Source organism: Orbicella faveolata, unplaced genomic scaffold (genome assembly GCF_042242905.1).
Source record: "Orbicella faveolata isolate gen_17 unplaced genomic scaffold, um_ofav_v1 contig_17, whole genome shotgun sequence".
NCBI classification, from domain to species: Eukaryota; Metazoa; Cnidaria; class Anthozoa; order Scleractinia; family Merulinidae; genus Orbicella; species Orbicella faveolata.
In genome coordinates, this window is record NW_028301544.1 from 1 (window position 1) to 107,500 (window position 107,500).

The 107,500-nt window shown below is 38.8% G+C and overlaps 7 protein-coding genes, 3 long non-coding RNA genes and 1 pseudogene across 18 annotated transcripts; 7 read left to right on the top strand and 4 right to left on the bottom strand.

The window, feature by feature from the left end:
• Positions 1-3,183: 3,183 nt before the first annotated feature.
• Positions 3,184-11,890, top strand: LOC149112988 (uncharacterized). 5 transcript variants are annotated; one of them, XR_016206877.1, is made up of 6 exons: positions 3,184-4,000; positions 5,923-5,959; positions 6,154-6,237; positions 6,626-6,749; positions 8,548-9,322; positions 10,076-11,890. It is a non-coding gene; the product is annotated as an uncharacterized LOC149112988 (long non-coding RNA). The 5 variants fall into 5 exon arrangements; XR_016206876.1 differs by lacking the exon at positions 5,923-5,959 and having other exon boundaries at positions 6,154-6,525; positions 6,626-6,723; XR_016206875.1 differs by lacking the exon at positions 5,923-5,959.
• Positions 8,121-88,012, bottom strand: LOC149112989 (uncharacterized). Of its 5 annotated transcripts, XM_089288591.1 has the most exons (8): positions 87,870-87,994; positions 86,812-87,157; positions 81,816-81,850; positions 80,032-81,677; positions 79,860-79,906; positions 78,533-78,763; positions 68,741-68,869; positions 65,901-68,460 (listed from the first exon to the last, which is right to left on the bottom strand). In XM_089288591.1, exons 5-8 carry the CDS (start codon positions 79,900-79,902, stop codon positions 68,303-68,305), a joined length of 561 nt encoding a protein of 186 aa, XP_089144717.1. In that variant the 5' UTR covers positions 79,903-79,906; positions 80,032-81,677; positions 81,816-81,850; positions 86,812-87,157; positions 87,870-87,994; the 3' UTR covers positions 65,901-68,302. The 5 variants fall into 5 exon arrangements, 3 of the variants coding, with proteins under 3 accessions (XP_089144717.1, XP_089144718.1, XP_089144719.1); XM_089288592.1 differs by lacking the exon at positions 79,860-79,906 and having other exon boundaries at positions 80,032-80,108; XM_089288593.1 differs by lacking the exons at positions 79,860-79,906; positions 80,032-81,677.
• LOC149112990 (uncharacterized) lies at positions 19,669-40,545 on the top strand. The gene is made up of 8 exons (XM_089288527.1): positions 19,669-20,089; positions 20,271-20,351; positions 22,881-22,971; positions 23,893-23,973; positions 33,292-33,504; positions 33,865-37,995; positions 38,785-38,818; positions 39,330-40,545. The coding sequence occupies exons 5-6, from the start codon at positions 33,369-33,371 to the stop codon at positions 37,986-37,988; spliced, it is 4,260 nt and encodes a 1,419-aa protein (XP_089144653.1). The 5' UTR covers positions 19,669-20,089; positions 20,271-20,351; positions 22,881-22,971; positions 23,893-23,973; positions 33,292-33,368; the 3' UTR covers positions 37,989-37,995; positions 38,785-38,818; positions 39,330-40,545.
• LOC149112991 (uncharacterized) lies at positions 48,438-49,562 on the top strand. The gene has a single exon (XM_089288607.1). The coding sequence runs from the start codon at positions 48,438-48,440 to the stop codon at positions 49,560-49,562; it is 1,125 nt and encodes a 374-aa protein (XP_089144733.1).
• On the top strand, positions 50,478-51,638 carry LOC149112992 (uncharacterized; annotated as a pseudogene).
• On the bottom strand, positions 59,930-60,779 carry LOC149112993 (uncharacterized). The gene is made up of 2 exons (XR_016206868.1): positions 60,381-60,779; positions 59,930-60,304 (listed from the first exon to the last, which is right to left on the bottom strand). It is a non-coding gene; the product is annotated as an uncharacterized LOC149112993 (long non-coding RNA).
• LOC110065254 (uncharacterized) lies at positions 71,319-75,523 on the top strand. The gene has a single exon (XM_020772363.2). It carries the CDS (start codon positions 71,696-71,698, stop codon positions 75,521-75,523), a length of 3,828 nt encoding a protein of 1,275 aa, XP_020628022.2. The 5' UTR covers positions 71,319-71,695.
• Positions 75,566-77,381, top strand: LOC149112994 (uncharacterized). Its single transcript, XM_089288561.1, has one exon. It carries the CDS (start codon positions 75,566-75,568, stop codon positions 76,865-76,867), a length of 1,302 nt encoding a protein of 433 aa, XP_089144687.1. The 3' UTR covers positions 76,868-77,381.
• A 35-nt stretch (positions 88,013-88,047) lies between the features above and the next one.
• LOC149112995 (uncharacterized) lies at positions 88,048-91,579 on the top strand. The gene is made up of 2 exons (XR_016206879.1): positions 88,048-88,270; positions 88,756-91,579. It is a non-coding gene; the product is annotated as an uncharacterized LOC149112995 (long non-coding RNA).
• Positions 91,580-94,251: 2,672 nt separating this feature from the next.
• On the bottom strand, positions 94,252-95,591 carry LOC149112996 (uncharacterized). The gene has a single exon (XM_089288568.1). It carries the CDS (start codon positions 95,467-95,469, stop codon positions 94,705-94,707), a length of 765 nt encoding a protein of 254 aa, XP_089144694.1. The 5' UTR covers positions 95,470-95,591; the 3' UTR covers positions 94,252-94,704.
• Positions 95,592-99,352: 3,761 nt separating this feature from the next.
• Positions 99,353-101,312, bottom strand: LOC149112997 (uncharacterized). Its single transcript, XM_089288594.1, has 3 exons — positions 100,903-101,312; positions 100,164-100,232; positions 99,353-99,998 (listed from the first exon to the last, which is right to left on the bottom strand). The coding sequence occupies exons 1-3, from the start codon at positions 101,186-101,188 to the stop codon at positions 99,802-99,804; spliced, it is 552 nt and encodes a 183-aa protein (XP_089144720.1). The 5' UTR covers positions 101,189-101,312; the 3' UTR covers positions 99,353-99,801.
• Between the last annotated feature and the right edge of the window lie 6,188 nt (positions 101,313-107,500).

Genomic DNA, 107,500 nt, shown 5'->3' on the forward strand with positions numbered 1-107,500 from the left:
AAATGAGAGCATCACTTTAAAATGTTCACTACTGTGTATAGCTACATCAGTAATATTACCACCCTCAGTCTTTGAGACTCCTCCTCCCTGTCGAATTTCTTAACTTGATCTACTGTGGGTGAGGTTGAAGATTTTCAACTCAACTAGCTAGAAACTTTAATTTGCAAAAATGTTATTTTATTTTATTAAAACAATAAATAAATAAACAGTTTGTTAGCAGATCATAGAACACAGGTTGTAATGGTATACATTAAGGGTGTAGGAGTGACAACAGATTGTGTTACTAATGACCTTAAGTAACAGTGAAGCTACATGTATTGCTTTAGCTGCCTTTCCTTATACAGACCTCATGTTAACACCAGAAAGTATGAAAGTGAAGAATGATCATTGCGGTAAATTTTCCAATTTAAGCAATCGGAAAGAAGAAGCCTGAAAAAAATCAGGGCTCCAACGGGATTCGAACCCATGACCTCCGCGACACCAGTGCGATGCTCTACCAACTGAGCTATGAAGCCACCCATTGGGAGCGAGGTCAATTAATTGAGTTCATATCAGGCTTCCCATGAGGAGTGAAATGATTTGAAGTATAATTATATGAAATAATTCATATTTGAACTGTGGTTGCAGATGAAAGTGAAGAATGAGGTCACGGGTTCCAATCTCGTTTTTCAGGCTTCTTCTTTCCAATTGCTTAAATTGGAAAATTTACTGCGATGATCATTCTTCACTTTCATCTACAACCACAGTTCAAATATGAATTACTTCATATATACTTCACATCATTTTACTCCTACGGAAAGAAATGAACTCAATTAATTGACGTCGCTCCCAATGGGTGGCTTCATAGCTCAGTTGGTAGAGCATCGCACCGGTATCGTGGAGGTCACGGGTTCGAATCCCGTTGAAGCCCTGATTTTTTTCAGGCTTCTTCTTTCCAATTGCTTAAATTGGAAAATTTACCGCGATGATCATTCTTCATTCTTCTGTGGTCTTGTTGTGTCTAAGTTAGGTTCATTGACCCTGTTCAGAACAGAGTACTGCTGTGTCCAATGTATGGAACGATTGCTGTGTTCTGTCCCTTGAATTCTGGCATTAACCATCAAATCAACATTGTACCCCATCAACCTAAGATTTATAGAAACATTATTTTACACATGACTATCTACATAAAGAGAAGTTACAGAGTTTACACTCGACAGAAACCAAAAACATCCTTGACTTTTCACTGACCTGTGAACAATTTTCACTAACCTTGTATTGTGAGGATAACAATAAATTAAAGATGCCTGTGAGCCAGCTCATGGATGAATTGGATGAATGTAGAAAACCTAGTTGGATAAAAAGAGAAGAGGAATTGATCATTGTGGAGTTCTTCTTGGTACAGCAGTGAAAAACAGCAAAATAAACATCCTTTGATGCATGGGTTCAGATGTCCAGTGGTTGCTTATTGACACCCTTTAGGTAAAGGTCAAGTCTGCAAACAGGCCAAGTGGCCCACCAGGCAGAGCTTATCCTGGTTTCTGTAGCATGCAGTGACTACAGTAGGGGTATTTCTACTCCCCCATGGATGGGATGCTAGTCCATTGCAGGGTTACCCCAGCATTAAGTTCGCCAGTACTCATTCATTTACAGGGGTGGAAAAAAGCCCTGTAAGAACAAAGTGTCTTGCCCAAGAACACAACGCAATGTCCACGGCCAGGGCTCAAACCTGGACCGCTTAATCCGGAGACGAGCGCACTTAATTTGTTCTCTGTTAAAATTATTTTATAAATTATAAATAATTATTTATTACATAATTGAAAGCAGATTTCAACAGAGAGCAACAACAAAGATCAAGATGAACACTGCTTTTATTATATTAGGAGCATTTTCTATCTTAGTAAGTCTACTGAAATACTGACTACCATAATATATGTAGCACATAAAAGCTAAGAGGAGACATTCTAGCCAACAGTCTCCTATACACACAGATTATACAATTTTTGCTGAGTTATAAATGAGTTATACAGCAGCAGGACACACATGTAGTAGAAGTAGTACAGCATGATAATCACCATTTTAAGAACTGAATGGAAGTTCAACAGGTATAAACTGGCACAGTTAGGATAGCTACTACTTCAAATAAACATCACAAGATTTGTATTTTATTAATAGAAACAGATTACCACCATTCAACTTTTGTGTTCCAGTTTATGATGGGAGCTAGTAGTTTCAATTAATTGTAGTACTGATATAAAGACTGATTGTGATACTCTACATGTGTATGTTCATGTATATGAACATGATATAGAACTGCTGATTTTAAGTTTCTGTAAGTTATATACTGTAATTTCTGTATTCCACTGTAAAGCTATAAGTTCATTTCTTGAGTTAAGGTTAGACAGATGGATTTCACTTGTTGACATTCTTGACTTTAAGAAACATACATGGATAAAGTTCTTAAAGTGTGTCCACCTCTGTAATAATTATTATACATGCAGCTTGGAAAGCCATTTAATTTATATGCTTGTAACCAATGTCTTTTGCAAAGAATGAGTGTTGCGGCTATTTCGTGTTTTCTATATCTCGTGTTTTCCATATTTTGTGTTTTCTTTGTGTCCTTTTTTGTTCCGTATGTTAATGTATTTTTTCACAATCTGCACGCTTTTTTTTTTCTCGCGTCGTATGTAAATTTCGTTGCGTATATATTTGTGTTATTCCTTCATGTTCATTTAGTGCTAGTTTATCGTCCGGTACACTTCTAACTTCTTGGTTCTCAGAACCCCGTTGCCAGCATTTTGGTAAAGCCGTTCAGTTCATCGTCTGTTTTGTATTTTCCTCTTAGTTTTCTGCCGTCTTCCGTTAGTAATTTGTATTAATTCGTCTTATGTTTATCTTTAGGAATTTACCTTCCTCCTATGGAAAGTCAAATAAATTTGCTGGTCAGGACTAATTGAATCTCGCTTTAAGTTGTGTCTGAAGTCGGCCCTCTGCCTCTTCAATGAGTTTCAACAGTTCAAGTGTCAGCTGACTTAAGTCTTGAAAGCATCTTATTCCCTTTGTAAGCAGGAGAATTCCACATCCATTAATTCCATGAACTTTTAAGGGTGACTTGTGTTGTTAAAGACAGTTTCTACTAATGATACTTTTGATATTATTTTTGGAAGCTGATAAACATGTATAGTATCAGTAATGTTGTTGTTAATAGCGGAGCTCCGGCGGAGCCCCATACCCATATAGGGGAGAAAAGGAAACCCATGAATTGATTTTCTCATGGTTATCATGGCTAGCGGTATTGCTCGTGGGCGCGTACGCACGACGGCGACGACGACGACGACGACGACGACGGAGTCGCGCAAGATGGCGGCCATACTCCAACTAATAGGTTGACAGAGACATGCACCCTCAGTTGGTAGCGGGTGAATGCCATTTTTCTTGGCGGGATTTTTAAAGAAAAACGATAGCGGAGGTTGATTTAATATTTTTAAGACAGGGTTACGCTGAAGCAAAAGACAGAAAGCAAGAATTAACAGGCAAAGAAGTAGCGAAGAATATCGCGAAAAAGACTGAGAGGGCCAGCGCTGGGGAAGGAGGCGAAACAGTACTGAACAATGCCGTGAATTATAGCTAGTCAAGGGCTAGAGAAAGGAGGTGAAATAATACCGAACAATGCCGTGAACCAAAGCTAACGAGGGCTACAGAAAGGAGGCGAAAGTACCCGACAAATTGATCCAGAAGACTGCCGAACTCCCCATGGCCAAGTTCAAAATTCGCGCGAACGTGATGCTGTGCAGCCGTGCAAGAAAATTCAAAAGTCACCTGATTTGGTCAGGTGATGAACATAAGAGAAATCAAACGTACCCGAGTGTTTTAGAGAAATTGCAAAACACTAAACGTAGCGGAAAGAAGTGGTTGATTCGTTGATCTATCGAAAATATAACTTCAGTTTAGTCTTCACAACTTTTGCTGCAAGTTTCTGCCTGGAAGATTTACACTGGCCGAACTGAATTGCCAACTTGCGGTAAGTGACTTTTGTTGTTGCGTTTGGTATGAAAATTAACAAGTTTCCTCGGCGATATAAGCTTATTTTCAATTGGAATCCATTAAAAGTCTTCCTTATTTGAAGCCATGCTGTAAGAGATTTTAAAAATTGCATCGTTTTAATTTCGCTCGTCTCTAAACAATAACACGTGGGTCGCTTTGGAGGTTGCTGTAAGTTGTAAACAAATTATGTTTTCTATCGATTTTCGTCGTCAATTTAAGCTTATAACCTCACATCTAAAAATAAGCTTAACCAAAATCGTACTTGTAAACACGGCCGGGCGAGTTTTGAAGTTTTCTCTGATTTAGGTAGCACTGCCGCTTCGTAGACTGCTAAAATTTGTTCTTCTGTTGTTGAAAACTGAACGAAGAAAGGTCTACAAACCATTTTAAGCCGAAGGGAACAGGATTTGCTAAATTTACTTTTGTTCCTATGTGAATATTTGCATATTGTGATTACAAAGTATGGAGATTTCCTCGTTTTGTTAGTTCAATTTATTCGGTTTGGCGAAATGCTTTTGTGAATTCCGAGGTTAAATTGGCTACTGCCAATGAAATGACTGAATAGCTAAATTAAGCCGTCGGCAAAAATACAGACTCTCAGTAATATTCAAATTTAAACGTGAATAATTTTTTAACTTTAACACCGCAAGCTTAAACGAATTTTCTTTACCCTCTCTTTTATTCGGTCACCGTTCACTGAAAAGGGATTTGCTGTTGATACTCGAGCTCAGATGTAGTGATATGCATCTTGTGTTTATAATGTAGATTTCCTCGTTTTATTTTGTTGTCTGTCCAATAAGTTCGGTTTGGTGAAATGCTTATATAGTCCAAAATGTCGAGTAGACGATTATGCATGGCAATCCTGTCTGCAAATGAAGCTCTGCTTTGATTTTGATTGGCTACTTCATGTTATTTGTGCCATTGCTTTTGGTGGGGGGTACATGGACCGTATTTTGTTAATAAGAGGTTATTCCCCAATGCGGTATTTACACTTAATATGGAAATGTTCCAAAAAAGTGAGATAGTACTAATTGACTCGGTAAATTGAACAGTGTAATAGAAGTTCTTGCCCTGACCATTTCTCAGTAATAAGAAGAACTTTTACATACATATATACACAATTTAGTTGGAGAGAGTGCTCTCCTATCTCCACTCTCTCTCTCTCTTTACTCTCTTCTTCACACTAATTTTTTATTTACTAACTTATTAAATGAATGTCACTGACTGTTTTCTTTGTTGTGCATGCATACTTTTTTGCTGGTCGAAGAAAGTTTCAGTTTCTTCCTGGCTGTACAGTTTCCTTTCTCCTGTCCTGTACCAATTTGTTTGTGATATAACTTCGTGAATTCTCTATTCTCCTTAAATTTTATCTCATCAGGTTGATAGAATGCACTCTCAGAGTGTTCCATCATTGTCTTCAGTTGCTACAATTTTCCGGAAAAAAGCAATAGTTTTCTTAATTTCCTTTTACTTTGTGTTAGGACTTTTTAACCTGCCTGTAATTGGCCCATGGGCATTACGGGAGAATAATTTTCAAGTAAAGAATTACATTCGTTTTAGTGTTGAGTATTTTAAATTGTTATGAATTAGGCATTTCTTTTTATTTTTTATATTTTTTATTTTAGTCCCACGCAATGTTTTATGGTTTTACCGAGGTATACCATGTAAATGTAAATAATGCACTGGAATTGGCAAATCAGAGTGTGCATTATATCGGCTTTAAACACAAACCACATATTACAAATGACTCATGTAAATGATATTTTTATTACAGAGAACTGGACAGGGCAAGAACTTCTCCTTCTTTTGTGAATTTATATATTAATTCCTCTCAGTGCTGTCAAAATGTCTCAGGAACCTTCATTTCTGATAATCTATTATTTTCCACCATACCTACAGCACAGAAGCTCACCAAATCCTAACTGATAACTAACATGTGAGTATCTCTAGCCTTTGCTGTGTGCTACATGTATATTCTGTTATCCTGCCTTAACTGCTAGGAAAAATTTTGGCAGAGCTGTTTCAACAGTTTCACTTAAATTGATTTTCAGTAACAGCGCTACATGTAGCAGTGTTATTGAGTGTGAACTTTATGGGGGATTTTAAATTTTTATTTTTTTATGATTACAGATGACAACAAATATACATGTGTATACATAACCTGATGTTGGTGTTGGTTACAAACTGTAGTTCATAATAGTCATCCTATTACAGGTAAGGGGGAAAAGTTCAGAGAGTTTAGAACATTTCTTCCCCCAGCACACCTTCAGTCTATAGGTGCAATAATTGAGAGGTTATATATATGTACGAAGAGTAATGTAAAGTTACTGTATAAACTTAGCATTAAAATCTGGCATTTGAATGCCTCCTTTGCTAAAATTAGTCATGATTTAATTGTTATCACTCCCTGTGAATTCATAGAGATTCCAGAGGCAATTATAACCTAATGTGGAAGTCCTGTCTTCAAGTGAGGGAAAATGACACAAAAGAGTTACAATGAAAGTAAAGAGAATTGTGAATGTTGATATGGTGTACATTATACATCTTGTAAAGGCATTTGGTGAGTGCCAAAGGCATAACATTTCATGTATTGCTTTTTCAGGACAAATTATATAACAGTGACGTTTTAAAAGGTGTGATCAGAAAAATAATGAGTACATTGTCCAGGCAGCATCAGTTTATGGACAGCATATGCAGATGGTAAGAGGAACTGTAAGCACTACCATGTAAGTTAGTTTTATGCTCATGACTTCTTGTTCTTGAATTTTGTGTCATTTCATCACAAGAATAGGTAACGAAAGATGCAATAGTTGTTGCAATATATTTTTGAAGGAAAACTTATCAGTCTGCCTATGCTGGATAACAGCCATGTGTAAACTGAATGTGAAGCAAACAATATGTTAAATATGGGGCAACCCTAAAACCCAGAAACCGGAATCCGGAATCTGGAACCAAAAACCGGAATCCAGAAACTGGAAACCGGAATCCGCAAATCAAAGAAAATAAGTTCTTCAAGTACGCGAAAATTGTTTTGCTTAGCTTTTCGACTGTAAAAAGTAAGCTGCCAAGTAAAAAGGACCTCAAACTTAACCTTTTTTGAAACAAAAATTCCCCGTCTGTTGAAATTGTGCAACCGTTATTTTTAGTGAGGGCTATGATTATGAGAATCTCAGTAAAGTGCATCTTAATTTTACTCCAAGCACCTTGAGAGTGTCTAAAATAAGCTTGCTGGTAATTGCCATTTTGTTTAATAAGTGATCTTCAATTTACCGGAAGTATAAATTTATCCTTTATGTCTAGTACATACTGAACAAGATAGAAAATGTCATAGAGAACAGGATATCCATCAGTGGCAGCCCCCTGTACATTGACGGTCACGCCCCCCAATTTCGAAGTCCAAGGGCTAACCCGTCTGGTCTAAATATGAAATTTGATTTTTCCAACAGATACGAGACCAATTCCAGATTAACACAATTTCCACACATACTGTGACAAATCAGCATTTCATATTCTTGGCGGCCATCATATTAAAACAATTTGTAGAAATGTTGCACACTTACTTCCGTCTGCTTCTCACTTGCTGACAGATCAGACCACATGCAGTTCAAAGATGCTAAAAGACTGTCAGAAACTCACTGCAATAGCCTATAATAGCTTGTTGTTAATGTGCTGCTCACCAGTCTTCTCAGAGCAATTTGATCTAGACAAGAACCCGGCTCTCACCAGGGCCAGCTTGAACAAAAGATGGGTAACTTAGCCTATGAGCAGGCTCTCGTGTTTGGGCTGGGGGTGTGATTGGCAAAGCCGCATGAAGGCTCTTGGTGACATGCCAATGCAGAAAAACACTAGACACCTATTTAGCCTGCTCAGACAATAGAGACAGATACTAGAGCCTGCTCGCAGGCTATGAGTAACTCTATCCACCCAAAAAATCAGTAACCCTGACTGGATAGTGTTGTACCGAATGAATAGCTTTATGCAGCTTTTGAACAACGGGGCCAGATATATAGCTAAGGGTTGTTCAGAACTAGTCAATAATTTTTTAGCAATTACAGTCTGTGGCTGAAGTAAAGCCAAGAAAATAAATAACAACAAAATGATTTTTGCTCATATTTATTTATTAGACATTGCTGAAGTGAATTATTTCTATCATCATTCATAATATCTGGATTCCAGATTCTGGTTTTTGGTTCCGGATTCTGGATTCCAGATTCTGGATTCCGGATTTCGGTTTCCAAATTCAGTGTTTTAGGGTTGCCCCAGATGATGTATGTGCATATGTTAATCTTGAATAATCTGAAATTTCAGAGAGTTTAAAAATATCAAATGTATCATATCTGTGATGGTTCTGAGGTGGAGGGCTGTTACATGTACATGCAAATGTCTCATGCACGATTTTTCACTCATTATGATTCAGGTGCAAATAGTTTCTGTATCTGTTGATGTGCAACAATCTACACCAATAGTTCAACCTAATAATGTACAGTGTATATTAATTAACCAAATTATGCTGTTTGTTTTTAGTTGGCCAGTGCTACTACATAGTAATGTGATGTTGAAGTGCACAAATTTACAAACATGCCCAGTGTCAACTTGTCAAATACATGTATATGAACTGGCCAGACAGTGTAGATTACAAAATTCTCTGAAAGGTAAGATGTTTCTTAAACATTATTTTGTAATTAATGATTTCTCAGACATTGTTTTCTTCAAGAAAAGATTCATACCCCACATGGAGGTTTTTTCTCTATTAGAGCTCTTGATTCCTGATACTTTAATTTGGAATTTCTAAAGACTGGCCGTGAATGGGTGTTGGGTGTGATCAATATCTTCTGGAACTGCACATTCATTCATTGAGTAGGCAAGAACATCAGTATTTATCCTGACAAACTCTGATTTTCTTCTGGAAGCTGAACTCATATACAGTTGTACAGTTATATGTACAACCAAACAGCCTGGATGACCCTGTGATTGGGACTGTGCACATTGTTGTAACCCTCAATGTTCCAGTTGCTTGTTTGAAGCAAATTGCATTTGCTCTCGAAAGCAAGTGGCGAAGTTCATAACAGTTATGTAAGTTTGCTTTGTATCTCAGGGCAGAGCCTGCCACAGTGAAAGTTGGAGTACCAACCCCTAGCATTTGATTCACTACTAACACTCAGTAAACAGCTAACAATGAAGTACACTGTATATCAAAGAAAGGAATTACATGCCTGTTCCTGTCAGTCAATATATGAACAGGTTACAGATGGGGAGCCTGTATTAAAACATCAAAGGTTTTCAAAGCAACCATGGCCTGGTGAGATATTTCATCTACATCTACATCTACATCTACATCTACATTTATTTAGTTGATAAAGTCCCGCAAGACATCACATCAACTGTACCAAACATATATGCACATATCCATAAGCTAGACAAAAAGGATAATTAAAAAATAATTCTTAAGTACAATTTACTTTACTCATTTCACGTGTTTTCCTAAATTTAACTTAAAATCAGATAATGACTTGCAATTTACTAAGTCAGCGGGCAGTAGGTTCCACTCTGTTATTGATCTAGGAAAAAAAGAAAACTTAAAAACGTCCTTAGATACTTTTGGCATCCTATACTTAAAAGCATGGCTGTTGCGTGTTCTTTTTTCACTGTTTAGTATTAAGTGTTCTTCTGTGGTTATGTCCATTAAGTTATGACTAAGTTTGTACATTAGAGTCAGTCTGTTTTTCTTTCGTCTTGTTTCTAATGTGTCCCATTTCAAGTCAGATAGCATGTCTGTCACGCTTGCTGTGTTGTTGAAGTTTTGAAGGCAAAAACGAGCAGTTTTCCTTTGAACTCTCTCCAGGGTTAAAATATCTTTTTTGTAATGTGGGTCCCACGAGGCACTTGTGTACTCCAATTTGGGTCGGACGATGCTGGTATAGGCCGTTTCGCGTACTTTCCTGGGGCAGTTCCAGAGATTTCTCTTTATCACCCCCAAGGATCGACTCGCCTTGCTTGATATAGATGAGATATGGTCAGGCCACCTTAATTTACTGTTAACGGCAATTCCTAGGTACGATGCAGAATCTACTTGCTCAAGTTTGGACCCACAGAACAAATATGACCGTTGGGGAGGACATTGCAATAATGAGGTAATATAAATTTAAGGTCCTTATGATTGCTTATAGGCATTGATTTTTATTGTAAACAATATCTTACTGAGTGTATTTTTCTTGTGTGCTAATTGTTGGAGAACACAGAGGTCACTGTTATGACAGAGATATTAATTTGTGAAAAGTTCTATAAACAAATGCATCTGGGAACAAATTAATTTATCATGGATGCAGCTTCTGAGAGATCCCCAATATTAATGGAACATACACTGTTCATACAGTACATGTAAAAGAGTTTAGTAATTCATTACTTATGATTGTAATGCTTTGTTTGGTTTCTCTGTATTTACAGACAACTTGATGGGATTATATTTCTGCACCAAGTTCATTGAATAAACTGACTTGGAGGTTCAGTTCTGCAACCCATCCTGTTTGTAGTAATATCATAGCTGCAACATTGTGACAGATACACTGCATTACATTATTAAGAAACACATATTAACTAATTATTTTTAAGTGCCTGTTAATTTAATCAGTTTTTCTTAGAGATAATTTACTCATGGTTTATTTAAATAATTGGCTTTTTGGCTTTAAAATGATATTTATTGAGCTTTTAAATCAATTTTGTGATAATCTGCATTGGACATGGCATAAATTGATATTTTGCCAACACGAAATGGAGAACTGGGTCTTAAGCAAAGTTGCAGGATTAGCATTTTTGTAGAAAGAAAGGGTTGAGAAATTTGTGACATTCTACAGACAGCCTTGCCATTCGCAATGTCCGATAAGGTTAATTTGTTCCATTCTGTTGTAGAAATAGTGTTCTCTAATTTATAAATTATTTCAATCTGTTGTTTAAACGATTGCCTTATAACCCCATGTCTGGCTTTGGTGCATGTAGGATATTGATGTATTTTTTATCCATTTTGCTGTAAATTATCTTAATTGATGTGTCAATCAAAACATATCTTGGATATGCTGGGCTCTTCTGACAAATGTACCTATGCCTCATAACCTTTGAGTACATTTGGTTGTGTAGTGCAGACAAAATACATGTACATAATATAACTTCCTCTTAGCTCACTGATAATTCTTGGTATAATTTAATCATAGCAAAATTAATCAATGGAACCCAATCGCAGCTCTTGTAGTCCACAATGCCAGTCGAGAAAAAGAACAAATCACATTGAAATTGAATAATAAAATTATTATTAGAAGCCTATGCAAGTATTCATGATCAGCAAAAAAAAAATATCGTAATTACCATTCATGCGAGGGTGATTTTGCTTATTGCAAACCCTTCCAGCAGGAGGAGACTCCATACAATAGTGAAGATAGCTAAATGTATCTTTGGGGACAAGTTAGAAAACAAAACTTTCCAACTTTTCACATATGTATACTGTTTTGGTATTTTTGTGAGATTTCATTTGGTAGAGATTCAGGGACTGAATATATTGTAACCACTGCATTTCAATCAGTCCCCACAACAACAAAAATGTGTAAACTTCTTTTGTGTGGGAGTCCCCATGTTAACTAAGGAAGAATATAATGATTAATGACAATGCCTTGTCTTTCTGAATAAGGTAGGAAAGAACAAGAAATGCCACCAAAAAGCACAGAAGACAGTTCTGTTATGTGATCAAGATTTTTGGTAGCTTCCCAGAAATCCTTGAAATCGTGGCTCTATATTTCATAATCACACCATCTTACACCTCGATCTGCTGAAGTAATACTAGTTCCGGCTGAAACTATTAAATCATTCGCAATTTACCTCATACATGTTGGATTATTTTCATTAGTAACTACATTCCGAAAAATAACTGAGGAGCTCCGCTTTTAGGCTGGCCTAAATCTATATATTATTAACATCTGCTTACTGTCACTTGCATATTATACTGTGGTTGTTATTGCAGTGTTCATCTGGGTTGTATGCAGATGCACAATAGTACAACTTGCTTCACCTGCAATACACAATAAATATAATAGTGACACATTTTAAAAGGGTATAAATGTTTATATGCAGAAAAAAATATTGTATATCTTTAATTTGCTTCCCTTTCTCTCCCCCCACCCCTCTCCCCCAATGAAAAAGCTGCTTACCTAGCTAAGGTGTCCAAGTGATATTTCTTGCATTTCTGGAAAGGGTTAATAAGAGAGAAAATGCCAGTAAATTATAATGTCATGCTCTCCCTCAAGAAACATTGAAGCTAAAATAATTCTTTTAACCTGAAAAAAAAAATGTATTGTAAGTTATGTACAGCTTCTGAAAATTTTGGAAGAGTTACATGTGATGTCGAATCTCTATGAAGACTGAGAATTTAGGGACATGAATAGCACAGTAAATTCAAACCATTCTTTGTTTCTACCAATAAATTTTCTGACTGTTTTGTAGTGTGATTTAAATAGTTGCGTGATACACTTAGACACATGCACTTATTTGGTATGTTAAGGTGGCCGAACACACGCGTGCTTTTGCTGACGCAATTTAGCGTGCACACAAGGATTGGAAAAAACAAACATGCCGTCAATAGAGCGATCATTTTATTTACTCAACACCCGCACTATCTGTGCTATTTTTCTCTATTCAATTGAACGCAGTGCATTGACGGCTTTAGTCTTTTATTACAAAGATATGGTAAAAAAGTTAATGGTTCAAAGAACTCAGCAATTCTCAGCTTTTTCTTTGTCACCAAAAGAAACCAGTCAAATGCAGCGCATGCGTAGTAAGTCAAAAAATTGCGATTGAATAAAAAATTGTACTCTCAAAAATACGCCTATTTCTCGAGAACCACATTAGAATTTCACAAAATTTGGCACGAGAATACTTTAGGAAATAAGTAACTGGAGAATTGAAAATAACTGAACTTTAACAAAGGAAATTCTAGATATTCCAGTGAACCTTCAACAAGGGATAATTAAAGATCTCTCTGTTAAATTATTAGCAAAATGGTGTTAAGTTGTGAGAATCGTTACAAGCTTGTTACATGCAAATTATAAAGAAAATCTAAGTACTAGATTTTCTCCAAATAAACAAAACCGAGTTTAAAGGCCTGTTTATATTTATTCATGTTACCATGGCAATGGCACATACATCAGCTTAACCATCGAAAAACCGAAGTTCGTGTTGTTAACTTGCTTGCCGCCATTTTTGGCGACCGAGAGATCAAGAGTTTTAAAGAAAAAGGTGAATGAAACACAGGTATCAAAAACTGTGTTCAGCCACCTTAAGTTTCCATTTTCAGCTAAAATACATATTAATAACGATCTAATATGATTCATACACGGAAATATTCAAACAGCTTTCATGGAAATATACTGTAAACACCGGCGTATAAGCTGCACTCACAGATAAGCCACACCCCAAGTGTGGCAACTTAAATTTTGAAAAAAGAAATTTGGAAAGAAAGTAAAGTAAATCAAAAGTGGAGTCCTGAGAAAGATGTCTTACATGTACATGCATTTCTTGAACATGTCAAACCACATATTAACTCACTAAAACAGAGAGTACTAAAACTCTTACCTATAATTATAGCACTGAGATAGTATGAAAATCCAATTTAGACATAAATCTGATCTTTCTAGTTTCTGGCATTTTTAATGCAGTATTTTTCATTCCTGTCCGTTTCTCAGTAGAATCTACATACAAGAATATGAATTTTTCGATTCATTTGTCCATAGCTTAGTAACCTGGCAGGCTTAGTAATGAAGAAATGGTCTGCGGCCATCGGCAAGACTAAACATCTTTTTGGCAGAATGGAGATTCCCTACCGAGTGACATTCAGCTACTCAAGAAAGGCAACGTTAAACCGATTAAAAGCTTTTGTAATGAAGAAGGTTTAATAGATGATTAACATGAACAAAAACGGCTCTTTTAGGAGTCGCCAAACTCGCAAAAGTAATGATCAATGCGTATTGTGGTATAATTTTATCAATTTCTTATTATTTTGCTACGCAGATCTATACAGACTGTAAAATTTTCGCTGAAAGGTGTTAATTTATGCAAATTTACAGCATGGTGTCCAGATGTTCTCGCAGATAAGTCGCATCCCCAATTTGATGCAAAAATTTTGAGCAACATGGTGCGGCTTATATGCTGGTGTTTATGGTAAATAGGGTCATGATCACTGTAGTAAGACTCCAGAGTACCTGCTGATTGTACACATTGTGGTACATTGGTATAAACATGAGCTATCTGTGTATGGTAGTCAGTAGTAAACTGGTTAATGAACTGAGTGTATCCTCTGTCTGTTATAAGATATTTTTTTAGAGCCTTTTGCCCTGAATTTACCTGCATGAGATCAATATTGAAATCCCCAAGCAGAGTCGAGAAGATGAGTATAAGAGCATCAATTAACTGTGAAATTGTAACTTTAGTTTTCAAGCAACAGATACCAGTGACATGAATATTTGGAATTGGTTGGCTTAAAACCTTTAACAGTGATTTCCAAATTATTAAAGTAATATCTGTATGGAATTTTAGTACAATTCAAATCATTCTTAATGTACAAAGCAGTTCCATATAGCAAGTTCTTATGTTAGACTGATTAAAGTCATTACTGTAAAAGAGTTAATTCACTAAGCTGATATGTATCATCTCTATCTAACAAGCAAAGTCTTGTTTCAACAAAAATGTTGTCATCGGCTTCTTGAATGTTGTAATCACTTCGCACATCATCTATATGGAGGTGGAGAGATCTAACATTCTGAAACAAGATTGTTTTTGTTTGGGGTGAATTGTCAGTCTGTAACACTGCTAAAGGCACGAGGCTTTCTTGTGTTCTTAGTCTCCTCACTTCACTTTTAACTTTCTCACTAACCTTTATTTTGATTTCATTCCAATCAAGAATATGCAGTGTAGAGCTGTTTTGTACACGGCTCAAGCCAACATAATTCACATGCTCTCTTGTGGATGCTGGAAAATCAACTGCTTCAATTGCTGTGTCGCCTTGACAATGGTAAATAGCCTTGGCAGCAGTGGGTCTAAGTAGAAATTGGTGCCGGAGAATTTGGACCTGACTCTTTTATTGACTTGAAATTGTCTTGTTACTTCCAATACTGGTGCCCAGTTTCTATTTACAGTTACCTTGTATAAATGTGCATTTTCTCTATGCTGGTTTCTGCCTACGTCAGGATGTTGAAATTAAATGAGACCCAAATAATACTTGCTCTGGTGGAATTTTCAACTCTGTAGTCTATGTGCTCTATGACACACTCTGCACCATTGGTGAGTCTGTCAGTCACATCAATATTAGTTGTCAGTCATATTTTGTTGCAGTTGCTACTGACACTACTGAATATAAACCCATTGCCTTTGCTGGATCATCTGCAATTTTGTTTTTCATTTGTTTCTTGAGATCATTAGAAATGCCCCCAATTATAATGTCCACAGCCTTAATCTGAGCTTTATCAGCGTTAGAGAGGGTATACAGAGCATTGTTGTGAGCATCTACGGATGAATTTGTAGTAAATAAATGTGCCATGTTCATAGGGTAATTATCTTGTCCAGGCCTTACATTCAGAAGCCTTAGTTTCAAAATTAAGTGGTTATATCATCTTCAAAGTGCTTTCCCTCTCTCAAACGATTGAGTAGCTGAGCAAATTCTTTGCAATCTTTTTGTCTCATCACTGCTACTTCAATTCAAAGAGGGTGAAGTACCGGTCACCCCAAAACGCAGACCATGTAGACTGCAGACAGCAGACTGCGGACCGTGCAGAGCATACAGACTGTGCAGACTGTGCAGACTGTGCAGACTGTGCAGACTGAGTACTTTTTTTCTTGTTCTTGGTCTTGCATTTACTTTTATTTTGACTCTCATTTTTTTTTTTTTTTTTTTTTGGTTCTCGCTACAAAATAGTGTTCAATCATATATCAGAACGTTTGTCCTTATGACCATTTATGCACAGGCGCTAGGACGCCCAAGCTCAGTATGTGACTGTTGTTCCAATAAACGAACACGCTATAGACTTTGTAAGGGAAACTCCCTTTAGTTCTAAATATACTTATTTAAGTAAAGTTATTTTAAAATGTAGAAATAAACTTCTACTCTTGGTGTACCGAATGTAATTCCAAATAGCTGTTGGAACATTACAACGATCACGCCAAAAAAAGTCGAGTGCATGTAAAGATCAGAGAAAACCGACTATCATTTGAAATTCTCAGCGTAATATACAGTTCGCGTGATGAGTTCATGTGATGGTAAATTTATCTGGTTTTATGACAGTGGGGTTTTTATGTCAATTTAGACTAAGACTGGTCCCTCTTTCACCTAGTCCGTCGTGCGTGACGCAAAAGCAGTCCTCGTGGAAATAATTTCACGGCGAAATTTTTCTTTCTTGAGATTTATTTATGGTCACGGCTGGACTAAGCTAAGGGAAAGAGGGAATACTCATAGTCTAATGGGTATCATATGTTGCTTTATGATGCAAAAGCAATTTGTAGGACGACGTCGCTTCGAGTTACCGTCCTTGCTTCATTTATCAGGAGGAACGAAGACCACAGAAATTGAGAAAGAAAAACAACAACAACAAATTGAACGAAAAAAATAAAACGGCAAACCACAAACATGTTAAAAATAGACACAATTTGCGCCCAAAACGTATGGAAGACATAAAAAAACACCCTATGTTGAAGTAAGTGAAGTGTATTTCTAGGCTTTATTAAATCCATTTTGAAATCACTGGTTATCCTTGCAATCTGATTGGTTCTCAATGGTGCGATTTATTCACGAATCGCACCATTTTTTGCTCTAAATCGCATCTTTTTCTCAGCCATTGAGAATGGGACAGTAAAACAAAACAACCAATCAGATTTCAATGTTAGTTTAAAGTAAACAATAAAATTTCAGGAAAATGAGAGGCAAAAAGCCATTGTGTGGAGAATTTAGCAACTACTATTGCCAAAACTTTGTTGTTCTTGTTTTTTTTTTCCAAAAAAATTGACGAATGTAATTAATCACAGTTTCTAAATGACGATTATGAGCTCCTTCAGGCTGAACACCTACTTTAATGGAAGTTTCCAACTTTCAGTGTCCATTTTGACGAATATTTTGGCGATTTTTCTTCAACATCTGCTCAAAATCCGTATGATACCGAGCCAAGGAAAACACAAACAAACGAAAACCATACAACAACAAATTCAGGGCCATCTCAAGAAGGTAGATGTTTCCAGGTTTCCGGTAGTTTCAAACGAAGCAACAAAAGAGCTCAACTCTGTCGCTGTGAATAAACATAGTCAAAATACGCCCCGCGCCACAAAACAGTGAATGAATGAACGTCTCACGAAGCTGGTGCTAGTCCCGCCATCTTGAAAATATCTTGAAACAAATGGCGCCGCAAGAACTTGACAAGGTCCTGAGTATTGAGTCCTTCGCCGAGGTCACAAAAAGAAACGGAGATGATAACGAGCTGGATTCCCTTAAAATCATGCCATTAAACGGTATGAAAGAAAAAAAAACGTACCATCCACTGGGCATCGTGCACTCGAGTTTCACAACTCAAAAGAAATCCATCGCAGAATTACGCAGGATGCACCTTCAAATTCCTTCTCCAAAGACAATGAAAAGTCTCAGCCTCAACCACAGAAGAAAGAAAGACCTTCCATCATTGATTCAGGCGACCAGAATTGAACTTTTATACCTGAAGCAGACTATTTTCGTTCTCACTTCAAAACCGCTTGTTTCTTTGTCATGCTCGGATGAGTTTTCGTCACATGACATCGTTTTGCATGCTAAATAAGACGTAAAGGCGTTTCCGGTTCGGCTTCTTTTTTTAACAAACCGGCTACTGGAACAATACATCAAAAATCTAAAAGTTAAGGCGATAAAATTGTGCGATTTCAAAATGGATCTAATAATGTGGCAATTGAACTGAGTGGAGTGCAATTTTGGTCTGAAATCATACTTGTGATTTCAAATCGAACTCGCGCTGCGCACTCGTTCGATTTTGAAATCACGCGTATGATTTCAGACCAAATTGCACTCCACTCAGTTCAATTACCATTATTTATTTTAGTATATTTAGGACTAAAGGGAATTTCCTATACAAAGTCTATTAAGCGCGGTCGTCTATTGAATCAACAGTCAGATAGTGAGTTTGTGCAGCCTGTTGATAAATAACAAACCGTTGGATATATTGAACACATTTTGTAACTAGAACCGAAAGGGTGTGAGTCAAGTGTTAGAAAAACAAGTACTCAGTCTGCACAGTCTGCATGGTCTGCACGGTCTGCAGTCTGCATGGCCTGTGTATTGGGGTGACCGGTGAAGTACTCTGTCCAAATGTTAATTGCAAATTCATTATAGCCAGATTGGCAATTTTCAAAGATCCACTTATCAAAAACTGGCTTAAGTTGGGAAAGATCTCCAACAGTTACCAAGCTTATTCCACCAAATGGTTCATTAGTTCCCATAATTTGTTGTAATAATAAGTTCAAAAACTTTAACATGCTACTTTCAACCATAGCAATCTCATCAATGAAATCACCCTAAGTTTGTTTAGTTTCGCTCTAATATGGTATTCAGTCTGTCACTGTCCATTGCACAATACTCAAAACCTCTATTGGCAGGTATCTTAAAAGCAGCATGTAGTGTATTGCCTTTAATGTTGAAATATGCTGCTTTACCAGTAGGGGCAGTCTTGACAACTTTCACATCATCTGGATTTTCCCCCAGCGATACTATTTAGAAATCTGATCAGAACTTCATACAATGCATTTGTAACAGTACTTTTGCCAACTCCAGCACCTCCACTTAAGAATCATCTTTTGTTTCAACTGAATCATCTTTTGTCTTAATTGAATGTAATTAAGACATGATAAAAAAAAAAACTGTCTTTGATTTTCATTCAAAGAGCAGTCGACCCTAGTACCAGAGCTACTTTCCGAACGAAATAATCCCCCTCGTATAAAAGGCATAGTAAAAAATGCGACACAACAAGGAGGCTTACCTTAGCTTCAAGATGATACAGCATTCGTTCCCCGTTGCATTGTTTCCTCCTCCGGGTGACATTTTAAAAGACTTTAAAACGATTCGTCCTTGGTCGTGACATCGTCGCTTTCTAGCATGATAGCTTTAAAGACTTCGAAGTGAGCAACGTGGCTTTCAGGATTTTAATGTCCATAGCCGAAGCTAGTGATCCATAGCTTGAGAATTTTCCATTTTACCACTCCACGAAGACCTGCTCGTTAAAATTGAACGAATGCCGCGTTACGCTGTGCTGCCGCACAACATGGTATAGTAAGTCCTTCTAGTCATTCCATGTCCATTTGTCGCAGCTACTGTTGCTTAGCTTAACAACCGTTTCCATTCTAAAACTCCACAGATTGAACCAAAAACCATCTTCGTGCCCCGTTAACCGCCATGTATAATCTCCATGTTATCGGACAAAATTTTTCCTTTCTAGTGCCCTCTAAAATCTGCCAAACCTACAGGACGAACCATACTTAGCGGGGGAGGGATAGGAGAAAAACTAAAATTAATCTGAATGGTGATCCTGGATGTTACGTCATCCATGAGCAATTCTGCTCAGTCCCGCAACTCCTCTGTGCATCATGTTTTTTTGTTTTTTTTTTGTTTTTTTTTTCATCCTGTTTCTTTCTCTTCACTTCTTATCACTCCACGCACAGGTTGTACCTTCATTTACTTCTAATTACGTTTAAGTATCCGTTTGTTTGTTTATGTTCCCATTTTCTAGCCACAATTTAAGAAATCGCAGTCAAACGTCAACGCTTCTGCATGCATTGCGAGCCGTTTATTCTTTATACTGTTAGCGGTTGGCCTTTTAGGTTATCCAGACATCTCGTGACCACAAATTATTCAAGTTGAAACCAGTTATTTGAATAACGCTGTATTTGATTATTTTTACTTTCAGTTTCAGTTGATTTGCAATTTCCGCTCAGAGAATATTGACTAGAATCAACAAACGAAACGAAAGGACATCAAGAGACCCAAGTCTCCTGTGATTAACACAAACCAATTGTAAGTACGTACAAATTACTACAATGTTTAACGGCGTTGGCAAATCTTAATAAATTGTTGCTAGAACAACGCGGATTTAACCAATGCGAGAGCATTATGAAGAAAGTGTTAGATGGAACAAACCCAATGAATATAACTTGATATAATCCTTACCGTGCACATTTTTTACTTTCAATTCCAGCTGATTTGAGATTTGCGTTTGAAACAAAACGAGGGAACTTCAAATACTCTAATGAGTCCTGAGATGTAACACGACCAATTTGTAAGTACATACAAGTCATTTATTTTGGTGTCTCTGGCAGAAGAACAGAAAATTTTAAATCTTATAACATTTAGGAAATTGATTTACTTGTCGAAAGAGAATTAGTTTAGTCAATTGTAGTCCGAGTTTACAGTAGTAAGTAGTTATCTCTGCTCCAGTGCAAGTGGATTCGCAATGTTTGATTTGATTTCCATATCCGTAGCACATTAAAGAAACCTTCCATGATTGTCATTTGCCGAACAAAGACTCCATTATACTTGTCTCCATACCTTTGTTATGGCTAAAGGAATTTGTTTCAATGTTGACATCTTTCCTTTGGTGATAGTTATCGTATGTCATCTAAACGGCATCTTCAATTTCTTTCTTGCTCATTTTAGAGAAATATCTGATTTGATCACTGCTGCATGTATACCGATGCAAAGCACTGTGAAACAATTCATAGTTGTTTAATTATACTAGCTCTTTCTGCTGAGAGCAACACCGGGAAATGAACATGCAACATTCTCTCACGTTATACAAACAGACTTATTCCAACTCGAGCCAAATATAGTTGCTTCATTGTAAAGAAGCATTACACAATTTACAATGAAAAGCAGGGAAATAATTTCTCCTTGTTACAAGATGCTAAATTTAGGGAAACGAAATTTTAGATGTCTAGTTGACCCTTGTGTTTTCCCAGTCTGCCCTGCTTATACAAAGTCGTTCATTATTCGGAATATCAGAATTTCAGTAGCGTTTTACCAGCACATTTTATTTTTTCAGAATAAACTGCTGTCGTGAAGAATTTGGAATGTCGAATTTAAGTAATATTTTGTGCAGAGCTTCACCATACGAATCATTTCGAAACACAACTGTTGTCTGTGAGCAAAATTTGTACGAGGTCGATGTATTTTGAGAATGAGCAGAAACAGAATCTTTGAATTCGCACGTTTCGGCAATTTCGGTTGGATTTTAAAACAGAAAAGTTAACGGTTCCTGAGCGGTCAGAAATTAGCTTCGCTGTTATTTTTTTATAAACCCAACCGTTACAAAGCTAACCAAACAAGCGAATTTGATTGCAGTTACCATTATGCTGGTTCGTACGCCAGTGACGTGGTCATGTTTCAAAACAAGAAAATTATCAATCCTTCTTAGTTTTTAATTTCATAAAATTTAAGATCTTTAACAAGTCGTGAAAAAATCCAATCTTTATTTTGGTCCCACATATTACTCAACTCTAGAATTCTGGGTTTTATTTAATCTGCAACAAGATTTTTTTTTCAAAAGATAGTAACCCAACTACTGTTCGGGTGTATTGGTATTACTCTACGAGTAAAATTCGGCCCGATTTGACCTGATTAGACGAGTTTCTGTCGCGTTATTCAGATTGCCTGCTTTTAGTCACTGGGGCTGGCATCAGGCAAGTCCAGAGATTACAGTGAGCCGATTAAAAGTGCATTTTCTGCGAATTTTAAGCAAGAAGTTGAAAGGAAGAAGTTGGAAAGAAGTTGAATCACTCTAAGACGAATCACTTGGAATTTATTCTCGCTGACTGGTTTTAGACTTCCAGGGTATCAATATCTTTTCAACCCATGAAATAAGGTAACTTACAACAGATGTAAGATTAAAGATCGCTTTTTTTTTTTAATTACAGTGCCGTGTAAACATTCCTAAAATGCAATTCTAACCTGTGTGACAATCTGTTTTTGGAAACCTTTTGATAAAGGGCCGTAAATACCTGAATTCAACCCTGCCATAAAAAACTTATATCTAATGCGCACTTTCCGAGAACAAGAAAACAGGTATAAACACAAAAATTAATAGTCAGCAAAGGTCAGATCGTGCCAGATCGAGCCTAATCGAAACTGAAAATGCGCGCCTGTTTTCTTTAGCTAGCAGTTACATTCGCATTATACCTGCATTGCACTTGTTTGTTTCAGTAGGGGATTTCTTCCTGACATGAGGCTGCTCAAAAGGCCTTTAACTACTTTCAGTTTCAGTTAAAGTGTTTCATGTATAGGTAGATACATGAAGAGAGTTTCATAATAGAACTTGTAGTCTGTGTGCAAAATTTGGACAAGGTGGATTTATTTTTAGGAACAGCAGATTCGCATGCTTCACTACTTTTTTGTTGACGTGTTCGAAAAGCGTGGGAAACTGACTTTTTCTATTGTTAGTGGTTGACCTTTTTGGTTATCCAGACATCTCGTTGCCACAAATCATTCAAGTTGTAGCCAGTTATTAGCATAACGCTGTATTTGATATTTTACTTTCGGTTTCAGTTAATTTGCAGTTTCCGGCCGGAGCATTGGCTAGCATTACCAAACGAAACGAAAGGATATCAAAAGACTCAAGACTCCGCATGAGATTAAACACAGACCGATCGTAAATACGTGCAAATTTCTACAAGGGCAAATTTTAATAAATTGTTGCTAGAACACCGCGGATTTAACCAATGCGAGAGCGATGAACAACGTGTTAGACGGAACAAACCCAATGGACATAACTTGATAAAATCCTTACCGTGAACATTTTTTCTTTCACTTCCAGTTGGACCCAGTTGATCTGAGATTCGCATTAGAAACAAAACGAGGGAACTTCAAATACTCTCATGAGTCCTGAGATGTAACACGACCAATTTGTAAGTATATACAAGTCGTTTATGTGTCTCTGATATCAGAAAAGAAGATGTTAAGTCTTATATCATTTTCGAGCTTGTTAAGTCAATTGTAATCCGAATTTACAGTAGCAAGCAAACCACTAATTACTTTTCTCTGCCCCAGCGCAAGTGGATTCGCAATTAGGTTTGAATTGATTTCCATGATCCATGACATGAAAGAAAGCTTCCATGATTATCATTTGCTGAACAAAGACTCCATTATACTTGTCTCCATACCTTTGTTATGGTTGGAAGAATTTGCTTCAATGTTGACATCTTTCCTTAGGTGATCGTTCTCGTATTTCATGTAAACGGCATCTTCAAATCTGATTTGATCACTGCTGCATGTATACCAATGTAAAGCATTGTGACATAATTCATCGTTGCTTACAAATTTTACTGCTGAGAGCAACGCCGGAAATTAACAACATTCTCTTACGTTATACAAATAGACTCATTCCAACTCAAGCTTTTTGCTTAATTGCCACTTTACATAATTCTCAATGAAAAGAAGAGAAATAAATTCTCGTTTTCACTGGGTCCTTAATTTAGTGAAACGAAATTTGACCCTTGTGTTTTCTTAGTCTGCTTTGTCTACAAAGTCGTTCATTATTCGGAATATCAGAATTTCAGTAACGTTTCACCAGCACATTTTATTTTTTTAGAATTAACACCCTGTCTGCCGTCGTGAAGAATTTGGAATGTCGAATTTCAGTAATATTTTGTGTAGAACTTCACCATGACTGAGAAGCATCTCAAAACACACCTGTTGTTTTAATAAATTGTTGTTAGAACTCGGATTTAACCAATGCGAGAGGGATGAAGAACGTGTTAGATGGAACAAACCCAATGAATATAACTTAATATAATCCTTACCGGACACATTTTGACTTTCAATTTCAGTTGATTTGAGATTTGCATTGGAAACAAAACGAGGGAACTTCAAATACTCTTATGAGTCCTGAGATGTAACACGACCAATTTGTAAGTACATAAGGGTCAGTTTTGTGTCTCTGATAGCAGAACAGAAGATTTCAAGTCATATCATTTTCCAAGTTGATTTAGGGACCGTTCATTTTTTATGAGGGACGGGGGGCTGGTGGAATTTGGGAAGCACCATTTAAAAATCGCATGACCCCCCTCAGCTTACCAATTTTTTCACATGGCCCCCCCTTATAGCGGTCATTTTTTGGGATGACCCCCCCCCCAAAAAAAAAATTGAACAAACAATATTTAGATTTCAACTTTTTTAATATTTCTCTATTATCCCCCTACTTCACGTTATTGTGCTCACTATGAAGACAATATTTACAATCTCTATACGACAGAGAGCTGTTGTTTAAAAAACAAATCAAAAGAAAGAGAAGTCAATTTCGGATCTCCTAGTTATGGCTCGCCCTGAGCGTGTGGCATTTGGCCTCTCATTGGCATCTTCCTCATCTGAATTGATGAATGCAAGAATGACGTCACTTGAGTCATCTTCTCCCCCAGAGTCAATGGCATCACTGTCATACTCATCATTGTCACTTTCATCCGTTTCAGTGCTGTCAGCACTTGCCCGGTTGTCATTTTGTGTCAATGTCTTGGCATTTCTCAGTGTTGGTTGGCCAGCTCTGAGAGGACTCTTCTGCTGCAAGCATGAATGTCTTACAATTGCCTTTACTTTCTCACTCTTGCTGCTTTTCAAATGCTGCTTCAGCCCGCGGTGGTTTGAGTACTTGTTTAGTTCTGGAACACGTAGCTTTTTAAGCTTGGTTAGATCTTCGCACAACTCAGTCCAAGGATAATCCTCCTCGCTACTTAACTTTGCCTTTTCTTCTGCTCTCTTTTTCCTTTTAAATTCCAGCACTTCAAGATGCTAAAGATAATCCACCACAAACTTCGATTTGACAATAAACTTATCTGCAAATAGAGCAACGCTCTCTGGGTCAGATAAAACCAGCCTGCCACTTCCATGCTCTTTCTTCTTTATATTGTTAATCCAATCGGGGAAAGAGCGCATTACTACATGAGCATCATGAAAGAGGCTCATTCCAAAATGCGCAATAATGGCGAAAGCGACGAGTCGTTTAAGAAAAGGTTTACAGCTGAACGATCCAAGCAGTTTGACATCTTACAAGCAAAAGAAGCAATTTTTCTAGGTCCGGATGGCTGTCCAGAAAGGGCGAGTGAGTTTTCCATGCAAGGGTACCAGTTGAAGCCCAGTGATGGAAGAAAACTGAACTTCTCCATCAAAGAGCACAGAGCAATGTTGGAAAAGTTGAATGTCATATTGAAAGATGTAAAGGAACACGATTCCACACTCTTTCAGTCCAATGGGCTTGCTTTAAAGCAGGGCGAAGAATTTGCCCACAGTTTTAATGTAAAACAGATCAATGTACAGAAGCTAAGTTGACGAAGGTCACGCAGGACATGGAAGTACTAGAAAATAAGAAGAGCAATTATAACAGCATATTCAAAGGCATACTCAAACAGCACATCAACAAAAGGAGAAGGAAAAAAGAAAACTGCAGGAAGTCAAATGAAAGAAAGAGGAAGTGGACTGAAAACAACGTCCAACGAGTTTATGGAATCTGTATTGGAAACCCGCTAGGAAATGATCTTCCACAATGCCTTGTGTACCCTCCTAGAACGGCCGTTCCGGAAGAGTGTCTTAAAGTTGAGGATGTTGCCACGTCGATATTTAGAAGAGATGGGCCATACATCGCACAGCTCTTGGAAGGGAATTATTTCACCAATGCTGCAAGAAGCAGAATCACCACCAACCTTGAGCAGGAAGTCAGAGATTATGTTTACACCTTCATGTACCCTGAAGAGTACACTCTGACGGAAAGCATTGCTGCTTCTTGCAGCATTGGTGAAAGAGACTCCCATAGCAGCACAAGCGGCGACGAAGAACTCGACGACAGCGGAGATGAAGATGAGTGCCAGTGAAAGTTGCATTTGAAAATAACAGTGTTAAATACTTCTTTTCAGTAGCTACAAATGCTTTTTGTCGCCAAACGTTTTTTTAAAGCAGAAGGAAAGTTTGTAATAAATTTGTATCCTGCCTTCTATATTGATATTCAAACATTATGCCATTTTAAAGTTTTACTAAAATATTTCACGTCACCCCCCTTTTTCCCTTATTTTTTTGGGATGGCCCCCCTCGAAAGCCATTTTTTTTCGCATGCCCCCCCCCAAATCCCACCAGCCCCCCCCCCCCCTACCTTATAAAAAATGAACGGTCCCTTACCTGTCCATAAGCTTAGCTTACAGTATTAGGCAATAAACCACTAATTAGTTCTCTCTGCTCCCGTGGAAGTGGATTCGCAATGTTTGATTTGATTTCCATGATCCGTAGCACATTAAAGCAACCTTCCATGATTGTCATTTGCCGAACAAAGACTCCATTATACTTGTCTCCACACCTTTGTTACGGCTGGAAGAATTTCTTTCAATGTTGACATCTTTCCTTTGGTGATCGTTTTCGTATTTCATCTAAACAGCATCTTCAATTTCTGTCTTGCTCGTTTAGAGAAATATCTGATTTGATCACTGCTGCATGTATACCGACTCAAAGCACTGTGAAACAATTCATTCTTGTTTACAAATTATACTGCTGAGAGCAACGCCGGAAATTAACAACATTCTCTCGCGTTATACAAACAGACTTATTCCAACTCAAAGCAATTAATCTTTTTGCTTAATTGTAAAGAAGCATTACACTATTCACAATGAAAAGAAGAGAAATAAATTCTCGTTTTCGCGGGCTGCTAAATTTAGAGAAACGAAATTTTAGATGTATAGTTGACCCTTGTGTTTTCCCAGTCTGCTCTGCTTACAAAGTCGTTTATTATTCGGAATATCAGAATTTCAGTAGGGTTTCATCAGCACATTTTGATTTTTTTAGAATAAACCTGGATGCTGTCGCAAAGAATTTGGAATGTCGAATTCAAGTAATATTTTGTGTAGAGCTTCACCATGAGGAGCATTTCGAAACACAACTGTTGACCACTGTTGTCTGTGAGCTACTTTGTACAAGGTCAATGTATTTGAGAATGAGCAGAAACAGAATCTTTGAATTCGTATGTTTCGGCAATTTCGGTTGTCTTTCAAAACAGAGTAAAAACGGTTCCTGACCGGTCAGAAATTAGCTTCGCTGTTATCGTTTTATAAAACCAACTGTTACAAAGCTAACGAAACAAGCGAATTTCATGGCAGTTATCATTATGCTGGTTTGCACGCCAGAGACGTGGTCATACTTTAAAACAAGAAAATTATCAATCCTTCTTAGTTTTTAATTTCATAAAATGTAAGATCTTTTACGAGTTCTGAGGAAATCTAATCTTTCTTTTGGTCCCATATATTACTAAACCGTAAAATTCTGAGTTTTATTTTATCTGCAACAAGACACTTTTTAAGAATAATAACACAACTACTGTTCGGATGTATTACTCTAAGAGTAAAATTCGGCCCGATTTGACCCGATTAGACGAGTTTCGGTCCCGCGATTCACATTCCACGGGCTGGCATCAGACAAGTCCAAAGATCACAATGCGCCGATTAAGACGAGTTTCTGTTGCGCTATGCAGATTCCATGCTTTTATTTACGAGGGTTGGCATCAGACAAGTCCACAGATCACAATTATCCGATTAAGAGTGCATTTTCTGCGGATAAGCAAACAGGTATAACTTTGGGTATAAATCACAAGAATTAATTGTACGATATGATCAGTATCTCCTGTACATATATGAACTTGTGGCAGATCAGGCCAGATCAAATTCATGACATGTATAACATTACACGCATCACGCTACTTGCGTTAAATAACGAAGCAAGTTGAATCACTCGAAGACGGATCACCTACAATTCATTCTCGCTGACTTGTTTTAGATTCCTTTGGTATCAATATCATTTCAACCCATGAAATAAGGTAACTAACGACAAACTTAAGATTAAAGTTCGCTTTATTTTAATACCGAGCCGGGTAAACATCCTTGAAAAGGAATTCTAACCTGTATGACAATCTGTTTTTGGAAACATTTTGATAAAGGCTCGTAAATACTTGAATTCAACCCTGACATGAGAAGAAATGGGGGATCATAATGAGCCGATAAAAACTAACATCTAATGCGCACTTTCCGTGGACAAGAAAACAGGTATAAATCACAAAATAAGTATTGAGCAAAGGTGAGATTGGGCTAGACCGAGCCTAATCGAAAGTGAAAATGCGCTCCTGTTTTCTTTAGTTAGCATTGCACGCGGGTTACACTTTTTTGGTGCAGCAGTGGATTTCTTCGCACTCTAAAATAAGTGACACGAGGTTGCCCGAACGGCCTTTGACTACTTTCAGTTTCAGTGGAATGTCAAGTTTAACAAGAAGATCTGTTAGATCTTATAACCGCGCTTTTAAAATTTAACTGTTTGCTTAGCACTACCGTCGGAACGCAGTGCACATTCCAAAGCAGTTATTGATGATTCTTTTCTTACTGTAGACATCACATCACTTGATCAACACAAACTGTATTATTGCACCATCAGTGGTAGCCATTGACAAATCTCCGATGACGTAATGGTCTTAATCTTTGTAGAACTTTCTTCGGGATATGTATGGGCATGAACGATATGAATGACACGATAATAAAACTATTAACAACAGCTTTCTTTCTTAAAAGTCATGATTAAATTTAATTGGTGTTTTCCACGAGTAAAGGGCTAGTGAAGTAGTCACACAAGTCATATAATTTAACAATAAAACTCTATCCCGACCGATGTATCGATTTTGGTCACTCCAGTGACCAAAGATTGAAAACGTGACCGAAAATTGGCGTTACTTTCGATGATCTCATCATTAGCCAATTATAGGCCATCTTTCAGTTCTTTTCGTCATATCCCGCCCTCGGGAGAATTTTGTCAAGTTAGCTTATTTAGTATGCAAGCCACCGTAATGGCGGTCACCGTCGACGAAATGTTTATTTGCTCAAAATTGGGGCAAAATCTTTCGGAGATGGAAATCAGGACATTTGTGAGGATACAGAAAGTAATTTGGGGCCGGTTGCTGGCTTCTAAGGCTGAATTTATCCAGAAGTAAGCTGTATTTTCGTTTTCGTGCCGAAAACCGTGCGATGAAATGTTATCGGCTTGTTCTACTGTCTTGTTCTGTTTTTCTCTTGGTCTTCCTTGTAGCCCGCCGAGGCCAGTCTTTCGTCTAAATCAGTTGAAAAAAGTTCGAAAAAGATGTTCCCATTCAAGTTTAAGCTCTCAGGCGATAATTCTGGAGATTTATGGTCGAAACGTTCGGCTTTGTTATGTTCGTGTTTTTCGGTTGCTATGGGTGACCGTTGCTTCCTTTGTTAGGTCAAGTCTGGGGAGTGAGGTCACAAAAAAATTCTAATTAATTCTGGTTTTGTTCGATTTCGCTAAAATTTTAACACGATAAGGCTGGATTGTTAACGAATAGATTTACCGGCTGCCGATGTGTGGTAGCTGTTAACGCTGAAGTGTTATATCGCTTCGAAGTCAGGGTTTTGAAGAGATTTTTTTGCAACGTGTGGGTTCGGCGTGATTTTGTAATCGGAGGTTTTTGTTGACCCCGAAGGAAAAAATATCCGGAAAAGGTCATTTCATCGACGATCCAAAGGAATATAAATATGTATATGTTCCGAGCTAAATTTCTGGTGAAAAAATATAATTTTTGACGAGCGCTGGGTTTTTAATTTTTTCCCGCGAAAGTCAGTATCGGAGATGAGATTTATTAATGTTTCAAAAGCTTTTGGCGAGTAAACATCACAGGTTGCGTGACTAAAAATTTGGCCGAGTGGAAGTTTGGGTCTGGTCGCAGACAAAACTGCGAAAACAAGAAGATCTGTTAGATCTTATAACCGCGCTTTTAAAATTTAACTGTTTGCTTAGCACTACCGTCGGAACGCACTGCACATTCCAAAGCAGTCATTGATGATTCTTTTCTTACTGTAGACATCACATCACTTGATCAACACAAACTGTATTATTGCACCATCAGTGGTAGCCATTGACAAATCTCCGATGACGTAATGGTCTTAATCTTTGTAGAACTTTCTTCGGGATATGTATGGGCATGAACGATATAAATGACACGATAATAACACTATTAACAACAGCTTTCTTTCTTAAAAGTCATGATTAAATTTAATTGGTGTTTTCTACGAGTAAAGGGCTAGTGAAGTAGTCACACAAGTCATATAATTTAATGATAAAACTCTATCCCGACCGATATATCGATTTTGGTCACTCCAGTGACCACAGATTGAAAACGTGACAGAAAATTGACGTTACTTTCGATTCTCACCAAATTCAGACAGTGCGATGATCTCATCCTTAGCCAATTACAGGCCATTTTTCAGCTCTTTTCGTCATATCCCTCCCACGGGAGAATTTTGTTAAGTTAGCTAATTTAGTATGCAAGCCACCGTAATGGCGGTCACCGTCGACGAAATGTTTATTTGCTCAAAATTGGGGCAAAATCTTTCGGAGATGGAAGTCAGGACATTTGTAAGGATACAGAAAGTAATTTGGGACCGGTTGCTGGCTTCTAAGGCTTAATTTATCCAGAAGTAAGCTGTATTTTCGCTTTCGTGCCGAAAGCCATGCGATGAAATATTATCGGCTTGTTCTGCTGTCTTGTTCTGTTTTTCTCTTGGTCCTTTTTGTAGCCCGCCGAGGCCAGTCTTTCGTCTAAATGAGTTGAAAAAAGTTCGAAAAAGATGTTCCTAGTCAAGTTTAAGCTCGCAGGCGATAATTCTGGAGTGTTTTGGCCGAAACGTCGGCTTTGTTATGTTCGTGTTTTTCGGTTGCTATGGGTGACCGTTGCTTCCTTTGTTAGGTCAAGTCTGGGGAGTGAGGTCGCAAAAAAATTCTAATTAATTCTGGTTTTCTTCGATTTCGCTGAAATTTTAACACGATAAAGCTGGATTGTTAAGGAATAGATTTACTGTCTGCCAATGTGTGGTAGCTATTAACGCTGAAGTGTTATATCGCTTCGAAGTCAGGGTTTTGAAGAGATTTTTTTGCAACGTGTAGGTTCGGCGTGATTTTGTAATCGGAGGTTTCGGTTGACCCCAAAGGAAAAATATCCGGAAAAGGTCATTTCATCGACGATTCAAACGAATATAAATATGTATATGTTCCGAGCTAAATTTCTGGTGAAAAAATATAATTTTTGACGAGCGCTGGGTTTTTAATTTTTTCCCGCGAAAGATGAGATTTATTAATGTTTCAACAGCTTTTTGCGAGTAAACATCACAGGTTGCGTGACTCAAAATTTGGCCGAGTGGAAGCTTGGGTCTGCTCGCACAGAAGTCGAAAAAAAAAAACCACGGGTAAGCCATGAACCGCGCTCGGCCCATGGCCACGCGGTTAAAAAAAAACCACGGGTCAACCATGAACCGCGCTCGGCCCATGGCCGCGCGGTTAACAAGTTTTTTCATGTATATGTACATAAGGAGTGTTTCTTAACAGAACTGTAGTTTGTGTGCAAAATTTACACAAGGTGGATATACTTTTTGGAAAAGCAGATTAGCACGCTTCGTTAATCTCAGTCGCCTAGCAAAAGATAATTGGATAATGGCTCCTAGCATTGCAATGCAAATCTAAGGAATACGGGCGTACATGTTCTTAGTGAAATGAGAAAGCGCATGAAAGCGCAAGCAGTTGCTAATTTTTTTTGCTACTCGTGTTATTTGCAAAATTCTTTGATTGAAACTGCTCGTACAATTTGAGAGAATTTTCGAATATCACTCGCTTTGTAAACCCTTCATTGCACTTTCAAACTCCCTCAAAAATACTTTTATTGTTGCTCATTTTTTAAACTCCAAACTCTGCATAATTTAATCACTACCTTACCTTACTTATTGTCACCTAGTGTAGCACTTCTGCAGAGCTAGCGATGCACGTAAACTTGAACGACTACAGGAAAGGGGCTTGAGGGCCGTTTACAAGGACAAGCATGCTAGCTATACTCGCTACTGGAGAGAGCCAAGTTGCCAACTCTAGCGAACAGGCGTTTACAAGACATCTGTATTCTCATGTATAAAGTTAAACATAGACTATGTCCTAATAGCATCTGTAACGTTTTTAACGAGCATATTTCTGCATACAACCTGAGACAATCAGATTTTTCTACTCCTAGATACAACACTGTTACTTATGGGAAGCACTCTTTGCGTTATGTAGGACCCAAATTATGGGGAAAACTGTCTATGGCTGACAGATCAGCCAAGACACTGCAGGCTTTTACAAACTATATTCGCAAAAGGGATATAACTCGCTTAATGGACACCGGCGGTAAGGGCTGCATCCTATGCTGCACATAACGCCCTTCAATTCATTTATTATTTTTTTTCTTGCATTAATATTAGTATTAGTATAGTTTTTTAGCAGTGTCCCCTAATTAGTATGGTGTTGAATAAAGTTCTCACTCACTCACTCACGATATCCAGTGTAGGGTTATGCTGATGTAAACAGAGATGAAATTTTCTTCTTTTAATTTCCTGGGCCATATTTGGTTTGGTTACCTCCTGTTCATGGCCAAGTTAGGAATATTACACTGTATATATCACTGCTATACGAATGCGAGGGGTATAGGGCAAGGGGAATAGAGGGACGGGAAAACCAGCAAAAGGCATTTACAGATATTGACTTAGTCGAAACACCATTTATTCCCCACCTTTTATTTTGAAACACGACCCAGTACTACTTAAGGTTATAAATAAATTGCCATACATTTTCAATAAAACACCACCAATAAAATACATGACTTTTATGGTCATTCCTGTTGTTACAAACCTTTATCAAACGGACACTGCCAAAAGAATGCATGGTTGTTTTTTGTCCACGTTTTAGGATATCGGTTATTTAAATTTGCCAACAAACTAGGCTGTCACAGAAATGCAATATTTTGTTATTTGGTTTTGTTTTTACAGAGCTTTTGTTTTTGTTTGATTTTGTAAACCTTTCATATGGTTCAATCGATATAGATACTGTTACTGTATATTAAATCGCTTCACCTCATGTACTTGTCATTGTTTACGGAAATACGGTATTTCAGAGTTATCGATCGTTCACGAGAATGTTATTTGTCCCTTTCAAGGTCTTTTAATACTGACCGATATTGATATGACCCTTTTAAGACGAATTCTGAGGGAACCTGTTATCAGCGGACACCATGTATTAAGCGGACACTAGCAAGGGTCCTGAGGGTGTCCGCTTATACAGGTTTGACTGTAGTCACGTAAGACTTTGTTAATGAACCATCACAAAAATTTTCTTTTTTTGATTTCAAGTTTAAGAGGTGTATAGCAGATAGCTGAGAGCTGACACAAGTCAACCAAATACGTCACAAGTGTACACGTACATACAAATGATCAGACAAAGTGGTGACGATTGCGGCCAAGAACTTGCTTACAAGACTCACATTAATTCTAAAGAAGACATTAAATACCACCAACAACAACTTAGCATTGCCAAAGAACTGGGGGACAGAGCAAGAGAGGGATGTGCTTATGCCAATCTTGGAAAAGCTTACAACAGTCTGGGTGATTTCAAACAAGCTGTAAAGTACCACAACCAACATCTTAGCATTGCCAAAGAACTGGGGGACAGGGCAGGAGAGGGACGTGCTTATGGCAATCTTGGCAATGCTTACCAGAGTCTGCGTGATTTTAAACAAGCCGTAAAGTACCACAACCAACATCTTAGCATTGCCAAAGAACTGGGGGATAGGGCAAGAGAGGGACGTGCTTATGGCAATCTTGGCATTACCTACCACAGTCTGGGTGATTTTAAACAAGCCGTAAAGTACCACAACTAACATCTTAGCATTGCCAAAGAACTGGGGGACAGGGCAGAAGAGGGAGGTGCTTATGGCAATCTTGGCAATGCTTACCAGAGTCTGGGTGATTTTAAACAAGCCGTAAAGTACCACAACCAACATCTTAGCATTGCCATAGAACTGGGGGACAGGGCAGGGGAAGGAAGTGCTTATGGCAATCTTGGCATTGCTTACCGGAGTCTGGGTGATTTTAAACAAGCCGTAAAGTACCACAGCCAAGATCTTAGCATTGCCAAAGAACTGGGGGACATGGCAGGAGAGGGAGGTGCTTATGGCAATCTTGGCATTGCTTACCACAGTCTGGGTGATTTTAAACAAGCCGTAAAGTACCACAACCAACATCTTAGCATTGCAAAAGAATTTGGGGACAGGGCAGCAGAGGGACGTGCTTATGGCAATCTTGGCATTGCTTGCAACAGTCTGGGTGATTTTAAACAAGCCGTAAAGTACCACAACCAACATCTTAGCATTGCCAAAGAACTGGGGGACAGGGCAGGAGAGGGAGGTGCTTATGGCAATCTTGGCATTGCTTACGACAGTCTGGGTGATTTTAAACAAGCCGTAAAGTACCACAACCAACGTCTTAGCATTGCCAAAGAACTGGGAGACAGGGCAGGAGAGGGAGGTGCTTATGGCAATCTTGGCATTACTTACGGGAGTCTGGGTGATTTTAAACAAGCCGTAAAGTACCACAACCAACATCTTAGCATTGCCAAAGAACTAGGGGACAGAGCAGGAGAGGGACGTGCTTATGGCAATCTTGGCAATAGCTATTACAGTCTGGGTGATTTCAAACAAGCCGTAAAGTACCACAACCAACATCTTAGCATCGCCAAAGAACTGGGAGTCAGAGCAGGAGAGGGAAGTGCTCATGGCAATCTTGGCAGTGCTTACCAGCGTCTGGGTGATTTTAAACAAGCCGTAAAGTATCACAACCAACGTCTTAGCATTGCCAAAGAACTGGGCGATAAGGCAGGAGAGGGACGTGCTTGTGCCAATCTTGGCAATGCTTACCAGAGTCTGGGTGACTTTAAACAAGCCCTAAAGTACCACAACCAACGTCTTAGCATTGCCAAAGAACTGGAGGATAGGGCAGGAGAGGGAAGTGCTTATGGCAATCTTGGTGTTGCTTACCATAGTCTGGGTGATTTTAAACAAGCCGTAAAGTACCACAACCAACATCTTAGCATTGCAAAAGAATTTGGGGACAGGGCAGCAGAGGGACGTGCTTATGGCAATCTTGGCATTGCTTACAACAGTCTGGGTGATTTTAAACAAGCCGTAAAGTACCACAACCAAGATCTTAGCATTGCCAAAGAACTGGGGGACATGGCAGGAGAGGGAGGTGCTTATGGCAATCTTGGCAATGCTTACCACAGTCTGGGTGATTTTCAACAAGCCGTGAAGTACCACAACCAACATCTCAGCATTGCCAAAGAACTGGAGGACATGGCAGGAGAGGGAGGTGCTTATGGCAATCTTGGCAATGCTTACCACAGTCTGGGTGATTTTCAACAAGCCGTGAAGTACCAAAACCAATATCTTAGCATTGCCAAAGAACTAGGGGACAGAGCAGGAGAAGGATGTGCTTATGGCAATCTTGGCAATGCTTACGACAGTCTGGGTGATTTTAAACAAGCCGTAAAGTACCACAACCAAGATCTTAGCATTGCCAAAGAACTGGGGGACATGGCAGGAGAGGGAGGTGCTTATGGCAATCTTGGCAATGCTTACCACAGTCTGGGTGATTTTCAACAAGCCGTGAAGTACCACAACCAACATCTCAGCATTGCCAAAGAACTGGAGGACATGGCAGGAGAGGGAGGTGCTTATGGCAATCTTGGCAATGCTTACCACAGTCTGGGTGATTTTCAACAAGCCGTGAAGTACCAAAACCAATATCTTAGCATTGCCAAAGAACTAGGGGACAGAGCAGGAGAAGGATGTGCTTATGGCAATCTTGGCAATGCTTACGACAGTCTGGGTGATTTTAAACAAGCCGTAAAGTACCACAACCAACGTCTTAGCATTGCGAAAGAACTGGGAGACATGGCAGGAGAGGGAGGTGCTTATGGCAATCTTGGCAATGCTTACCGGAGTCTGGGTGATTTTAAACAAGCCGTAAAGTACCACAACCAACGTCTTAGCATTGCCAAAGAACTGGGGGACAGGGCAGGAGAGGGACGTGCTTATGGTAATCTTGGCAATGCTTACCACAGTCTGGGTGATTTTAAACAAGCCGTAAAGTACCACAACCAACATCTTAGCATTGCCAAAGAACTGGAGGACAGGGCAGGAGAGGGAAGTGCTTATGGCAATCTTGGCATTACTTACGGGAGTCTGGGTGATTTTAAACAAGCCGTAAAGTACCACAACCAACATCTTAGCATTGCCAAAGAACTGGGGGAGAGGGCAGGAGAGGGAGGTGCTTATGGCAATCTTGGCGTTGCTTACCAGAGTGTCGGTGATTTTAAACAAGCCGTAAAGTACCACAACCAACATCTTAGCATTGCCATAGAACTGGGGGACAGGGCAGGAGAGGGAAGTGCTTATGGCAATCTTGGCATTGGTTACCACAGTCTGGGTGATTTTAAACAAGCCGTAAAGTACCACAACCAACATCTTAGCATTGCCAAAGAACTGGGAAAACGAGCTCAAGAAGCTCGTTCATGCTTTTGGTTAGGACGCGATTTTGAATTGTCAGGAAATTTGCCGAAAGCTCTTGGTCATTACCGATCCAGTGTAAAATTGATCAATGATACGAGGGCTCTCCTTCAGTCCGAAGATGATTGGAAAATATCTTATCGTAATTGGTGCCCAGACGCTTACACTGCGCTTTGGAGAACTTTGCTAAGGCTTCAAAAGACTGCTGAGGCTTTGTGTGTTGTCGAGCAAGGACGAGCACAAGCCTTAGAGGATCTTCTAAAGGAACAGTATGGCTCTAAATTGCTAACGATTGGCTCGCCTGAAGATAACGTAACGATCGCAAGCATGTCAAGTGGTATATTCATGCAAACACTGGTCTTAGCACTAGAAAGTAACAAAATCCATTTCTGGCTACTTAACAAAGAAAGGGAGGTTCAGTATAGGAGGAAAGAAATAGAAGGTGAAGACGCTGTTACCTTCTTAGAGTGTGTAAGAAAAGATGTTTTTAAAGAGTACAAAATTGATGGAAGAGTTGCCTGTGAAAATCGTTCTCTGGGTGAGCAAACAAACAAAATTTCTCCCAGCAGAGAATCCACCGAGGAAAGAGAAAAAACATTAGCCTGCAGCAACAATTCTTTGCGCTCCTTTCATAATTGTATCATTGCCCCCATTGCAGACTTACTTGAAGGCGACGAATTGATCATTGTCCCTGACGGTCCATTATGTTTGGCTCCGTATGCTGCATTTTTAGATGATAAATTCAAGTATCTAAGTGAATCTATCAAGATACGAATTCTTCCCTCGTTGACGACTCTGAAACTGATCGGGAACTTTCCTCAAGACTACCACAGGAGCAGTGGAGTATTGCTCGTGGGAGATCCATGTGTTGAAGAAATTGGAAACGACCAAGGCGAAGCCATTTTATCGCCCTTGCCATATGCCAGAGAAGAAGTAAAGACGATAGGAGAAATGCTCGGTGTCGTACCTCTCACTGGAAATAAAGCAACTAAAGAGGAGGTGCTGAAAAGAATCGGTTCAGTTGCCTTGGTACACATTGCAGCGCATGGCAATATGGAAACTGGTGAAATTGCTCTGGCTCCGAATCCCGCACGGATATCCAAGATCCCTAAAGAGAAAGATTTTATGTTGAAAATGGCGGATGTGCGAGCGGCGAAGCTGCGTGCAAGGCTAGTTGTGCTAAGTTGCTGTCACAGTGCACAAGGTAAGGTTACGCCTGAGGGTGTGGTCGGTATTGCAAGGTGTTTCCTGGGTGCTGGTGCTCGCTCGGTTCTCGTGTCACTCTGGGCAATTGATGACGAGGCAACAATGGAGTTTATGAAAAGTTTCTACGGGCATTTGAGTCATGGATGTAGCGCAAGTGTAGCTGTTCACCGGGCTAGGAGGTCTCTAAGAGAGTCGGAGAATTTTGGTGCGGTAAAACACTGGGCTCCGTTTGTTCTCATCGGCGATGACGTGACCATAGAATTTGAAGAAAGCCAGTGAAAACATCGTGAGTAAACCTTTTTCTAATCTTTAAGGACGCAACATTTATTTTTAGTTTATAAAAGTGCTAATATAAAAGTTGTTAATTATTATTCTGCACAGCGTCCTTCATGGAAGTGCCAAGTGAGCAGCTCGCGAATGTTTGTGCCATTAGCTAAGTGCGTGCAGTTCTTTGATCATTAGAGACTTCGCCTTTTTTCACGTTAAAAGAGAAATTTTATATTCGAAAGATATAAACATTCAAAACAGTCAATTTATCTCTCACAGAATGTTTTCTTGATACTTCTAGCCTTAGTTTGATGTCAAATAAATCCATCGTTTATAGCTAAAAGTCGAGTTCGATCGTAAAGAAACCAGTTGTGGTTACATTTTTTACGTAGGCCAGGTTACATAGCATGTCGGGAAATGGCATGTTGAAAGACGGTTGCTATGCAAGTAACAGTGAAAGCGGGTGTGAAAAGAAACCAAAACCTGTCTCGAAGAAGTCACGCGTGATCTGCCATCTGCGCGCGCAACCTGAACATGAAACATGAACTCTATTTCTCCACAGATGTAGTTAAAGCAATATTGTGCGTAAAGCAATCCCTGTTACTATCGAATTATAGAAACACTCGTGGAAGTTTGAGAGAACTGGAAAGAGCTGTTGAAACATTAGCCTGTCGGCCTTTGTTCCCACAACATTTCTCGTTCTCCGACTTCTTTAACTCGATAGAAACACGGTGCTGTTTGACAGAATTCTTGGTCACCAGTATTTTGTCAATAAAAGGTAGTTTTCTCATTTGTCTTTCTGTTTCAGATGCTGAATGATCAAGAAAAGAGAAAGCTCCTTGGTAATTAGTTACCTTATAACATGAAATTTTAGCGCCACGTTAATTTCGCGAATTTCGCGATTTCAAAATCTCGCGAAATTAAAGTGACGCGAACAATAAGTGTCCCGAACATAACATGACGCGAAAGTTAAGTGACTCAAATTATGTTACTGTTGACATATAGTCCAGCAGTTGCGCGTTTGTTAATTTTGACGTTATCGCACCTTTGATATCGATTAAGTCCGTTTACTAAATTGGAGGACATGTTTAAGTAACATTGTTAAGGAAATCAATGGGGGGTTACTCGAAAACGCGAGGTTAAAGTAATTCAAAATACAAAATTTCGCAAAATCGCGGAATTTAGGTGTCGCGAAATATGCGCACCTGAAAATCGCTAATTAAACGTGTCGCGAAAATTTCATGTAATAAGGTAAGGCTTTTTCTGTATCCTTTTTTCAACGTGTGTATGATATGATGCTAGAAGCCAACCAAAAGCTAATCTTTTGCTACATCGTTATATGTTTCCAAACAGAGAACAGTTGCTGTCAGAGCAAAGCTCGAGGGAAAAAGTCATGTAAGCTGAAGTTGATCCGTTCTCTTCCAAGGAAAGAGCTGTTAAATCCAGAGGTCTATCTCCCTAGGGAAACAACAACTTGAACTCTCGACTCGCACGTGATCAGGTCGTGCACCTTCAAACGGCCGCAAATTTGTCTGCCAGTCGGCCTGATGTCAAATCAGGCAACGTTTCTCACTAGAGAAGGCATTCATAATTCAAGAAAAGGGATTTTTAATTGGGCAAAAACATATTAGATAAACAAAGAAAAAAACTTTGAACATTTTGTGTGTCCAAGCTTTCAATTTGGCGCCAAAAATAGGTCGCCCGTGTTCGGTCATTCGTCAGGTAGGAAGATAATTGTGTCATTTACAACAACATATGCTGTTCATCGTCAAATCAAATCTTGAATTCTCGAGTTAAGCATTAGAAGAAGGCAAAGCAACTTAAGTAATGTCTTTATTTTTGTAGGCTGCGAAGAAAAAGACTATTATCGTGTCGTTTCAGTAGGACAGCTCGGTTTGACTGCCGCTCATACTGCAAGCAGAGCCACCGTAGGCGTCAAGCAAATCATTTTTTCGCAGTTTTTTCTATTTTTCATTCGGGAGGTATAACAAAACACTTAATGACTGGCCCCTCAGGAAACAGGAAATTTTGTTTCCCTTCGACCCTCAACATCGAGGGTCTCGGGGAAACAAAACTCACTGTTTCCGTTGGGCTGGTCATTAATAGCTTATTGTCAGTCGATTGTGTCCTTTGAAAGTGATTGGTCATTACAGCCGTGCAATGAAATGGCAAATCTACTAGGGCTAAGTTATATAGTAATGTCGCTTTTAGTTAAAGATTTAGTTTACTTCTTTTTTTTAATTTCTAGCGTCTTAAGTCTAAACACAGGTCTTTATGTTTAAGAAAACATCGAGATGTGTTTTTGAGAATTTCGTTACTATTATTGTTATTAATATTGCAAATATTGTGACAGAATTAGAATTTAATTCAGAATTATAATTTGATTTATGTCCTGTAGAAACGTCTCGTACGGAAGTGATTATTTCTTGTCAATTTATCTTTGCTGATATTGTGTGTGATTATTTTAATAAATCTGCATATGGAGGTTTTTAGATGACAATGGACCCTGTATTGTATTGCACTGGTTATTAATTATGTGTCATATTAAAACCGTTTGTATTGTCCCAGACATCACTAACGTTTTATATTTATATGTCGTATTGTTCTCGCGTTTTGGTTCGTTCTTACGCATGATCCATTGGAGGACAGACGTATAGATGAAGTGCCTAATGTTTTGGTTTCTTTATTTTATAAAACAAATCGATTCCACGTTGCCATGCGTCTGTTCAATAATAGATCACAGATGACGTCAAAGTGTGGTAAGAACATCAGTGACACACTCACCTTATGTTCGTGTGCCGCTTTTTTGTTGTAGCCTTGACCACATTTTGATGTCATCTGTGATGTATTTTACTGAACAGACGCACAGTAATTTAGAATCTATCTGTTAAATTGATTAAAATGCCGAAGAAGTGAACGACTACTGTAATTCAATGACTGGGGCACTATCCAAGGTGTGCATTCATTGTAATACTATTTTCACGAGGCCTTTGATTTAAAATGATCAGTAACCTTTGAAAGTCAACCAGTGAAAACTTATATTATTGGAAATTCAATCTATCCATCTATAAATCTATCAATCAATCATGCAATCATTCACTATAATCTATATATCACAATGATCTCTATAGTTTGAATTAGAGATGAAAATGTATTTTTATTTGTACCTTTTAAATGTTTGAAATCCAAGCTGGCGGACCCAAGATAGAGGACACTTTGAAATCTGTGACGTCATTTTGAATTTTTGTGACGTCGTGATCGACATGTATTATATTAAAGTAAACATTTTTTTAAACGCTCTACACCCCACAAAAGTTTTATTGCTATTGAGTGAATACTCTTTTGTGGTACATAGGGCACCACCCTCCCCGTTCCAGTTCCCCGCCCCTCCCCCCTCCCATGCAGGCTTACAAACAAAAAACAAGGAAAACAAGTTTTAGAAAAAGATTCGATTCCTAGAACAGAAATTTAGGTGAGCTAATCAACTGTAGAATCCGAAAAAAACAATATATTTCGTTATTTTTGTTTTGATAGGCACGCGGAAGCCTAAAAACGCAAAAATGACCGTATTTGCTAAACTGAATTACCAGTCTTTGTGTTATCGCGGACATCAAAACTGACTAGACATTATCAGTAAGAAGATGATGGGCTAACAAAGGGTGTGAGGCTTTTTCGATATTTCTATTGGTTGCTTAGAAAATCTCTTTCAAAGTTGGACAATAGAAAATTTTCTGACTGCTGTTACTCAATGAGACGTCACAGGAAAAATATTTCGATTTTCGCAAAAGCCTCACATTCTTTGGTGCGCTAATATCTGACGAACATTTTGGCCAAGTTTCGTGGAAATCCGATAAATCTACATACCCTATTAATTCATTTGAATAGAGGTTAAGTTTTCGGCCTCGAAAGAAATTCACAGTTTTCGCACCTCGGTGTCTTCCGGTGTCCCACAAGGAAGTGTCCTTGGTCCCACTCTATTTATTCTCTACACAAGCGATCTCGTGGGGTCAGTTCAGTCTGGGACCGTCCATATGTATGCTGATGGTACGACCATCCACTGCATAGGGAGGAGCGTAGACGAGGTCGCCGCTGCGCTAAATCGATCCCTAACCGAGTTGTACTTCCTTCCTTCCTTCCTTCCTTGCTTGCTTGCTTGCTTGCTTGCTTGCTTACTTACCTACTTACGTACTTACTGAAACGGTTGTTTACGTGGCCATGCCGCCAACCAATGAAACGCAGCTTTGAACTCCCAGGCGGGTTACAGTAACGCTCCCCGGGAATGAATGTGCAATGTTTATATTTACAGTATATCTTTATATCTTACATCGTCTGCCATGAAACATTCAGCATCTAAGCCGAATAAGCAGATAAATGGTAAAGAAGGAAAAGAGAAAAAAGAGGAATGCTAGCGGAATAGCCTTGAACACGCCTACTCGGCGAGCCGAGTCGAGTGCGGATATTTACACATTTACGAAAAAAGACTAAACGCGCAATTCATCGGCCTGTCTGTCTTAGTAGCATATGGAAAAACACTCTGTAAAGAACGGGAAAGGAGCGTTTGGAGAAGCTGCCTTGTCAGATGTCAGCTGATTAAATTCGTCGGCAATTCAGGGGCAGTCAACTTTTGTGCCAGAAGAAGCTAGAGCAGGGCATGGACGAAACATTCGTTTGCGATTTGCGCTTGCGTTTATATGAAGAAATGCGAAGCGTCTAGTCTATAATTTAAAAGAAGAAAACAATCAACAAAAGCAGAGATTTCTCTGCGAGAAATTGCAAGAAGTAAACAAAAAAAGCGAAATTCGACTCCGTGGATGAGATCAGTTGCCGCCAAAATTGTTACTGCTCCACTCAAAGGCTGACACATTTTAATTGGCTTATCACAGTTTGCAGTTCATTGGCTCGTTTTAAGAATTTACGTTTTTGTGGATAACTCGTTCGCGTTTTAAGTTTTTGAAATAAGTTTTTGGGAAAATTCAGATAAAGTAAAAGTCTTGAATTTGGTGTAAAAAATAATAATTTTGGACAAAATAGGCCTTTGAAGGTCTACAGTAACCTTAAGTAATGACCTGTAATGGGTCTGGGGCTCGCGTCTGTTAGATATAAGGGGACGCGTAAAGGTCTCAGTAACAAAAGGAGTGCCGAACGAGGTCCGTAACTGGCTTATTAACCGAACCAAACAATGACTACATCCTTAAACACAACAACAACAGTTATGTTACGTCAGTTGTCAGCACCAATCAAAGAAAAGCAAGAGACTAAAGTCCCTGGAAGCTACGACGGAGCAAATAGAAACCAAACTTTGGAATTGAGGTCAATTAGGGTTTTCAATCAGTTTGGTAGATAATTGGAAGTTGACTATCGTTGGGCAAAGAAAAGAAAGCCGCTCACTACACTTTATTGCCTTGTTTCAATAATGTCTCTGCTTACAAATAAGCTCGAGGTCTTCATTTCGGCTAACAAGTTTAATTACAGCACGCTTGGACGTTCAAGCCCGTTAAAAAAGTAACAACAGAACTTAGGAAGCAATTATTAATGAGTTTTTCTCTCGTCAGAATACGCCATTGGTGCCCATGCCCTCCTCGGGTTAACTCTTCTTGGATAGACTTCTTGAATATTCAGCTTCGGTTTCATCTGAAAAGCAGTATTCCCTCATGGCTTCCCAAATTTTTTCTTCCTTTGAACACATAAACTTCGTTGAAAAGGAGAAAATACATAATTTAGATTAAGTCTTTGCCAACAGGAGTGATGTACAATACAGTTTCAATAATCATTTATCGTTGAGATTAGCGTTAAGTTTATGGAAATCAATAGTTCAAACCCAGGAGGAAGCTATAGCGCGGTTTTCATTGTATCGTCGAAAGTAACAAGCCATTTCCGAGATGTCCTTTTTCTCTGCGTCAAAACGAGTCTTGGTGCGAAACCATTCATATGAAAATGCTTTTCATCGATAAGTTCATTTTCATGCAAATCAAACTCATTTTCATAAGAAAAGTTTTGGACGAGGACTCGTTTTGAAACAGAGGCGAAAGGCAACTCAGAAATGACCTATTCGCGCTTGCATTCGTTTTGTATTGCCACGTTAAGTGGTTGGCTGAAGAAAACTCGCGCCACTCTGTCATCCAATCGAGGTAAAACCAGAACCAATCGCTACTCCCCTGCACACTTATTTTCCCGTGCTTGACGTCGGCTGCAAGTATTTCCTTGAGTTTTTGATTGGTTTACTGAATTATCTGCCTCTTGTGTGATTGGCCAGAGTGATTACTTTGGTTTTTGTTTTACGAAGCTCAATTGAAAAGTGCGCTATTGACAAAGACGTTAATCTTATACGTGGGTTTTTCATATGGGGTGAGGGTCTCCCGTTCCGCCATATTGTATTCAATGACGTCACAAATGCCTCTTTGGCTACATCACGAAAGAGTTCTTCTTCATTTTCATCAAAATAACAAGATCGTATCGGCTTACAAGGAAAACATTAACAAGCTCATAGATCATAGGAGTTAAGGTGACAACAAGAAAGTTACTTCAATTTTAACTAAACAATGTCCCCCAAGTCCTTTAGAACCCAGTGTTTGGGATAATATGTGGAAAAATTAATGTGCCCGCGATATTGGTGCACTTCTATGGTAGCACTGATGTGGCAGTGAAAGATAATATTTACAGACTATGCTCTAAATATTATGAATCTTCCTTTCGGAAGGGGGTTGTATTAATATTTACATCTATTATCGTGGGTAAAAAGAGTTTTTAAAGAGTTGAAAGATTTTTGCAGTGTTTAAGAACACATTCAGCAAGAACTTCTTAAATTTTCTCCAAATTAAACCACCGTGGTCCACATAAAAATATGCTAAGCAATTATTGACGTCGATGTCATTAATATGCTAAAAGAACAGTGTTGCAAGATCCACAGTTTCAAATTTCGAATTTTTCGACGTCAAGTGAAAATGATCTGTAACATACTGGCAATTACAAGAAGGACATCATGATCACGCAGAATGTGAAAGTAAACGTATTATATTGGCCCTTTTTATAAGAAAATTATCGATTAAAGACTTGTTTATATGGAATCGCCTTGTTCCCGGCACTGGCGGTACCCTCCTTTTTGATCCAAACCAAATGGGAGAATGTTTAAAGCATTTCTTTATGAATCATTATAGCGAGCTGCCCACATACACGAGTGACAAAACACAACGTTTGTTTGGGGGCAAGTTGAGTAGAAGAAGATCTCTTATGTGCGTTGAGTTATATTACGTATACGTTTTTTAAGCAACCTCAGCTGTTAAGTGTGTTAAAACGTTAAAATCATGAAAATTTAAAAAACCCTATTTACGAGCATTAACCGAGCATTTTAGTGACTTTTCGGGGGAGGGGAGACCGAGCATTTTAGCTGCAAAAATGGAGCAGTAAGGTGGAGCATTTTAGTGGGGAAATATAGGCATAATGTACAAAAAGCCTAATACCAACATGGCTACCGTAATGTCATGTAAAAATACTCCATAGCGATAAGACAGTAGCCAGTGATGAAAGCTTAAGCTTCTGATTGTGACAGCGAGTGTTTATTTTCACTTTTACATTGCTAATAGAGGGCATGCTGAGGCTTATTATTATTATTATTATTATTATTATTATTATTCACTAAAAGCACAAGTTCAGTTTGCCATCAACTTCACTAGTTCTTTTTATTTTTTTAGTTATTATTTCAATTTAGTGGCCAGTGATTACACAAAAACTAGATGAAATACTATACAATCCAAAAATGACCCATAATGATGGTCAGCAAAAGAGATGTTAATCCCCATGCAAGGCAGACCACCTGATAAAATAAAAGCATGCTTAACAGCTAAATCAAACACTTCTTGAAGTTAAGTAGTCCCTTCCTGACTTTTTAACACTAGAAATACTTGAAGCCTGACGAACTTAGACTGTTCATAGCCCTCTATTTTCTCGTATCTCTATTCGATCGCTGAACGCGCGAACAGAACAGCCAGAGAATTGGACGCCAGCGAAACACGGAGGACTTTACTGTGTAGGGGCTTCGCTCACACACCCCACGCCCCAACCCCGCGTGCTTCGCGCTCGCTTCTCTCGCTTTTTCTTTCGCGTGCGTAAAAAGAGAGGCTTTGAACAGTCTAGACAAACTGAGAGTGGCAACACATTCCACATGTGAACACAATCCTATTAAATAAGTCCTAGCATAATTCTTCTTCACTCCTACACCTCAAGGGGTATCCCACAAAACGTGAATAAATTTTGATACAGGTTATGTCTATATTAAAATACCCGTTGATGACTGTATATATATGTCTGAATTTATGAAAACCGTGTTAAAGACTTTGCACCAAAATAGCGGGCATGTTTTTGAAAAAACGGTTAGAAAATGTACATAAATATGGCCATGTCGCACCGAGAGTGCTATCTACCTCGTGTACTCTTAATAGAGTCCATACCATGCCTATACAAGCCTTTAAAGTCGCTGCAAAATGAGTCGAACGAGCCAAACAAAACTAAATTAGAGCTTAAATTGATCATTTGGTTCGCCGCGGCACTAATTTAGACAGGCTTAACCTCTGCGATTTCACCTGAATGACCTCACTATGTCTTTACTGTGGGTTAAATTAGCCAGTCACGCTAACAAGAGCATGGTAAGCAGTGGAATCGGTTATTTACCTCTATATTTCAGCCAAAAAGTAGCCGTTACGTGACATTTCATTTCAATATCTGACCGGATTCGCAAAAACATAGCCATAGAATTTGACTTGTCACTGATAATCTAACTTGCTACAATTCTGTCCTAGAGCTAGCTTTCCACGAGGCTTATCGTAGCTCAAATAACAGCAAATAACTCTCCTGTATGCCTTTTGAAGCCAGGAAGACTAAATTCACCGTCTTTTCGTTGAATCATGAATTGTACAATTTAATTAAGAGTGCTTTTAACATGAAATTGGAGTCTAAATCAACACGAACGTACAGATATCAAAACCGCGGCGGAGAGCTAATCTATCGCTTTCTAAAGGCCTGCATCGTCCTAAATGGACTGAACAAGAGCTTCCTACATCGAGAATCGATTGAACTTCAGACAAACTAGGCCATAGTTAGCAGTAAGCGAACACTCAACATGTTGTCGTTACGTCAATTATCGCCCGGAAGCCACGCAAATAAATTTCTTCCGCGCTAGCGAATCACAGACAGTTCTGATACTTAGCTAAGCCGAGAACGCCTAAAATTGATAAAACAAGGAAATTCTACTCACGATCAGCGCTTGAACTCATGTTCTTCTCTCTCCTCGTGGCCATGTTTTGCTCGCAAATAGCAATGTCCCGGATGTACTTCAATTTTGTCGAGCGCGGAATGGCACATCCAGATTTCAACAGATTGTTTTTCTAAGTCTTTAGCTACATCAAAGTTCAAAGCAAATGACGCCAACAGCAGCTAGAAATGTCCAGTCCATTGCACGTCTAAGCCCTAAATTGATGTGGCGAAAGATTTTTGCTGTCTAAAGCAAGCACAACATTATCGCCACAGGGCAAACGGCCTTCTGTTACGGGACTAAATGTGACCCGTACAGTTTACACATGTCCTCAGGCCCGCCTCAGGTACGATAATGGACGACGCTTACTAGCAAATCGTTAGACTTGGGCCTTCATTGGACTTAATGATGTCCTCGGGCAGACTTCCTTTAGACAGTAAGTACAGAACGCTAATCGGTCGCTCCTTGTCAGAGTCACCGCGCGAACTGAATTCAGACGAGTGTAGCCTGGGCTAAACTTAACGCAAATTGAAAAAGGGGGGGGGGGGGGAGGGTCGATAAATAATGAAAAAAATACCTAAATAAATGAAACATGCGGCAAGGAGTTCCTACATTTCATGCTAGGTAAGATTTACAAGCTGCTGTCATAGCGAAAGCAGAAAACAAAAACAAAGAAGTGAAAAAAAAAAAAAAAAATCAAAAAACACCTGATTCAGTCTTTAACACCGTTTTCATAAATCCAGACATATATATATATATATATATATATATATATATATATATATATATATGTATGTATATCTATATATCTATATATATAAACAATACATCAAACAAAAACTTCTGTCCCCTAGAGATAATAAGTTTAGTTGTAGTAGTGAAGCGATTTCACTACATCGCTCCTTCGCTCCTTCGCTCCTTCACTTCACTTCCTTCACGCAGGTCCAGCGCAACAGTTAATCAACTTACTGCTGACAAGCCTTGGCAAACGTCAAGCAGCTGTAAGCGTTATCATGACACTGAGACACTTTTGTGAGACACATTTAGTTTTATATTTCCCCGATAATCAGTAAGTACTATATTTCCTTATTAGTATTATTAAAGCTTACATTTATTTTTTCCGGGTTTTGTTGATCGTATAAATACATATATATTTTTTCTTTCTTTCAAATGAACTCTTCATGGTTAAATCAAAATAATGTTTTCAATATAATTTCATGGAATATTCAAAGACTCAAAACCAGGCTAAAACCAACCAATCAAACCATTTCAAATACAAAATTAAATATCAAATCAATCTGCCAGATGATGACGCATATAATCTCGATAAAAATTGGCCAAAACGAGACAACGGAGATTATACCGTTAACAAACTAGGAGGCGAAGTATTACGATTATGTATAGGAAACAAATTCAGAATATTGAACGGTAGAGCTACAGGTGGTGTAGACGGCAAGCTAACATCATATCAATCCAATGGAGCAAGCACTGTTGATTACGGAATAGTCATTGAAGATCTTCAAAACACAGTGCTAGGATTTCAAATACAGCATTTGACGCCTTATTCTGATCACTGTCCAATCGTTCTCAAATTAGCCTCCAGTAATCGTGATATCATGAACTACAATGCCTCAAAAAATACTCGAAGAAAGGGGGCGTTTCCACAAAACAGCTTCACCAAGTTTCTTTGCAAGTCAGAATGCAAAGATAAATTCATAAGTGCATTATCGAGTATTGATATTCAAGACAGGCTTCAATCCTTTAATGCAGCACACCACAGCTCAATAGATGATGAGATTTCACAGTTCAATCAAATACTAAAATCAGTTGCAAAACTAAGCCTGGAGACATCACGTAAAACGCGAAAATGTACGAAGAAACACAAACCATGGTACGATAATACTTGCAGACAACTAAAGAAAAAGCTGCAGAAACTGGCGAAGGAAATAAATCCCACAGCTCCTCGATCACTGCGACAAGGATACTTTACCCTCAAAAAGAAATGCAAAACGCTAGTAAAAAAGATGTACAAAACATATAAAAATCAACTTTTAAATGAAATAAACAACTTGAATTCCAACCGAAGCGGCGAATTCTGGAAACTAATAAGCAAAATTCGTAAAAATGAGACGGTCGAAGAAAGTTGCGATATTTCGTCAGAAGACTGGATAAAACATTTTCAAAACCTTTTATATGACGAATCTCAAGAAACGAACGCAAACGTCATATTTCCAAACAATCCTGACCAAACAACAACTACGCGCCTATCACTGCAAAAGAAATTCGTGATCAAATATCTAAACTCAAAAATAAAAAGGCATCTGGTACGGACACCATCCTGAATGCAATGATCAAACATGGGCGGTATTATCTCATGCCTTCTCTAGAAAGAATATTCAACGACATCATTGAAAACGGCACCTTCCCAGCTGAATGGAACATTGGTGTTATAAAACCAATATACAAACAAAAAGGCGATAAGAAATCTTCAGCCAATTATAGAGGAATTACTTTAACCAGCTGCTTAGGGAAACTATTCACATCAATTTTGCAAAACAAATTGAATAAGTTCGTCGAGCAACATAATATGCTAAATCCAGAACAATTTGGATTTAGACCAAACTCTAGAACCACGGATAGTTTGTTCATTTTCCAGCAATTACTCCATAAATACACCAAACATCACAAGAAACTGTATGTTGGTTTCATTGACTACGAGAAAGCCTTCGATGGCGTATGGCAATCCGGTATGATTCATAAATTACACAAATATGGAATTCAAGGAAAATTCTTGAATGTTATTAAGTCCATGTATTCGTCAATTAGGAGTTGTGTTAAAATTAATCAATACACGCTTACCGAACTTTTTTCATGTAGAAAAGGGATAAGACAAGGTGATGGCCTAAGTCCAGTTTTATTTTCGTTATTTATGAATAATCTACCGCAATATTTTAAACAGAACAAATCTCCAGGTGTGATGTTAGGGAGTCGCTCTATAAACTGCCTAATGTATGCAGATGATTTATTAGTAATCAGTCCTTCTCCGGAAGGGCTGCAACAATCGCTCAATGTAATTCATCAACACGCTCAGCAATGGAAGTTCAAAGTCAACACTAAAAAGTCGAACATAATCATATTCAGTGGTAACGGGCAAAACAAAAACAATACAAATTTCAAATACAATAATGAAACTTTACAAATTGTCGATAAATAAACATATTTAGGTGTAGAAATGACTTCATCCGGTCGCTACACCTATGCAAGAGAAATTCTCAGCAAAAAAGCCACAAAAGTTCTCTCGATAATAAAAAGATCCTTTTCTAACTCAGATTCAGCAACTATTGCGATTAAGAACAAACTTTTCGATGCCCTTGTTAAACCCGTGTTACTTTATGCATGTGAAATTTGGGGACCAGAACTATTGTCATACAGAACGCATTTTGATAAAAGCACAATTGAACAAGTCCACATTAAGTTCTGTAAACAAACACTAAACATCCCATGATATACAGAAAATATTGCCTGCAGGGCAGAGCTTGGGAGGTACCCCATTGATATAAAAGCCTCAATCTTTAGCTATTGGCAAAGATTGAAGCATTCTTATAGCAACGTTTTGTTACGTGAAGCATTTCAATATGCAACAACTTCTACACCTTTCTTTGATGTTACAATTAATGAAGAGATCACTAGGGGGTATCAAGTAACAGAATCAACAGAACCAGTAACACGGCAACACATCAAGAACGGTCGATTAAAAATAAACAAAAATCTTAGAAATCAGTATTCACAAAACTGGCTTGAGACTAAGAACAGTTCATCAACAACTTCAAGGGGAAAATTTACGCACAAGGAAGTTAAAAAGAGTTATCAATTTGAAAATTACCTGAAAACGGTTACAAACTCAGCACACAGAATTAGCCTGACAAGGCTTAGGTGAGGATGTCACGCATTACGAATACAAACTGGAAAATATGGAAATATAGGAGCATAAATCCCAGTAGAGGAAAGAACATGCTTAGTATGCAAAGAAAATTGCGTAGAACACGAACAGCATTTCTTGATGTATTGCCAGGGGTACGCTACCATAAGAGTTGAGCTCCATTCTCACATTTCAAACAAAGATGCACTTTACGTAAATCTGAGCGATAACGAGAGAACTAAGTACTTACTTAGAGCTGACAATAGAGTTACATCAAAAATAATAGGTAAATATATCAGCTTAATGTTTAAAAGAAGAAAGGAGATTCTCAACTTACAAACGAAATGAGCATTATAATTTTTATTTAATTTTATTTGAATTATAAAAGAATCAAGTGAATGTTAATTCTTATTGCACTAGTTAATGTTAAACCTTTATTGTAAACAGACCAATACCTCCCTTTGGAGAGTAAGGCGCAATAAAGATATACTATACTATACTATACTCCTTCACTCCTTCACTCCTTCACTCCTTCACTCCTTCACTCCTTCACTCCTTCACTCCTTCACTCCTTCGCTCCTTCGCTCCTTCGCTCCTTCACTCCTTCACTCCTTCACTCCTTCACTCCTTCACTCCTTCACTCCTTCACTCCTTCACTCCTTCACTCCTTCACTCCTTCACTCCTTCACTCCTTCACTCCTTCACTCCTTCACTCCTTCACTCCTTCACTCCTTCACTCCTTCACTCCTTCACTCCTTCACTCCTTCACTCCTTCACTCCTTCACTCCTTCGCTCCTTCGCTCCTTCGCTCCTTCACTCCTTCACTCCTTCACTCCTTCACTCCTTCACTCCTTCACTCCTTCGCTCCTTCGCTCCTTCGCTCCTTCGCTCCTTCGCTCCTTCGCTCCTTCGCTCCTTCACTCCTTCACTCCTTCACTCCTTCACTCCTTCACTCCTTCACTCCTTCACTCCTTCACTCCTTCACTCCTTCACTCCTTCACTCCTTCACTCCTTCACTCCTTCACTCCTTCACTCCTTCACTCCTTCACTCCTTCACTCCTTCACTCCTTCACTCCTTCACTCCTTCACTCCTTCACTCCTTCACTCCTTCACTCCTTCACTCCTTCACTCCTTCACTCCTTCACTCCTTCACTCCTTCACTCCTTCACTCCTTCACTCCTTCACTCCTTCACTCCTTCACTCCTTCGCTCCTTCACTCCTTCGCTCCTTCGCTCCTTCACTCCTTCACTCCTTCACTCCTTCACTCCTTCACTCCTTCACTCCTTCACTCCTTCACTCCTTCACTCCTTCACTCCTTCACTCCTTCACTCCTTCACTCCTTCACTCCTTCACTCCTTCACTCCTTCACTCCTTCACTCCTTCGCTCCTTCGCTCCTTCGCTCCTTCGCTCCTTCGCTCCTTCGCTCCTTCGCTCCTTCGCTCCTTCGCTCCTTCGCTCCTTCACTCCTTCACTCCTTCACTCCTTCACTCCTTCACTCCTTCGCTCCTTCGCTCCTTCGCTCCTTCGCTCCTTCGCTCCTTCACTCCTTCACTCCTTCACTCCTTCACTCCTTCACTCCTTCACTCCTTCACTCCTTCACTCCTTCACTCCTTCACTCCTTCACTCCTTCACTCCTTCACTCCTTCACTCCTTCACTCCTTCACTCCTTCACTCCTTCACTCCTTCACTCCTTCACTCCTTCACTCCTTCACTCCTTCACTCCTTCACTCCTTCACTCCTTCACTCCTTCACTCCTTCACTCCTTCACTCCTTCACTCCTTCACTCCTTCACTCCTTCACTCCTTCACTCCTTCACTCCTTCACTCCTTCACTCCTTCACTCCTTCACTCCTTCACTCCTTCACTCCTTCACTCCTTCACTCCTTCACTCCTTCGCTCCTTCGCTCCTTCACTCCTTCGCTCCTTCGCTCCTTCACTCCTTCACTCCTTCACTCCTTCACTCCTTCACTCCTTCACTCCTTCACTCCTTCACTCCTTCACTCCTTCACTCCTTCACTCCTTCACTCCTTCGCTCCTTCGCTCCTTCACTCCTTCACTCCTTCACTCCTTCACTCCTTCACTCCTTCACTCCTTCACTCCTTCACTCCTTCACTCCTTCACTCCTTCACTCCTTCACTCCTTCACTCCTTCACTCCTTCACTCCTTCACTCCTTCACTCCTTCACTCCTTCACTCCTTCACTCCTTCACTCCTTCGCTCCTTCGCTCCTTCGCTCCTTCACTCCTTCACTCCTTCACTCCTTCACTCCTTCACTCCTTCACTCCTTCACTCCTTCACTCCTTCACTCCTTCACTCCTTCACTCCTTCGCTCCTTCACTCCTTCGCTCCTTCACTCCTTCACTCCTTCGCTCCTTCACTCCTTCACTCCTTCACTCCTTCACTCCTTCACTCCTTCACTCCTTCACTCCTTCACTCCTTCACTCCTTCACTCCTTCACTCCTTCACTCCTTCACTCCTTCACTCCTTCACTCCTTCACTCCTTCACTCCTTCACTCCTTCACTCCTTCATTCCTTCACGTAAAGAAACCCAGGGAGGGGGAACTCCCATATGAAAAGGCAAGGGATGCTCGTCGGAAAATTTGAATTTAACTTCCAAGGGACGTTGCTTGAGCTTCATTAGACCCCTAAAACATACCACTTGAAACGAATAGGATCTATTACTAGCCACTGTTCAAGAAAGGATCCCGCGCGCACTTGTAGACCCTACTCACGTACTCGAGACATCAGCGGAAATCAAGCCTGAAAACAGAAATTAAATGAGAGCGTTTCTTTTATTATTTCCTCGAGTGCACCCTAAAGGATACTTTGACAGCTAAAAATGATGACGTTTCGTCATCAACACCCTAAGTGAGACCAGAATCCTTGATTTGTACCCGAGACGAGGAGCATCCCCGACCTTTTCATATAGGAGTCCTCCCCGGGTTTCGAACACCAGCCGTCTACAGAGGACATATTTAGGTCCGCACTTAACATTCCCATTAGGAATTGTCTGAAGAAGTAAAACACTTTGTTTTTTTGTGAGTACACAATTCATTTTCAATTTCAACTATCATTACGCTTTAGGATTTAAAATATTTTTAGCTTGAATTTGCATATTATCCTCTTCCTTTCAGGTTTGTTAAAAACGATTCCATGCACTTTATTGATATTGCTACCTACTTCTACGACGCCTAAGTTGACATGGTATAAGTTGAGGATCACTTCTTATGCTCTAGATTTCTTTGGTTTTCGGTTATGAAATGGCCAAAGCGAAAGAAGTCTACAAGCCAGACTGAAAAAAAGATAGGAAGTTTAATGTTAACATTAAAGATCCCGGAGGGGGAGTGACATTTGAGGGGGGGACCGTTCAGGGGAAGGGGAAGAAGGATTAGTAATCCTACAGTCTCAGTAGTTATGGAAAGTTTTTGAGATACTTAAAGGTTGGCCCACATTAGGGGACATATTGCGGGGACGTTAAGCTTGAACAACCCCCTTCGTGTGTACCCACCAAGCCACTGCTGGTAAAATTGGTATCTTAGTTTGCAAATCATTAAGTTACATTGAAACCGTTCTTAAGTAAATAACCTGACCACCGACTACAACTCGAAAATTACCTATGGCAAATTACGAGTTAAAAATGGGAAAAATTAGTCCCATCTCATTTTCAAGTAAAATAACATGTAAAACTAGTGTATCTAAGAGACAGTAATGCTGCGTCACATTCCCCTGATAGTGTGATTTAAGAGATTTAAGAGCACCCTTCCCACCGCAAATGGTATTCTGTCGTAGCACGGGATTGGTTTTCTTAGTTCATTGACTTCATACTAAAACGAATTCGATTGTTGTTGGGTTTTTTTTTTTCGGGGTGGGGGGGGGGGGGGCGGGCAGGGTGGAGGTAATTTATGTTGAAAATTGGTAATCATAACCATGGTGCATGGTGAGTCGTTGCTATGGTAACATTTCATTTTGTTTTTGCTTTGAAAGAAGTTAGGCCAAGAAAATACATAATTGCTGATCCCCTTTATTTGAAATAACTAACACTGACATTTTATCGCATAGCAATCCTTAGGCGTCATTTGTGTCATTTAGGCATTTTTGTCATTAAATACAACTGTTGCCTCAACAGTAAGGATCACTTCAGTGATGTCATCATCATTAAGATCTGCAAACTCTTCCTCAAAGTCAGCATCTTGTTCTCTCTTGATGGTGTACAGTTGTTTAATAGTATCGTCAAATATAATTAGGGATACTGTGTCTTTGCCAGTGATCGTAAGAATACTGGCCATAATTTTATAGGGACATTTGGTCTTTAGTTGCATTAGACCACACTCGGAACATTGGATGATTTTCTTGTCACTATGCATGACTTTTGAGTGGCACTTGTTGCAGCTTAACTATGACTGAACATAGTTAATTCAATCTGGTGGAAATTGCACCTTCAATTGTTGTGTCTTGTCTGGTATATCATCCTGTCGTTCTATCTTTAATTAATTGATGCCTTTATTTACAGTACTGTATTTGGTCAAAGTTTAATACATTTAGTTTGCGCCATTAAATTCTTTAATGGCAACATGTGATATATTGTAACAGTGGCCAGATTTCATTTTTCTTGTGTCCTGCGAAGAGAACCGCTGTTATCTGTAAACAAGGCTACTTGTTTAGTTAAAGTTTTCCCGCGAACATTCACAGTTTCAACAGTGCCAACGAATAAAATAGAAGCAGACAGCACGATATACTTGCGAGTTTGTCTGGAAATTTAGAGGAACTTATTGATTCTTGTTCTGGCTTGTCTTTATGGGTGACAGGTTATGTAAATAGCCAACTATGCTTAGTCAGTCTAAAATAGAAGGACAAAATTATTGAGATTGAGTTGTTACTGATTAGACCAAAAGAAGTGAATACTGGGAGTAGATAGTACTGTGTCAATCTTTTCAGTCAGCTGGATTAGTATATCACAAGGTGTGAGAGGTCTTGGTGGATTCCAATCGGAAATTTTAGCTGCCTGAGGATTTTATAATGATACCTTCTTATGTATGTTCAATTTCAAGACAGGTACTGCATCAATTTAGGATAACGTGCATTTACAGCACAGAACTTGCCAGGTATTTCATTCACAATGTATGATCACATGCTACTCAAATTCGGGTGAAAATTAAATTATTGGAATGAAATAGGAACTCTTTAATCGAAATTGTGGGTTAAGTATATTTTCAATGTTGTTCAATTTTTATCTTGTTTACTAAGCAAATGGTAAAAATAGTAAACAACTTACCACTTGAATTATTCATACTGGGGTCTCCTGAAAAGGAAATTATTTTGAAAGAATTACTTGTTATTCCTTATGATTACACATACAAGCAGTTATTTAAATTTGTTATTTAAAAAGCTTCTTTGTGATTCCAAAAAGTCGATTCAATCTTTGTTCCTCCTGCTGTCTGTATTTCAAGGTGTTTAATTTTCTAATACTTTGAAGTCTATCAAAAGTATTTTGCTCTATTACAAGTAACGACAATTGTTAACTCTACTTAAACCTACACATATGTGATGTCCAATGTTTGTTCAGACTTTCTAATATGTACCCATGCTTTTGGTAAAGGTAATCCTTGGCTCTTGTGGATATTCAGGGTCCATGCAAGTTTAAGTGGTAGCTGTTGTCTCTCATGAACTGAATCGCCATATTGTGCAGAAACATCCACGGGAGCTATTGCAACTAAAGAAGGAATGTTTTCAGATATTGAGGGGCCGATATAATTGTCAAACTTAACAATAACAACAACAGGCAGATCTGGAGGTTTATGAGGAGTGGTATAAATGATATCCATTATTGTTCCTGTTGAACCATTACAAAGACCAACAGATGGCCATAAGTTCATTGTAAGCATAACAAGGGCACCCGTTAAAATAAGTAGTGTTGGTTCCAATCCATACATTTCCTGAGGACTAATTTTGGCAGCTTGAGAACTTGAACTTTCTGCTTTAATTTTTGCGATTGGTTGTTTGAGTTGTAAGAGGGAACTGTAATTAAAAGTTGCCACTTCCCCATTGGTATAAAATAATCGAGTGGCAGAGTAGAATTGATCAATGTTGTTAGCTTGTGCTGGTTGCGTAGTCAATAGCAGTTTCCATTCATCTTCAGATATATTTTTCCATTGGGCAATCGTAAAAGCAGTTAGATAATGAGCATTCTGGACCAGCCAAAATTCCCAAGGTCAATTTCCGGGACACTTTTTGACCTGTAGGAACTTTGAATAATATTTTTATCTGTCAAAGAAGAAGTTAATCTAAATAGTCACAAATTGTTTTCGTTGCCATTTTGCCTTTTTGAACATCCTGCAAATGTTTTAGTTTTTCTTCAGAAGAGTCTTGTTTTAATTTTTGTTCAGCTAAGAATCCTTTCAATGCTACTTCAGTAAGTTCACAAAGACCAGGATCATTCTTCAATTTAGCTGTCCCATGACAATGAATGCTACCTCTCGCTTGGAATCCATATCTGTACCAGTGCCATTCAGCCTAAAGTGTACCATACAACCAATGCTTTATGAAACTTTGTAAGCGTTGATTAAAAAACCAATCAGCAATGTGTAGATTGTCTATTACATTTTGTCTCCTTTCCTCGTTGGTACAATGATTTATTTGAAAACAATGAATGCAATTCTGGCCAATGCATGTCTGCTGATGAGAAGGTAAAAAAGATGGTTGGGGCACCTTTGCTGTTTATTATTGATTTCAATTCATTTCATCGTTTTTGCCAGTCAGCATTACTACCTGTTATGTTGCCCACAAATCTTCATAGCTTTGTCATAAAATTTGTTGAAGCATTATTTGATCCCATGTCACACAATTGCTCTATTGTAACAGGAGCGTCACCTGGATTCTGTTTGATGAACACAGAACTTTGTTGTAAAGTGCGTTTTCTTTGAATCATATTAAGTGCCCAGTAGGGAAAGCGTAGATGTTTAGCAAAACGATAAACCCACTTGCCACCTAAGAATTCTCCAAATCTTAAAAGATGTTTAATGCTTTGAGAAAAAGGAAGATATCTGTTTAAACTGTGATTAGTTGGATCACCTTTTCCATCAGGAAATAATGTTGGAAATACCATTGTAGCTAAATATAGCGTTGTATATTCATTGACTGGTTTATTTTGAATAGATGGCCAATTCAAAGTTTTCCCTGCTATTTCCTCTTGAATTTCCACTGTTTCCTGTTTTCCATTGTGTTGAAAAGGAAGAAAGCTACTAGTTTGAGTGTCCTTGTTATAGACAACATCTGAATCACTTTCTAATTCCTGGACAAAGTTTTTGTCATCATTTTTTGTTTAAAATGTTGGAAGGTCTGATGACATACCATTTTCAGGCAGACAGTTTAAAGCATGTTGATCAATATTAACGTCGCTGTATTGAGGATTATGTAGGGTTAGCCAACGCAATGCCTCTTGAATGTTATGTCTTCTTACAGTGACTTCTTTGCAAGAGTTGTCTTTTCCTGTCATTTTCACGAGAATGAAAGGAATGTCTTTAGGCTAACGAGGCAATGATTTAGCAAGCTCTTTTAACATCTTGAGGAAAACTGATACAGTGCCCAGAATAGCCTCTTTGTCGTCCAGGTTTTATAAAAACTCTCCGCCATTATTGGAAGAGCTCTGGCTATTAACATTTCTTCTATTTGTGTTACACCTTGCAATTCCTTAGGCACTGAAGAAGGTATCATACCATTCTCCCTTGAAATTTTTTTTAGGAAACTGCTTATCTCTTAAGCAGTTGGCGCACACAGAGCTAGAAAGTGTTTTCAATTTTACTATTTTTGCGAATTTTGGTTTTCTTTGGCCGGGCCTCAAAGCAGATTTTACACTGGTAAATAGTATGATCTAGGAATCTGTGAAATTTTGTCATATTTTTTAAAGCCAATTTATCAATTGCATTGGATTTCATTGGGAGCTTTTTATGTTTACCACTTGCGTTTTGACTGCCTAGCATCTTTTTAGTTTGGAAAAAAACTATTTTTTTGCTTTTGAGTTTTTGCTTTGTGTTTTTGTCTGTGAGCACTTTTGGTTATTAGCATGTAATTGTGGTTTTTTATTTATTGTATTTTGAATTACTGGTATTGTAGAATGAAGATATTTTTTGCTTTGATATGCCATATTTGCTATTTTGTCATCATTTCGTGAGTCACAAGCTACTTGATCATCTACAAATCTAAGTTTTTTTGCTATGTGTTATTGTACTATGTTGTTGTGATTCACGTTTTCTATCTTTTTTGTGCTTTGTAGTTTAGCACTTTCCTTTGTCAACATGCCCTTTGTTTGTCTTTGCTCAGTATAAATGTGCTTTCTGATTGTTTTTTTGCAATTGTTTCTTTCTTTCTATCATGGCTATGGATATCATCTGACTCGGAGTTCTGAGAAAACTGGTGCTTTAAATCACTTAAACAAACGTCTTGCACTACATCATAGTGAATTCTCTTTGATTGTTTCAAATAAACTGAACAACTGTTTTCAGGTTTTTCACCATCAATCATGGTTCTTGAAAATTTAAGAGGCCCTGCGCCTAAGAAACGACCGATGATTTCCGGCTAAAAAATAAAATCGGCCGATTTTTATCTCTCAAGTAGAGGTTACCGAATACTATTTAAAAATGAATTTCTTTTGTTTCAGTTTCGCTTTAAACCAAAAATATCGAGCCGCAAAGTTTTTCCGTCTGAAAGCAGCAAAATCAGGCCGAAAATAAGCCCCCGCAAATAACTGTTCAGAAATTACTATCGCAACGCAAAATAATGAGAAAACTACACAGTGTTGAAGAAAAATGCCTTTTAATGCAATATCATTCGATAAACATCAAAAAACTGCCGAAGCGATTAACAAATAAAGTTTCAAATATTGCATACTAAATTAGATGGAGCGTTGGAGCTGATTTTAAAATAATTATTTCTCAAAAGTTCAACGCTTTTGAAAGCAATCACAGTGATGAATGAGACATTGGAGGGATACAAATCACGTTTCTGGAAAAACATTTTTCGGCCAAAGTATATTGACCTTGTACAAAGCATTCAAAGTTACCGTTTTTACCGTTATCCTGCTACTTCGGCGAAACACTTCTCTTTTGCCAATACGGCCGTGGATAGCGTGTTAAACGCCACTTTAAACCTTGCTAGGCATTCAAAGACCGTCCTAAGTAGAAGGAAGTAGAATTAAAAGAGAAAGGAAGATGAAAAATACACAGAAAAAGAAAATAACTCGAAATTACCATCTGCTAACGAAAGTTGAATCTGGAAAATGTCGTCGCGTGACGCGGCCATTGACGTCATTTGTATCAATAGCGGTGGAATCCAAACGAATGCACAAATAGGAAAACAATTTTTCCCGGCCAGAAAACGTTTAGTGGAACAATGTTATGTTATTTTTCGCAAATGATGGTCACTCAAAAAGAAAAACTTCCCCAACCGCCACACCGTTTTGGCCGCAGCGTGATCTGAGTTATGGGTCACGACTGGATCTCTAGCCGCTGACCGCCCAAAGGACATTGCAGACTCGTTTTCCCACGCTCTTGCGACCTTTACGTGACAAATGACGTCATTGGCCGCTGTCACGCGACGACATTTTCCAGATTCAACTTTCGTTAGCAGATGGTAATTTCGAGTTATTTTGTTTTTTCTGCGTATTTTTCATCTTCCTTTCCCTTTCAATTCTACATCCTTCTACTCAGGATAGTCTCTGAATGTCTAGCAAGGTTTAAAGTGGCGTTTACCACGCTATCCACGGCCGTATTGGCAAAAGAGAAGCGTTTCGTCGAAGTAGCAGGATAACGGTAAAAACGGTAACTTTGAACGCTTTGTACAAGGTCGATATACTTTGGCCGAAAAATGTTTTTCCAGAAACGTGATTTGTATCCCTCCAATGTCTCATTCATCACTGTGATTACTTTCAAAAGCGTTGAACTTTTGAGAAATAATTATTTTAAAATCAGCTCCAACGCTCCATCTAATTTAGTATGCAATATTTGAAACTTTATTTGTTAATCGCTTCGGCAGTTTTTTGATGTTTATCGAATGATATTGCATTAAAAGGCATTTTTCTTCAACACTGTGTAGTTTTCTCATTATTTTGCGTTGCGATAGTAATTTCTAAACAGTTTTTTGCGGGGGCTTATTTTCGGCCTGATTTTGCTGCTTTCAGACGGAAAAACTTTGCGGCTCGATATTTTTGGTTTAAAGCGAAACTGAAACAAAAGAAATTCATTTTTAAATAGTATTCGGTAACCTCTACTTGGGAGATAAAAATCGGCCGATTTTATTTTTTAGCCGGAAATCATCGGTCGTTTCTTAGGCGCAGGGCCTCTTAAGCCATTTGTATGTATCCCCAAAATTGTGTGTATACAAAAATGTCCGTGGATATGTATGAGTGAAGCAGCGCTCAAACTTTCAATATCTGTTCCTCAAACTCTATTTTTGGCCATTTGAGAGCTGGCTAAATGATACTGTTGTGTACTGCAGGAGAGAGTTACCCATTTTCTTTTAAGCTATGTTCACATACCTTCAATGCTTGCCTACTTTACAGTCGCTGAAAGAAATTTTCAAAACATTGGCAATTTACTATATGTCTCCGTAAAAGGTACGATTTTAAAAAGCAGTATCAAGTTTAAACACACAGTGGGAATAAGGCGTGCGAACACACCATTGAAATGAGGCATGCAAAAACACACCAACAAAAATGAGATGCGTGTTTAAACACATCAATGACTAGTGTATGCAATCTGCAGGAAACAATCTCCTGCAAGAAAAGGGAGCAGCTGCTATTAAAAAAGGTGTGCAATGTCATGCAATCTATGCAACAACGACAAAAAATTGAAACCGCTTCCTGGAACTTATTCAAAGATTTATTTCTTGGTTGTCTTCAACCTGATGTAAAATATTTGAAGACTTTTCGTCATCTTGATTTGATATTAGAATTTGGTAACGACACAGTGTTGTGTGAAATAGTTAGCCTGGGTAGCTTGGCGGTTTAAGTAAATTGAACGTGCTAACAAAGCGGCAAAGCCGCGAAAACGAGCGGCGAAGCCGCTAGGAGCCTGAGGGAGAGATAACTGAGAAACCGCCTGCACGAATGACCAGCATCTTTTGTTAGTCCAATACGCTTGGTACTGGCCATTCCCATTGGATCAGAAAGCTAACACGTCAATCAAAATTTTCGGTAATCTCCCAAGGGACAGCTCCAAGGAACAACACTGATTACAATGCAGAGTTTTGGCGCGTAACAAGAAAATGGTCGAGAAAGCTCTGTCGAAAGCGTTATCGCGCCTAAATATTCTTCGTGAAGATCGCGAAATGGTTCTCAAACCTGAGCAAGAAACAGCTGTAAGCGAGTTACTTCATGGGAGAGATGTGCTGGCCGTTTTGCCAACAGGCTTTTTACCACAATTGCTACTAATCTCGCAATCTGGTTGGCCAATTTGCCGTTGTCGATAAGAGTCCAGACAACGCCACTCGCGTCAATGTGTCACGCAATGCCTTTTTCAGCTCGCGCTCTGAAAAAAGCATCTTCTTTGACGTTCGAGACCCTGTATCATTAATTGTTATTTCGCCGTTGAAAAGCATCATCGACGACCACATTTCAGAGATGTTGTCGCTGAACTTCACAGCAATGGAATTGCTGTCTGACAAAGTCAATTTGGTGCGAAATAATCGGCCGCAATTTCTTTACTGCTCTGCAGAGGCAGCGTTGGAGAAGCCGTTTCTTGCAGCGTTGCGAGAAGACAGCGAAGTCCATCGAGCTGTGTCGGCGATCTTAGTTGACGAATCTCACGCGGTGGAAGCTTGGACGGGGAAGTGGCAAGATTCGATATTTGCTTTTTGCAGCGATTTTACCCGGGGTGGGGGGGGGGGGGGAGGGGTGGTGGTGTACTCCCTCATCTGGGCTATATTGGTATGTGCGGCCCCAAAAGATATGGTTTTTCAGCTATTTTGGTCATAAATAGGGTATCGATTTTAGCTGATTTTGGCCATTTTGGTCATAAATAGGGTATGGTGTTTGCACTCTAGCCTTGATATGGGCATGGTTTCATGAAAAAGCGATTTTTTGATCATTATCAACAAAAGCCCTTCACAAATTATGTTTACGGTAATTTAACATTAGTCTGAACTAGGGAACTAATTATAATGCAGGTCTGAAACAGGGTTTTGATTTGAGGGTCTGGTAGTAAATAGGATTTCGAATTTTTGGTCAGGTCAAAAATAGGGTAGGGAATATAGCTGATTTTGGTCATAAATAGGATAAGGGTTTTGGGAAGCGGGCCGCACACCCCCAACCCAAATTTTCTGAGAGTACCCCCCGGGCGATTTTAGTATTCGGCTCCATACGTTTTGATAATGGACGCTCATTGTTTTCAATTGATTATTTGTTTTCGTCAGGAACAAGCATAGCCAAGCCTCTAAGCCTGTTCAGGTGTTCCGTGGTGCCTAGGGAAAACTGTCCATTCTTCGAGCGATGAGCAAAGACGGTAAGGAAAGAATATCTCTTTTCACATTTAAGGTTACTTAGTATCGTTTCATATAGTAAAGATTGTATGAGCATATTTTTATCATGCATTACCATGAATTTAAATGATCGTAGGTACTTTATTTGCGTATATTTAAAATTGGTTCTTGATAAACAAGATTGTATCACTGTACTGATCAGTTCGGAAATAAAGCAGTTGTGCAAGTTAGTTTTGGGAAAAAAAAATTAATTACTCAACGTATAACATAACTTACTTTAATAGGTCTCTAAAAAATATTGTGAGGTTGGTGGACTGTTGGTGCAACTTTGTTATCAAATGAACGTAAGGGAAGACGAATGGGAGTGCTTTCCCTGCGTCGTTTAACCTCTGTAAACTGTAGTCAGTGCACTAGTATCTGATGAATTTTGTTACTTGTAGGGACTCCAGTTTTTGGCACTGACTGCAGTGGAGCTTCAGATAAGGAGACAGAAAGAACTGCCATGGATGAACTCACTATGAAAGACCCCATCTAGTTGTTTGTCAGCCCAAACAGATGCAATCTGCAGTTTTCAATAAACAAAGTGACACGAACTGACATGTACTAGCAATTGGATTGGCTGGTAGAATTGATAGAGGAGTACAGCAAGGACACACCCAAAACAAGTGTATTTTCTGACACCGTGTATTCTATCGCACGTGTGTTCAACTACCTCATGGGGAAACTTAGAGAAAAAGCCTAGAGAGAAAAACGCAAGCACATCAAGGAAACGGATCCATTGCCTCATTGCCATATTCCATTCCCTTTCACATAAAGAGTACGAAGAGAGGCTACTACTTTCATTTTAAAAGAATGGAGCCGGTGAAGCGTGTTGCCATTGCTTCTATAGTACTGAGTATGGGGGTTAATTTCCCAGATGTTCGGTACATCGTGCTATTTGGCCCTGCCAGAAGCTTACTTGATTTTCATCAGGAAGCTGTGAGAGCTGGTCAAGATGGCCTGCTTGTCGATCAGTTATTTTGTATGTTTATGGGCAACAGTTGGCACACTGTGAGGAGGACGTGCGCGAAATTTTTTAGAAACAAGTGGACGCTATTGGGTGGCAAGCTACAAGAGCTTTGATCCAAACATCGTCAGCTTGACAGGCTTCTGGTAGGTCGCGGAAGAAAACAGTCAAATTGCGCAGGATTTTCAGGGACAAATTCGCGGAAAAAAACGGCCGATTTCGCGAGAATTTTCGAGGCCATTTTCGCCGAAAAACGATCGGTAAAACACGGCTGATTTCGCGAAGGTTTTCTGGGCAAATTTCGCTGGAAAGCGATTGGTTTTGCGCTGATTTGAGGAACGTGTTTAAATGAAACCAGATGCTCTTAGAGCATTTACTCAGGCTTCGTGCCGCAATATGAAATCGTACTTTACAAGGAAGCTTATTGAACACAATAAAAACAAATGAGAGAATCAGGATATTAAAAACACAAGAGTTACGCTTAGATATTTACTATTCAAGAAGCTTCGTTGAATATCTTCTTTATCCAACTGCATGTTGTTTGCCTCATCTTCGAAGTTATGTTCTGTTTAGGTTGCGGTTTGCTTTATGTTTTGACCACGGGGTTATTTTTAATAGTGAACAGCATTTGCTCTGTTAACAACGAGGCGTTCTAGAAATGCGCCAATGACAAAGCTTTTAACATCGTGGCTGCTGCCCAGTTTTTCGCAACATTAATCTAAGAACGCCTGGTAGGTTTGGGATGTTGTTTACTCGTGGCAGTGACGAAATTTCAAGGTAATTTAGCAAATTTATAGCCAGTAAGTAGCCCCAACAGCCAAGATAACTTTCAAACATGTTGTGCCGACAAGTATTTGGAAAGATTTCCAGCGAATTTCGCGGGATTTCGCGGATTTACTTGAAATCCGCGACCGCGCGAAATATCAGAATCCCTGGGCCTCCGAACCTTGTCTCCACCTCATGACTGGTACAATTTTTGTGGAACATCTTGTGCATATGGTGATGGAAGTGGGTGCACGCAGCCAATCAAATATTTTGACAAGCAACCAACACCATCAACTATGCTGCCAATTAAAAGTAGAAGTGTCACTGATAAAGAGAGGGCCATTTTGAAAGATGCACTCTCTGAGTTACAGTGTAGCCTTGTAATTGCAGTGATGATTTGGCTGTTGGTATGGGTTCTCAAAGGAACTAGTTTCTGATGTTGTAGCTACCTATCATAATCTGTTTATTCTGAATGATATAATTAGTAGTGTGCCAGTTTATTCAAAAAATCAGGCTGTTAAAATTCTTGAGATTTTAAATGAGATTTTTAATGACATTGATGAGCATAGCTTAAGTGATTCATCAATCACTTTCGGTGATGGACAAAACACTGACCCCTAGTCCATGGACTACCCTAATGGACTACCCCTAAAAAACACTATTTCAGATGAGTGGTATGTTAAGAAGCTGCGATTATATACTTACACTGCACGGAGGATGCTTTTCTTTTCGTTCCGTATCGCCCTCAGTCGCCATTTTGGACTGAGTCTCGCAAAACCGCAAAAATTTCCACATAATTATAGTACTTATAGTCCAGGCCAGCCAAGAATACTCCTGACTCCTACTGCTTCCACTCCACTCTGATTTTTTGTAGCGTAGTCGTTGGAATTTCTTGCTGTCCCATAGCTTTATCCTCATTCCTATTTCTATTTCATTTTGATACACTCAGGAAAAAACCAGAATACTAGCTGCTTCTGTGCCATAATTTTTGGCACAAAACAAGCAAAACAAATCATGAGTGACAATCTGAAGATCATTTCGTCTGTTCGAGAAAGACTGAGCTACTGAATCACATGGGAGCAAGATTGAGTTGTCCACAGAATATTTGATTCGATTTGAGTCTACGCTTTTTGTGTACAGCGGTTGTTTTATTCAGTGTAGTTATTCAAAATGGCGGCTGAAGGCGATGAAGACCGAAAAGAAAAGCATCCTCCATGCAGTGTAAGTGTATAATCGCAGCTTCTTAACATATCACTCATCTGAAATAGTATTTTTTAGGGGCAGTCCATTTGGGTAGTCCATTAGGGTAGTCCATGGACTAGGGGTCAGTGTTTTGTCCATCACCATCACTTTCAGTGAGGAGTTTTTTACTAGACTTGAAGAACTGCTCTTTTGTGATTATGTTGAGTTTCAAAAGGATTTACCAGATCCAGATGTCTTACCAGAGTGAGTGATATACTCCTGGTATTTTATGTAATGGATATCATATACATACCTTTTTAGGTTTTTCTATTAGCTTAACTAATATAAACAAAAAGGAGGGCTCAGTAGATATTACTCTGAAAGGGGCAGTGAAAATGATGCTGTATATACTAGCCCTCTTAGCTTTAGGTTTCAAACTAATTCCCTCGATTGATTAATAATTTGGTACTGATTCAAAACAGAACTAATGATGGTATTTGATTGAGTGTTGGTGAACGAAAACAAAAATAAAACACATCAGATGACTTCTCTCACTAAATGAAATCAGCAAAATGAACTAAGTTATTGCCTTATCAAATGATTTGAAGTGATTAATTAAAGTATAAAACTGCACTTTATTCTAGTGACAAGGCATTTTCGTTTAAACCTTGTAAGTACACCATCGCCTTAACTAAGGCAAATTAGGTATGCCAAAAAAATAATGTTTGAACTTGTATTAAAATTATGGTTAATTCAAAAAAAGAAACAGAAAACTATATGTCCTAGCCAAATGCTATTGACATGTTACGATACAGCCTTCTTGTTACAGAAAGACATAATTATCTAGTTTTGGATTAATGGAGAATAAAATAATTATCTACTTCAGTGTCTCTTAACTGGGGATCTTTTTAAGACTTGATAACATAGTTCAAAATTTAAATGTGCTATTTAAGCAATAGACCACAACTTTTTATGGTTTATAGGCTGATGAACCACACGGCATGTTGGAAGAACACTCGAAGAATTCGTAAATCACTCGCCTGCGGCTCGTAATTTTCGAATTCTTCTCGTGTTCTGCCACATCCCAACTGGTTTATCAACCTATAAACCATAAAAACTTTGGTCTATTGCTTTTATATAATAATTCAGAAGACGCGCAAAATTTCCATGAATTTACTGGCACAATAAACAATAGCTGATTGACCAATCAGAGCGCGTGCATTCATTTGATTATTTTATAATACTCATGTACAATTAAATCTGTTTGTTCAAGTCACAGATTAAGAGCAAAAATAACTCCCTATTTACATGTATACCAGGGCTTGGAAAAAGTGCTGTACGATTGTCTGGGGCACGTATATTTTCTTGCTGGGCAAGTAACTTTACAGTCTCATTTGTCCAATGGTCAAGGGCTCAGGTATATCATTGGTCGACTAAATCAATAAAGAGCCAACTTCCATTGGTTCAACGGTATTTGCAATTCGAGCTGCTGAATCTTCATTGATATTGGCAGCAAGTGACTTCCACATGCTCTTAACATCATGATTGAACTGCTTAGTTCGCAAGTCCAGTGGAATGTTCATTCCTGGCAAGCCATGTTTGTTAAAAATTCTATTCCATTGAGGGTCATGCACATCTGTTTCCAACAAAATGGCTTCAATTTGGCATATTTGGTCTTGCCATGTGCTTTGTACAGTAGCAGAGCAACCTTGAAAAGGTCAGGCAGCCTCTCACCGTATCCCTCTATACTTGTATCGGCAAACTCGAACAAAATGAGACCAAAGGCCAGCTTTGCCTGATGGTAATTGAAAGGGAAATCATCCTTTGCTGCTCCCCCATTTGCCTCCCCCTGCGGATCCTGAGCCTCGAGAGTGACATTGGGATGTGCCTTGCTTTCATGGCTAGAAAAGGAAGAAACCAAATTTACACTCAGGAATTGCCTACTAGTTACATTGTACTATTACATACCGGTAGTTTCCCAGGGATTACAAATTAAATTAATGATTTTGCGATTTCAGGAACCTCTCAAAACCTTTAGGTTAAAGAAACTGATGATCTTTCCTGCCAAAAAAGTAAGACATTTTACTTGACTTTGGTATGTATGTGTGTGTGTGTGTGTGTGGGGGGGGGGGGGGGGGGGCACTTACAAGCATAACAACATAATGTTTTTTTTTTACTCACCTATTTCTGGTAGCTTTAATGGAGAATACCAGACCACATGACACTCTGCAGTGGAAAAAACCCAGCATGCCTTTCTCCTTCCCAGGCTCATACCTTTTTCACACCAGGCCATGTTGCATAACTTTGTGCCTGAGACAATGAAAACAATAGGATTAAACTAACACAAATTGTTGGTTTATTCATTTATTTCATCATTATTGTTCATTGAAAAAGTGTTAAGTGAACATGAACGTCTTCTGCGGGGTTACAAGAAGTTTTCCCTTTCATGGAGGTATTGATGGTTTTGCTAAAAAGCAGTCTGTTAACACTCAGAGACATACATACATTTTTCTTCAATTAGTTGGTAGAATTTGATTAAAGATCAGTACTTGTAATCTAGCTCTCTGCACGCATTGCAGGCCTATGATGAGGGAGCATGCTCACTCATCATAGGCCTGCAATGCGTGTAGAGAGCATTATAATCTAGCTCTCTGCACGCATTGCAGGCCTATGATGAGGGAGCATGCTCACTCATCATAGGCCTGCAATGCGTGTAGAGAGCATTATAATCTAGCTCTCTGCACGCATTGCAGGCCTATGATGAGGGAGCATTGAAGAAGCTAGTCATAAAAGGGGATAAGTGACGATTTTGGTTGCTTTTCTTTTTTCTTGCTGCAAATTAGCTGAATTTTTGCATGTGGTCTTCAATGTAATAGAAAAACGTGTTCCTGTATTTTTGCCGCTGGTTTTTGCTTCGCTTTATAAAGACGCCGCTAGGAAAACCGAGTGGTTTTTTGCATACGCAATATCCTGAAAACGAAGCAAAGTTTAGCGGAAAAACTACGGGACATTGCTAAACATACCTCAACAAAACTCTATGCGAAATTTGGAGCGTTTTCGACAAAGTTCACTTTTGATTAAAATACCTAACGCCCTTTTCCCGCCGAAGCTGTAAATAAACGAAGCCGGGCCTTTGTTATGATAAACAGAGCCGATCCTTTGTTATAAGAACCAAGCCAAGCCTTTGTTATAAGTCGAAGTCTCGCCTCGGTTTATCATAACAAAGGATCGGCCCGCCGCGACCGCGGGGACTTTGATCTCACTTAGAAAGCAGCAAAATGTCAATTTCACGCAACGTATAAACTCAAAAATGTTAATTTTAGATCAAAAAAGGTTTAAATGTTGATTTCACGTTAACGCGTGACGACAAGGAGGTTGATTTCACTTAGAAACCAGCAAAATGTCAATTTCACGCAACGCATAAGCTTAATGATGTTGATTTCAGGTCTAAATACGGGTTAAAATGTTGATTTGACGTTAACGCGTGACGGCAAGGAGGTTGATTTCTCTTAGAAACCAGCAAAATGTCAATTCCACGCAACGTATAAGCTCAAAAATGTTGATTTTAAGTCAAAAAAGGTTTAAATGTTGATTTCACGTTGACGTGTGACGGCAAGGATGTTGGTTTCACTTAGAAACCAGCAAAATGTCAATTTCACGCAGCGCATAAGCTCAATGATGTTGATTTCAGGTCTAAATAGCTTAAAATGTTGATTTCGCGTTAACGCGTGACGGCAAGGATGTTGGTTTCACTTAGAAACCAGCAAAATGTCAATTTCACGCAGCGCATAAGCTCAATGATATTGATTTCAGGTCTAAATAGCTTAAAATGTTGACTTCGCGTTAACGCGTGACGGCAAGGATGTTGGTTTCACTTAGAAACCAGCAAAATGTCAATTTCACGCAGCGCATAAGCTCAATGATGTTGATTTCAGGTCTAAATAGCTTAAAATGTTGATTTCGCGTTAACGCGTGACGGCAAGGATGTTGGTTTCACTTAGAAACCAGCAAAATGTCAATTTCACGCAGCGCATAAGCTCAATGATGTTGATTTCAGGTCTAAATAGATTAAAATGTTGATTTGACGTTAACGCGTGACGGCAAGGAGGTTGGTTTCACTTAGAAACCAGCAAAATGTCAATTTCACGCAGCGCATAAGCTCAATGATGTTGATTTTAGGTCAAAAAAGGTTTAAATGTTGATTTCACGTTGACGCGTGACGGCAAGGATGTTGGTTTCACTTAGAAACCAGAAAAATGTCAATTTTACGCAGCGCATAAGCTCAATGATGTTGATTTCAAGTCTAAATAGGTTAAAATGTTGATTTGACGTTAACGCGTGACGGCAAGGATGTTGGTTTCACTTAGAAAACAGCAAAATGGTAGGAGCCCATGATGGGCTCCTGAAAATGGTAATTTCACGCAACGTATAAGCTCAAAAATGTTGATTTCAGGTCAAAAAAAGGTGTAAATAAAAATAAAATGAAACAAATAAACATTTCAACAAGCACTTTTCCAAATACGGCAACGTCCTCAATGGCTAAAAAATCACGAGATAAAACATAGTTTTCGACAAACGCGATCGTAGCTTTATGTCACGCACCGCCATAACTTCCAAGTTCAAAATGCGCTGGTACCTCTTATGCCTGATGAGGATAACAACTTTGGTGGCTGTTTAGTTTTGGATTTAAGAATTTGATGACTCCACGTGAAAACGCTCTATAAATAGGGCTGACAGATTAACAGATTAACCCTTCTGCGCAACGTACGGGTCTCCATGTCGGAAACGTCTTGTTAGCATGTTGCGTGACAAATAGGGCATGGCGATTTCACATTGATGTAAACTGAGCTAGTAGATAAGAATTAACAATTACCGGAAATTCCTGTGTGACCAAACTAAGATAGCTAATACAAGAATAGGATCGAGTAGAATTACGGACAGTTCGAGAATTGTACTTGATGTGATTAAATGGTGACTGTGTGATTAAAATACTTCTAAGACATCTTGTGACTTTTGGAGAGCACTAAAGTAGAGGGGACATTCTCCAAACGTGGCACCTCCGACGGGACCGCTATCTACATGGTTGTGAGTATAATTTAGTCCTAAATTCTATTTAAACCTACGCTTCCGACGGAGATGGAGAACGCAAAGGGAAAACTGCAAACGAAACTTACGCAACTAGAAATCCATGCTAAGAGAACGGAACAAGTGCTAGATTCGGGATCTGTAGATGCTATCGAGAGACATACGGGAGCATTAAGGTCTACAATATCTGAAGCGGACGAGTTAAAGCGTGCGTTGGAAGCCTTAAAGATAGAAGCAAAGGAAGATCTTGGTGACATAGGCACGTGGAATGCCGCGATTGACCTTCAGTTGCTGAAAGCTGACGAAGAGGTTGAGAAGCTTCGCAAATGGCTCGAAGACAGAAGACGCCAAGAAGAGACGACCGCGCGTGAAGATCAACTCAAATTCGAGATGAAACTGCATGAAGAAAAGATGAAACTTCAGACCAATCTCACTACGAAAGAGAGCCACGAGGGAGGCGGGTCACCTAAACAAACACAAGCGAAGCTACCAAAGATCGAGATTAAAAGGTTCGAAGGCTCTTACTTGGATTGGCCGAGGTTCTGGGGTCAGTTCACGGAGACGATCGACAAGGCCGAAATAGCACCTATCAATAAATTTACCTATTTATGTGGGCTACTGGGTCCAGAGGTTAAAGCCGCTGTGGAAGCCTTGCCGTTTACAGCTGAGGGTTATAATAGAGCCAAGTCGATATTACTAAGCAATTATGGGAAGGAATCCGAAGTAACAAAGGCGTACGTCAAAGAAATAATGGCTCTCCCTGTCATCACAAGCGCCAACCCTAGGAGGATAAGCGAGTTTAGCGAAACATTGACGTACTGTGTCCAAGCGCTGGAAACAATGAATAAACTCAGTGAAGTTAATGGAAACGTACCAATGACACTGGATAAACTGCCAGCAATTCGGGGAGACCTAGTACGAATGGATCCGGAATGGGAGAAATGGAATTTCGTTCAGTTGTCAGAGGCAGTAAGACTTTGGACAAAAAGAAACCCGGTTGAAGAACGAGAAACATCGGAGCAACTTAATTCCAAACGTGACCGCTCAAATAAGCTCTTCCAAGCACGTGGTGGCGATGGTAAGCCAAACAAATGCGTTTATTGTAGTGATGTGACGCACAGATCGTCGGAATGCCAGAAGATCTCAACCATGGACGAACGAAAGCAGTTTCTCGCGAAAAAGAAGTTATGTTTTAATTGTGCAACACCGAATCACCGCGCCGCAGAGTGTTTCAGCAAGAAAACATGTTTACATTGTCACAAACGCCATCACTCTTCGATATGTGATCGTGAACAAACAGACAGCGGGAAGCAGACGTTGATGACAGCCAGTGAGAACAATGAAGGAATCATGCCAGTCTTAACAGTAAAGGTCGATGGTATTACTTGTCGCGCGTTGATAGATACCGGCGCGGGGAGCTCATATGCATCTGCGAAGCTGTTGGATCTCCTAAAGAAAAAGCCAAGTGAAACGAAAACAAAACGTGTGGATATGCTAATCAGCTCAAAAGTAACCAAACTAGAAGTGTACGACACCGTCGTAGAATCCTTAGACGGGAGTTATCAGATGTCTGTAAAACTGACGAGAGTGAACAAAGCAGAGCTGTTGTCGATTGACAACCCAAACTACGGACAATTGATAAACAAGTACCCGCATTTGCACGGAGTCAAAATCACAGACCGTGACAAGAAGGACCAACTTCCCATACATGTCGTACTAGGAAGCGGGGAATATGCGCGCGTAAAAACTGAGACAAAGCCTCAAATTGGACAGGATGGGAAACCGGTGGCGGAGAAAACTAAACTGGGATGGTTTATCATGAGTCCTGGATCAGAATTTGACCAAAACACGATGCTGCTGACGCAAACATCACAGAGCGACTACGAGGACCTGTGCAGGCTTGACATACTAGGGCTTGCAGACACACCAGAACATGACCAGAGCATAGTGCACGCAGAATTTAAGGAACAACTACAACGCTCACCGGAAGGATGGTATGAAACCGGACTACCATGGCGAGGCAATCATCCAGACCTACCAACAAACGAACAAGGAAGTATACGACGCCTGTCAAGTCTGACCAGAAAACTGCAGCGCATTAACCTCACCGATGAGTACGATGCCATTATACGAGAGCAACTCCAGAACAAAGTAGTTGAAGTTGCACCAGAAGAAATCGTGGGGAAAGAATTCTACATCCCACACAAAGCAGTGGTTAGAGAAACGGCTGAAACGACCAAGATGCGCATAGTCTATGATGCTTCTGCAAGAGCAACGCCAGAGTCACCGTCGCTGAACGAGTGCCTTTATCCTGGCCCTCCATTGCAAAACAAGCTTTGGGACATACTAGTGAGACAGAGAGCATACCCCATAGCTGTAACTGCAGACATCCAGAAAGCCTTCTTGCAAATACGAATCCGAGAGTGTGAACGTGATGCATTAAGATTCCATTGGAGGAAAAGTGAACACGGGAAGTTAGAGATACTACGTTTCACTCGTGCGCTGTTCGGTCTAGCCCCATCGCCCTTTCTACTCGGTGGCGTAATCGAAGCTCATTTAGATGCTTGGGAAGAACGAGAACCAGAGATAGTGGCAGAGCTTCGACGCAGCTTGTATGTCGATGATCTACTCACCGGTGGACGAAATACAAGCCAGGCCCAGCAGCGTAAAGAGAAAGCCGTTCAGATATTCAGCGACGCAACGTTCCAACTCCACAAGTGGCATTCCAACGTCAAACAGCTAGAGGAAGATCCAAACCTGATCGTCCCCCCTGAAGAGCAGTCATTTGCCAAACAACTAAATGTTAAACCAAGTGAATCTAAGATGTTGGGACTCAAGTGGGACAAACAGCATGACACCTTAGCGGTAGTGATACCCAAAGAAGAAACCCAGCCAACCAAGCGAGGAATCCTGGGAAAGATGGCTAAGATTTATGATCCCTTAGGCCTGATTGCACCATTGACGCTCACTGCAAAGCAGATTTATCGTGAGTTGTGTGAAACCAAAGTACAATGGGATGCGAAGATCAACGGAGAACTCCTACGGCGCTGGAAAAAATGGGAGGAGCAATTACCTCGTGAACAGCAAGTACCGCGATCAATAGCACGATATCAAGAAGCAGTACAAGAAGTGGAACTACACTCTTTCGGGGACGCATCAGAACGAGGAGTAGGAGCGGCAGTCTATGCAGTTGTACGCCAACCATCAGGCAACACTCAACGATTAGTGGTCGCCAAGAGTCGACTTGCTAAACAGGGACTGACTATTCCACGCCTAGAATTGATTGCAGCGCACATGGCTACCAATCTACTGATAAACGTGCGGAACGCCCTAGATAACGTGCCCTCCCCAAAGGTGTTTGGATGGTTAGACAGCACCGTCGCACTTCATTGGATCAAGGGAAATGGCCAGTACAAACAGTTTGTCGCGCATCGAGTTGCCAAGATACAATTACACAAGGAGATCGAGTGGAGGTACGTTCCTACGGATGAAAACCCTGCAGACCTAGCGAGCAGAGGTGCTCCAGTTCAATCAGCACTTTGGCAACAGGGACCGGCGTGGCTCCAGGACAAGTCCAAGTGGCCAATCAACCCAGTCACTCGATCGTCACCAGCATCAGAAATGGAAGCCAAAGTCATTAGGGAAGTGCTCAACCTAGCGCAAACCAAACCAGAGCCAGACGAGTTCGACGAACTCCTCGAACGCAACAGCTTGCGCCAAACTTTAAGAGTCGGCGCATGGATCAAGAGATTCATCCATAACTGCAAGCATAAAGAGAAGAAACTTGGGCCCCTACTCACAGAAGAAATAGAAGACGTACGTGGTTGGTGGATTAAGCGAGTCCAATGGCGAGACAGAGAAACCACGGACTACCCTTAAATTAGCGGGCAACTCAACCTAAAACCCAATGAAGAGGGAGTGATGACCTGCCACGGCCGGATACAAGGGCAAACTCCGATATACCTACCGAACAGTGCAAGTTTTACAGGAAAACTGGTCCAACAAGTTCATTGCCAGACGCTGCATGGGGGAGTCGCTCTGACAATGGCAGCAGTGAGAGAGAGATACTGGGTACCGAAGCTTCGTAGCTTGGTCAAATCGGTCCGAAGTAAGTGCTATGGTTGCAAGAGATTCAATGCAACTCCAGCAAGAAACCCAATACCTGGTCAGTTACCGGAAGATCGGACCACAGTTGGCGCTGCATTTGAAGTCATCGGTACAGATTTCGCTGGGCCAGTGAAGTACAAACAGGGAAAGAAAAGTCAAGGAAACGCCTACCTGGCTATCTTCACTTGCAGCCTTTCAAGGGCTATACACTTAGAGTTAATGGCCAGCCTGGAGACGGACAACTTTATCACATGTCTCAAGCGTTTCATCGCTCGTCGTGGACGACCACGGGTCATCTACTCAGATAATGGCGGTACCTTCATCAAAGCTGAGAAATGGCTACGGGAGTTACGAAAGGATGAGCGTCTCCAGGGTCTTCTAGAACAACACGAGATCTCATGGAAATTCAACTTGAGCCGCGCCCCTTGGTGGGGGGGTCAGTTTGAGAGATTAATTGGAGTCGTGAAATCTTCCATGTTCAAAGCTATTGGTGGAGCTACTCTAACCTGGTCTGAGCTCAGTGAAGTGCTACTCGACGTTGAAACGCAGATTAATCGCCGTCCATTAAGCTATGTGGAAGACGACGTCGAGTTACCAATCTTAACGCCCGCAACCTTCTTGTACCAGCGAACAAACCAGTTACCAGAAGAGGAGACCTGGAGGATAACAGATCGAGACATCCGGAGGCGTGCTAAGTATCTGCGAACCTGCAAGGACAAGATGTGGAGTCGCTGGCAGAGAGAATACCTTACAGCACTAAGAGAAAGACACAACCTGACGCACGCAGTGACCAAGTTCCAACCTAAGAAAGGAGACGTCGTCATAGTGAAAACCGACAGCAAGAATCGTGGAATATGGCCGCTGGCCATAGTGAATGAAGTGTACCCGGGCAGCGACGGCGTCATACGCGCGGTTCAACTCAAAACCGCGAAAAGCATGCTGGAACGACCAGTACAACATTTGTACCCATTGGAACTCGAGTGTGATCTCAACACTCCAGTGGCAGACCCGCGCTTAAACCCACAGGCTCAGGATTTCCGCCCTAAAAGAGATGCAGCATCAGCAGCAAGGGTACGAATGAAACAACTTGCGGATGCTGAACAATGTGAACTATGAACAGAAATCAAACAAGTTGCGGATGTTGAACAATGTGAAATACGAACGGTAAATCAGTTCGTGAAAACTGATCCATTAGCAGTGGAATATATCATTGTTTTGTTTGAGGGAATCAGTACACAGCCTGAACTGTGAATTTTGAAATCGTCAATAGGAAGTGACGTTGATCGAGGACTGATTATCGTTTTGTTACCGCTCATATGTGATTTAATAGTTCAAGACTCAAATCGCGTGATTGAAACAGAATTATGACATATGCTTCGATAGCGAACCATATGAGGGGAGTGTGTGTCGGAAACGTCTTGTTAGCATGTTGCGTGACAAATAGGGCATGGCGATTTCACATTGATGTAAACTGAGCTAGTAGATAAGAATTAACAATTACCGGAAATTCCTGTGTGACCAAACTAAGATAGCTAATACAAGAATAGGATCGAGTAGAATTACGGACAGTTCGAGAATTGTACTTGATGTGATTAAATGGTGACTGTGTGATTAAAATACTTCTAAGACATCTTGTGACTTTTGGAGAGCACTAAAGTAGAGGGGACATTCTCCAAATCCATACATCTGCATGTCCCCTGATCCCAGAAGCTCAAAACACTACAAATCATGCCGATTTGAAATAAAATCAACGCAAACTGGATCACAGATCTGTTACAATCCATCGCCACTTGCTGGCCATTATTATGTTTAAATCTAGTTACCAGTTCGAGAAACGTCCGCAGAACGTAATCGCAATGCATGCCGGGAAGGGTCTTTACACCTCGTGCGCGGGAAAACATGACGGTCGATACAAGACAAATTTTATAAGTCTAAAACCAGTTCTCGCTTTCCAAACTTTGACGCTAGCAACGCTTGGCAAATGGGCCACAACTCACCAGAGGGTATTTTTCTTGGGCAAGAACTGCTCTTGGACTTTGCTACCTGGCTCGATCTGACTTCGAACGCCGATAACACGATTACGGTATATCAGCTGCCTTCGAAGTTTCAGAACACATTTTGATTCTTTAAAACGTGCTGATGACTTACGGGTTTATCGAGGCTTTATGATGCCTCTCAACCACCAGGTAGGCATACAAGGTACTTTAAAACAATGCTTAAGATATTAGTTGACAGAGCTCTAATGCGGCACATCTCTTTTTTGTTTGATGGCATTTCGTTTGACGCTCGATCGATTCACGTGTTGTGTTCATGTCACAATAACCGGTGTAAACAATCCGTTCCCAGATTTCCGCTCTATATGCTGTGGGATTCGGTTTTGACTTCATACACTATAAACAGTCTGCCTGTTTGCTGTTCAACAAATAAACTCCTAAAGACATGGCTAGGAAAAGCCGAGTTTTTTGCCTACGTTTTAACTCGAAAACAAAGCAAAAACCAGCGACAAAAATACAGAACCACGTTTTTCTATTACATTGAAGACCACATGCAAAAATTCAGCTAATTTGGAGCAAGAAAAAAGAAAAGCAACCAAAATCGTCACTTATCCCCTTTTATGACTAGCTTCTTCAATTTCTCCTTGGTGATCATTTACAATATTCATTCAGATTAAAATATTTTCTTGTATATGTCTTGATATCGTAAGGAGCAATATGTTGCTAAAAACTGTATTACCCCTTGTCTGATACTATTGCTATAATCCTCTATCAATTTTATACTTACCTGACTCTGTTGGAATGAAGTTCACATGAGTTTTATCACATCGCTCTATTCGACACAAAAAACCATTTGCACCCATAGCACTCTCCAGCTCATGACCCTGCTGAACCAAAGGTTCGACTTCACTTCCAGTCATTAGATACGTCTCCACATATTTTATGCAAAGATCATGTAGCCATTTCCTTAGACCTTTTCCCAAGTCATCTTTTGATGGCATGTCATAGTCTGGAGCATCTATTCCACATGAAAAAGTACACAGAAGGAAAAATGAGAGCATCACTTTAAAATGTTCCCTACTGTGTATAGCTACATCAGTAATATTACCACCCTCAGTCTTTGAGACTCCTCCTCCCTGACGAATTTCTTAACTTGATCTACTGTGGGTGAGGTTGAAGATTTTCAGGTCAACTAGCTAGACCCTCTAATTTGCAAAAATGTAATTTTATTTTATTAAAACAATAAATAAATAAACAGTTTGTTAACAGATCATAGAACACAGGTTGTAATGGTATACATTAAGGATGTAGGAGTGATAACAGATTGTGTTACTAATGACCTTTAAGTAATAGTGAAGCTACATGTATTGCTTTAGCTACCTTTCTTTACACAGACTTCATGATAACACCAGAAAGTATGAAAGTGAAGAATGATCATCGCAGTAAATTTTCCAATTTAAGCAACTGGAATGAGGAAGCCTGAAAAAAATCAGGGCTTCAACGGGATTCGAACCCATGACCTCCGCGACACCAGTGCGATGCTCTACCAACTGAGCTATGAAGCCACACATTGGGAGCGAGGTCAATTAATTGAGTTCATATCAGGCTTCCCATAAGGAGTGAAATGATTTGAAGTATATATGAAATAATTCATATTTGAACTGTGGTTGTAGATGAAAGTGAGGAATGAGGTCACGGGTTCCAATCTCGTTTTTCAGGCTTCTTCTTTCCAATTGCTTAAATTGGAAAATTCACTGCTTCAATTTCATCTACAACCGCAGTTCAAATATGAATTATTTCATATATACTTCACATCATTTTACTCCTACAGAAAGATATGAACTCAATTAATTGACCTCGCTCCCAATGTGTGGCTTCATAGCTCAGTTGGTAGAGCATCGCACCGGTATCGCGGAGGTCACGGGTTCGAATCCTGTTGAAGCCCTGATTTTTTTTAGGCTTCTTTTTTCCAATTGCTTAAATTGGAAAATTTACCGCGATGATCATTCTTCATTCTTCTGTGGTCTTGTTGTGTCTAAGTTAGGTTCATTGACCCTGTTCAGAACAGAGTACTACTGTGTCCAATGTATGGAACGATTTGCTGTGTTCTCTACCTTGAATTCTGGCATTAACCATCAAATCAACATTGTCCCCCATCAACCTAAGATTTATAGAAACGTTATTTTACACATGACTATCTACATAATGAGAAGTTACAAGTTTATACTCGACAGAAACCAAAAACATCCTTGACTTTTCACTGACCTGTGAACAATTTTCACTAACCTTGTATTGTGAGGATAATAATAAATTAAAGGTGCCTGTGAGCCACTTCATGGATGAATTGGATGAATGTAGAAAAGCTAGTTGGATAAAAAGAGAAGAGGAATTGATCATTGTGGAGTTCTTCTTTGTACCGCAGTATAAAACAGCAAAAGAAACATCCTTTGATGCATGGGTTCGGATGTCCAGTGGTTGCTTATTGACACCCTTTAGGTAAAAGTCAAGTCTGCAAACAGGCCAAGTGGCCCACCAGGGCAGAGCTTATCCTGGTTTCTGCAGCATGAAGTGACTACAGTAGGGGTATTTCTACTCCCCCATGGATGGGATGCTAGTCCATTGCAGGGTTACCCCCAGCATTAAGTTCACTGGTACTCATTTATTTACGGGGGTGGAAAAAAGCCCTGTGAGAACAAAGTGTCTTGCCCAAGAACACAACGCAATGTCCACGGCCAGGGCTCAAACCTGGACTGCTTAATCCGGAGATCAGCGCACTAACCGTGAGGCCACCACGCCCCCACCCTTTAGGTGGCTTAATTTGCTCTCTGTTAAAATTATTTTATAGATTATAAATAATTATTTATTACATAATTGAAAGTAGATTTCAACAGAGTGCAACAACAAAGATTAAGATGAACACTGCTTTTATTATATTAGGAGCATTTTCTTTATTATTAAGTCTACTGAAATACTGACTACCATAATATATGTAGCACATAAAAGCTAACAGGAGACATTCTAGCCAACAGTTTCCTATACACAGAGATTACACAATTTTTTCTGAGTTATAAATAACAATCTTTACAGCAGCAGGACACACATGTAGTAGAAGTACAGCATGATAACAACCATTTTAAGAACTGAATGGAAGTTCAACAGGTATAAACTGGCACAGTTAGGATAGCTAATACTTCAAATAAACATCACAAGATTTGTATTTTATTAATAGAAACAGATTACCACCATTCAACTTTTGTGTTCCAGTTTATGATGGGAGTTAGTAGTTTCATTTAATTGTAGTCCTAATATAAAGACTGATTGTGATACTCTACATGTGTATGTTCATGTATATGAACATGATATAGAACTGCTAATTTTAAGTTTCTGTAAGTTATATACTGTAATTTCTGTATTCCACTGTAAAGCTATACGTTCATTTCTTGAGTTAAGGTTTGACACACATAGCGAGTTCAGATGGATTTCACTTGTTGACATTCTTGACTTAACGAAACATACATGGCTAAAGTTCTAAAAGTGTTTCCAACTCTGTAATTATACATGCAGCTTGGAAAGCCATTTAATTTATATGCTTGTAACCAATGTCTTTCGCAAAGAATGAGTTTCAACAGTTCAAGTGTCAGCTGACTTAAGTCTTGAAAGCATCTTATTCCCTTTGTAAACAGTAGAATTCCACATCTATCTGCAATTCTCAGATTAATTCCATGAAGATTTAAGGGTGACTTGTGTTGTTAAAGCCAGTTTCTACTAAGTCTTTTGATATTATTCTTGGCAGCTGATAAACATGTATAGCATCAGTAATGTTGTTGTTAATATTAACATCTGCTTACTGTCACTTGCATATTATACAGTAGTTGTTATTACAGTGTTCATCTGGGTTATATGGAGATGCACAATACTACAACTTGCTTCACCTGCAATACACAATAAATATAATAGTGACACATTTTAAAAGGGTATAAATGATTATATGCAGAAAAAATATTGTATATCTTTAATTTGCTTCCCTTTCTCTCCCCCCCCTCCCCTCCCCCAATAAAAAAGGTACTTACCTAACTAAGGTGTCCAAGTGATATTTCTTGCTTTTCTGGAAAGGGTTAATAAGAAAGAAAATGCCAGTTATAATGTCATGCTCTCCCTCAAGAAACATTGGAGCTAAAATAATTCTTTTAACCTGAAAAAAAAAATGTATTGTTATGTACAGCTTCTGAAAATTTTGGTAGCGTTACATGTGATGTCGAATCTCTATGAAGACTAAGAATTTAGGGACATGAATAGCACAGTAAATTCAAACCATTCTTTGTTTCCACCAATAAATTTTCTGACTGTTTTGCAGTGTGATTTAAATAATTGCTTGATACATTTAGATACATCTATTTATTTGGTATGTTAAGGTGGCCGAACACACGTGCGCTTTTGCTGATGCAATTTAGCGCGCGCACAAGGATTGGAAAAAACAAACATGCCGTCAATAGAGCGATCATTTTATTTACTAAAACACCCGTACTATCTGTGCTATTTTTCTCTATTTAATTGAATGCAGTGCATTGATGGCTTTAGTCTTTTATTACAAAGATATGGTAGAAAAGGTAATGATTCAAAGAACTCAGCAATTCTCAGCTTTTTCTTTGTCACCGAAAGAAACCAGTTAAATGCAGCGCATGCGTAGTAAGTCAAAAAATTGCGATTGAATGAAAAATTGTACTCTTGAAAATACGCCTATTTCTCGAGAACCACTCATTAGAATTTCACAAAATTTGGCATGAAATACTTTAGGAAATAAGTAACTGGAGAATTGAAAATAACTGAACTTTAACAAAGGAAATTCTAGATATTCCAGTGAACCTTAAACAAGGGATAATTAAATACCTCTCTGTTAAATTATTAGCAAAATGGTGTTAACCTGTGAGAATCGTTACAAGCTTGTTACAGGCAAATTATAAAGAAAATCTAAGTACTAGATTTTATCGAAATAAACAAAACCCAGTATAAAGGCCTGTTTATATTTATTCATGTTGCCATGGCAATGGCAGCTATGTCAGCTTAACCATCGAAAAACCAAAGTTCGTGTTGTTAACTTGCTTGCCGCAATTTTTGGCGACCAAGGGATCAAGAATTTTAGAGAAAAAGGTGAATGAAACACAGGTATCAAAAACTGTGTTCAGCCACCTTAAGTTTCCATATTCAGCTAAATTACATATTAATAATAATCTCATATGATACATACAGGGAAATATTCAAACAGCTGTCATGGAAATATACTGTAAACACCGGCGTATAAGCCGCACTCGCAGATAAGCCACACCCCAAGTTTGGCAACTTAAATTTTGAAAAAAGAAATTTGGAAAGAAAGTAAAGTAAATCAAAAGTGGAGTCTTGAGAAAGATGTCTTACATGTATATGTATTTCTTGAATGCGTCAACCCGCATATTAACTCACTAAAACAGAGAATACTAAAACTCTTACCTATAATTTTAGCAGTGAGATAGTATGAAAATCCAATTTAGATATAAATCTGATCTTTCTAGTTTCTGGCATTTTTAGTCCAGTATTTTTCATTCCCGTCCGTTTCTCAGTAGAATTTACATACAACAACATGAATGTTTCGGTTCGTTCGTAGCTTAGTAACCCAGCAGGCTTAGTAATGAAGAAATGGTCTGCGGCCATCAGCAACACTTAAAACATCTTTTTGGCAGAATGGAGATTCCCTACCGAGTGACATTCAGCTACTCAAGAAAGGCAACGTTAAACCGGTTAAAAGCTTTTGTAACGTAGAAGGTTTAAAAGATGATTAACATGAACAAAAACGGCTCTTTTAGGAGCCGCCAAACTCGCAAAAGTAATGATCAATAAGTATTATGGTATAATTTTATCAGTTTCTTTATTATTTTGCTACACAGCTCTACACAGACTGTAAAATTTTCGCTGAAAGGTGTTAATTTATGCAAATTTACGGCATGGTGTCCAGATGTTCTCGCAGATAAGCCGCATCCCCAATTTGATGCAAAAATTTTGAGCAACATGGTGCGGCTTATATGCTGGTGTTTATGGTAAATAGGGTCATGATCACTGTAGTAAGACTCCAGAGTACCTGCTGATTGTGCACATTGTGGTACATTGGTATAAACATGAGCTATCTGTGTATGGTAGTCAGTAGTAAACTGGTTAATGAACTGAGTGTATCCTCTGTCTGTTATAAGATATTTTTTTAGAGCCTTTTGCCCTGAATTTACCTGCATGAGATCAATATTGAAATCCCCAAGCAGAGTCGAGAAGATGAGTATAAGAGCATCAATTAACTGTGAAATTGTAACTTTAGTTTTCAAGCAACAGATACCAGTGACATGAATATTTGGAATTGGTTGGCTTAAAACCTTTAACAGTGATTTCCAAATTATTAAAGTAATATCTGTATGGAATTTTAGTACAATTCAAATCATTCTTAATGTACAAAGCAGTTCCATATAGCAAGTTCTTATGTTAGACTGATTAAAGTCATTACTGTAAAAGAGTTAATTCACTACCCTTACCAAAACAGCTGTATTTTTAAACTGATTTTAAACTGTTTTGAACGTATTTTGACGATTTAAACAGTATTTTGAAGTCACTATAGGGTATTTTTGTGCTATTTTGTACAAAATTCAAAATTTTGCTTCTTGTTTGTAATGTATTTCAAGTATAGTTAAAACCTACTTCATGATATTGGAATGATTTTCACTCTGTTTTTAACGTAGTTTGAGCTCAAAACAGGGTTTAAATAGGGGATTTAAAATCTATTTTAATACTATGGCCACAAAAATTTCATTCAAACAGTTTAAAAATTCTAGTTAAACCCTGTTTTGAAAGTTATGTTGGCAATGGCCGTAGGTTTAAAAAGTATTTTACAAATTTTCAGTGTTAAAATAGTCTTTAAATAGGATATTTAAAATGTAGTTGACATGCCAAGAACATAAAATATGTTTTAAATAGGAAGTTTAAAACCTATGAGATAGCAATTCATATTATAAGCTTTAAAATACAACCAAAACAGTCTGTTTTAAACATATTTTAAGTTTTAATCAGGCGAGTATACTATTTAAATAGTAGTTTTAAATAATGACAATAATGTCTATCTTAAAAACAGATTTTAAATACACTATTTTTGCACTATTTATAAATCTAGCCCAATGGAAATTTATAATTCAATCAACATAATTTGCATCCCCTTTTTGCAAACTGCTTTAGTGTGTAAGCTTTTAAGACTCTCTCAATATCAAAATCAATCAAAAATTTAGCCAAGCCAAAAACATGAATCTGTGGACAAACAAACCTTTTCGCAAAATAGCACTCTCTTGCCGCCCTGCATGCACATGTATTCCTGTCTTTCTTTTTTTGTCGAAGTATCAAGCACTGTTTATAACCAAAATGGCAGGCAAAGACTGAACAACTCCAGGACTTCCCAGAGGAGTTTTTTGACAGGCGTTAAAGTAAATCCCAGTCTTCTCTAAAAGGACATGGTCACAGATGCCATGTTTGTTCACAAGTGAGGTTCAGGTTGAGAGCATGTGCTAAGCCACATGTACATGCACAATATATAAGTTCTATCAAAAGTGTCATCACTTTAAAAATTTACCAGGAGCAATCAAATTTCTGAAAGCAGCAACTAATAACTCAAGGAAAATTGATCCAAGTAATTGGTTGACATTACTTATTACTGATTGGGGCTACTCCTAATGGCAAAACATGCCATCACTCACAAAGTAGACCAGAATTAAGATCTCACAATCAAATCACAAAAAAATCACATCTACTCAATATTAAAAAGAAAATTTCAAGGTACATGTAACTAGCTTGCAGTAATTAGCAAATTATTGATTGTGGTCAGTCATCATGTACGTGCTTCAAGATTACATAATTTACATACATGTAATTTTGGCAGAAAGTGTCCCACTCACAGTGTGCATGTGAAATATCTCAAAACAAATCACAAGAAATGACAACCACTGAATATGAAAAAGAAAATTGCTTGTAGTAATCAGCCAGTTACATGTATTTATTGTGGTCCCTCATCATGGTGTACATGCTTCAAGATCTTGCAAAAGTGCTGTCACTCACAAAGTACACCAAAATCAAGATCTCACAACCAAATTCCTTTTTTTTTTTGTTCTCTCAAACAATTCTTTTTTTCCTGTTTCCCATATGAGCAGTTACAGTTTTCCAGATTTGACAGTCATTTAATTTTGAAGTCAAAAGTGGTTTGAACTAATATTTGTGTACAACAGTTTAGTCATTATTGTTAACAATGTAGGAAATCCATTTTTTTTTGTCTAAACAGTTGTTAATGATAAAAGTTGTTGTTCCAGTCTGTTATGAGCAGACTTATGTTGAATTTAGTGGTTGGTTTCAATGACAGATGCTGTGACCAGGCTAATATTATGAGAGTCTGTGCTCTGATCTGTTAACAAGAGGCATTCACTACCAACATCACAGCAAGCTGGCAAAAAGCGCCGGTTCCACAATAACTGTGAATAATAATTATTATTGGATGAGGTTGAGCAAAATATCATGATTTGTCAGTGGCAAGCAGATCAATTATTTCCCGAAGCTGAAGGCTGAGGCAAATAATTGATCTGTGACCACCCAGTTTGGTTTCACATTTAAATCACTCTCTGACAGCTCAGCGAAGCGATCTGCCATTTAAATTATTTCACCTGAGAGCTTGGTTTCAATTACGCATGAGAGGAAAATTCAATATTATTTGCAGCAAACACATTTACACGGCACTATGCATGAGCAGATCATTATTTGTAGGCAGTTATTTACACGTCACTTGGTGGGCTCTCAGCCAATGAAAAGGAAGACAAAATGCACCGAATGATAAAAAGTTTTATTTTTCAGTTGTCAACAATAACATTTCAGAACACCTAGAGGCCTTTGCACATTTGCTTGGATGCCATCTTGCAAACTAGAGCACAAGCTTCAAGATCTCGCGAACAACAACTACCAAACCAAGACTTGGAACATTTCATTATTAATTATGTACATGAATCAACTGCATTATCCACTTACCCATTCATTCATGTCCTAGTGGGCTATTTTGTAACTGGTTAAATTTACTCTGTTTCTTGAAAATGTTACAAGCAAAAGCGAATAAAGAACCCTCACTGGACCACATAAAAATGCCTTGGTGGTAAATCACACTGGTTCCGCAAATCTTTCCCAACTTAATTGTTTCATCTGCTTCAGTTTCTTGCAAAGAATGAAATACTTCAGCTACATGTAGTTTTCTGTGTTTTCATCCTTCTCTTATTACTTTGTCCTCTTGTCTTTCATTATTTTTTCTTCTTCTTGCCAGGTAATTTCTTCTTCCTGAACCTTGGTTGTGCTTAGCCATATTTTTTGGAAATATATCAACCTGCCACATAAATATAGTGCATTCATCTAATCAAAAATTTGTTGAATTTGAACTACACTGAATGCTTGTCTATCCCCCACTGAAGGTCAAAACTAACATGTGCATGGGGAGAAGTCCCTATCACTAGGCCCTTCAACCATTTTCCAGAGCCCCTTTGTGTGAATATCATTTTTGCCAAGAAATCTACACCCATAATAGAGAAGAATGAAAATAATTAAAGTAAAATTAACGATAGAAACAATAGGACGAATACAGGTTGAGTGACACCTAAAGTCGCAACCAAAATGCAAGGATTCGACTGTCCATGGCAGGCTTGGATTTCATGTGTTATAGCATGCAATTACTCAATACATGAACATGTGTACAACACATTCTTTCACGACAACAAAGTGCGATTCCATTCATTCGAATGTCCCAATTTTGTTCTTCGAGTGTTCGGACCCAATCGTTCGATTAAGTTCGATTGATTTCGATAAAGTTCGTTTAATCGAACGTTCCATTTGGTACGTGATTAGTTACGTCTGGAGCAAAGCCATGCATCTAAGAGAAAGCTTCTTTTATGAATAAGCATTTGGCGCATCCAACCAAGAAATCGCCAAGCATTACCCGCGTATGTCTCAATGTAAAATACCTGAAAATACGCTTGAAAAAGTTACGAGGGTTGTAAACAAAAAAATGAAGTTTAAGCAGATAAAATAAACAGATACCGTACCGTTAAAAATCCTGGGCTAAGAACTATATCCAATGTGGCGATCGATGCGATCCTCTTGCTTCGTTTTGGCGGTCGTAACTTTTGGCGCAAACGGATTTTCCGGTCGATTTTCCGCTGACCCGCCGGTGCAATACTCTGATGCGAGCATTTTGGTCAGCTGTGATTGCATGAAACATCATGTGAATGACCACGTGACTTGTTTCCATTTCAAAATTGCTGTGTAAAACGGAGGTTTCGTTCCAGTCGTTTAAAACCAGTGCAACAGTTCATTTGTTTGTTTTTTTACCTTTTACTGGACGAAAAGTTATGGGACCGAACCGAATCATATGACTCGTGGGTGCAGCGACCATGATTTATCTTTCTGATAGACTTCAACTTGGTAATGTCTCAAGGAAATGGAGGTAAGCCGACCATCTTCTGTCTTGGTGTGTCTTTCATTCGAAAAGATGCATACACAGGTAAATACATGTAACATATCTGTAACCACATCAGCTGTTTTATCGAATTAGATGATTGCCTGTGAAACATAGATCTGAATTTTGAATTGTTCTTTGTCCAGTCTACATAATTAGGTACTGTTCTATATACATGTATGATCGGTTATATGGCAGTTATATGTTTGCAACTGTGTATGCCATTTTTGCGCAGCCGTAAATTACTCATCCATTGTGATCATTTTACTATCTTGACATGGCATAAACTGATCGATCTCTTCGTAGGGAAATTAAAGTGCGAGCTGTGGAAGTTGAATCAAACAGTTTGTTTTTCTTCAAGTGGAAAGGCAACTTTATAGACTTAACATGATAACAAAACATACACGGAGGCTAAAATATTAAACCCTGCAATAACTAAACAATGCAGTAAATAATTTTGTTTTTATTTTCAGCTTTGAGAAACAGGAGATGGAGAGTGGTGCTGCCCTGTTAGGGCCAAAGTCTCTGTGAGTTTGATAGGGGTCTTTCAACTGCCTTCTGGTTACAAAGTTATTGCTGCAATTCTGCAATCGTTGGTAAATTTTTAAAGGAGGAAATAACTAAATTTAGGGTTAGAAAGGAAGCTATATGTAGCTACTACAGTCATGCCACATCAGTGAAAGTACAGTTGTTTCTTGTTGGAAATGAATGAACCTTACAACTTGATGGGATAATTTTTGTTAACTTGTAAATAATAATATTATCGATCATATATTACATACACTGCGGCTACAAAGTTTATTTCAAGGGGAACATGGTATGCATTAATTAATTCTTTCATGATTGAATACTGTGGTCTTTGTAAAACTTTACCTCAAATTGCACATGACCTTGACTTGTGAGAGCTTGGGTTCCCTATAACTTACTGCAAGTGGTTTTGGTTTTTTAAGCTTCATCTTGCCAGGGCCAGAAAAAAAAATGAAATCTAGCTGCCCAGTGGGCCAGTATATTTTAGTTTTCAGTTGGCTCCACTAAAATATTACTAATGCCCAATGGGCATGTAGGGTTCATGCCTTATCAACTACATCATTTACTAGTTGCTGTCTATATTCAGTGATAGACTATAACAAAATGAGTTTACTGGCACTATGAAACTAGGTGAAAGAAACTACCAACAGTGACAATTGTTGTGTCAGATACAAAGTATGCTTGGATTTTAAATTAATCCATGCTTTCAACTCACTGTTTTGCGCATCTTGCAGTCTTAAGTTTTGAAATAGGCTTTGATTGGAAATTATCATTCACAAGATTATTTGTACTGAGGCTAATTTTACTTGCCCACCTGACCAGACCTCCAAACTTCCATTTTCACTTGCCCAAGAGCAAAATTTACTTGCCCCAGGCAATGGGATGTGGTTTTTCCCTGCCCTGCTTGCTAAGACTACGAGTATTCCCTCTTTGGCTTAGGGCCTCTTCATATGGGCCCGGTCAACCAGCCTGGCTCATTTTCTGAGATCTCACCTGGCCACTCTTTCCTTCGTAAAAATTTTGATGTGTTCATATATGTATGAGAAGCCAGGCTGGCCCGGTTGCTGAGATCTCAGTTTTTGCGTCCAAGATCTCAGTGACCAGGATGAAAATTTTCCCATATGAACGCTCCAGCCCGGGTAACCAGGACGAAACTTTTTAGGCAAAATAGCTTCACTTTTGCAACACAGCACTTGGCCAGTTACCTCGCTCATACGAAGAGGCCCTTAGTCTATGTATCATGCGTGACACAAAAGAAAATCAACATATTTTTCTCGCTGTTTTCATTTGCATCACACACAATAGACTAAGCGAAAGAGACCAGGACTACTCATAGTCTGAATATCTGTAGGCCCAATAAGATGGTACAGCTTTAATTGCTACATGCACTTGTACATGTACATAAAACAAGTCCATGACTCAAAATCAAACCCACAACTTGCTTGCAACTGTAACATGGACCACATAAATGATGCAGGATTTAGTTGCAGCCTCAGACATTGCTCAGTGATGAAAGATGAACAAAACCTTTGCACAACATGATCATCACCTACTAAATTTACAAAAGTCACACATAATGAGTTGTACCCTCTAAATTGGCCAAAGGGTTCCCTTGATTAGAAGTGATTGATGCGTGTACTGCATGTACGTTTACAATGTATATAGTTCCCATGTACAGACCAGGGTTGTCATTAATTTTTTAGTCACCTGTAGCCTTATTCTCCACACCCATAGCAAATTTGTTACTTTGTGGGTGATTTCTCTAAACAACAGGGAATTTCACCTGTAGCATCAAGGGAAAATCAAGCATACTCAGCCATAACAGGTGTTACGGCTTACAACCCTTAATGACAGCCCTGCACACATAGCATACCAGTACAAGTAAATAACCTGTATTTAGTCTTAAAATGAGTGATATAGAAGATGTTTTATACTAAGTAATGGACCCTTAGCCTCAAGTTCTCAATTGGTATTGATACATGCATGTTCCTTTGACTCCTTTACATTGTTTGCAATTCTTCTTAACAAAGAAACTATGTACCACTGATGATGGCCGTACACTCAAAAATGTTTTGCTTTTTAAAACTGTAGTAACTTTTAGCCTTTTATACATGTACAGTAGACAAAAAAACTATTATTGCAGGCTCAAGTGTTATTACAGCTTTTCATATACAGGCACAGTAAGTGTAGAGCTACATACATTGATTATACAAGTAAAGAAAGAAGTAGAGCCAAGCACCCCCATCAAGCTTGAGTTTGCCCTACACTTACTTCTAGCATGTCATGTGTTGTTCACAGCTAGAGCAAAGTTACATGTAAGTTTAAGATTTTTTGACACTTGTTATGCTGTTTTGACACTATTTTTGAACTATTTTAATACTATTTTTATACTATTTTTATAGTATTTTCATACTGTTTTTATACTATTTTGTGCTATTTTTATGCTGTTTTATACTATATTACTGTATGCCATTTCTAGACTATTTTAAAGCTATTTTCATATATTTATACTGTATTTGACATATTTTTTTTCATGTATGATCCACTTTAATTTTTAAACTGTTTAAAGTACTATTGAAATATGTTTTGAGACAGTGGATTTCAATAGTGTTTTAAACAGGTTTTAACACCTTTAAAATCAGTCGAAAAATATGTTAAAAATATAATTTTGCACCTATTTTAAACCTATTTTGTACAAAATACTTTTAAAATTGTCATTTAAACTAGTTTTAAAATAGTCTTGCAGATTAAAAGCTGTTTTTAAAACGATTTGTGCCCTGTTTTTATTCCGAATGCTGTGTTCCTCGAGAGATTTTTAAAGTAGTTACAGACTATTTTAATTATATTTTTAAACTTAGCAAAGGATTTCGAGTTTTGGAATTTTAACTATATTTTTAAAAGCTTTTCAAAATACATTTCAAACTTTGTTTCAATAGTGTTTTAAACAGGTTTAAACACCATTAAAAGCAGTCGAAAACTACGTTAAAAATACACTTTTCGCCCTGTTTTTAATCTATTTCATAAAATAGGTTTAAAACAGTTTTTAAAAATAGTATTTAAATACATTTAAAATAGTGTTAGGTTTGGTAAGGGTAAGCTGATATGTATCATCTCTATCTAACAAGCAAAGTCTTGTTTCAACAAAAATGTTGTCATCGGCTTCTTGAATGTTGTAATCACTTCGCACATCATCTATGTGGAGGTGGAGAGATCTAACATTCTGAAACAAGATTGTTTTTGTTTGGGGTGAATTGTCAGTCTGTAACACTGCTAAAGGCACAAGGCTTACTTGTGTTCTTAGTCTCCTCACTTCACTTTTAACTTTCTCACTAACCTTTGTTTTGATTTCATTCCAATCAAGAATATGCAGTGTAGAGCTGTTTTGTACACGGCTCAAGCCAACATAATTCATATGCTCTCTGTGGATGCTGGAAAATCAACTGCTTCAATTGCTGTGTCGCCTTGACAATGGTAAATAGCCTTGGCAGCAGTGGGTCTAAGTAGAAATTGGTGCCGGAGAATTTGGACCTGACTCTTTTATTGACTTGAAATTGTCTTGTTACTTCCAATACTGGTGCCCAGTTTCTATTTACAGTTACCTTGTATAAATGTGCATTTTCTCTATGCTGGTTTCTGCCTACGTCAGGATGTTGAAATTAAATGAGACCCAAATAATACTTGCTCTGGTGGAATTTTCAACTCTGTAGTCTATGTGCTCTATGACACTCTGCACCATTGGTGAGTCTGTCAGTCACATCAATATTAGTTGTCAGTCATATTTTGTTGCAGTTGCTACTGACACTACTGAATATAAACCCATTGCCTTTGCTGGATCATCTGCAATTTTGTTTTTCATTTGTTTCTTGAGATCATTAGAAATGCCCCCAATTACAATGTCCACAGCCTTAATCTGAGCTTTATCAGCGTTAGAGAGGGTATACAGAGCATTGTTGTGAGCATCTACGGATGAATTTGTAGTAAATAAATGTGCCATGTTCATAGGGTAATTATCTTGTCCAGGCCTTACATTCAGAAGCCTTAGTTTCAAAATTAAGTGGTTATATCATCTTCAAAGTGCTTTCCCTCTCTCAAACGATTGAGTAGCTGAGCAAATTCTTTGCAATCTTTTTGTCTCATCACTGCTACTTCAATTCAAAGAGGGTGAAGTACCGGTCACCCCAAAACGCAGACCATGTAGACTGCAGACAGCAGACTGCAGACCGTGCAGAGCATACAGACTGTGCAGACTGAGTACTTTTTTTCTTGTTCTTGGTCTTGCATTTACTTTTATTTTGACTCTCATTTTTTTTTTTTTTTGGTTCTCGCTACAAAATAGTGTTCAATCATATATCAGAGCGTTTGTCCTTATGACCATTTATGCACAGGCGCTACAGTACCGCTCAAAAGTAAGTTACCACCCCTCGTCTCTCGTCTCGCGAGACGAGAGTCTCGTCTCGAGAGACGAGAGTCTCGACTCGCGAGACGAGAGTCTCGACTCGAGAGACGAGACTCTCGTCTCGCGAGAACCAATGAAGCGTATATTTTGGAATAAATTACAACAATTAGCTTGGGAGGAAACGATTAATTTCTCGCGACGCGTTTGTTGCAATGTATGATTCGTGAAGTTCACGCTAATACAGCGTGAAGTGGTCTTGGATTGAAACTTGCTTCGCTAGATTCAACACGGTCATTACAAACGAAGAACTTTCATGCACTGGAATTATGGAGAAAAGTTACGTGTATGAAGAAACGAACGCCAAGACGTTAGCGAACTATTGTGTAACATTGCATCGCACCGGTCGGTGAAATGTCCTACATGTAGTTTTAGGTTTTTAGCGTGTTGAATTTCCATGTTACATGCGTGCGAGCGAATTGAAACGAAACTTATTTCGCAAGATCGGTACTATCGCCAGAATTGAAGAAGCTGATCCGTTGTGGAAAGCGCTTGATAAAGTTTCAACTTTCTCCGATTACTCAGAGTTATTCCTCGGTGCATCGAATTTGCATTTCGTGCCTGTGCGTGAGTCCATTGATCTGGAACTCATTGTTTTTATTACAGATGAAAAAAACTTAGCTTGAACGTACTAATAAATGTTGTCATTACAGATGAAAAGTCTTGAATGTAAGTACAGCTCACAATCAATACACCAACCATTGATAAAATCTCTTGGCATATTTGTTGTTTGCGACGTTGATTACATAACAAATCGAAAACGTGACTAACTACACGTGGTTTCATAACAAAGGCACGTGATCGCGAAAGACGTGTCGAAAGGAAAGGATTCAGCCGCGATCAGAAAATTTGAAAGAAGTATTTCTCGCCAAGCTAGGCCATAGGCGGCAAGTTGAATGGGGCTCTTCATATAAAAGGAGTAGCCGAGAAATATAGTTCGAAAACTGTGCAAATCAACGGGAAATGGGAAATATTAATAAAACGTTGCTCCAGTTTTGCAATACATGTTTATTACTATTACAATTTATACAGAATACCATTACTACTAAGTGTAATACTTATTATTATACATGTTAATTACTTTTACAATTTATACAGTATACTAGTACTGGTTACAACTAAGTGTAATACTTAGTATTATTGTTGATATAGTCTACTACTGGTTACAACCAAGCGTACATATAATACTAAAAATCCTACGCAGGCATACTACAAGCTGTTCAATGTCCTTCAAGGTCAATACTAATAAGGAAAAACCTACAAATTTTTCGTATAACGATATATTTGAAAACATAATAAGTCAATAAAGCATGTGACAATGTCAGATAAAGAAATTTTTTCCTTGGAGACAACATGTAGTTCAAACCAAATAGAATCCTACAATTCGTCAAACTTAATTTCTAATTAACTACCTTTTCATGAGCCCTACATTTCCAAAAATTTATTGTTGCCTATTACCTTTTCCCTTTGCCCTACGTAAATACTCGTCTATCGCGACAATGCACTTGCGCCATTGCGCATCTTCCTGTGCTTGTCCGCAAGGATACAACTTAAACACATACTTTTTTACTATACCCAGCTTCCCTTGATCTAGTAACATTTTCCCCCTTGTCCCTGAACAATTTCGGCCTTCCAGTTCCCCAGGTTGAAATATAGTTTCAACAATTCTCTTGGCAAAATTCCCCACGCTAGAGCTCCCACTTTTGATTTGAACTGCCTCCTGCAAAAAACCATCCCCTTCCTCCCCGAATTGTTCCATGTTCCCACTATCCCCTACTGAATTAGAACTACCAGAAGCAATTGCATCATCCCTTAAGTCCCTAACTGCGTCAGCTCTGTTGTTCTTAACCATAACATCCCCAAAGTCCTCAACCATACCATCCCCAAAGTCCCCAACTGCGTCATCCCCAAAGTCCCCAGCTGCGCCATCCCCAAAGTCCCCAACTGCGCCATCCCTTAAGTCCCCAGTCGAAATCGTAGTAAACCTTCCCGAACATGGTTTTGGCGAAACCCTAACCCTTTCCTTGACGCAATGACACCCGCAACATTTCCTTTCCCTGTTTTCCCTCATAAAATTTGTAAATAATTCCCTGAGTTCCCTGTTTTCCCTCATAAAATTTGCCATTAACTTTAACGTCGCTTCCTGGTTGTCTAAAAGACGGTTTAGTTTTTTCTTATCTGAGAATTCCCGCAGGTCCTCGTCCATTAGTTCCCCTAAGAAAGATTGTGCTGGGAGGTTCGGAGCTGCGGGCAACCATGATGTTGGAGGACTTAGAGGAGGAGGAGTTGACGTACATTCAGGATGGAACTGCACCTCGTCATCCTACGAAAAACACACATAGTAGCGTCTTTGAACTTATATTTTGGGCTTTGTCTGTAGTTTTATGTACCTTGCGTGAAATAATGAAACAATGTTGTAATAACGACATGGATCAACTCTCTTTTTGTATATTTCCCACAAAGCAAGGCCCACAAATGGAACAAAAACAGACTAGAGTGCTCAACAATACAGTTCTTTGAACATACCGCATTATGCAAATTTGAGAAGAGACTGTCGCGAACTTTTGCATTTTACCTGTGTGAACCTCGATTGCCCAGAAATTTTTTTCCATATTATTATAGTAGAAACAACACTCTTTTGCACAATACTTGTTTTAGTTCCATATCGGACATACCAAGATGCTTTTTAAGCCCGTAAAACTACGCAATTTTTGCCGTTTTCATAGGGGCTTTAGAAGGCAATTCTTCAACGGCCGACGGAATCCTTCAAAATGCTTGAAAAATTTAAAACTTCCTATTGTTAGAAAGAAGAAGAGTAAAGCTCTTATGCTAAGTTTACCCCGAGTTCTAGTTTTGTAAATTGTTTCCATGCGAATACCGAGAACTTTGTCAATTTTCCAGATATTTCTTGCATATTTAATGAGGCAAAAAGCTATATTTTGGTTTTTTGCGAATTTCTCGAAGACTTTAAATTCTAAGAAAATCGGAATAATATTTTCGAAAGTGGCTCCCTAAAAGTGTTCTTTAAGCAAAGTTTCGGGATTTTCGATTTTTCCAACCTGGCCAGCCATTCTCGATATTTCCAGTCAGTGACTCTTAAAAGACTTTAAAACGATTCGTCCTTGGTCGTGACATCGTCGCTTTCTAGCATGATAGCTTTAAAGATTTCGAAGCGAGCAACGTGGCTTTCAGGATTTTAATGTCCATAGCCGAAGCTAGTGTTCCATAGCTTGATAATTTTCCATTTTAGCACTCCACGAAGACCTGCTCGTTAAAATTGAACGAATGCCGCGTTACGCTGTGCTGCCGCACAAAAATGGTATAGTAAGTCCTTCTAGTCATTCCATGTCCATTTGTCGCAGCTACTGTTGCTTAGCTTAACAACCGTTTCCATTTTAAAACTCCACAGATTGAACCAAAACCATCTTCGTGCCCCGTTAACCGCCATGTATAATCTCCATGTTATCGGACAAAGTTTTTCCTTTCTAGTGCCCTCTAAAATCTGCCAATCCTACAGGACGAACCATACTTAGCGGGGGAGGGATAGGAGAAAACTAAAATTAATCTGAATGGTGATCCTGGATGTTACGTCATCCACGAGCAATTTTGCTCCTCTGTGCATCTTTTTTTTTCTTTTTTTTTTTTTTTTTATCCTGTTTCTTTCTCTTCACTTCTTCTCACTCCACACACAGGTTGTACCTTCATTTACCTCTAATTACGTTTAAGTATCCGTTTGTTTGTTTATGTTCCGATTTTCTAGCCAGAATTTAAGAAATCGCAGTCAAACGTCATCGCTTCTGCATGCATTGCGTGCCGTTTAGTCTTTATACTGTTAGTGGTTGACCTCAAATTATTCAGACATCTCGTGACCACAAATTATGCAAGTTGAAGCCAGTTATTTGAATAACGCTGTATTTGATTATTTTTACTTTCAGTTTCAGTTGATTTGCAATTTCCGCTCAGAGCATATTGACTAGAATCAACAAACGAAACGAAAGGACATCAAGAGACCCAAGTCTCCTAAGATTAACACAAACCAATTGTAAGTACGTACAAATTACTACAATGAATTGTTGCGAGAACACCGCGGATTTAACCAATGCGAGAGCGATGAACAACGTGTTAGACGGAACAAACCCAATGGATATAACTTGATATAATCCTTACCGTGCACATTTTTTACTTTCAATTCCAGCTGATTTGAGATTTGCGTTTGAAACAAAACGAGGGAACTTCAAATACTCTAACGAGTCCTGAGATGTAACACGACCAATTTGTAAGTACATACAAGTCATTTATTTTGGTGTCGCTGGCAGAAGAACAGAAAATTTTAAATCTTATAACATTTAGGAAATTGTTGACATCTTTCCTTTGGTGATAGTTATCGTATGTCATCTAAACGCGGCGTTCAGACAAACACATATTATGTGATTCTTTCAATATACAGAACGGCAAAAATTACGCCATGTTCTCAATATATGAATACTACTTTCATATGCAAAATAACATTAACATATATAGACGCTCTTTCTCGCCGATGTTCAGCGGCGAGGTAATTCTGTCTGTATAATAAAGCAACCAAAATCTCGCCGATGTTCAGCGGCGAGGTAACTCTGTCTGTATAATAAAGGAACCAAAATCTCGCCGATGATCAGCGGCGAGGTAATTCTGTCTGTATAATAAGGAACCAGAATCTCGCCGATGTTCAGCGGCGAGGTAGTTCTGTCTGTATAATAAAGCAACCAAAATCTCGCCGATGTTCAGCGGCGAGGTAGTTCTGTCTGTATAATAAAGGAACCAAAACCTCGCCGATGTTCAGCGGCGAGGTAGTTCTGTCTGTATAATAAAGGAACCAAAATCTCGCCGATGTTCAGCGGCGAGGTAGTTCTGTCTGTATAATAAAGCAACCAAAATCTCGCCGATGTTCAGCGGCGAGGTAATTCTGTCTGTATAATAAAGCAACCAAAACCTCGCCGATGTTCAGCGGCGAGGTAATTCTGTCTGTATAAGAAAGCGACCAAAATCTCGCCGATGATCAGCGGCGAGGTAATTCTGTCTGTATAATAAAGCAACCAAAACCTCGCCGATGATCAGCGGCGAGGTAATTCTGTCTGTATAAGAAAGCGACCAAAATCTCGCCGATGTTCAGCGGCGAGGTAGTTCTGTCTGTATAATAAAGCAACCAAAATCTCGCCGATGTTCAGCGGCGAGGTAGTTCTGTCTGTATAATAAAGCAACCAAAACCTCGCCGATGTTCAGCGGCGAGGTAATTCTGTCTGTATAATAAAGCAACCAAAACCTCGCCGATGTTCAGCGGCGAGGTAATTCTGTCTGTATAAGAAAGCGACCAAAATCTCGCCGATGATCAGCGGCGAGGTAATTCTGTCTGTATAATAAAGCAACCAAAACCTCGCCGATGATCAGCGGCGAGGTAATTCTGTCTGTATAAGAAAGCGACCAAAATCTCGCCGATGTTCAGCGGCGAGGTAGTTCTGTCTGTATAATAAAGCAACCAAAATCTCGCCGATGTTCAGCGGCGAGGTAGTTCTGTCTGTATAATAAAGCAACCAAAACCTCGCCGATGTTCAGCGGCGAGGTAATTCTGTCTGTATAAGAAAGCGACCAAAATCTCGCCGATGTTCAGCGGCGAGGTAGTTCTGTCTGTATAATAAAGCAACCAAAATCTCGCCGATGTTCAGCGGCGAGGTAGTTCTGTCTGTATAAGAAAGCGACCAAAATCTCGCCGATGTTCAGCGGCGAGGTAGTTCTGTCTGTATAATAAAGGAACCAAAATCTCGCCGATGTTCAGCGGCGAGGTAGTTCTGTCTGTATAATAAAGCAACCAAAATCTCGCCGATGTTCAGCGGCGAGGTAATTCTGTCTGTATAATAAAGGAACCAAAATCTCGCCGATGTTCAGCGGCAAGGAAATTCTGTCTGTATAATAAAGGAACCAAAATCTCGCCGATGTTCAGCGGCAAGGAAATTCTGTCTGTATTAAAGGGACGGAAATCTCGCTGATGATGAAGATGATGATCGTCGGCTAGGTTAATGATCCTCGCCGAGATGAATGAACAAGTACTCTACAGCAATTCTAAACATATTTTTGTTGCTTTTGCGATCACATAGTGTAAGATGAGGATGCTGTGTGTTTATATTCCGGACGGTAATTTTTAAATTTTGAAAATCACTTATTATCGGAACTTGAAGTCTAGTAGCTGTAGTTTGTAAAAAAAAATATCCCGTTGCATCTGCATACGTTGCTTTCATTACGTTTTCCCATCCTACGTACCCTTGCCACTCTTGCCAATCTCGCAACAATTAGTCTCTCTGTGCAGTTCGAGTACTCGCTGTTCTTACAATTCGAGTGCCAGAAAGTGATATTTCCCTTTATGATTTAATTTAATCAAAAAAACGAAGGTATATGGATCTATTGCTCTATCTTTAATCTCTGAATTTTACATAGGTCATGGCCTCTTGAACTATACAATTCCATTAAAATTTTTATTAAGCGAATAGTACGCATACTCCATCAGTTATTACTCAAACAGTCGCACGTCCTTCTCGTCTACAGACTGCAGCCATTCCTGGTCACCGTCTTCATAATTTACTAAATAGCCCTTGGATCTGTTCCATGCCGCGATGGTGCCCTTTATCCAGCCGAGATATTCAGTGGAGCCATTCAAATTAACTCGGTTGTATTCTACCTCAAGTCTTGCTCCAATAAGGGCATTACCTGTGGAATGAAGTACATGAATGACTTCCACTACATGACATCCTCTTCAGTCATAGTTAATTTCTCTTGTAATCAAAATGAAAACAAAAACGGGCTTTTTTCTTTTATGATATAAGCTTGCAACAATGGAATCAGTCAAATATCATCGACCAAAATTATTTGTACCTTGTCTCTTTTTACCGTGTTTTCCGTAGTTGCAGGCACGTTGCAACTGGCGCCTTTTATCCGGTGGACCTAAAAGATTTTAACCAGTTGTTAACTAAATATAGTACGGGGAAATGAGTTTAGGTGGAGCCCTGTTCATTCTCTACCCTTTCAGTTGTTTAGGATGACTTCAAACATTGACTACATCCATAATAGTTATAGTAGCACTGCGCCTAACTTGTCCTCTACTGCATTAGCTTAATTGTCAAAGAATCTGAGTATTGCTGCTGCCTTGAGTAGACAGGACGCAGGTCTTGCGCCAGGAGCGCTTAACACGTACGTTATTTTGAATATAGGTTGAAAATTTCCTTACTGAGGGGAATGGAATTGAAAGCTGCTGTAGTATTTTCATCAAATGTTTGGGAAGGCTTGGGTTAAAACAAAGTAATCGTCCCTAGCAGTTATATAAAGCAAATGGTGTTCATAACACCGATTTTTCCGGTGAAATCTAGAAAGGTGATACCTCGAAGGTAATAGGTTGCATTTCCCAAAGCCCTTGAACAAAGATGCGGGCCAGGTCCCGCACCCGTACCACTAGAACGAGCTTCACTACAGTGCATGGTCTCACATTATCCGTCAATATTATCATCTCGAAAAGCTTTCAGAAAAATACTATGGTCGAGGAATTTAAGAAGGCTCGCCAATTGATTAATCCCAATTGATATCACTAAAAACTTTTAATTTTTGGAGAATTCCCTACCGTCTTCTTTAGGAGCATGATATCTTCGTTTCCTTCTGCGATTATCGTTTCGCCTCCCTCTTGCTTCTTCAGAGTTGTCACGATAAGACGGCGAAACATTCTTTCCTGCTGCTACAACTTTGGCTGCCTGCACTCTGTCTTCCCGATATATGTTCTCCAGCAAGGGTGCGAGACTGTTTCCTTTTTCTGGAATTGATTGCTTATTAATACTTTCTACCGGGTTGTTTGTGTTTGGTCCTTTCTCCCAGGTTTCCTCAGAGAGTAAGGTGTAGGCTTTTGTGAACATTCCTAGACACAGTAGTAATGACGTAAACGAAAATGCACAAATCGTTTTTAAAATTTCCTAATAATCCGAATTAATTTCATTACATTTTTAGTCGTCAGGTAAATTCATAGTACTCGCGACCACTTTTGAGTTAGTTTAAGGAAACTAAATTGCTATACAAAGAATATTCTCCGATATTAAACATTCTAAAAAATTAAGAAATAAAACTAAATTTAAGTGCGGCCCAAAACTAGCCTAATTAAATTGCATACTAAAATTGACACTAAAAATTATGAAATAAGATTTAAATACGGCCCAAAGCTAACCTAATTAAATTGCATACATGTCACTCACGAGTTACACCTGAGTTAAAATTGACACAGATGGTCTGATAGCTAGGATTTAAATCTGCTTAATGAGGGTGCATGCATAATGTTCCATGGAATATCATTCCAGTCAGTTATGTAGCGAGATGGCCGCGAGTCCATTATTTTAGCAGACCAAAGCAGCAAATTTAGTCTAGCATTTAAATTGGTTTTACTTTCAGCTGCTTTACTTTACTTTACTTCATTTTGCTTTACATCTGTAATGCTTAATTTTCCTAACAAATCATGAAAGTGCGTTGAGGTGCGATGTTCAGCAGTCGGGGTTACTTTGTGGCACGCGAAGGTATATTGAATAGATAAAAAAAAAAAAAAATTAAGCGCTGTTAACCAAGAACTGAAACGTCACTTATTAAGCATATTCAAGGTCTGGGCTGCCTGTGTCCCTTGTGCAATTACCATTATAATTACCTCGCCACTGATCTTCGGCGAGATTTCCGTCCCCTTGATAACAGACAAGATTATCTCGCCGCTGATCATCGGCTAGATTTTGGTTGCTTTATTATATAGACAGAATTACCTCGCCGCTGATCATCGGCGAGATTTTGGTTCCTTTATTATACAGACAGAAATACTTCGCCGCTGAACATCGGCGAGATTTTGGTTGTATTCTTATACAGACAGAATTACCTCGCCGCTGATCATCGGCGAGATTTTGGTTGCTTTCTTATACACACAGAACTACCTCGCCGCTGATCATCGGCGAGATTTTGGTTGCTTTATTATACAGACAGAATTACCTCGCCGCTGATCATCGGCGAGATTTTGGTTCCTTATTATACAGACAGAGTTACCTCGCCGCTGAACATCGGCGAGATTTTGGTTCCTTATTATACAGACAGAATTGCCTCGCCCCTGAACATCGGCGAGATTTTGGTTCCTATTATACAGACAGAAATACTTCGCCGCTGAACATCGGCGAGATTTTGGTTCGTTATTATACAGACAGAATTACCTCGCCGCTGAACGTCGGCGAGATTTTGGTTCCTTTATTATACAGACAGAACTACCTCGCCGCTGATCATCGGCGAGATTTTGGATCCTTTATGATACAGACAGAATTACCTCGCCGCTGATCATCGGCGAGATTTTCGTTCGGTATATAAGAGAAATTGAATTATCACATATTCCAACATTTACATAAAATAGTTTCAATATATATATTTAAACATTCACATAATATGTGAATATATGTAAACCCATCTAAACGGCATCTTCAATTTCTGTCTTGCTAATTTTAGAGAAATCAGATTTGATCACTGCTGCATGTGTACCGATGCAAAGCACTGTGAAACAATTCATAGTTGTTTATATACTAGCTTTTTCTGCTGAGAGCAACACCGGGAAATGAACATGCAACATTCTCTCACGTTATACAAACAGACTTATTCCAACTCGAGCCAAATATTTGTTTTTGCTTAATTGTAAAGAAACATTACACAATTTACAATGAAAAGCAGGGAAATAATTTCTCGTTGTTACAAGATGCTAAATTTAGTGAAACGAAATTTTAGATGTCTAGTTGACCCTTGTGTTTTCCCAGTCTGCCCTGCTTATACAAAGTCGTTCATTATTCGGAATATCAGAATTTCAGTAGCGTTTTACCAGCACATTTTATTTTTTCAGAATAAACTGCTGTCGTGAAGAATTTGGAATGTCGAATTTAAGTAATATTTTGTACAGAGCTTCACCATACGAAGCATTTCAAAACACAACTGTTGTCTGTGAGCCAAATTTGTACGAGGTCGATGCATTTTGAGAATGAGCAGAAACAGAATCTTTGAATTCGCACGTTTCGGCAATTTCGGTTGAATTTTAAAACAGAAAAGTTAAGGGTTCCTGACCCGGCGGTCAGAAATTAGCTTCGCTGTTATCGTTTTATAAAACCAGCTGTTACAAAGCTAACGAAACAAGCGAATTTGATTGCAGTTACCATTATGCTGGTTTATACGCCAGTGACGTGGTCATGTTTCAAAACAAGAAAATTATCAATCCTTCTTAGTTCTTAGTTTCATAAAATTTAAGATCTTCAACAAGTCATGAAAAAATGCAATCTTTATTTTGGTCCCATATATTACTCAACTCTAGAATTCTGGGTTTTATTTAATCTGCAACAAGACTTTTTTTTCAAAAGATAGTAACAGAACTACTGTTCGGGTGTATTGGCATTACTCTACGAGTAAAATTCGGCCCGATTTGACCTGATTGGACAAGTTTCTGTCGCGTTATTCAGATTGCCTGCTTTTAGTTACTGGGGCTGGCATCATGCAAGTCCAGAGATTGCAGTGAGCCGATTAAAAGTGCATTTTCTGCGAATTTTAAGCAAACAGGTATAAATCACAAGCATTAATTGTAGGATATGATCAGTATCTTCTGTACATATATCAACACCGGGCAGATCAGGCCAGGTCAAATTGTGTAACATTACATGTCATTTAAAGCACGAAAGCTTATCATCGCGTAACGCTTCGTGCGTTAAATAAGGAGAGAAGTTCAATCACTCGAAGACGAATCACCTGGAATTTATTCTCGCTGACTGGTTTTAGATTTCCAGGGTATCAATATCTTTTCAACCCATGAAATAAGGTAACTTACACCAGATTTAAGATTAAAGATCGCTTTTTTTAATACAGTGCCGTGTAAACATTCCTAAATGCAATTCTAACCTGTGTGACAATCTGTTTTTGGAAACCTTTTGATAAAGGGTCATAAATACCTGAATTCAACCCTGACATAAAAAACTAATATCTAATGCGCCCTTTCCGAGAACAAGAAAACAGGTATAAATACAAAAATTAATATTCAGCAAAGGTCAGATCGTGCCAGATCGAGCCTAATCGAAAGTGAAAATGCGCGCCTGTTTTCTTTAGCTAACAGTTACATTCGCATTATACTTGCATTGCACTTGTTTGGTTCAGTAGGGGATTTCTTCCTGACATGAGGCTGCTCAAAAGGCCTTTAACTACTTTCAGCTTCAGTTAAAGTGTTTCATGTATAGGTAGATACACGAAGAGAGTTTCATAATAGAACTTGTAGTCTGTGTGCAAAATTTGCACAAGGTGGATTTATTTTTAGGAACAGCAGATTCGCATGCTTCGCTACTTTTTTGTTGACGTGTTCGAAAAGCGTGGGAAACTGACTTTTTCTATTGTTAGTGGTTGACCTTTTTGGTTATCCAGACATCTCGTAACCACAAATCATTCAAGTTGTAGCCAGTTATTAGCATAACGCTGTATTTGATATTTTACTTTCGGTTTCAGTTGATTTGCAGTTTCCGCTCGGAGCATTGGCTAGCATTACCAAACGAAACGAAAGGATATCAAAAGACTCAAGACTCCGCATGAGATTAAACATAGACCGATTGTAAGTACCTGCAAATTTCTACAAGGACAAATTTTAATAAATTGTTGGTAAAACTCCGCGGATTTAACCAATGCGAGAGGGATGAAGAACGTGTTAAAAAGAAACAAACCCAATGGATATAACTTGATATAATTCTTACCGCGTACATTTTGACTTTCACTTTCAGTTGATTTGAGATTTGCATTGGAAACAAAAAATACTCTAATGAATCCTGAGATGTAACAGGACCAATTCGTAAGTACATTCAAGTTATTTATTTCTGTGTCTCTGGCAGGAGAACAGAAAATTTCAAGTCTTATATCATTTTTGAAATTGATTTACCTGTCGAAAGAGAATTAGTTCAGTCAATTGTAATCCGAGTTTACAGTAGTAGGTAGTTCTCTCTGCTCCCGTTCAAGTGGATTCGCAATATTTATTTGATTTCCATGATTCGTAGCACATTGAGAAAGCTTCCATGATTATCATTTGATGAACAAAGATTCTGTTATACTTGTCTCTATACCTTTATTATGGTAGGAAGAATTTGTTTCAATGTCGACATCTTTCCTTTGGTGATCGTTCTCGTATTCCATCTAAACGGCATCTTCAATTTATGTCTCCCTCGTTTGGAGCCAGGAAATATCTGATTTGGTCACTGCTGAATGTATACCAATGCTAAGCACTGTGAAACAATTCATAGTAATGTTTACAAATTATACTGCTGAGAGCTGTGAACGTCGAAGAACATTCTCCCACGTTATACAAACAAACTTATTCCAACTCAAAACAATTTTTTCTTTTTGCTTAATTGTAAAGAAGCATTACACAATTCACAATGAAAAGAAGAGAAATAAATTCTCGTTTCTACAGGATGCTAAATTTAGTGAAACGAAATTTTAGATCTCTAGTTGACCCTTGTGTTTGCCCTGGCTGCTCTGCTCACAAAGCCGTTCATTATTCGGAATATCAGAAATTCAGTAGCGTTTCACTAGCACGTTTAATTTTTAAGACTATAAAGTTGTCTGCTGTCGTGAAGAATTTGGAATGTGGAATTTAAGTAATATTTTGTGTAGAGCTTCACCATGAGAAGCGTTTCAAAACACAATTGTTGTCTGTGAGCAAACTTTGTACGGGGTCGATGTATTTTAAGAATGAGCAGAAACAATCTTTGACACCGGCAGTTTCGGTTGTCTTTAAAAACAGAGTAAGTGAACGGTTCCTGAACGACCAGAAATTAGCTTCGCTGCTATCGTTTTATAAAATCAACTGTTTACAGTATAGTAGGCAAACCACTAATTAGTTTTCTCTGCTCCGGTGCAAGTGGATTCGCAATGTTTGATTTGATTTCCATGATCCGTATTACATTGAAGAGAAGCTTCCATGATTGTCATTTGCTGAACAAAGACTCCATCATACTTGTCTCCATACCTTTGTTGTGTTTGGAAATATTTGTTTCAATGTTGACATCTTTCCTTTAGTGATCGTTGTCGTATGTTATCTAAATAGCATCTTGCTCTTTTGGAGAAATATCTAATTTGATCACTGTTGCATGTATATCGATGCAAAGCACTGTGAAACAATTCATAGTTGTTTACAAATTATACTGCTGAGAGCTGTGAATGCTGAAGAACATTCTCTCGCGTTATACAAACAAAGTATAAGTTAACGGTTCCTGAACGGCCAAAATTAGCTTCGCTGCTATCGTTTTATAAAACCAATTAGGCAAACCATTAATTAGTTTTCTTTGCACCAGTGCAAGTGGATTCGCAATGTTTGATTTGATTTCCATGATCCGTAGCACATTAAAAAAACTAACGAAACAAGCGAATTTGATTGCAGTTATCATTATGCTGGTTTGCACGCCATTGAAGTGGTTATATTTCAAACAAGAAAATTATCAATCCTTCTTAGTTTTTAGTTTCATAAAATTTGTAAGATCTTCTACAAGTCATTAGAAAATCCAATCTTTGTTTTGGTGCCATATATTACTGAACTGTCAAATTCTGAGTTTTGTTTTATCTGCAGCAAGATTTTTTTTTTAAGAATAATAACAGAACTACTGTTCGGATGTGTTACTCTACGAGTAAAATTCGGCTCGATTTGACCCGATTAGACGAGTGTCTGTTGCAATATTCAGGTAATTTCCATGCTTTTATTTACGAGGGCTGCCATCACACGAGTCCAGAGATCACAATGCCCCGATTAAGAGTCCATTTGCTGCGAATAAGCAAGCAGATATAACTTTGGGTATAAATCACTGATTGTAGGATATGATCAATATCTCCTGTACATATGTCAACATAGGGTAGATCAGGCCAGATCAAATTGTGTAACATTACATTTCATTTATAGCACGAGAGCTTATCATCGCGTCACGCTACTTGCGTTAAATAAGGAAGCAAGTTGAATCACTCGATGACGAATCACCTGGAAATTATTCTCGCTGACTGGTTTTAGATTCCCATGGTATCAATATCTTTTCAACCCATGAAATATGGTAACTTACAACAGATTTAAGATTAAAGATCGCTCTTTTTTTAATACAGTGCCGTGTAAACATTCCTAAAATGCAATTCTAACCTGTGTGACGGCTATCTTTAAAACGGGG

Bases quoted from the DNA above. Each gene is read 5' to 3' on its own strand.
- LOC149112990 (XM_089288527.1), top strand. From the start codon at position 33,369: ATGATCAGACAAAGTGGTGACGATTGCGGCCAAGAACTTGCTTACAAG. The intron at 33,505-33,864 runs GTGCTTATGCCA...CAGAAGAGGGAG, and splicing joins GGACAGAGCAAGAGAGGGAT to GTGCTTATGGCAATCTTGGC.
- LOC149112991 (XM_089288607.1), top strand. From the start codon at position 48,438: ATGGAATATTCAAAGACTCAAAACCAGGCTAAAACCAACCAATCAAAC.
- LOC110065254 (XM_020772363.2), top strand. From the start codon at position 71,696: ATGGAGAACGCAAAGGGAAAACTGCAAACGAAACTTACGCAACTAGAA.
- LOC149112994 (XM_089288561.1), top strand. From the start codon at position 75,566: ATGACCTGCCACGGCCGGATACAAGGGCAAACTCCGATATACCTACCG.
- LOC149112989 (XM_089288591.1), bottom strand. From the start codon at position 79,902: ATGGGGGACAATGTTGATTTGATGGTTAATGCCAGAATTCAAG. The intron at 78,764-79,859 runs GTAGAGAACACA...CATGTGGAATAG, and splicing joins GGTTAATGCCAGAATTCAAG to ATGCTCCAGACTATGACATG. The intron at 68,461-68,740 runs GTGAGTAAAAAA...TTCCTTTTCTAG, and splicing joins ATTAAAGCTACCAGAAATAG to CCATGAAAGCAAGGCACATC.
- LOC149112996 (XM_089288568.1), bottom strand. From the start codon at position 95,469: ATGGACGAGGACCTGCGGGAATTCTCAGATAAGAAAAAACTAAACCGT.
- LOC149112997 (XM_089288594.1), bottom strand. From the start codon at position 101,188: ATGTTCACAAAAGCCTACACCTTACTCTCTGAGGAAACCTGGGAGAAA. The intron at 100,233-100,902 runs GTAGGGAATTCT...AAAATCTTTTAG, and splicing joins TCATGCTCCTAAAGAAGACG to GTCCACCGGATAAAAGGCGC. The intron at 99,999-100,163 runs GTACAAATAATT...TTCATTCCACAG, and splicing joins ACACGGTAAAAAGAGACAAG to GTAATGCCCTTATTGGAGCA.